The following is a 119,950-nucleotide window of genomic DNA, read 5'->3' as shown; positions in this document are numbered from 1 at the left end:
ACAAAAAGTAACTTATTAAGTAACGCTAAGTAAGTCTAGATTTTCAAAGCACGGATGCCAAGTTTGATTAAAATAGTTCGTAACTTGTGTCAAAGCCTGAATGACACGAATCAAGGTCATATAGTTTGATCGCGGATTTTCCACTCAAATACGAGTTTCTAGTGACGTATTTGAAAAAATAAGAGGACGCCCACCAGAAACCTGGGAGCATGGAATAAAGTGATAGCGGGGAAGGATTGGAAAATGGTGGTCAGAGACAAGACAAGCGAAAGGGAAAAGGGAAAAAAAAATTAGATCTCTTAATATATATATTTTTTTTGATTATTGTTATTATGTGTGTTTATGTGTGAGTGTTTTTGTTTGTCTGTCTACAAGTGACGAATTTGGAGAAGGCCTTCACTCTGTCGGAGTTCGTGTGTTAAACGTGACATGGACTTGATGTGATCCTGATTATGTAATAATCGAATGATTTTTGATGTGATACTCCTTCTGAGTAAATTTTACTATCTGCGCGCACACCGTCACAAAAAACCTACACCCTGAAGTTAGCTATAGTCAACATTTTAGTTTTTTTCTATGTTCTATGTTAGTGTCGTTATTTCTACAAACGTTGAATTTTTGGAAAAGATTTTTAACTTGTTAAGCCAAAGAAGTATAACTTCTAACGCGTGTACATAAGTACACACACATGTTTTTTTAGTGTTCAAAGCAATTGGACAGTACTATAATTCTACGTCATGTGACGCAATCGTAAATTAAAACATCTGTACGTTGAATAGGTAACATTGGTAATCGATATAACGTTAATTTCTCGCGATAATTCGCGTAATAGTGTGACAAGCCGCACCGACCGCGCTCAATTATAACGCGTAATTAATCAATGATTACTATCTACCTCCTAGAGTTTATTATGAAATTATAGAGAGTATAGAGTGGATTGAAGAGCGTAATATCTTATTAATATGGTCCCGAGTGTCCAGGTTTTCACTGTAGTAAATAAAGATTTTTAGTATGACGCGTACCAATCACGCCTGCTACGTTACATATAGAATTAATCAAATAGTCTTACTATAGTTAGCAATGCGCTTGCTTGCCTGTATCTACCGAGGGATCCAACACGGCTGTGGGTGCCTGCATGTTGCATTTAAAAAACAATTGCGCCATGGCTATCAAACTATTTTATCACCTTCTCAAAAATTAAAGATCACTGCCGTCTGCTTTCAAAGGGAAGATAATTAGATTTTTAAAGGTACCTTTATAATGTGGGAGAGTTTAGACCATTTTGTCAACAATTATAAATATCTTAACTGTACTTATTATGATTATTAATATGACATTTGCATCGCTTTCTCGTCCGTTCTACGCCCTTGTTTTGGGAACCGGCAGTAAATGTAAAATTAGAAGCATTCTTTATTGATAAGTGTACATTGTGTTACCTAAATGAATAAATTGCTTTGACTTTTATATGGCTGTTTTTTTGAAAACATTAAATAAATTGATTTATTATCTATATTATTGCTGCGCTTATGAGTGGATGGTAAGTTGTAGGGAAGAGTCAATAAACGTTAAACATAGGAGTTCGGCATACCTTAAGAAAAAGATTTTCAGTAAACTTCGAAGAATCTAAAAAAAAAACAACAGAATGTTTGCAGTGTGGTTTCAGCTTGCAGAAAATGTCTCAAACTGGTGGTTAAATTGAGAAACGTTTCAGTCAACCCATCGTAACAATATTTATTAACATATTTTATAGGTCTACTGTCTTTGAATGGCTCGCACAGACTAGTAAAGTTCTTGTTTTTGTAGTGTTTATGTGACTTTTTGACTTTCACTGTTTGAAGCAATTTTTCTAGTCTTTCTGAAGATGGGTACGTCTTAAATCAATAAATATTTAACACATCGATTGTGTTAAACTTAAAGCTCTAATCACAAATTCACTTATAAAAATCTATAGATATTCAATATACATTTTGTTACGAAGAGTTTCGTATTAAGATATGCAAATAAGTTGTTATCTCTCGGTGTGTCCCGTTTATATTGTATCGGAGATGCGAAGATAGTGATTCATGATCATTAGTTGCTAAGTATGGTACGTGATTTGAATTTCGTGATAAGGATTAAGAAATAGTTTTACTTCGAATCTAAAATATATAAATATCCTGTTCAATCCCAAAATTCCTCCTTCAAAACGATTTCAAATTTTTGGAAGCCCATACCTATTTCCTTGGTATCCCATCACATAACTCTTTATTTCTTGGCAAATCTCTAAGGTCTCTGCAGTGAGGCTATGGAATTCACTTACCGTCCCTATATGCTTAGCTCCCTATCTTCTTTTAAGTCTCTACTGTACAAGCATTACCTGTCCACATCGTATCCCTAACTTTCGTACTAACTGATTGAAATTATCGTGATTTTGCACTTTTTCTTTTTTTGTATAACACACACATTTTTATTCACTGTTTTATGAGTCCTTTTTTATTATGGTACCCATTCACTGATTAAATGTTTCAATTGCTTTGCTTTGTGTCATTTTTTTTGTCTAAGTAACTATGTATATGTGTAACTGACGTGAGACTGGTCTTAAATTATATTATTATGATTCATGTGCACTTTTTACTTTATTTTTCATGTATCTTTTATTAGTTTAGTTTGTTTTTTGTGCCTGTTTAGTTTTTTTTTTCTTAATAACTATATGTAATATGTATTTTTCCACTTCTTGCCTACCTTATCTAATCTATTACATTTTTTCTTTTCACAGTGGTTGCCTGGAAGAGATCGCTCGAAAGCGATAAGGCCGCCAGTTGCCCTCCTTTACATTTAATTAAGATAAATTTTTATATTGATATAGATAATGCAACGAAGTGTAAATAAATAAATATAATTTAATATTAATTATTTTTTTATTATTCAATTGATTATTAATTATAATAATCAAGTCATTTATATAGTTATTATATAAAACGAAATAATGAACATCGGTTTGAAACTTGAACGTAGCACGAGTGCTCTAGCACAATAATTATAGTTGTAGCACTTTACAATACCCATTAGGCAACTATCTCGGTTAGGAAGTTTGAGCTTAGCAATAGAATATTATGGAGAATTCTCCTTCTCGATACTAGTGTCAAGTTTTAATTTACATTAGTAGTTCCACAGAGATATCCTGGTGAATTGTCAATTGGCAATTGAATTTGTCAATTGTTATGAGTAACGAGTGATAATAATTTAAACGATTAAAGTCTCGTAATGGGCTGCTAACATGCCAATGATATGCTTCTACTCTCTTCTGGTGAAGAAAATACAATTATTTATATTACAGCACAAGATGATAATTTAACATAGCTTATAAATACAAAAAAAGAACAATAACTAACCTTAAAATATAAAAACTAAAATATATTATTAAAAGGAGTCCCTTTAGGCAAGGTCCTACTAATTCTTTGTCCGAGGAAGGTGCCAGCTCTTTGGTCTCCTGTGATGTCGACTAACCTTTTTGATATTTCCTTATAGCGCTAGGACCCCAAGGACCAAGGGTCTCGACACCGAATGGGACAAAATCATATTCGGAGCCTAGACCCCTGTATTTGCAGGCTTTGGCTTTTTCAGCCACATCACAAGCCGCACCAGCTCTGGTGAATTGCATCTCGTGACTTACATCTTAAATATTTTTTGTAAATTTAGATTTTTTGAAAATTTTGGTCTGGTCGTAAACTATTTTGTAAGTTAAGGTCCCAAGTTTATATTTTTTATGTTTGAGATTTGGCATTAAAATGATATAACTCAGAACCCTTCTACCATAACCTCCCATTTAAAAGCGGTATTAGTAATGTTGCGCAAATAACAAATATTTTACATACAGTTTAATTCTTTGTCAAACCCATTTTGAACGAATTGCAGCGCCATCATCAGACCTATCGTTCGTACAATCAGAATCCAAGGATTTATTTTATTGCCAAACAAACACGCCTCAGGGCCACGCACACACACAAACCAAATCCCTAACTATATTAAACTTGAAGATGAAGATTTGAAACTTGAGTTAAGTATTCCGCCTCAGGACTTACTCGTAAATGCGTTCGAATTAACATATTTTACCACGGATTATCTTACAAAAAGACTGCGTATAGACGTGGGAAGTAATTTGTGTGAGCACGTATCACCGAGTGTGTTTTGTTTTTTATCGAAAAACCGGAAGGCTTCGAATTGGCGTGTTTTTACACGCTTTATATTAGCTTCACCTGTATGTATGTATGTAACCGGCTCCTTCGGACTCGATTTTGACCCACTTTTAACGGACAGATTTCATTCAAACTTTGCGCACCTGTCAAAGATTGATGACAATGCAATAATCCGAAAAAAAAAATGAAAAAAAAAAAAAAAAATTAACTAAAAAATAAAAAATAAATAATAGTTAAAAAAAACTAGAACACACGCCTTTAAAGCACATCAAACTAAAAAGTGAAAAATAATTCCTAATTTAGGCTGAAAATGGTAATGAACAAAAAATACTGGTATTATTGTGAAAAAGCGTGGGGCGCTCTGTGCCATATTTTTCGTCTATCGAGCAACGTCTATGGACCGACCTGGTTTGGTGTCATTCAGTCAGTTCAGGTTTCATATGATTGAATTGAATTATTGAACGTTGAGCGGTGAACGCACGTTGAGTATAACAGGACCTGTGTTCGATTTTTGATGAAGCATGTTTTAGTATCATCATTTAATACTGATTACATTAATAAATGGGTAGCTTCTTAACTTATGGAAACCAGACCTGGAAATTCTCTATGCAAGCTGTGAATAAAATCAATGTATGTCAAAGAGGTTTAGAGCGAAGCATGTTAAACATAAAGAAAATGGACAAAATAAGACACACAAAGAGCCGTCACTAAAGTTACAAACGCTTTAAGTTTTGCTCGAAAACTGAAATGGCATTGGGCTGGCCATGTAGCAAGAATGCAGAAAGTGGACCAAATGCGTTAGCAGGAAAGGACCACCAGGCAAGAGGTGGAAGGGGAGACCCTTAGACCGCTGGGAAGATGATCTGAAAAGATCAGCTGGCAAAAAATATAGCACAGGACCGACAAAAATGGGCATCTTTGGAGGAGGCCTTTACCCAAACCGGGGTTCCTGTTAATTAATAAATAAATAATATATATGTCAGAGGTTCAACGCGATGAATAATTACAAAGTTGGTACTTGGACTACCGTCTTCCGACATTATAACTTAATATTTAAACACAGTCAGTGCGCACGTCCGGCGCGGGCGCCGATCGGAAGGCAACTCAAGCTCTTTACGACCGATTCTCCGCACTACTGACAGCTTGGATTTGACAATTGACACATTGACACTTTACAACCTGTAATATGTCTATGATATTGCGTGGTGTTGCCATTGCGTGGTGTAGCCATTGTAATCAAACAAATTACACCGTGTTCTATTATAACCTAATCTCTGACATATATATATATATATATATATATATATATATATATATATATATATATATATATTACTAACACAATCTAAGCTAACCTACTAACATAATCAATATTTTTGGTTAATGTAATATAGCAACTACCAACTATTGTAAAACAGGATTAATAAAAAGGCTTATTATTATTATAATAAGCCTTTTTATTAATCCTGTTTGGGGAGGTCTGGTCTGTGTTTTTACGGTTCCCAGTACGACATGTTTGCATCGCATGGTAGCACAGGTGCAGACCTACCCTACCACATCCCTCTGATGGGTAGGGTGGCGTGGTCTTGGGAGGAGTGCAGGTCACTGAGATCCCCAAGGCAAGTTTGGTGGACTATCCTTCTCGAGGTTGCCGACCCCGTTTTTGGTCTATTACCCTATGTAATAGACGCAACTGAAACCACCAAGCGATTAATTGCAGGGATGGAGAGGTCATGTCCTTGCAAGTTCATCATCCAAAAAGATAGGATGGTGGACAGTAAATGACCTCCCGCGTGTTTGTGCCGTGCGCGGGGACCCGTACGGGGGGATGAAGGAGTCCTGGGGGTTGAGTGTGACAGTGCGCCGGGAACAGTTGTGCGCTGCACACAACACGCCTCTTTGGTCTGGATTTCTCCTCACACGGGAGGCCATGGACTAGCTACCTGTGGTCAACCGGCTGCGGTATCCCATAAGCGGGCTACCAAGCGAGAGTCGGGGTGTGGGGGGGGGGCCGTCGGCGAGGCTCGGGACTCGGGGTGAGTTTGCGTCATCGTCTCGTGATGCGAACAGCTCCGTACTTCCTGGCAGCGTGCGGACGCGTCTGCCTTCCTACGCACTGGCTCTATACCGGAGGAGTAGCTCTGGCGTTTGCTTGCTGAGCAAGTGACGCCCCCGACTGAGGACTCCGTGGCGGGTGGAGAGCTCTGACGGTGAATTTATTACCTAACACCTCATGGACAAAGAGGCTTCAAAAACAAATAAACAGAACAAAAACAAGGCCACATCTAAGGATGTGGTATCTAACAAACAACACAGGGTTGCGTCTCAGGACGGGTCACGGTGCAAGGCGCCAGTGACACGACACTTTGATGCCCCTGTTTCTCACAAGGATGCGCCAATCCCGGCAGCGTCCAGTGAATCGAAGGAAAGGGAATCGACTGGGGACAAGCCAAACCGGGCTGCACCCAGGACCGTACCCAATCCATCAGAAACGACAAAACCACTGCACAGGGAAGCGTCCTCCGTCGCGGCTAGGTTAACTGCGTCGGTTGAGCCAAAGGAGGTCACTCTGGATGATGCAGCAGTACTGCATGCGTCTGAAGGGGTGACATCCACGGTTAGACCGATGCGGAATACCGTGTCTGAGACGGTGAATGTACCCGGTGCAGCGTCCTCAACCATGGACATGACGGCCCTGAAAACCGCAATACAGGAACCGACCATGACTATGGTTTTGAGCTCATCAAAGAGGCGACGGCTCAACAGGGTCAGAAGGGCGGCAGAACGGCAGGAGCTGTTAGCTGCTGCTCAAGGACCTCCTGTTAACCCAAAACCAGCCCCTGGAGCTAGCAGAGCAACAGGTGGCAGGAGATGGGAACCGAAGCCGACGGCGTCGAATGCCGCGCTAAGGCCTGACGGCTCCAAGTGCAGCACGAGACCCGAAAGCAGTAAAAAACCGAAAACCAACGAACGAGTGAAGGGCCAGAAACGTGTACGGCCTGAGGACTCAGTTACACCGACTGGGGAAAGGAAAAGGGTAAAACCTAACCGACCCCGAACGGTGGGAGGGACCTCGGCCAGTTACGCGGAAGCGGCGGCAGCATACAAAACGAATGAGTTCTGTGTTGCTGTAATGACCGAGCCCTTCCTCGACATGACCCAAGAACAGGCGGAAGCCATCCGCCTACAAATCCAAGGTAAGCTGCACGACGAGTTAATGGCGGATGTTGCAGCTCCTCTAACAGAAGAAACGAAAGACATCAGGTTCCGGGGCAAAGCCCACTTCGCAGATGGCGTCCTAAAAATGTGGTGCGAGGACGCCTACGCATTGAGGTGGCTGACCAGTACCTGCGATGCCATCACCAACCCTATAACAGACACCAAACTGGTAGTTAGGCCTCAGTCAGCAATCCCCAGCAAGGTTCCATGCTTACTTCACGTCCCAGACTATTCTAACAGCACGGAGAACCTGATGAGACTGCTTTTGAGGCAGAACGGCCACTACAACATCAGATCGTGGACTCTGACGCACGAGCGGAGAACGAAGGACCCGACAGGCGTCTCTCTCTTCTTCCGAGTGCCAGAGTCCGAGATCGTAACGATCAGGAAACAAGACAGGCGTGTTTACTACCTGCTGGGGAACATTTACATCCGCATCCTGGATAAGGATGAACCCTCGCAGGTGGCTGACGCCCCGCCTCAAGCCATTGCCAGCACATCGGGGACGGCGACACCGAGGCCAACGCCTTCCACGTCACTGACGGAGAAGGCTGCGGATGGCCGAGTGACCAAGACTCACGTTCCCATGGAGACGGCACAACTAACATCGGATGAGGAGTTATTTCAGGAGACCGGGGGGAGTGAACTCAGCGACAGCTGTCTGCGCTCCTCCCCTTCGCCGAACTGACCTCATTCAAGCCAACCTCCAGCATAGTCAAACAGCGTCGGCTTCCCTGCGCAGACTGCTGGAGACCAACCCCAAGACCATCGCCGCGATCCAGGAGCCGTGGATCCGGAATGGCAAGATATGCGGCCTGGGTAACACCGGTGGTAAAACCTTACTGGACACCCGCGTAAGTAACCCAAGAACCTGCATACTAATACCCAAACATGTACCAGCATTACTAATAAACGAACTATGTTCAAGGGACCTCACAGTTGTTAGGTTACCCAGGAACGAGCTTCCAGACATTGTCCTGGCGTCAGCCTACCTACCTGGCGACGAGGACGTGCCCACTCCGGAACTCGGTCTTCTAGCCGACTACTGCGAGAGGGAGCAACTGGAGCTCATCATAGCAGCAGACTCCAATGCACATCACAAGCTATGGGGTAATGCTAATACCAACGCTCGAGGTGAGAATATGCTTAATTTCATACTTAGTAATAATCTTATCCTAGCAAACAGCGGCTCAGAACCAACATTTATCAACGCACGTTCAAAAACCATAATTGACTTAACATTGATAACGCCAGGCCTGTCAGACCAGATACATGACTGGCATGTGTCTGGTGAATTATCATGCTCGGATCACAGGTGGATCCGCTTTGCAATCAAAGGGGACCTACCTAAACCACAACCTAGAAGAATACCTCGGAGAACTGATTCAGGAAAATTTCACAAACTAGTCAGCTCCGAGATAGCAAAACTAACATTACCAACAATAATTGATGCACAAGACATAGACAAACATGCAAATAACCTAACGTCCCTACTTCTGACAAGCTATGAGCAGTCATGCCCCCTCACCATGCCAAGATGGGGGGGCAAACAGAACTGGTGGTGCCCCGAACTGGAGAGACATCGCCGGAAGGTCAGAAAACTGTTCAATAGAGCGGGCAACACAATGAGGCCTAGGGATTGGGACAAGTATACAGTCGCTAGGCGGCGGTTCAAGAAACTTCTTCGTACTAGAAAGCAAGAGTGCTGGAGACACTTCTGCACTAGTATTGAAAACAACAACCAGGCAAACAGAGTGAAATCATGCCTCTCTAGGGAAACCTATCACTCGGTCGGCTGCCTAAAAAAACCTGACAACACATATACAAAAACTGACGAAGAAACATGTGAGCTACTGCTGGCGACTCACTTTCCTGGCTGTACAATTGCCAATGAGCAGACATGGCAGAAATACACGGAAAGAGCAACCGCCAACTCCGACTGGCAGGTAGCTGACAAAATAGTCACAAGAGAAAAGGTAACATGGGCGATCAACTCTTTTCTTCCATTCAAAGCTGCGGGCTTGGACGGGATATTCCCAGGCCTACTAAGATGGGGTGGGAGCCTTGTAGTGGACTATCTGGTGCCATTATTCCGAGCCTGCATAGCTCACCGCTATATACCTCTGAAATGGAGAGAAGTAAAAATCATTTTTATACCTAAACCAGGAAGAGAGGACTATACCCAAGCAAAGTCCTTCAGACCCATCAGTCTCACATCATTTCTCCTCAAAACACTGGAGAGACTGGGAGACCTGGAGATACGCAGTCGGGTAACATTGGCTAAATTCCTCCATCCTAATCAGCATGCCTACAGCTCAGGCAAATCAACAGAATCATCACTCCATAACGTAGTATCCCGCATTGGCAACTCACTGAAAATAAAGCAGTCAACCCTCGGCGCATTCATTGACATTGAAGGTGCATTTGACAAAACGAACTTCACGAGCATTACCAATGCACTTGTCACTTGTGGAGTACCATCGACCCTTACAGAGTGGATAAATAACATGCTGAAACATCGAGCCATACAGTTCACCGTGAACACCACCACGCGTGGTGTTGTCAGCAGGGGCTGCCCACAGGGCGGTGTCCTTTCACCACTTTTGTGGAATCTAGTGGTAAATGAGCTCATCACAGAACTAAATGCTATCAATCTCTACACAGTAGGGTATGCGGATGATATAGCTATCCTAACATCGGGGAACTTTGAAAGCACCTTATGTGATCGCATGAGGAAGGCTTTCAGAGTAATTGAGAGATGGTGCAATCAGCACGAGCTATCTGTCAACCCGTCAAAAACGGAACTAGTCTTGTTCACAAACCGAAGGGTTCTTGGCTCGTACAGGCTACCAAAACTCTTCAACTCAGAACTAAGACTAAAAGAAAGCGTCAAGTACCTAGGTGTGATTCTAGACAGCAAACTGCTTTGGAACAAACACCTTGAACATAAACTAAACAAGGCCACGATTGCCTTTTATCAATGTAAAAAGATGCTAGGCGTCAAATGGGGCTTATCGCCTAAGATTACGCTATGGCTCTACACCGCCGTAATCAGGCCAATGCTGGCTTATGGAGCCCTAGTCTGGTGGCCGAGGACAGAACTCCAAACAGTAATAACTAAACTTGGGCGCTTCCAAAGGCTTGCCTTGTCCGCTGCCAGTGGTTGCATGAAAACAACGCCAACTTCAGCATTGGAGCTAGCCCTCCAAGTTGCACCCCTTGACATACACATACAGCAGGAGGCAGCATTGGCGGCCATAAGGCTTATGGTACTGGATTTATGGGGTAAAAATCATTACAGCACACACACAGCGATCCTAAACAGGGCAATAGAATACCAACCGCTAATAGCTGCGCCATGCGATAGGATTGTTAATCAACACATGCTAAACAAGAAATACCATGTACAACTGAGAGAAGAGGAATGTGATCGATCGACCGCGAACGAGCTACGCATATACACTGATGGCTCAAAGACAGGGAGCGGCTCCGGTGCTGGCATATTCTCTCAAGATCTCAACATCAAAACACACCTACCCCTAGGCATACACAGTTCGATCTTTCAATGCGAGTGTGTTGCCCTAACCGAAGCAGCCAGGGGCGTAAAGCGGTTGGGAGTTAATAACTTTTGTATTAAGCTCGTATCCGACAGCGCGTCTGTGCTGATGGCGTTAGGGGGTAACACGACAAACAGCAAACTGGTGCTGGAGTGCCACAATGCACTGGAGGCATTAGCCCTGACGAACAGGGTCACCCTACAGTGGATTAAGGGACACAGCGGATCTCTCGGCAATGACGCAGCCGATGAGCTTGCGAGGAGAGGCTCGGAAATGTTGCCGGCAGGCCCGTATCCGCTCCTACCCTTGCCCTTCTCGCAAGTGCGAACATGGATTCGCCAGAGATCTGAGGAACTCCAGCACCAACGTTGGTCATCAAGTGTGGACTGCAGGCAATCCAAATTGGTTCTGCCAGTGACTAACACAAGAATGACTAAACAACTTTTAAATCTAACCAGGAATAACCTCAAAATAATGATAGGGACAATCACGGGCCATTGCCTCCTTAATAAACACCTTTATGTCCTAGGCGCGACAGACAGCCCCATGTGCAGAGGCTGTTTCAACGCAGAGGAAACAGTCACCCACGTAGTCCTGGAATGCGAGGCTGTGGCTAAACAACGTACAGAAATCCTCGGAACAGTGAGGTCGCTCCGTGAAGCCTGCGAAGTGCCCAGGAAGCTTCTGTGCTTCTGGAAGGAGTTAGGCTGGCTTAGTTAGCCAGGGCTCACGTACAACGGACCTAGTGAGAGTCTAAGTGCGGAAAACGAGTCCACAAACCATAACCATAACCATATTATTATAACATTAATAAATGATGCGTCATTGTAACTGAAATGTCTGTACATTGTTCGATTGAAAGGTACCGGAGCTAAAACAATAATTATCAGAAAGTCAAAAGTATTTCTGAAAGAACTTATGCGAAGGCTGTACATTCAAAGCAATTTAACTTTTGATAAAATGTTTGTCGACAAAGTTCCGACTTCCGACTTGATCTTACGCAGCTTATAATAAGTAATTTCGTATTTTCAATCGTTTTAAACGCTTCAGATATATTTCTCTTAATTTTACACATTTTAAATTAAACTTTGTCAACTTCACAAACGAAATTGTTATAATTATGTAGAATGTTTTTGTTTGTTTAAAGATTTTAGTTTCTTTTAAGTACTCTCATGTTCACTCTGTCACTCTGCATCTTCTACCGCATTTACCATGGAGAGTGTTCAGAGGAGTTGTTCGGTTTAATACCTGCAGCTGAGTTTCATCATCGGACGTCGAGGCAGAATACGAAATTCCACCCGTATCACCTCGACGTCCGCCGTTCCACAACTGAACGTTTTTCAAGGCAGTTTTTGCCGCGCACCACCACTATGTGGAATCTGCCCATTGAAGTATTCCCGAACCAATTCGACTTAGGGTCCTTCAAGAAAAGAGCGTACCAATTCTTAAAAGGCCGGCAACACACTCGCGAGCCCTCTGGCATTGAGAGTGTCCATGGGCGGCGGTATCACTTGACATCAGGTGAGCCTCCTGCCCGTTTGCCCCCCGTTCTGTAAAAAAAAAACTCGGCGCTATCTCCATTTACAATACACTTATAGATGCAAGATCCGGTCCTGTGTGCATAGCTCACTAGCCGGTAAGTGACCCGTGTAAAATAGTGCTGTTAATTCATGTGTAATTTCGTATGCATTAATATTTGCTTTACATAATTAATAATTTTACAATTACTACACCAAATAATGTACTCAAGAGATGTAATTCTAATTTAATGAAGATATTAATGTAATTAAAAAAGAAAATAAAACCTCGGATTTCTGTATCAACCTCCTGTGCCTGGTCTAAGGCAAGCTGGTTTCTTTACGATGTTTTCCTTCATCGTACGAACGAATGTTAAATGCGCACATAGACAGAAAGTCGGTGCACTGCCGGGGATCGAACCTACGATCTCAGGGATGAGAGTCGCTGAAGCCACTAGGCCAACACTGCTCGTATATAAATATTGTATTGATTATTGCGTATCCAACATCGAATATATTAACAACAACTATTCATTGTTTGGTCTTATTCAGGAGGCCATGTAAAAAGGTTCGGGCACCAAGCTTTTGGTGTTTTAGTACTTTTTTTATTATTATAGGACAAGGGGCGAACGGGCAGAAGGCTCACCTGATGTTAACTGATACCGCCGCCCATGGACACTCTCAATGCCAGAGGGCTCGCAAGTGCGTTGCCGGCCTTTTAAGAATTGGTTTACTTTTAGTTTATTAATAATATTTAAGCAAAAATATTCAATAAAAATATAATAATATTTCGGTAAATCACAAATAAAGGTTACACATTAAAAAAATTGGGTTATTTTCCCTGGAATAATTAAGTAGTAGGTATTAAATCCCTACTGATTATATATCTTATAGATGGCGAGTCAACTTTTCCAACCAAGTTCAAACCGTATTCCCAAACCGGATAAAAACGAGTATTCCGGTTATATCCGTATGACCCAAGATGCAGGTGGATCAGGTGCAACGGGTGAGGTGAAATAAATTGCTCTCACCGGTAAAACAACGAAACTGCCGAGACATGTTCCTATTACAATGCTCCAACTGGGTTAAGAAGAGGATATATTTAGTTTTTAATGCCTTTGTTGATAGTATGTTGTTTAAATAGACTTTCTTTATGAACACAATTTATTTGTAATACAAAATTTCATATTAAGATTTAAAAAAATACTACTTGTGGATTTTGTTTCCTATTATTTTTGGTGTCTTGTAAGAATGTCACTGGTAAACAAGAAAACAAAGTAAGTGTGTCAATATAGTATCGAAAGGAGAGTTCTAGGTCTGATATTGAAAGAGTAAAACTAGAAGAAACAAAGCTTAAAATGTTACTTCTAGTAAAAGATTTAAATGGCAGGACAAAATAAAATAAATAATGAGAGAAGACAAAGATAAATGGACGAAAAATCGACGGAATGGCTTCCTCGCTGTGACAGAAAACGAGGAAGACTAATAAAAAGAGAAAGATGATATAAGTAGCTGGCCCGATGTGGCTACGTAAAGCTAGACACTGAGAAGAGTGGAAGCTCTTAAAGGAGGCTTATGTCCAGGGACAAGGTGTAAAATAGAAATTAAGCGGCTTGCCGATTAATTATTATTAGTGTTTATAGTACTTTACATTTTTATGTACTAGGACAGCAATAAAGGCTATTATTATTTTATTATTTATGTATGTACGAGTATGTAGTGTGTACTCTATAATATGTGGTCCCGTTTTGCGTAGTCTAACTGTCTGTCTTTTTTGGGGTTACATTTAAGGAGTTGAAAAATTGTCAAACTTGCACTTCGCTGGCTTGGCGACTCAAAATGTCAATACTTTTTATGAATAAAATGGGCCAATCGTCAGGATATTCATAGACAACTCACTTGGTAATTCACCTACAAACTCCCACTTATCAAGACGTGAAATGAAGTTGCTTTACAGAATGCAATGAGATTCCATAAGTAAGGAGACGGTCTGTTAGTGAAATGACTTGCGAGTTGAAATCACGGCTATTGCTTAGAGTCTTTCATTCCAGCGAGGTTACCAAAGGATTTTAGTATCTGTTTGCCTAGTTAAGCCTTCGACTCACTCTGACATCGCACGTACGAACTCCAAAGACCATTGAAATGTTTTAATGTCAACAATTAATTCGCGCGTTCATTCATTCCTACGGCGAAAGCGTCGCGAGGAAAACGTCTTAGATAATTGACAATGCATGTTAACGCTACATGTTAGCCAGGCTTTGAGTTGACAGATTTGTTTTAATAAAAATAAAAAACACATAAACCTCTTACAGACGCTTTTAATTGTAGAAAAAAATTGTTAATATATATGCGTCTATACAAACTATATGACGCTTATTGAAGTCTGCTTATCCGCATAGGGCAACACATTTACTCACACACACAAACTAATTGTCATGTTTATGTGTAGTAAATAATTATAAAATCAAGTATTACATTAATTAAGTAACGTAAAAATAACATTCTTTGAATCTAAACCTAAAAAATATAATATAACAACTAAAATATATTATTAAAAGAGTCCCTTTAGGCAAGGTTCCGAAGATACTGGCAGCGTTCCCCATTTGTATAGCTAGACTAATTCTTTGTCCGAGGTAGCTGCCAGCTCTTCGGTCTCCTGTGATGTCGACTAACCTTTAGCTATTTCCTTAAAAAATGACGTTATTAATGTTAAAATTGATAATAAGAATCCATTAAATTATTTAAAACTGAAAAACAATGTACATATAATATTCGAAAAGTGACCAATGTGATTCGATTTCACCATGTTTATTAACACAAAGATTATGCTAAACAAAAATAAATTCGCTCACTAAAGGCTAAATTTCCATTAAAAAAAGGTTACAACTTTCAAAGACAACGTGTAGGACATTTTAAAAGTTGCAAATTCAGCTTCAAACAAAAACTGAAAAGCGCGCCAATCTTCGACTTTGAGTTTTCTATTTTAAACATTTAAATAAATGATTTGAAAACACTTTGACTTTAGAATACCAAGCAATTTTAAAATACCAATGACTCGTAACTTTGCTAGGTGCTATAAAAAAAACAATAAGCAAAAAGTTTTTATTACATTGTCCACGAGGTCGATAAAATTGAATATTTGTAGGAGTTGTAGAGCGATAGTGGCAGTGATAGTTTCGCCAGCCCTCATCGGCGCGTTTGGAACAGCTGTCAAAAGTTACCAGATACGAAAACGTCTGCGTTAAGGCTGTTATATACGCTGCGATATTTAAAAGGATGTGTTTTGTCACATAAGGCTGATTACATGCATAATAAGAAAAATAAACGACCACGGAACAGATCTACAGAAATCTCACAACCTTCTTTTGTTTTGAGCTGTTGAATCTGCAAGTTATAAAATATTTTAAAAGTTGTATTTGAAAGTTTTAAACGTATTAGTAATGGTAATGGAGCCTTTAGTGAGCGAATTTAATTATCTTTAGCATAATCTTTGTGTTAATTAAATGGTCTACAAAAGTTTAATTAATTGTAAATTTACATTTACTACCAGTTCGCAAGTCAAGGGCGTAGAGCGGGTAAGAAGAACTGGCAAGAAACTTTCCGCCGCTCTTTTTAATCGCCAAGTATTGTCATACAAATTGTTTGAACTGGAGCAAATCAATCCCAAGAATTAGGATCATTTAAGTATTCCTCAAATTTATAAAAAGCTTTATTGATTAATTTTCGTTTAATGAGGGCTTTGAATTTATTTAGTGATAATTCTCTAATTTCACTTGGGAGTTTGCTTTAAAAACGAATACAATTTCCATATAAGGAGTGGCTTTAAGGTCTCTGTAGAGAGGCTACTCACTTCCTGCCCCTATCCGCGTAGCTCCTTCTCTATCTTTCTTGAATCTCTATTGTACAAGCATTACCGGTCCACATTGTATCCCTTATACTCTTATACTAAATACTGAAATTATCGCGATTCAAGTGTCCGTTGAATTCTTTTTCATTGTCTACATACATTTTAATTCCTTTGCTTTCCATTCATTATGTTTGTGTCTACACACTCTGTACACGAGCCTCTTGCCTCTATTATATAATAAAAATGACATATGATATACAAACAATATGATCGAACAAAAAACGCATTTTAATGACTTAAAATCACGTAAATTTAAGCCAAAGATATTCCTGCTCGTCAATAATTTTCCTAACATTTTCTAGACCAGTTTTTGTACGTCGGCCGCATATTTTCGTTCAGTGCACCCATTGCTGGCCCTGACATGCCAATACCACAGTGAATTCGTATCATAACTTCTTATATCACTACGAATTTTATTGGCCGCATTTATTTAAAAGCCTGTGCGGTTGACAGTATTGATGCTCATAGCGCATCTCATAAAACTTTGGAGTGGTTTTGTATGGAAAATATTTTGTTCGAATTGTTGGTGATTCGGTATTTTATTGATGTTTATGAACGATTTAAAAGATTTTTACATTCCTCTGTAGAAATATTCCACGGGAATATAATATTTAAGCATTAACAGTTAAATATTTTTTTGAAGTTATTCTTCTTTTGGTTCGTTAGGGAAAAATGATAAGAGTAAATTTTTAAGATACGCGCGCACACGGTCACAGAAAACCGACACCCTGAAGTTAGGTATAGTCAACATTTTAGATTTTTTTACTGTTGTAGAATAACATTTTTGAAAAGATTTTTCTCTTGTTACGCCAAAGAAGTATAACTTCTGACGCGTGTATATAAGTACACACGTTTTTATCTTTCACGCATTTTAAAGAACTCTAGTAAGTTTGGAAAGCGAATCAAAAAAACCATTAGCCTATCGAGAACTGCAATTATGAATCCTAAAGTAGTGCGTTAGAACTTTATTTTTAGGAATAGCCAAAAGCCTACTAGACGCCCAAAAAGGGCAGTTATTGCAGCCCGTGGACACTCATTTAAGGGTTGCCGGGCTTTGATGGAATATAGCGCAAGTCGATATGATTCAATTAAATCAAAATCTACAATCTTACAAATCACAGCGATGACGTGTTATTCTAAAACGCGCTAACGGAGTTGTAGTCTAGTCGACAAGTTGAAAATGGAACAAAATAGAGATACTGCTCTTAAAATTATGTGCGATAGCTCATTGGATCCGGAATGACGTCTAAAAAAATGTGCTAAAAGCGTGTATTAGCACATAAAAAATTGCAAAAGTTATAGACAATTAAAGATGAAAAAAATGGCATTTCGTTTTTTGCCAATATTTAATAAACTATTAATATTTAAGAAATTTGAAATAAAGATTCTGAAAGAGGAGGAAATTTCCAAAAAAACTTTTACCTCCCGGAACTCTATCTCCATTATTTATAATTTTAATTTAACGCTGAAAATAGGTCTGCGGGTGACATTTTTAGGATTCGCGCGTGGCGTCAAAAGCGACTACGGCACATTAATTAATTTATTTAAGGTATTGCATATTTTTTTTTTAATTTGAAAAAATTATTGTGTGTTCTGAACACTATAATTAATTTATTCCCGTTGAAAATTTTACTTAAAGTTAATTTTTCAACAAGTTAAATAATTGTTAACTAACGAAATTTTCTCGAACGACCGTCTTAATTGTAAGTGAAAAAAAATGTTTAAATAATGGTCGTAAAATATTTCGCTTCGTAGAGCCTTTCTTACATACATACTTAACAAGATCGTGCCATAAAAGTTTAAAAAATATTTATACTTTGTATATAACATTTTTTTTACTTAAACAAAAACTTAAAAATCCATGTAATGTTGTTAAAAAAATTTTTTTTTTCTAAATCATCATATAATCGTTTTTTTATTAACACAAGATATTTATTGATTTGCAAAAAAAAAAAATTCTCGCCATTTGTTGATAAATTTTTTTTAAACAAATTGATTAAATCAATATATTTAAAAAAAAATGTAACACAACTTTATTACATTTAAAATTTTATGATTTTTAAAAAAATTTTTTTTCCTTAATAACAATTTTTAATTGTTTATAATCGTTTTTTTTTTAATTTTCTATTGTTTAAATAATTAGTTAAGAATGTTTTTTTTCTAAAAATCATAATTGACAGTCTTCTATAAAGTAACAGAAAAAATTTTTTTTTTAATCAACAATTCTATTGTTTATTAACTTACCAAGTTGTTATAAACAAATATTCAACTATTTTTTATTTTTTTTCTAAAACTTCTAAAATTAACAAAAACAACCATATATAACAAAGTATATATAAAAAAAAAAAATATTTTAAATAAAAGTAATATTCATGATAATCAAAAAATTTACAAAAAAAAATTTTCTATACTTCTCGATCTTAGCCACCAGGAGTCAAAAATGGCTTATTCAGAGACTTAATCTGTTTTAAAAAACCGTCTACACCGGGGCGTGGACCGTTACTTTGTACTTCGCTCACTCCAGTAAGCTTCAGTTTGTCCTATGATTTACTACCCCGCGATGGCCCAAGCCGAGGTCCGATTCTCGCAGGAGACGCCCTTGCGCTAGTTGCGGGAAAAACGCCCATTCAGGCCGAGCTACGCTCGCCAAAACAGCCCAAGCTGAGTTTTTAAAACATAGCCATTGGAGGCTTCGGGTCAGTCAGTGGTTAGACTGGTTTCTTTAGGTTGAAGGAACAGTACACCATCCTTCCTCCACCACTAAAAAAGGTCTAAAACAATGAGATGGTTAATTTTATACAACTGATAGAACCTCAGGTCATTTTTAGCTTTGTGTAGCCCAAGTAATATTCAGTTGTTCCACGGCGTAATGAAGACCGTGGGACGCTTTAGGTTACTTAGAGTTTAGGTATAATCTACTCTTGTAAGAATACGTATGTGAGCATCGAGCCACACTTTCTAATGAAATTATAAGATTTATTTTATTTATAAATATATTCAGTCATAGGTAAAATAATGTTAGTATTAACAATATTCATAACCTACACAGTAATAGTGAAAAAAAATTGAAGAAAATTAAAACAAATTTAAATAGTTTGGTCCCTGTGGCAACGCTTAACGCTGGCAGCATTTCCTCGCTGTATTGCGATGCTCATTCATTGAAAGACAAAAGGACTATCTCCGGGGTCACCGGTACTATCTATTAGTACAAATTATATAATAGTTAATAGAACTTGTTTAAATCTGCCATTATATTTAAAGAAACATTCAATACAACAGTCACTCGTAAATGTAATCTGTACACTTTGTCACTTCCCATTGCAACCAAACGAACCAAGCATCAACAAAATGTAAAAAACCAACCAAACTGCATAGACCGTAACAGTTTAAATGGACTATTAACATCGATAAACGGATTAACTTTGATCAATACATTTGTACAAAACCCCGAGATTTTCACTTTTGCTTTTGCGTTCACAGTTTTGTCGAGCCAATAGGTCAAACGTAATGGTACATGTTCATATTTCCTCTTAAGTTGGTCAATTTATTCCACGAAAAAATATTTCTGAAACATACACCTGAAAGAAAGGAATGATAGTCACGAATAGAAGATTGTTTGGAGATAATCAAATGAAAATAAACCTATCGCGGAATATGCTTCAAAAGAGTTTTAAGAATATCGCATAGCGCTAAATGACCTCATTAGCACGCATCATTAGCCCACCTCACATACACACCCACGTAAATAACCTTACTTTCACACCATCACACAAAACAGCAGAATCTGGTATTACTTAAATGTATTTAATAAGATTTAATACAATACAATGTTCCTTTTGTAAATGTTTGTACCTTTTTGAATCTCGTATTCCATCTTTGGCTATAAGTTATAACTTTAGTATAATTGTTTTTTGCTATATATAATTTAAGCTACGATTGCGAAAAAAATAAAGTTATATGTATATACAATGGTAGATATTACCAAGTGTCACCACTTTACGAGATGCGTATTTGAGGCTTATAATGATAAAGTTATTGACTTGAATACGTCTTAGGGTCCCCGCACATGGGCCACCGGCCACAACCACAAAACGCCGCCACTGGCATATTTCCTGTAGTTTTCATACATTTTATATGGACTCGCCGCACACGGTGGCGCCGGTGGCGGCCACACGCTACAAATCGTCGCAGCTTGCTTCTTGTGGCTCGCACCGGCCACTAAACGCCGACACAAAAAGCCGCCACACGCCACTCGCGCGATTCCGCGCCCCTCTCTTCCTTACCTCAGTTAAACTGAATTCGACGGTAACGCACGCACGTAGTCTGTGTTTCATATAGGTAGATAAATATGGATATAGAATTATTTATATCAGAGATACAATCCCGTCCTGCGATTTGGGATTCAAAAAGTGATAGTTTTATTTTTAATTTTCCAAATATTTTCCAGAATATGGCCTCATCATATTTTCACTGAGGCCAAATGCTTCATCATGTATAGTTCAATGGTTGTCGATTACCGACCTGTCGTGGTGAGGGGATATTTAATGTCTTTCTGTGTAACCAATAACTACGGTTTCGACTTCTACGACGACGTCTTTTTATCAAAAGTAGCGCAATTAAACCTTCTTCGTCAGAGTCCATTATGATACTGCAGGCAAGGGTTAAAAAAAGTAGCAGCCACCGACCGCAAGTGTCGACCACCGGCCACAAGTGGCTGTCGCGCGCTTCAGCTACCTTTGTAGCCGCTTCTAGCTTCTCGTGGCGGCGTTTGTGGCTGTGGCGTGTGGCCCGTGTGCGGCGACAGTTAAATTTGCTACCATACGGTGGCAATTCAAAAAACAAAATCTGGGTATACACTATACAGTGTGGCGTTTCGAATCTATACTATAATATCTAAAATTATACCACTAGATACCTAAAGGATTAAAGAATTAATTACGATAAGCGGGCACAGTGACGCAACGTGCGCGGTAGAATCGCCGCCATTTTGAGGTTATTTTGCTGCGTATCGAGAATTAGTATAACTTTTGACTCGATTAAGTATGAGCTGTCGACAAAACGGCCGTGTTCATGACACCCCATTTTTTATTATTAGTCAATCGATTTATTGATTTACACGCATTACTTAAGGCTCTATTTTTGTATAGCGCAATAAATTTAATTAATTTTTCATTCGAAATTCAAAAACTCTACACTATTTTTATCTTATACAAGTCCATTGTATCGTCCGAGGTTGTGTCAACCTCACGTCATTTGTGCTTCTAATAGATGTACTTCCGGCGTGTAGCGACTCTATTGTATGGCAGAATCTAATTTATTTCTCTGAATAGAAACCCTTTATATAATACGCTCATTACTGTCCAGCGCGTTCACAATCAAAGTTAATAGATGTACCTTTTATGGACCGTGAAGGTTCAGACTTTTATAATAAAGCAGTGTTAGTATTGGTTAACAGTGCGATTCTAAAAGGTGATGTCGTGCGTTCGAACCCTGCTGTGCTACAGTGGATTTATTTACACTTTCTACATTTATTGATGGATGGAACGAGTGTGTTTGACCTGTCAAATGAAACAATCATAAATTCCATAACTTAGGTTAGACTTTTTTTAATAGGATAACGCGACTACGGGTCACCCAAAAAGGGCAGTGATCGCAGCTATGGGCATCCATTTTAGTGTATGGAGTATGCTCATTTTTTTGAACATTTAGACATCTTATCTCCCAGGGAAGCAACTCACCGGGAGTCACTACCACAGTTCGCTAATTCGGAAAAGAAAGTGTCTAGTGTGCGCTGGAAGAAATGACTAGTCGAAGTGAGTGTGTGTAATAAAATTTTGCTGTTCCTTTGACAGGGAAAAATACGTATTTAGCAATGATGGCGCGAAGGTTAACAGTTACACAATCAAAATTACTTGAATAAAAAGTTACTACTGAAAGATCCCTTGTAAATGTAAAGAGCATGATTAAGCGAGTTGATATATGAAGCTAATTTCATTTTCATGTAGGTGAATAAAGAGTGTAATAGGGTTTATGTGTTATCGATAATTTACTGTTCGAGCCGGGGCTTGTTATTGCGACCACAAAACGCTAATATTTACTCAGCTGCTCTTCGATATATATTATATTAGCTTCGTGAGGATTATAATCCAAGGTAAGCTATGCGATCCGAGCTGAGGATACATCTTAGAAAACGAAAACTATAGGAAAATTGAAAGGTTCGTTTAGTAGTTTCAAAACATGTTTTGCGAAATTACGAGAAATAATACGTTTATAACAACATTTTTTTTGGTCAATTAGATACAGTCCTAGGCTGTCCGAGCTGAGGATACACATTTAAGATACGAACCATATGGAAATTTAAACATTTGTTTACTTTTTAAATTTATAAATAGTTTTTAAGAAGTAACTTCGTTTCGTAGTTTCCAAACATATATCTGAAGTTTTTTTGGCAAATCAGATACAAAATTGTATCCATTATTGTATCACTGTATATATAAGCATGTAACAATTGGTGGATACAGAATTGCGAACTTGCGTTACGCGGATGATACCACTTTGTTTGCATCCAGTTCACAACACTTGGAAGAGCTTCTGGCAAGGATGGAACGAGTGAGCCATGAGTTTGGACTAAAGATAATTCGCAGCAAAACCAGACCTAGTGAGAGTCTAAGTGCGAAACTAAGTCCACCAACCTTTAAACCTATACTTAGCTTGTATAGGACGACACGCCCTAATCTCTCTTACTAATGATAAGGCTTAAGACGGCTGTCATTGTTTGGGCGCGCTATGCACACAGCTCGACATGTGTATTGGGCGTACGGTCCCGAAATCCGGAATCAATTATCGGATATGGTAAGATGACAAGTGCGAGCTACTATAGTAATGATTGAAACTGGAATCGTGGACTGATTGAGATTTGGGTTAATGAATACTGAAAGCCAATGTAATGCGAACAGTATATATACGTGATGCTTACGTTCTCCATCTATTATATTCCATCCTGTTCAATGCGAAAACTTCTTCCTCTCTAAAATTTTTGGGAGTTTGAAATCCCATCATATAACTCTTCTTCTCTTTGCGAAACCTTTAAGGTCTCTGCAGTGAGGTTATGGAATTCATTTCCTGTCCCCTACACTTCTTAGCCCTTTCTTCTTTTTTTTATTTCTTACAGTGGTTGCCGCCAGTTGCCCTCTTTTGTATTTATTTTTAGTAGTCTTTAAGTAAATACTTGTTCTGTACAAAACTCTGCTGCGACCAGTCACTTATGGTTTGCGATGGCAAAATATACTTAACGACGCTAAGGCCCACAAGGGAACATACCCATAGATGATGATGGTACTGTTTTTATGTATACTTGCAACGATAAAAATATATAGTATCTTCTTTCATCCGTTTATCAAAACTCATAGAACCGTCCTGATGTTTTCGAATACGTAAAGCGCGTATGCAATAATAGTGATCTTTTTAAAATGATATACTTTAATTCAATGACAAAATAGAAAGCAATTACAATTTGATTTAAAATTGGTACATTTTCTTGTGTCTTAAGGTGCGTACAGACTATATAACATAACATGTTATACAACATTGCTATACAACATGTTTCAGATAATGTGGACACTGAATGTTATAAAACATGTTATAATAACATGTTATTGATATGTATGCTAGGACGAACCCAGCATCTACGTTTTTTTGTTTTTCTTTTGTTATTTAATATGGTTATATAACATTGTTATATTGCATTGTTATTCTAATGTGTACAGTATTGTTTTATGTTATAATGTTGAATAACAAGGTTACATAAAAAACACAAGTTATATAATATGTTACATAGTCTGTACGCACCCTTAGATTTATTACTTAGCCTCCTTTAGGCGCAGGGATTCCCTATACATAGCTTATAACAATTCCTTTAATGCCTTAAATAATATCAAAAGTGTGACGCAGCTCCATGCCCTTGAACGGGAGTCACATTCGACATTCGTTGTTAAGTAACAGGCCTTATATTGTTAGGTAATATTTCTAAAATATGAACAATACATCTTTAAATTGAACGAATTTTTGGTTTCCTTGCTAAACATTTTATTAATATTAAACTGCATAATATTAAAAATAGCGGAGGCAATGCTAAAAAAAATTCTAAGTAAAGAATAACTATTTCAAAGGAATTTTATTAAATAGAAATATATAGAGTATGGGGCAAATGTGTGGCAAATGATGTTTGTCTAGAGAATCTCGTGGACCGACCGGCCTAAGTAAACACACGCTGCCCGATGGAGCCGTAAGTTGTGATAGTTTGCGACCACTGCAATACACCAGCCACCAAATAAAGTGAGAGCATTATTAATATCGTTAGTAAAATCCCAAAGCATCTTAGTTTGGAAAATGTATGGAAATTTAATGATTCGCGTTTTAAACGCTTACAAACGCTTGTTGGCAAGGGCATTACTTTACATTTTTGTTTTTACAATTGAAGCTCTATATTATAATGAGCGATGCTGGGTGACTCTCAACGAGCCCGAGTAACTACAGTATTTATTTCCACTTCCTTTCAGTAATCCAGAAATACAGTACAATCAAAATGATTAAATAAAAATAAATATAGTTTAAAAAACTATAAAACACGCTTTTAAAGCACATCAAACTAAAAAGTGAAAAATAATTCCTAATTTAGGCTGAAAATGGTAATGAACAAAAATTATTTTTCACTTTTTTTCGTTTTTTTTAAACTATATTTATTTTCCACTTTTTAGTCCTAGCAGCAATACGTGTTGTCTCAATTTAATCGTATTGCTTTGTGGACTTAAAAAAATTTCATTGTTTCTTCGAGATAAACCTGTGAAATTATTATATTGTCGCTGATTCTTTATAAGTGTACAAAGTTTGAATTAAATCTGTCCGTTTAAAGTGGGTCAAAATCGAGTCCGAAGGAGTCGGTTACATACATACATACATACATGCATTTTTACATACATACATACAGGTGAAGCTAATATAAAGCGTGTAAAAAGGAGGGCAACTGGCGGGCTTATCATATTTGAGTGGTCTCTTCCAAGGAACCACTGTTTATATATAGCTAACATAAATTATATAACAAAAAACCATTATACTAATAAGATGGAAAACTTCATAAAATAAAAAATGTGTTTATTAATTTGACAACAATTCATTATAATGTGTAAGATTTGGAAACCCTTTAAGTATAAAAGATCAGGGTTTCAAATAGTTACAAAAGTAAAAGGAAAATGGAAATAAATTAAATGAAATAAAGAGAACGCAAGAAGTGCAAAACTACATAAGATATACAATTACTTGGACAAAATACTAAACTAAATACCACGTATAAACCAAATGCGCTAAACCTGCCACAGATAAGTAAAATAGTAATTTACCACAGACTAGACAGATAACGCACTTTTTGACAACAATATAAATTGTAACAATACAATATAAATATCCCTAGGGGGCCTCATAGCCTAGCGGTCTTATTAAGTGGCAGCTAGGTGAGGGGTACCGGGTTCGATTCCCGGTTCGAGGGCTAGTTTTAATTTAATTTAAATTGGTCTCGGCCTTTGGGAGGGTTGTGCGGTACCGGGCGAGTGCCTAAACCGCACATGTAGGACACGGTCGAATTTCTAAAGACTAGCACGAATTATAAAAAAATCCTTTACTTGACGCTGGCTAATGCACAAATCGTGCCAGAGCCATTAAAAAAAAATCCTTGTTTATACGACTGTATATTACAAGTAAATAAACTACTGGTATATAATAAAATACAGTCGTTTAACTGCCCTGCAGTGTACTAGTGTACCTTCCACTATCCCCTGGGGGCACAGTGTTTTCTCTAATAATTCCGAATAGCTCCGTAAGTAATAAAAATTGCTACATCATTGTATGGACGTATTGCAGTTCTATTTGATACAATTCAATTTGTGCGGATTTTTTCCAACCTTAAGTTTATATTGGAAATGTGTACTATGCCTTTTCACTAATAAACTAGAATAAACTTGCTGTAGGTATTGTGTATGAATGTTATGTAAACAAGTATACAGCAGAGCTTGATTAAATAACTCTACTTTATATAGTAATTGGCAGGAAACGAAAAACAAATATGGCTTCCTAGAATCCCGAAACTATAGTTCAACTAAAACTAAAGTTGTAGATTATAGATAAGTGAACGAACGAGTGAGTGAATTATTTTAGCTTATGTTAGTTTAACCTATTCTTGTACATTGCTGTTATATAATTGTTTGCGATGTGAAGTGCTAATTATGATACCTTTAATATTAACAGGGCAGTGTTGGCCTAGTGGCTTGAGCGTGCGACTCTCATCCCTGAGGTCGTAGGTTCGATCCCCGGATGTGCACCAATGGACTTTATTTCTATGTGCGCATTTAACATTTGCTCGAACGGTGAAGGAAAACATCGTGAGGAAACCGACATGTCTTAGACCCAAAAAGTCGATGGCGTGTGTTTGGTCTGGGTTGAGCGCCACTGTTTTTTTTTTAAATATTATGTAAACAATTTAAATAAATTTTCATTGTAAAAATAATAGAATAAATAAAATTCTATTTTTTTAATTATACCATAATATTTTTTGGACCATATTCTTGCGAATAATTTTTTTACCGTCATTTCTTTATGTTAAAATCTGTATGATGAGAACTTATTTTCATTTGTAGCAAAATATGATGCTTATTCTTTTGATTTGTTAGTTTTTATTTATCAGACAATTCAGTAATGTAAAAGTAAAAACCTTACGTAGGTTTTAGAATACGTACTTTATAAGCTTTAATTTAATGCTATTTTAACATAGGTAACAATAATCGTTAAGCAACACTATGCAGCTATCATTACCAATCGGCAATGGAAGATTATCCTAAGTGAGATACATTGCGAAACTGTTACTTGTGGTAAAATGACTTACCAACTGATTAATAGTATCTACGATCTCATGTGGTATTCGTATCATTGTATTCGATTCGTATCTTGATTTAAGCCTATTATATGCATATTTCTCGAAAAAATACATAATTATATCTAATTTATAATTAATCAAAAAAATAGTGAATTTGTACCATTTTACATTTACCAGCTGTATATATATTTTTGTAGAACAGAGGCCGAACGAGCAGGAAGATCACTGATCTTAAGTGATACCGCCCATGGACACTCAAGGCCAGATGGCGAGTGCGTTGCCGGTCTTTTAATAATTGATACGCTCTTCTCTTGAACGATCCTAAGTCGAATTGGGTCAGAAATACTTCAGTGGGCAGTTGGTTCTACATAGTGGTGGTGCGCGCCAAAAACTGCCTTAAAAAACGCTTAGTTGTGGAACGACGGACGTCGAGGTGATACGGGTGGAATTTCGTATATTATTGATTCTCGATGATGAAACTCAGCTGCAGGTATTAATCCGAACAACTCATCTGAACACGCGGTAGAAGATCATGTTGAGAGACCCCACATCTCTACACAAAGCCAAGGGTAGAAGCCGCTCGGAAAGGGATTGGTCGTCGTTTAAGCTGCTCGTCGTTGAATGCGGTCAAGTGGCAGTATCTGATACTCGGGAGCTCTACTATACTCTATTCTATATTATAGATCTAATATTGATAAGATTCTGAAACTTAGCGGTCAGTTTAACTCTCGTATGCCAAAAACGTAAATAAAAGTTTTCTTCATTTAAATTGTTTGGCTATTAGAAGGAAGAAGTCGTGGTTGCGAAACGTACGGGCGTGGACCGGTATTACATCAGTCGAGGAGCTTTTTAGACTAGTCTAGTGCTAGCAGGAGATACACGGTAATTCAAGTTGTTAACAGCCAACCTTTAGCAATAAACTAGCACCAGAAGAAGAAAATTGTTAATTTCCAGGATGTTTTTTCAACAATACTTCCTTAGATGCCATTGCTCATGTTTATGTAACAATAGGGAAATTCATAAAATTTACCGGAAATGGGAATTGAGTATATTGAAGTCACGGACAGGTGTAGAGAAATGTGCGCCTGACGGGAACACTTTTATCGTTCTTCACAATATACGGGATGTGGTTCTGCCAGATATCGTAAATAGAGGATTTATATTATATATATTATATATAAAGAACTACGGTTACTTCCTCAAAGTGTTTTTAGCGACGGGAATTTTTCTATAACATATTTTTATCGACTCAGAGTACTATGTGGATGAAGATGACAACTTTGCTTTTTTTATAGAATAGGGGGCAAACGGGAAGAAGGCTCATCTGATGTTAAGTGATATCGCCGCCCATGGACACTCTCAATGCCAGAGGGCTCGCGAGTGCGTTGCCGGCCTTTTAAGAATTGGTACGCTCTTTTCTTGGAAATACGTCAGTTGGCAGCTGGTTCCTAAAAGTGGTGGTGCGCGGCAAAAACTGCCTTGAAAAACGCTCAGTTGTGGAACGGCGAACGTCGAGGTGATACGGGTGGAATTTTGTATTCTGCCTCGACGTCCGATGATGAAACTCAGCTGCAGGTATTAATCCGAACAACTCCTCTGAACACTCTCCATGGTAAATGCGGTGTTACTTTACCAGTGGCTACAACCTTGTTAGGTCTGGGCCTCAGATCTCTGTATCTTCATTATTTGTCAATCTAACTGGCAAGTAGGTGATCAGCCTGTGCCTGAGACACGGCAAGTCGATTTCCTCACGATGTTTTCCGTCACCGTCCATTCATGCACAGCTGGGGATCGAACCGCGTGCGACTCTCATACTTAAAGTCGTAATGTTAGGGATGAGAGTCTCTATCTCTAACTATAATTATCATAATAACATTTTTACGTTAATAAATTCGAAATATTACATATGAAGAGAACACTAATTTAATTAGTTTAAACTGTTCATAAACATATGTTAGGAGTAACTGTTATTGAATTTTGACTTCAGGAAAAACGAGATAAGATTTCGGTTGTGTGAGCTTTATTACTATTCTGCGAATACACTGTTTAATATTTAAAAACATATAAACGACTTATTGGTCTAAAACTAAAACTTAAGTTGGTATATTTCAGCGTCCGACAATCATCCCTAATGTTGTAGGTTCGATCCGCGGTTGTGCACCAATGGACTTTCTATGTGCGCAAGTAACAGTAGGTCAAACTGTGAAGGAAAACTTCATAAGGAAACTGCCATGCCCAAAAGTCGACAGTGTGTGTCAGGCCCAAGACGACACACCTACTTGGATATTACATTGACAAATCATAAAACAGATACAGAAATCAAAGACCTATTAAGGTTGTAGCACCACTTATTTATTTTATTTTTAACGATTAAATAACTTTCATAGTGTTGTCTAAAATTATATGCACCTATAATTCAGTAATAATTTTCACACATTGGCTTTATTTACAATTTCAATGTAGGTTTAATGAACTCACATTAATTAACGGACAAACCCAATTTGCAGCCGCAATAAATCTAGTTATGCTAATCGCTCGCACTAAGCACAAACTAAAAGATGAACCCGCGCTAATTCGCCAATGAATTATTTATATCATTGTACCAACTTTGTGTTGATATGGAAGAAACGCCTCTACATACTTATCAATAGAGGTGGTTTTAGTGTAAATGTAAAATTAAAACAGAAGAACAGTTTTAAATCGCTTTAATGGTTACTTTTAAGCGTTTGACGTGTAAATGATTACGTCGCGGGTTTTGTGGTTAAAGTACGAGTTGGATACGAATCAAGGGAAATGTTTTAGTCTAGTCGACAAGTTGAAAATGGCACAAAATAGAGATAATATAAAAAATAAAAAATAAAATATGTTTATTATGGAACATAAGATACATGTATCACTTATTCCACGTCATTAAATTTGAATTTGTAGGCATCCCTACTCATCGGCAAAGAAGACAGAGGGTGTAGGCCGAGAGAAAAAGCCGGCGTAAAAAACTCTCGGTACTCTTTTAAAATATCAAATCATCAAACAACACTTATTTTAAAACAAATATCGCAAATTAATTAGAGGTAGCCTGTCTAGCACTAGTCCCAGGCCCCTTTATCAACTAGATAATCGTTGACTTTATAGTAAGCCTTTTTACACAGCTTTTCTTTAATACATTTCTTAAATTTATTGAAAGGCAGAGATAAAAGAGCCTCTGGGATTTTATTAAAGAAGAGTCTACACACACAGTTGGCACATTTTTCTAGACGTCATTCCAGATCCAATGAGCTATCGCACATAATTTTAAGAGCAGTATCTCTATTTTGTACCATTTTCAACTTGTCGACTAGACTATTTCGTGTGTGGCAAAATGTGCGAAATTTGAAACATTCCCTCGATTTGTTTAATCTTGGTATTAGGCTTGATGATCATTGTTCTGATCCTTCAGACCCATCAGAAAAACAATCCAAATTCGTTCAGTCTTCAAGAAATCTGGAATCCCAATATTTACGAACCTGTTGCTTGACGTAAGTTATATAACTGTCGTCAGACCTTGACTGATGTAAACCATTCGAAACTTATGTAAATAAATTCTTATTTATATCCGTTACAGATTTTTCTTAAATTACTAATTTAGGGTTTTATTATATAAACCCACTAATCATAAGGCTCACAATAATTTAACTAACCAAATATCAATCCAAACTATATTATTCATATTAAGAGTAAGAGGATAGAATGTCTTTATACCCTACATCTTTCTTCTTGTAGTGCTTGTCCACTACTGGAGGTTGGCGGTCAGCTCGTCATACTTCCTCTTATTCTTCGCCAAGCGCATCAGCTGTTCTACTCTGGCCACTCCCGTCCATTCTCTGATATTGCGGAGTCACGACTTCCTCCTTCTGCCAGCGCGTCTTTTCCTCTCGACCTTGCCCATCATGAAAAAACATCTTTGCAAAAACTGCATTTAAATTAATAAAGTCATTATTTAGCATGCCTCACATCTCTTACCGTTGCACGACAATCGGAAGACTGCATAAATCACATCAGAAACTTCCTTGAATCCGGAATCTGGAAATTTCGTAAGGCACAGTTTTTTGGACATATAGTATTCTTAAAGGACCCTAAGTCGATGTTGTAAAGGGTACACAAGGTTCAAAGGTCAAGTCAACATTAAAGCGACTCAATTAAATTTCAATTTCAAAAATTCTTTATTTTGTTTCACAAAAATGTATAGTGCTACATATCCAGTGGACATTATTTCCTGGAATGTAACAAACTTACAACTAGACACGTTTTTACAGCTATTTTGCTTTTTTAAAACTTATAAAATTGATAAAACGAAAGCTGTTTCGAAAGGTTTTAACAATAACAAACTATATTTAACAATGAGGTTAACTACTTGGTAATTATGCAATCTTTAGATGAGATTTGCATTTTGACATGCCTAAATTGAATAACTAAATATAGTTCTAACAATAAATAGGGTAGCACCGAGAACAAAAGAGTGGACGGCAAGCGATCACAATAGGAACAGTCACCCGCTAAGGCTAGTGCGAGCATCAGTCACGCAACGCACGCGCATTCCAGAGCGACTAAACACTCAAACTATTTGCTATACTTATTTCCGCATTAATTTGAATTTAAATATTGTGCTAGAAAATGAAGTCATCATCAATACGTCCACTTGTTCGGGTATAGATGAGCTGAATATTTATATTTATCCTTCGGGAGCGGATCCTGTCTCCAGTTCTCATGAATAATGCATAGTGTAGTGTACGTAACTTGTAGTTGTAAAGTTGTCTCAAAACACACCAGCGCAAAATAAGATTTTTTGTCTTTAATGAACTATAGAATAACATATTATGCAGAAACTAAGTTAAGTATGAGAGACAAATGGAAGAATTTGGAAGAGGCATTCACTCTGTCGGAGGTCATGTATTATAAATAAATATAATAATGACACAAACTTTTTTGCAGTTATACATCTTTTGGCGCGTTAGGGAAAAATTATGAAAGTAAATTTTTACGAAGTGCGCGCACACCGTCACAAAAAACCGACACCCTGAAGTTAGCTATGGTCAACAGTTTCTAGTTTTTTATTTTTATTTGTTAGAATTCTGTAATAATAATATTTATTAAGTAAAAAGCATGCTGTGTCTGTTGAAGGATGTGCAATTAGTTTTTGATATTTTTTCTGTTCTTAGTTAAGTAATCTTTTATTGTATTGCCAATAAGCAAACCTTTTTGAATAAAAAATATACTAGCGAATACACATTTCCTAACTAAAATGCTAAATAAACTGTGGTCTACCGGGCATACTGTGGATTTTTCAACTTTTTACTTCGCCACTGCCCTTTGTTTATTGCGATATGACTGAGATTGAATGCGGCTTTCTATTGCTTTCGATATAAACATTTTCACAGAAGGCTCGAGCGGGAACGATTGATTTTCGAAAGGATTTTTCCATTCATATTGTAGATTGTGTACCTGTTATTTTTACTCTAACTGAACTTGGAATTTCCTCCATTGCATCCATAAAAAAGTGTGAGAGACTGTATATGAAGTCGAATTAGCGTATCAATTCTTAAACGACAACTTTGTAACACTTAACATCAGCCTTGCGATTCTGTAACTCACTTTTCGAACTCACACAGCGGTTTTCGCAGCGGCGGTCGCGCTCAAATCAGTCGTGAAGCTGTCATTTTATGATTTGGCATTCTGATAAGGTCCCTTCTTGTAGTTTATTGTTTATCAGAATCCTAAACAATTGCTATGCTAAACAAATTCTCCAAAATTGTTTATAAAATGACTCCTTCACGACTGATTTGAGCGCGACTGCCGCTGCGAAAACCGCTGTGTGAGTTCGAAAGTGAGTTACAGAATCGCACGGCAGGACAGGATAACCTCCTTATCATTTGCCCCTGTTTAATAAAAAACAGTTTTTTACAAAATTGTAATAAAATTTATTGTATATGAAGATAATTTATTAATTAATATGATACTTCTTCGTAATTTCTTTTCTATTGTGTTAGACATGTCGGTAAAAATCTTAAAATTAAAGGACAAACAAGTATCTTATTGCTGCATTTAAGAAGGTATAGGACAGTAAAGGACTGATGCTTACCATCATTTTGAATTATTACCATTTAGCAAAGCGACATAACAGTATAAAGTAGGCGCTTTGGTTCAGATTCGGAAGGTATACATTATTAGTTACATATTAATAAGTAGTTAATGCATGTATAGAAATATTTTTTTTTATTGAACAGAGGGTAAACGCTCAAGAGGAGCTACTGATGTTAATTGATACCGCCAATAGACACTTAAATTGCCAGAAGATTATTTATTTATTTATAAAAGCTTGCCAACGCTTGGCACATTAATACATTGACAGAAGAAAAATAAAATACAGTTTTCAATGTGTCAAACACCTATTGGCAAACATAGCATAGGTACAAGAAGTAATAAAATTAATTAATCTAAACAATAAAAACAAAAATTAAAACAAACACTAAACGAAAATCGCTCTCAAAGTCTGAGGTGAGCAACTATGGATGTCCAGATCCAGCTCGTTTAATAGAATGCTCAATCTGGACATCGGTGAATTTCGGCCAAAACCCGTTCTCCGGAAAGGAGGGATAAATGGAAGGATGGGATAACTGGGATGTCTATTGGGTACACGGAATTGAAATTTTGTTAACAAGTTACCAGTTGTTGGGGGCCTACCAACTTGTTAACAAAATTTCAATCCTAAGGCTAGCAAGTACGTTGCCGGCCTTTTAAGAATTGGTACGCTAATTTGACTTTTATAAATACAGCCAGTGACATGGAAATGGACGATCACATACCTTTCCGAGCCGTAATTTCAATTACTGAAATGAAATAGGTATTTTGAACCGAATGTGTTACTAACAACCGTTAATAATAAATCAAATAGACTTTTTCAGACCTCAATGCCCTATGGCGCAATTTCAAGAATACTTTGTGTTTGTGTATTTTCTTTTCGTTGCATCTACAATCGCGGGGTCAAAAACCGGGGTTCAATCGAGAGCTTTGGAATCGTAGGAACGACCGGTACTTGAAACATGAATATTTTATAAGTGAAGGAATAAGTTCGCAAGATCTCGCTTGTTAAGTATGCATGTTTTAATCTCAACACTGTTTTTTATCGAATAAAAGGATTACATATTAATTGTCGTTTATATAGAGTAGTTGAATATATAGCCACTATAGTGGGGGTTAGATATTTTAAAATTAATCAAAGATGTTTTATAAGACTTTGTATTAACTATTAACAATGCGTAAAAGACTTTGATTACATATTAACTGTCGTTTATATAGAGTACTAGCGGACCCTACAGACGTTGTCCTGCATATTTCAAGCGATTAGTAATAAGTTAAACAAAGTGATAGTGATAGAAGTGATGATAGTATGGTGGTTAAGTATTCTTAAATTTTCTAATTTTCTGCGCAAATTTCTTAATTTTTTTCTTTCATAAGGACCTTCCTGACAATAACAAACAACAAAAAAAGACTTAGCAAAATCGGTCCAGCCGTTAACGCGTGATGCCGTGACCACGGGAAATACTGATTATTTTAATATATATAGATCTGACTATAATAACCACTCTATTGGTAAGATTTTTTAAAATTAATCAAAGGTGTTTCAAAGGACTTTGCATTTATAAATAATAAAATTATGTAAAACAGGCGCCTTATACAATGCATATAAGGACATTGATTACGTATTGTCGTTTATATAGAGTTTTTGACTATAAAAACTACTATGGCGGGGGTAAGATATTTTAACATTAATCAAAGGTTTTTAAAGGACATTGCATTTATAAATAACACAATTATGTAAAGCTGTCGCCTTATACTATGCATATAAGGACATTGATAACGTATTAATTGTCGTTTTATATATAGTACTTTAATCTTTGATGCGATAAAGATCATATACATAAATGCCACTATAGAGGTGGTTACGTATTTTAAATTAGTAGTAATTGGCCTATGCCATTATAAAAGTAAAACGTGTTACTTGCAATGCTATAAATAAGCTGTTTAAATAGCACTGTCACTTTTTCAGATATCGTTTATCTGGAATAAAGCTAACGTTTACATGTTTTTTTTTTAAAAGCGGAACGCATCTTATTCCCCCATCCTGTTAATATGATTCATCGTTTGTTTGATGAACCTGTACTATTTTCTTTCCATCATTGAAAAATGATGGGAGTAAATTTTTACGATGCGCGAGCACACCGTCACAAAAAACCGACACCCGTACATCGTCAGAATATCGTTAACGTTAACATTTTAAAATAAATAAATTTCAATTTCTTTAATTGTAGAAATATTTTTTTTTGTGAATAACTATTTAACTAGATAATGCGTTATAATAAAACTTTCAATGTATTCAATACCTTTTTTCTATTGTTAGTGTCTTTTTTTCTACAAACGAAATAACGAACGACGAATCAGGCAAAAGATAAAAATTTTAAAAAGATTTTTTTATTGTTACGCCAAAGAAGTATAACTTCTAACGCGTGTACATAAGGGAGCGTTCAAGTATTACGTAACGCAATTTTTGGAGATAATTGACCCCCCCCCATGTAACTCGCCGTAACGTTTTTCACTACCCAAGTACAGTACTGTACTCGAGTATAGTAATACGTTTCGTGATCACCTAGTGACTCTTTAGTTACTATTATGTGGTGTAAGTCGAAAATAATATTAACAATAACGCGTAATTCAATCCCCGCCCCGCATCGTAACGTTTTACAAAAGGACCCCCCCCCCCTCCCAAAACTCGTGACGTAATAGTTGAACGCTCCCTAAGTACACAAATGTTTTTTTTTTATTATTCTACTAGATCTGTCTCTTACTTTCCTATCTTAGCTTTCAATTGGTCATCTTGTCCATGTCATCTTCATTTACTTTTCCATTATTTCTGACGTCCTGGTTGCTACTAATTTCCTCAATGTAAATCTAGATACATTAGAGGCGTGGAAGGCATCAGTCATGTCGGACGCGCCGAGTAGACCACTTAATCACTCCTGTTTTGCAAAATGCCTTAAGAATTCCAGTATTTAAATAACTTGATTTTCTCAAAGATCCAAAAAGGGCGTGGTGTAGGACCATTCTAGAGATTTATGCTTTGGTCTTTTCTTTTTTTTAAATTTAATAAAGAGAATTAGGACTTAATTCGTTTTTGTATTGAGATATAGGGTTGAACAAAAACCTATCACGGAATGACACACAACACAATTTCACTAATTATTTATTACTTAAAGAGAGGGACACTTAATTTATACTATAAAAATCTTCAAAAACTTCATTATATTAAATAAACCTTAAATCCTATATAATACCAAGTCGTTGTTACGCCATCGCGTTTTAACACACGCCCAACGCCATCTATTGCTCAAACAAATAATTAATTTAGACATTCCGCCCACCAAGGACGAGTCCTTTCAACATTAGAGTTGCACAAAATTTTGATAGAATTACTTTCATAACAAACAAAAAAAATAACATGTTCAGTTAAACATAACATAAAGTTCATCAAGAAAAAACAAGTTAAAGAATTCGAATATTATACTAGGTAAATACGTTAATAATAAATCTAAAATCTACAACAATGAAAAGAAAGAATTATTATAACATTCGTAATTGAATCAAACTTGCCGCCCACCATGATGTAACAAAAAAAAAAACTAAAATCTATTTCTGAAGTATACTTATTTTACTTAAAGGTCTCTTTATAAGGCCATTCTTACATTTTATGGTTATCACTCTAGTGATATTATCAGGACCAGTATGTTTTTCTACAATTTTACCTAATAACCATTTACACGGTGGCAAGTTTTCTTCCCTAACAATACAAATATCATTTATACAAGGGTTTTCAAGTTTCGAATTCCACTTATATCTTTGACTTAAAGTTAACAAATATTCTTTAGACCATTTTTTCCAAAATTTTACAACAATATTCTGCATGACATTCCATCTTTCTTTAAGATTTACATTAAAATTAATAACTGATGTGTCATCAACAATATTTACAAGAGGTTCACCAATCAAAAAATGACCTGGGGTTAATGGGAGAGGGTCATCTGCTACGTCACTAAGCAATGAAATCGGTCTTGAATTTAAGCAAGCCTCAACCTGTGATAGAACAGTAACCAGTTCTTCATATGTCATTAAATTATCACCTATTGCCTTGTTCAAATGTCTTTTAACAGATCGCACTCCGGCTTCCCAAATGCCTCCAAAATTTGGTGCTTGAGGTGGAATAAAATGCCACGTTGTTAATTCAGATGTGAGTAATTTTGCAATCTCATCAGGTATGTTTGATTTAGACCGATCAAACATGTCTCTCAATTGTTTATTGGCACCAACAAAATTTGTGCCATTGTCGCTATACAGATCTCGACAATAACCACGCCTAGCGATAAATCTTCGAAAAGCTGCAATAAAAGCCTTAGAAGTCAAATCGGTGACTAATTCAATATGTATAGCTCGTGTTACCATACATACGAAGAGACAAATATAACTCTTGTAGGTCTTAGCTCCTCGTCCTGGAGAAAATTTTATATGATATGGACCTGCATAATCAACGCCAGTTGCTAAAAATGGTTTACTCGGCTTAAGTCGTGCATCAGGAAGTTGGCCCATAAGCTGTACTCTCGCTGCTTTAGAATACCTTAAACAGGTAATACATTTCCGATAATACTTCTTAACCTGATCTCGAACTCGTACAATCCAATACTTTGAACGAAGAAAGTTTAGCATGATTTGAGGACCGCCATGCAAAGTCTTTTCGTGTGCATCCGAAATTAATAAATTAGTAAGGTGAGACTTAGCAGGTAAAATAATGGGATGTCTTGCATCATAACTTTCGTTGTCCATGCTTATTCGTCCGCCTACCCTTAAAATCCCATTATTGTCTAAAATGGGACAAAGAGTGCGTAACACGCTCTTTTTAGGTACTTCTTTTCCATTTGCTATAACTGTTATTTCTTTGCCAAATGCAAATTGTTGCACTTGCTTTATGCAAACTTCTAATGTTTTATTGATTTCTGTGACTGTTATAAATTTAGGTAAGGTTTTTCGATCTTCTTTTCTCATTACAAATCTTCGACAATATGACATTACTCTCAACATTTTTACTAAATTAGATTATTAGAAAATTTTGAATGGATTAAATTTAATCCATTCAAAATTTTCATTCCTTTCTATTATATTCATTGAAACTATTTTTTCTTCTTCATTTGTATCACCAATTTCTAAATCTTCAATTTGAATATTCGTGTTTCTTAACCATTGTGGACCTTCCCACCATAGAGTGTGAGACAGTAACTCAAGCGGACTCAGACCTCTTGACGCGCAATCAGCTGGGTTTGCTTCAGATGAAACATGACCCCACTGAGAGTATTCCATAATAGAAAGTATTTCTGAGACACGATTACTAACGAAAGTCATCCATTTACTTGGTCCACCTTTAAGCCACGCCAAAACTATTGTTGAATCCGTCCATCCATACAGATCATCTTTAGGTATTTTCATAATTTCGTTAATTAATTTTGATGCTAGTACAGCACCGCATAGTTCTGGTCGAGGAATAGAAACTTTCTTCTCAATTGGAGCTACCTTTGTTTTCGCGGATACTAATGGAAATTCTATTTTATCATCTGAACTGATTACACGAATGTATACTGCAGCTGAGTAAGCTGAACAAGATGCATTTGAAAATGCATGTAATTCAACTCGACTTTTGCGCGTGTAACCTAACCATCTGGGAACTCTCACCTCATTACTATTGCTTGTCCATTGCAATTGAAAGCCACCAGATGTCAATAAAGCATTCATTTCATCTGCTAATCGTTGTAAAGTCTTTACAGCTAGGTACGGAGTACAAGCTGTTCCAAAAGTTAGCGTTAGTAACTTATAATATTCCACAGGCATGTCTGGAAGTGGCCTCCATAAAATCCGCTGAAAATTAGTTTGCGCAGAATTAATTAATACTTGTCTATACATCTCAACTAAATCAGCAACAATACTAATTCGATGAGTTCGCCACCTCATTAAAATATGTCTTAAATCTTGCTGGATTTTCGGTCCAACCATAAGATCGTCATTTAGCGAAACATAATTCATACCCTTACTAGATGCATTGAAAACCACGCGCACTTTAGTGGTTTCCTTATCTTCTCTCACCACTGCATGGTGAGGAAGATACACTGCAGTACTGTTATCCACATCATCTTCTGCAACTCGAGACATGTGGCCAAGTGTCAAATATTCTTCCATCCCTTTTGTATACTCTTCACGTAACCAAAAATTATTAGATAATCTTCTTTCTAACGACACCAATCTTTTCATTGCAATATCCATAGATTGTCCATACTGACATTCTGGATCCTTATTTTTAAATGGTAATGTAACAATGAACCTTCCATTCTCATTTCTAGTAGTCGTAGCCTCATAAAGTGTTTCACACATTTGCTCTTCCACAGAAAGTCTCTTCTGAATCCTATCTGGTTCAGCCTTTATCTCCCAAAAACGTTTTAGATAATCATCTTCCTGTTTGACTTGCAAATGTAAACTCGTAATGTTAGCTGTGGAATAAGTATCAGACATTTTTCCCGATAAAACCCAACCAAAGGCCGTATTTTGTGCGATAAGTTTTCCTTTGGGTTGTTTTATTAGGCCATCTAACAATATGTCTGAGTATACCTCAGCTCCTACCAATAAATCTATTTTACCTGGTACAGTATAACCTGGATCAGCTAATTCTAACGTAGAAAGTTCCTTCCAATCAGGTAAATCAATTCTGTCACAAGGCAGCATATCAGTGAGTGACCGTAACACGTAAGCATTTACTCGAATTAAACATTCTGGATTATGGCGAGATTCTAAATACAATATAACTAAATATTTTACATGCATTTGACCATCTCCCAGACCTGAAACATTACAATTAACAGATAATTTTTTTAAATTTAATAATTGAGCAGCCGCTTCTGTGATAAACGAAGCTTGCGAGCCTTGATCTAACAAAACCCGCAATATACTCCTATTTCCACTCCTGGACCTCGCCTTGACGACAGCCGTTGCCAGAAGCACGGGTTGATTGTGCCCTTGACGTTTTGCAAAATTTGCTACAATCGATGTACTTGGCACCGGATTCTCTTCTCCGTTTTGAACTTCCTCCAATACATTATTAATGTGTGTGTCACTTCCTTCCCTCTCAAAATGCAGCAAAGTATTATGTCTTCTGCCACATTTCTTACAACATGTCGATTGTCGACATTTATTTACTACGTGAGTCGTTTGTAAGCAATTGTAACAAAGTCCTTTCGAAAGAGCAAAATCTCTTCTTTGTTGAACAGTACGAAGTCTAAATTGCTTACATAAATTAACATAATGATTTTCTCCGCATAAAGGACAACTAAATTCCATTTTTTTATTATTCTCTTGAACTGCCGCGTGAAACGTTTTAGGAACTTGTTTTTTCATTTGAAAACTAGGTTTAGGTAATTGTTTTCCAGTCTCAACCATCTCTAGACTCCTAAATCTTCCCTCAAGAAACTCAACAAATTGCGACCATGTTGGCAAATCATCTGACAAATTATTTATGTGATTTTCCCACTGTTTATGTGTTTCTAAGTCTATTTTCGAGACTGTCAAATAAATTACAATAGAATCCCAAGAAGCCGTAGATATGCCCATATTATCCAAAGCCTTTAAACAAGAAGTTGTTGTATCTAATAATTGTTTAATTGCTGATGATGATTCACTAATTGTTTTCTGTGAAAATAAAGTCTTTAGGATTGCATTACTATTATATCTTTTGTTGTTATATCTTTTTACTAATTGGTTCCACGCTTCTTCATAGTTGAGATTTGTAGTCGAATAATTTCCTATTAAGTTTAAGGGTTCTCCTACTATACTACTTTTTAAATAATGCAATTTCTGCGCAGGCGATAACTTTTCATTATTATGAATAACAGAACAGAACAAATCATAAAATGTCTGCCATTCACTATATTTTCCAGAAAATGAGGGTAGTTGTATCCGTGGTAATTTTATAACATCTACAGAATGAGCCTTTGCTTGATTTTCCCTACATGTTGAACTCTCAAACTGTTCTAACTTTTCTTTTAAATCTGTCATATATTCAGTATATATTTCTTGGAATGAATCACAAATGTCTTCTTCAAAATACGGAAACGACTTTACTTGCTCTGGAACCACTATTTGTATTAAATGCTTATGATTATCCATAAATTCCTTCAGCAACTCATCTAAAGTATTTATACGTGTTTGGACATATGCTTTTGTTATTCTCACTCTTGGACTTTTCTTATAATTTGAATGCGCCTTTTGTAGCCTTGAATGTAAATCCTCTTGATTTTTTTATTATGTTAAAAGCCATTATTTCAATTTAAAATTACGTAAAGTCTATTATTTCAAATCACTAATGTTTTAATTATTTTAATTTACAACACTTTTTTTAAAATTAGTTCAAGATTTGTTGAAATTATTCTAAGTCCAAGATTGGTTGAAATTATTCTAAGTCCATACTAATTACTATAAAATTTTACAAGTCCAGTTGTCACTAATGAATAAATATTCTAAGTCTTTTGCATTAACTCACGAGTCCAAAGTCCATCCCTGGTTTCGGCACCATGAACAAAAACCTATCACGGAATGACACACAACACAATTTCACTAATTATTTATTACTTAAAGAGAGGGACACTTAATTTATACTATAAAAATCTTCAAAAACTTCATTATATTAAATAAACCTTAAATCCTATATAATACCAAGTCGTTGTTACGCCATCGCGTTTTAACACACGCCCAACGCCATCTATTGCTCAAACAAATAATTAATTTAGACAAGGGTATTTGGAAAACACTTATCGGCGGTGATTGGCTGTGTTACAAATACTATATTTTATCAAGTTATGTATATTCGAAATAAATGTTTTTATTTTGTACAACCGCTGGCCATGCGTCATACTCGTGAACGGGTGCTAGTTGTGGTGACTGGTCGAACTTGAATTCGTGTATGCGGTTATGTTAGTTATTTCGACGACTATACAACACGCAAAGTGTTGTACCCACAAGAATGTAAGTGCGTGCTCGTATTTCACCATGCCTACTGCTGATAGAGGACAAATCTTTGTTTTTAAACTTTTTATTATTAATTACTTAAAATGTTATGTGGAACATGGTGTAATGGTTGCATGGTGCAATGGTCGACGGTGCGTGTCAGACATAGAAGGGTAGGTTCCAGTGCCACTAATTCTTTTATCTTTATATCGTTAACAAGGAATTTTGTGCTACGAGTAATCAAGATCGCAATCGTTTATCATACTCGAAAAAAATTACGTCTTAAATATCGGAGAAACAATGTCTGCTATACAATGACACGACGCAATGACAATTAATGTTTAACTCTCAAGCTTTATAATCGCATTTTTTAAAATACCCCACAGAAACGGACAAGATTTGCGTTTAATTCAGTAATTAAAACTCACTCGTAGACTGTGAAAAAAGAAATTTCAAACCGCACTTACTATAACAAGCCGCCGTTCCAAGTAATTTATGACAATTATTAAAATTCTAGCCGCAGCTAAAGTTGAACACGGAGAATTTCGTCTTGGAATATTTTATCCACGTGGGATGGGGAATAAAAAAAATTGCTCGGACGGTCCGCGGACGTTATAAACGAGCGGTAATTAGGGCACACACCATCGCGCAGATGGGTTGGAGGTTCACTAAGCGAGAATGTTAAAGAAATTAATATACCAATATTTCTTGCAAGGGCGTCGCAAGCTGATTGTCAAGGGGTCAGGGGGCCAGTAAGAGTAGATGTACAGAATAAGAAAAGCAAGAATAAAACAAGTGAACACTAACCTGGTCATGACAACAAAAATTAAAACGTAGACATAAAAGCCAAAGTCTAATCATTTACTTCAATTAAAAAGGCAATCGAAAGTCAAAATTACAATTTAAAAATATAAAAAAAAGACTAGATGCCATATGGAGAAGAATAAATAATGCAGCAGAAAACTAAATTATTATATAGATACATTATGCTCACATAGTAAGTAATGTCACATATTAATGATTAAATCAATTATTTGAATAATTAAAAAAAGATTTTCTTCACATCACCTAAAAGATAATTTGGCGACAAATAAGTATACTAAGAAACGTACATCGAAACAAACAAAACATTTGGTCCACAGGGACAGAAGTATGTTTACATAAATAAAAGTATATACACTAAAGTTTAGCTGTCCTTGGAGAGGGAGTTGCGCTCAGTTATTGCTTCGGGTATAGCGTCCTAGGAACAATGTTTGAAATTAATAATTTAGATTTAATAATAATTAAATGCCACTACAACCCTACGGCCTTGCTATGATTATCTTGAAGTAATTGGTACAAGAAAGGTTGCAGCACCACAAACATTTTGTAAGATAAGAAATAGGACTCCCCAGTACCAGCTCCTTCCACTTGACCGTATTCAACGAAGAGCGATTCGAATCGTCGACAACCAACCCCTCTCCAAGCCTTTTTCAAGGCAATTTTTGCCGCGCACCACCACTATGTGGAACCGCCCACTGAAATATTTCCGAACCAATTCGACTAAGGCCCTTCAAGAAAAGAGTGTACTAATTCTTGAAAGGCCGACAACGCAATCGCGAGCCCTATGGCATTGAGAGTGTCCATGGGCGGCGGTATAACTTAACATCGGGTGAGCCTCCTGCCCGATAGGAGTTTTAAAAGAACAACTTTAGTTTAGGAGTTTTGTTCTTCTCGTCCATTCTATGCGTTTAAGAAAGTAATGTTTTGAAGCATTAATTTTCTTAATTGTACATTGAGTTACATATATAAATATGATACAACACAATTTACTAATAATTCTATAAAAATCAATTTTTTTATGGGCCTGGCACACACATTTTTGTTATTTGATCTATCGCAATTCACGCTACGAACTAGTGCTGTAGAATGAAAAATAAGTAACACATATTATGCCAGCTTTATAAAGCCTACACTGGTTTTTTAAATTAGACATTTATATCTCAGTGTGCCCCTATCATAATCCTAGCCCAGTTATAGGGTTATAACGTTAAAACCGTGCAGGACTTTTTGCTGATATTATCGTTTTAGCACCGTGTATTATAAACGTTTGTTCTGCCTCGCACAAAGAACACTTTTCCGCTTTTATCTCGGGGCTATGTTTACACATAAAACATCGTATTTTACCGGGAGTATGTTTTTATATTGATGGGACTCTATTCCTTTTATATGCTGTTACGACTTCTCAGCTATTGGGTTCAACACAGTTATAGTACTTAAGATATTGCGTCATAAATGCTAGAACCTATTGCGTTAATAGCTTTGTGGCGCGAGTTATGTTAGCTAACATTAGTAATGTGGCATATATTAGTAAATAAGTAAAAGCAGAAACAAAATGTAAGCAATCATCGCACACTTGAAGCCAAAATGAGCCCTTTAGTTTTTACCACACTAGGAAATTGTAATTTAATATTCTCGTTTCCGATAATGTCCAATAACATAAGTGTCACTTAGATTTACGAACTCTTCAAAAAGTCAAGTTAGTTTGGTTAATCCAGCGTCGCAATCCCATAACCCCTAATTTTATCTTTGTTATAAGTTAATATTTTAAACCATTAAAGCTAGTTGTAATCCAGCTTGAAACATAGTGTTTCATTCAAAATATATTTTAACATCCATACAACAACCGTCACCGAACATCATTGACCACTTTTCGCTGTAAATTTGTTGTACAACAACATTGTTTTGTCTTTTACGTATGTGCTATAATTGCTGTATTTACATTATCGGGCCCGTTATTTTTTTTAGTTGTGTTGCTCATACATTTATAAAAAAAATCTTATCTGTGAAACTATTTAAGGACACTTCTACGTATATTTATGAATTCTTGAAAAAAAAAGAAGAAAATTTGATTCAAGAATTCAATACACTAAAAAATAATTTTCCATGTACTGTATTATTGGGAAAGTGTCGACAATATCCGTGAGGCATATTGAATATATGGACATGAAATGTATGTTTGTAATATACCAAACTTTTCATTAAATCATTTTAGCATGGAAGGGTAACGAATAAAGTGGACAAAAAAAGTCTTAGCCGTCGGCTACGAGAGTCGCCAACCCATGATCAAGAAGGGCCAAAAGAAGTACAGAGTATGCCGCCAAAAAAATAACTTGTCTCCTTAAAAAACCAAGTCTCGCAAGTCAGTTCTTCTACCGTAAAAAGTTATGAGATCCATGTAATGTCCAGTCGGCTAATTTATTTAGTTATTTTTCGGTAACTACCATCCTTTTGTCGTAATAGTTCAGGCCATTTTCGACCATTATAACTTTGTTGTGGATAAAACTAAAAGCCTGATTAGATTGACTTGCCTTAGACTCAAAAAGTCGGCAGCGTGTATCAGGCACAGCAGGCTGATCACCTACTTGCTTATTAGATTGACAAATGATCATGAAACATACAGAAATCTGAGGCCCAAGCCCAAAATGGTGGTAGCACTGGGATTAGCTCATGTGTTTTATTGCTGCTAGAGATGTACTTATAAAATCCCATATGAATAAACGTTAAATTATCTAAAGTGATTTAAATTTAACTGAAATGAGAAAGCCATAGTAACTAACAAAGTGACATCACAAATGTATAAATTTAAATTCATCCCGAAATATTCGTCCATAATTGTCGCAAAGTTCATAATATTATGATGGTATAAAGTTAAGCTTTGATGCAAAATAAAGGGGAACTGGGCACTGTCCTATGAATATTGCAAGTGTTTCTTGCGTCGAACGAGGGAGAGCCTAAAATTCAACGCCACAACAGAAATGAAAATTTAATACAGAATGATCGTGGCAGAGACGGACTGTTCACAGTAATATTGTAAAGTAAAGTAAAAAGTAAAAAATCATTTAATCATATAGGTAACATAATGTACACTTATGACTCGTCAGTAAAGAAATACATATTAATGCTTCTAATTTTACACTTACTGCCAGTTCTCAAATCAAGGGCGTAGAACGGGAGAGAAGAACTGGCAATAAACTCTCCGCCACTCTTTTCAATCGCCGTTTTTTTTACACAACGTTTTTAAGGAGCTGCAGCCATTACACCATGTTCCACATGACATATCAAGTAATTAATAGTAATAACATAAATAAAATAAAAACAAAGACTTGTCCTCTATCAGCAGGAGGCATGGTGAAATAGGAGCACGCACTTACATTCTCGTGGGAACGACACGCACACACATAGACGAAATAACCAACATCACCGCATACACAAATTCAAGTACGACCAGTCACCACAAGCAGCACCCGTTCACGAGCATGACGCATGGCGAGCCATCGGCCCCCTCGCCATCTTTTAGGGAGAGAGACAACCCGACGAACGACATTTAAGCGAGCAGCCTTGAAATATGAACTTGGCTAGGTACATAAGAAAATAATAATAATACTACTTATACAGATTACAAAAACCCGATTCTCGTTTGTTACAAAAGCCCGCATGCATAATTTACAAACAAATTATGCATTGAAATAAATAACTAACCTTAACATAAACTAAAATATATTATTATAAAAATTATTTACTTATACTGAAATAATTTGATACCACATTGTCTTTGGTTTAAGTGGTTGGCGAGTGTACGTTTATATTCTAGAAAACAATCGCTCTCTCTTCAATCTTATATATGAGCGTCGTCTGCGGGGAAACATTAATTTTTTTATTTTTAACATAATAGGCTACCATTATTTTACATTTATATCACATACAAATAAACAAAACAAACATCTGCAGCACATTATGTTTCTAATCACAAAGATCCCAGTCTGTTGTCAATAGATGGCGTTAATATCACATTTGAGCTGACATTGTGAACTCTGATTAACTATGTTGGCCACGGATAAAATCACTCGATATGTCGACATATGTATGTTTTCAGAGGAGTTGTTCGGATTTTCATAATCGGACATCGAGGTAGAATACGAAATTCTACCCGTATCACCTCGACGTCCGCCGTTCCACAACTGAGCGTTTTTCAAGGCAGTTTTTGCCGCGCACAACCACTATGTGGAACCAGCTGCCCACTGAAGTATTTCCGAATCAATTCGACTTAGGGTCCTTCAAGAAAAGAGCGTAACATTTCTTAAAAGGCCGGCAACGCACTCGCGAGCCCTCTGGCATTGAGAGTGTCCATGGGCGGCGGTATCACTTAACATCAGGTGAGCCTCCTGCCCGTTTGCCCCCCGTTCTATAAAATAAAACCACTATGTGGAACCAGCGGCCGAGTGAAGTACTATCGAACCAATTCCACTTAGGACCATCAACAAGAGAGCGTACCAATTCTTAAGAGTGCAACGCACTTGCGAGCTCTCTGGCAATGTAAGTGTCTATGGGCGGTGGTATCACTTAACATCGGATGCGCCTTCTGCCCGTTTTAATATCAGAAGATTATTAAAATATGCAAAAATTATTATTGATGAAAAACAATAATATTTCTTTACAATACGAAAATTATTTTAATGCTGTTCGACCGAGTTCTCAGTATTAAATAACGATTGTATTGTGTCTGTAATTAATTCGCAATAATTATTGCGTCATAATAATTATATTATAATTGAGGTGTTTGGAAAATATCGCATTTTAGCGATAATTTCGTGAGATTGCAACCTGTTTCTCATTAAACGATTATATGTGTATAATAATCAATGTGTACACACATTGAAATGAAAAAAAGGGTGCGTGTACTTATGTACGCGCGTAAGAAGTTATACTTCTTTGGCATTATTAAAAATAGTTATTGATTGCAAGCAAATAATTAATTACAATTAAATAATCAAAGACTGGAAAAGGAGTCATTATAGTCAATAAAGTTTAGTTTACATTTGAAAAATTAAATAAATAAATATTTATTATTATTCTCTTACATTAAGTATAACATAAGTTTATTCGAATTATTATTATTCGAATGTTGTTTTTAAATTATGTCCAATGCCGTAGCATCTTCCGTGGGCACCTTCATTCTGTTAATTTTGTGTCACGGTGCGCGCACATCGTAAAATTCCACTCTCATCAATTTTTCATAACGCGCCTAAACAAGTATAACTTAAAAATATTCTACAAAGAAGAATACCTCTCTGTACCACGAACAGTGGACTCGCAAGCGTCAAATTTATTCATACGACGCGGTAATAAGTAAAAACTAACAAAGAAACGGGGGAAATGTGAGCACAGCGCGCAGTTGAAACAATAAATGTCTGCGGGTATTAAACTGTGGCCGTTTTACCCTGATGCGTTCCGATGCGCCCATTCTGACTTTTATTACACACAACTGAGGTACTTTGAATGGAGTTCAAATAAAAGCGGTTTATTTCATTGTTTTTTTCGGTGAACTGCGGACGCCTATAGAAAATAACAATTAGTTGAAAGTAACAATATTTAGCAATGTTACGATTATCAGGAAATGTCATGATCAAGTCAGAACGTTGATTTTTATTGTTGCTTTGGTTAATAATTGAGATTTTTTCTATTACTTTTAAAAATAATAATTTAATTTGATTTGTTTTGTTACGACCAATCAGAGCAGAGCAAATACCTCGAGTGGGGTCGAGGCGCCATCTTGACTTTTGACATTGCGTACAGGCAGCGCTTCCAGATTCACTGTAATTACAGTAGATTTACTGTATTTTAGACTTTTCTACTGTATACTGTAATGATAAAATACAGTGTATGAAAATACTGTATTTAATTTCCGTTCATATAAATTATCAAATTAATCAAATTTAATACGTTTTACGTATTACAAAATACGAAATATAAATTTGCAACCTAATCTAGAACCCAGAACCACTGACCTCTATCTATAGACAATGTAGAGTAGGATTGTTACCTACATATTAGTTTACGTGCTGGGAATTCCCCAATGAATCAGAACTAACGCTTAGCAAAAACTAACCGTCTAGTATTATCTTTGCCTCACTCAAACGCTGAGTGCGAACGCAAGTTTAGTGAAATTAATAATATAAAAACCAAGCAGAGGAACTGTCTGATCACAAATACTATTAAAGAAAATATGTTAGCTCAGCAAGCCATTCGTCGAAATTCTGAAAACTGCGTCAAATTTAATCCCACTATTGAAATGATTTTGAAGATGAATGCAAAAATTTATCAAAATCATGAGGAAATTATTTTAGAATAACTTACAATGATATGTATTTACAAATAAATTAATACAGCATCTTATTTTTCTTTTAATATTTAAACAAACTTTTACTGTAATTTTACTGTAATCGAATTTGAAATCTGCTGTATTGTTTTAAGAAACTACGATATTTTTTAGCTGACAACACTGTAATTTTACTTTTGGGATCTGGAAGCACTGCGTACAGGGAACGCAAGACTGTTCTGATGGAGTATTAATTGAAGCATTGAGGTGATGAGACGTTTAAGTTTGGACCGAGTAGCAAAATGTTCCATATGTTGGTATGTAGCTATTAAAACATCATATTAAGGCGAAACGAAGTTTACGGGGGTAGCTAGTTGAAAATAAAAATAAACTGATAAAACCTTTAAAGTTAAATATATCTCCGTGTGGTTAGTGGTTCAAATGTGTACGCATTAAAATACATCAATATGAAGAATTATTTGAGGTTAGAATTCAGATTGTCAAAAATATCATACATTATGTAGCTTGTATGTTTGGTTTCCAAGACAAGTTAATGATGAGTTTGTATTATAAGTGAATGAAATTTATAGAGTTTTAGAGTCTTAAAATAAAATATTGCTGGAAAACAACGACCTTCAACTTGTTACTTGTTGTTGTTTTACGACGTCTTTTGCAGCGATGTCACGGTCTCCGAGTATCCGAGAAGAATAATCGGTGTATGTCTTAGATCTGCTAATTACTACTAGAAACCAGTTGACCTACTAGTCCCGATATTTTTATTCATTTTAAATTATATTTTTTTCACAGGATAACCCTGTAGTCTGACCTAGTTGACGTCTTATTTAACTATGAATTTAAATTTGTCTAGTGTTAAAGTATTCAATTGTCTAATTGTTACTTCAGAAATTGTTAAGAGGAATTCTAAACAGCTCTTAATAATACCTTGTAAACTCTATTTAGGAGCTATTGAATGTTCAAGGGCTCTTCAGTGAATGAGACAGCCCTAAGGCTTAGGGCCTAAGCAATAGTAAATGCTTCTTTTGATGTCGTACCTAATTTGTTTAACTCAGTATTTGTTTTGACGATTGACTTTGTGAAAGTCCAACCATAAAAAATTACCTGCTCTGGGGGCTCAATTAACTATGATTATAGCAACACTAAGTATAGTCGAACACGTGCAAATTGGCTTGACATTTGACACATTATTCATAGAGTCTATTCCTTCAGATATTCCCACAAATAATTCGTTATGATGTAAATAACTTTTCTTAAATGGCTTTTAATAATTTCGGCATTTCAACACACTTATAACTCACAATATCTAAATTTTAGACCACGCATAAACGAATCGATACCACGCCACACGTTGACAGATGACAATTAATAATTACATCTTAAAAAGTGTTGCCATTTGAAGAAATTAGTTTTAATAGTTTTACACAATTTGGCAGTCTTCAAAATATATTATATATGCATTGTTCAATACTTAAATAGATATATATATATATATACTAGTAGACTCGGCCAAGCGTTGCTGTGGCTAAGGTTTTTTAAATAGTATCTTATGTGAAACGTTGGTACTTTCAACACAGCGCGGCGCCATCTGTTAGAATTGTGATTTGTGACTGTCAAATAATAACAGACAAATAATTAGCAAAAAATTAAAATTGCGACTATAATTTGAGATTTAAACTATCCTATCTCTCAAGTTGGATCGAACTGCACATGGTGTGCAAATTTGATTGATATCGGTTCGGTAGTTTAGGAGTCCATTGAGGACAAACATTGTGACTCGAGATTTATATATATTCAGATATATATATATATATATTTATATATAAAATGGGTTCCTAACCTAACGAATAATCGAATCGTTATTTCTTTTAGTTAAAATGCGTACACATATTTCCCATTCGTATACATTTTGAAAGAGCTTCACTACTCCAAATTGTATTTTGTTCCTTCAAATGCCTCTGCCCGATTCAGGAAAGCGGGATAGCAGCGACTAAGCGAACAGAGAATATTTAGGGATTTTAATTAATCGTCTATTGATGAGAAACGTAAAAAACCGTTGCTATGTAGATGTTATCGTAGCTGCGTTATGGGATATCGTGGACGGACTTTAGTGTCACTATAACACACCTTCCAAATGCCAGGTCTATTAGACTTTATGACCTCTTGTCCACTGACTTGTGTGTCGTAAAAGTTATGAGAGAGTCTAGACGCATTACTAAAGTTTAATAACGTTGCATGTGGATTCGTTAAAAGATTTGATTTCGGGATTATTGGCAATCAATATCTTTCATATTCCAGAGACATGAGATTGACAGTCAGGTACTATTGTGTACTGTTTGTATAGTATTATCGGTACCAAGAAGTCTTTTAAATAGATCATTGTAATTTTCTTCCACGTTATGAGGTTTTGTATGGATTGTGATTATTGCTTTTGAAATCTATAAATTTCATATGATCACGAGATTTTTGAAGTTATACTTCTTTAGGCGCGTTATGAAAAATTTATAAGAGTGAAATTTTACGATGCGCGCGCACCGTGACACAAAATTAACAGAATGAAGTTGCCCACGGAAGATGCTACGGCATTGGACATAATTTTAAAACAACATTCGAATAATAATAGAACTTATGTTACACTTAATGTAAGAGAATAATAATAAATATTTATTTATTTAATTTTTCAAATGTAAACTGAACTTTATTGACTATAATGACTCCTTTTCCAGTCTTTGATTATTTAATTGTTATTAATTATTTGCACGCAATCAAAAACGATTTTTAATAATGCCAGAGAAGTATAACTTCTTACGCGCGTACATAAGTACACGCACCCTTTTTATATATACTAATGTAATTTGTTGTTGATGGTGAAACGAGATGATTTTCGTATTGAGCAGCGGCAAATACGATATTTGCAATGGGGTATAAATAGATGTTTGTTTTAATTACAGATCTATGAATGATAATTGATTCTTCGGGAATTGAGCCAATTAAGAAAACGTGCTAGCAAGCCTATGGTTTCGGATAGTATCCACGCTGAGAAAAGAAAATTAATTTATCTATCTACTTACATATATTGTTACTACCTAGAACTTTAAGGTATGTTCTTTAGTAAATATAAAATAAGTGCGAACGTACAAACTTCATAGGACAGAAGTGAAACTTCTTTGGCAAACACATTTTTGAGTCAAATCCGAGGCTTAGAGGGACGGAAACAGGAAGATATGTTAAGTATTTAATGACTTTAATTGACATTAAAATATGTATTAAAAGTGTTGAAAATTAAAACACAGTATCGAAATTTTATTTTTAAGAATAGAATTTCTATAAGCTAATTCGCCCTTCCCACTCTCTCTCAATCGTTCTCAATAGCTCTCTCACTTTTCTTAGACAAACACGCTGCACATCTTCGTGACGCTAATATTATTATTATTGCGTTTCATCCGGAAAAAAATTACCTTCATGCGCCTAAAGAAGTTTCACTTCAATTTTTTTTTATGGAAACGAGAGCATTTTACTAATTTGAGTTTCTCCTATTTCCAAAGCGATAGCGTCCTTCAAGAAAAGAGGGTATCAATTCCTAAAATGCCAGCAAATTATTTGACCCCAAAAATCATGTAGGCCGCTATAAAACACATTTTACGTAAAAACTTATTAAACGTCAAGATATATCAAGCTAAAGGCGTCAATGGACACCCATTTTGAACGTTCAGCGAGCCGAACAAATGTAGCGGAAAGATAAAACAGAGGTCGTATGTTCATTTAAAATACATCTTCTATCCTTGCAGTTTTTGTATGGATAAAGGATTTTATAATTTGTCTTTATTATAAGTAATAAAATAAATAAATCAGCGGCGCTACAACCTCTTTAAGTCTTGGCTTCAGATTTTTGAATCTGTTTCATGATCATTTTTGGAACGAAGTTCCTTATTGCGCGTTGTGAAAGGGGGCTAGACGGAAAAAATTCTTACGAAAAGTTGTCACGACACTTTTTTGCTATTTGCTATTGTAATACACCGGTTCTCGTCCGATCACCGAAGTTAAGCAACGTCGGGCGAGGTCAGTACTTGGATGGGTGACCGCCTGAGAACACCTCGAGATGTTGGCTTTTTTTTTTCGTCGTAAGATTGGTGTCGAGAAAATCTATCATACTGTTATGATACCAATTAACATATAAATTAATCGAAAGGAATTTCGTTCCATCCGGGTGTCCCTTGACACCTCTAAAGTTTTTTAAATCTAGCAAGTAGGTGATCAGCCTCCAGTGCCTGGTACACGCCGTCGACTTATTGGGCCTAAGACATGTAGGTTTCCTCACGATGTTTTCCTTCACCGTTCGAGCTAATGTAAAATGCCCACATCGAAAGAAAGTCAATTGTTGCACAGCCGGGGATCGAACCTACGACATCAGGTATGAGAGTCGCAAGCTGAAGCCACTAGGCCAACACTGCTCCTTTATTATAAATACGTTGTATATTATTTTATTAAGAAAAACGCGTTGTAACGACTTTTATCTGAATCTAATATTGCAAGATAATTGGGATAAGAAACACACGTATTCCTTTAAAAACATTTCGCTAATATCCTAAATCAATGTTATCATTCTCCGAACTAATTAGATTATGTCAATATCAGTTGGATAATTGCAATTATTGTGTTATCGTAAGAGTTTATACTGTTATTCTATTATTATATGTAATTACTAATTCGTCGAACTCAGATCGCCCATTAAATTATCTTTAACTGTTAATAAATTTATATTGAAACGTCGGTCCAACGGTGATATCGTGTATAAGTGATTTAAATAAATATTGAAAGATCTTTTTAGCTTCCATTGAATTTATCTTAAAATACTCACTTATCAGGTTTTATTATTGATGAAGATCCACTGCAGTGGAAATAGGAATTCTGGCAGTTGAATCATTTTATGGTGTTCATTATCACGGAGTAGCTTTTCGGCACCTTTAAAAAAGGTTGCAATTATAGAAACGTATCATAGAGTAGACTTCATACGTAATTAGTTTTAGTATAATGGAGCAATGGGCTGGGACTAGTGCTAGACAGGCTGTCTTCTTTGCGGATGAGTAGGGATACCTACAGATTCAAATTTAATGACGTGAAATAAGTATCTCCTAGTATCCTGTATCTTATGTTGCATAATAAACATATTTTATTTTTATTTTTGTTTCAATGCAGACACAAGATGTGTAAAAAGCGTGATTATTTATTAAAATACTCCATATCATATACAATGCATTTTCTATAGTATAAGTTTTTATTTATTTCCTATTTTTACAGTAACTTAATACAAATACAATAGAAACCTTAATAATATAAAAATTACACTAAACAGAACAATAAAACATAAAACCTAAACCGTTTTATAACTAATAAATAATGCAATTCTTGTGAATTCAGCCAGAGTGCAACTAAATATATCCGTCTCACAAGCAATAATATTTAGGATGCGCAAGATACTCGTAAATGGCACTTCTCTGAGTAAATTTGTACGCGCTCGATGCACTGCAAGCAATTTCGACCGCTTACCACGCCGAGTGTAATTATTCGACACACGCAGTCCCAGTCTCTCCAACATTTCCGCATTATATATTGTACGTCTAAGGACCCTAAAAATAATGTGATAGTATAGTTCCTTACCTCGTTGTATCCTAAGTTACAAGCTATCTATTCTAAAATAAATGACAATTCTGATGTTCACAATTTTTTTTAAAAATATCTCCAATTAGAATTTTTGCATGCAGTTTTTTGCTTAACAATGCGGATTAGGTACCAGATAGGTGCTTAAAAAAGCTTTTGTTTTAAATTGATCTGCCCACATCCATTTCAAGCTCTGGATATGTAGTGTTCATTCTGTTATAGCTAAACATTTAAATGAGAGAGAGATTAATAAATCATACGTGAAATCAAAACAGGGTTGTCGACGGAACTTTCAATATTCGACCACACCTAACAAGATGTATATAGTATAAACATAGAACATAGAATATACCTTTAGAGTATACAAAGGAACATTTAATTTTGATTACAAATTAGGCAGTGGCTATTCTAGAAAACGCTTTCAATGTGTCTTGGAGTCCTAAATAACCGTAATATTTCAAATTAAGCTCAGACCCAGACATCAGCAAAAGACAAATTGCTTGGTACAAGTACGCCCAGGGGCGCTTAACAGGTAATACATTATATTATGTAAATTACTGTTTATATACGCTTATTTAATACTATGAGTATAGCCTATGTATAACTTTCATACTAACTTATGTGATACTGATCGTTTTCATGTGTGCTTTTTCAAATATTGTCCTGTTCAGTGTTTATGTTTTAATTGTTTTGTTTCATTAATTTTGTCTATATTGGAGCTCAGCAGCATTGACTGAGCTTATATTATTATGGTAGATATTCCTAATGAGGAATATCTCCACCCGCATATCATCCTACTACTTATCTGCTCATAGTCAGAAGACTGATTGCACGATGCGCTGATGATGCGATGATTATGTAATTTTGCACTTTTTGCTTGCCTTATCTAATTTTTTTTCTCACATTGGTTGCCTTGAAGAGATTGCACGAAAGCGAAAAGGCCGCCAGTTGCCCTCCTTTTCATTTAATTATGTCAACTGTATTATATTTCTGTATGCAACGAAGTGTTAATAAATAAATATTTCTATAATATTGTGTTTATAATCCTCGGTGAACGAGAAAAGTAAGTCCCAGAATTACAGTCACGGCAACTATTTTTAACTTATTATTAATTTAACCTTAAAGGTCTTAAAACAATACGTTATATCCTGTTAGAAAAGTAACGATAGATGAATATAATGGTAACTAGAACTGTAGAAAACCCATACTTTTCAGGTATCAAAAACAAAAATTATCGTGTAGTCGTTAGTAATACTGATATATTTGTGCTAGATCGATCGTGTTATAGAAAAATGGTTTTGTTATAAATTTTGAAAGCGATTTGTTTGAAAAACCCAGTGGCATTACACATTGGTGATGGCCATCGATTTCAATATTCAATTTCAATTGGTAAATAGCTGATCAGCCTTTCGCTGATATTCCGACTTTTTGGGTTCAAGGCATGCGATGATCCTTACGATGTTTTCCATCACCTTACGAGGGAGTGTTAAATGCGCACAGAGATTCAAAAGAACATTGGTGCACAGTCGGGGTTCGGCGTCAGGGATGAGAGTAGCAGGTTCGAGTCTCAGGCTAACACTGATATATAACTGCAACTGTCCTCTCCTGGAACCCACTAAAACAACCAAATACCTGGGATTAATTATTGACTCAAGGCTTTGTTGGGGCCCTCAAATAAACTACCTATGTTCTCGAGTTCGCAAACTTATAAATGTTTTCAAACGCCTTAGAAAGCCTGCTGATCCACATACAATCAAGATAGTGTACACTGCATTATGCCAGTCGATATTATCTTACTGCATATCGGTTTGGGGTGGAGCGGCATTGTCTTCAATGCTGAAAATTGAGCGCACCCAACGTGCCATTCTTAAGATCTCATATAAGAAACCTTTCCGCTACTCAACTTCAAAATTGTACAATGAAACAAAACTTTTAACTGTGAGACAATTATATTTAATAGCAATATGCAGACTTTTTTGGAAACAAACACCCACGACACCGCATCAAACAAAACGCAAACTCATATTTAAGCAACCCAAAACTCGCACTTTCTTCGCCCAACGCTTTTTCTCCTTCCGAGGCCCTTTCATCTTTAACCACTTCATTAAAAACAAAATTATCACTAACATTTCAAAAATCACATTACATACATTTACTAAACATCTCAAACGATATCTTGTTAACCTGTCGTATTCTGATACTGAAAATATTCTTATTGTACAAAATTAGTTTTAATATAAATGTGTAGAAATAATTAATATAATTTATAAAATACTGTTTTCATGTCAAAAGGAAGAGACTGGCTGCCCACAACACGGGGAATCCTAGTGTGGGGGCCAGTGCACTTTACTTTATCTAAATATCTTGTATATTGTGCATAATAAAGTTTTTTCTTTTCTTTTCTTCTTATAACATATTTATAAATGAATACGTAACTTTTGTTTAATTAGTTAGTTCATAATAAATTTAAAGTTACACCTATATATATGAACGTTACAGCTGCACAAATATTCGATGCACGTCATAGAATGTTTTAGCCAATGATTTGTTTTACAATTATAATTAAATTAGTTCGCAGATTATTTATTTGTCCGTTATAGTTACTTTAACTGTCTAGTTAGCTAAAGCTAAAGTAGAAATGCATAATCGTTGCTTAGCGGACCAAATAGACAAATCGTGGAAAATTATATTTATATATTGACGGCTCATTGGTCTAGTGGTTAGTACCCCTGACTGCGAATCCATGGGTCCCGGGTTCGATCCCCGGCTGAGACAAACATCGATGTGATGAGCATTTGGTGTTGTGCTTAAGTCTTGGGTGTTTAAATATGTATTTATATGTCTATCTATCTTTAATATGTATGTATATCCGTTGCCTAGTACCCATAACACAAGCTTCACCAGCTTAGCATGGGGCTAGGTCAATTGGTGTGAATTGTCCAATCATAAAAAAAAAACTCGTGTCACAATGTTAGTTACCATACTCCTCCGAAACGGATTTTTATCAAATTTTATATGCATATTCAGTAGGTCTGAGAATCGGCTACTATTTATCTTTCAACCGAAATATACAACAATCACTGTGGCATAGCAAAATGTTCTATGTTGGTATGTACTAAAAAGGTAGGATAAGTAAAATCACATTGAGGAGAAACGAAGTTCACGGGGGCAGCTAGTATTTATTTAATAAAATATTATAAATCCGCTGATTATTAAAATTTAATATTGAATTATAGTTTATTTATTTGACTATTTTTTTACTGCTAAGGACATCAAGGTTGAATTTCCTTTAATATTCTAAGGTAATATTTTTTTACCTGGCTCCAATGAGAGCTTCATGCAGGATCACTGCGGAAATGATTATCTGCAGGATGTTGAGTGCAGCGCACTTCCGTAAGATCTCTCCTTTGACGCTGCTCCCCTAGTACTTCTAGCTTTATATGGATTCCATTTAAAGGACCACTTTTTTGTAGTCTTTTGTTTATTTGTATACTTCTAAATACATACTAATTTTAAAGGCCGGCAACGCACACGTGAACCAATAAGCGCTCATCGGACTGTCACATAATCCACCTGTCCGTTTTCTGTTGCAATAAGATATTAATAATCAATGTCTTTAATTTTAATTCTAATGTTTTTCTGTGTTCAAAAGAACTAAGGATTTATGTATGAAAAATATATATTTAGCTTTATTAGTATAAACAAATATTTGTAATTAAATTTAGTTACAATTAAATGTATACGTTATCTTGAAATAAATACACTTCTGAACACAGCCAGTTGCCCAGACGATACAGGAATTGAAAACTGCCATAGAAGAGGAATGGGAGATGATCCCTCAAAATTTCATAGAGCGGTTGATAAACTCTATGCCTAATCGTATGAGAGCTTAGATGCCCATGGAAGCAACACGCGTTATTAAATTTAACCTTTATTTGATAAAACACGTTTTTTATTCAAAAATCATTTGACTTCATCAAGGCGTGTTAGGCGTATCTCCATGTGGTGTGGTATTCTAAATTCAAATTTAAAACAATACGATCGAAAAAGATGGTAAAATGTATCAGGTTCAAAACTGCATAAAAACTTTTTACTGGGCCTAATATACATTTTTAGGTAGGACCAAAAGAAACTGAAAATGCAAGGTGGACCAATAGATGTGTCCAGAAGTGTATGTTCTATGTAATGTGTTTTGCATTATTCGAGGTAACCAATAAATGAATCTATCCGAATACACTTCAATGTAGACGTAATGTAAAAACACTTTAAGCTATAAAATTTCGCAAAGTGTCCCTAACCAATTCGTAACAAAATCCAAAATGCTCAAGAGTGCAATGACTGCAAAACTAAAATACAATCGCTAGAAAGCTGTCTTCAAAGAAACAATCCAATTTAGTTCACAAATAGCTGGCGTATTTTCGTCGCAGGATAAGGTTATAATGTAATTAAATAGTGCTCTTCCTTTGAAAAGGGGTCAGGTTTTTTTTTACAAAAATGAGCATTGAATTGAAGGAAATGAATTTCAGTTCAGCAGCGTTTATTTACACTTTTTGTTTTAAGCCGCTTACAGACAATAGGAGTAACAAATTGGTTAGTAATTAAAACTGGCTTACGGTTCCCTCAGTAAGTTTTGGCTTCTTTTTTTATGTTATAGGAGGCAAACGGGCAGGAGGCTCACCTGATGTTAAGTTAACCGCCGCCCATGGACACTTACATTGCCAGAAGGCTCGCAAGTGCGTTTCCGGCCTTTCAAGAATTGGTACGTGGTCGAATTACATCAGTGGGCAGCTTAGTTCGGAAATACTTCAGTGGGCAGCTGGTTCCACTTAGCGGTGGTGCGCGGTAAAAACTGCCTAAACGCTTAGTTGTGGTACGACGGACGTCGAGGTGATACGGATGGTATTTTATTTGTAAAAGCATCCCATGACTAAGGCATGGGCGGTTGCCCACCCGTACGTAATATATTTAACCCAACTCCAGGTCATGCTTCTCAGATTACGGCAGGAAAGCACTAGCGTTCCTGGTACTGCCGCATTGCAGGGACAAGAGACCCGTGAGCATGCCAAAACATTATTTGGAAAACGAATTCATGACCGTCATACACGCTAAACAAAATATGCCTGGGCCTCTTTGTTTTAGAAAAAAATAGGAGGTGACTGTGTCCGTGACTGTGTCTGTGGCCTATATATATTTATGTAGTCAATAGATTTTCACGAAAGCTGATGGTTGAACCTTAAACGAACATCGTACCTTCTACAAGTTAAAAGTTATAATAATTCCAAGTCACGATACGCAGGAAAATAACCTCAAAATGGCGGCGCTCCCCCCTCCATCGCGCTATGCGTCACTGTTATCATTTATCGTAATTAATTCTTTAATCCTCTAGCTATCCAGTGGTATATATACATTTTGGATGTAGAGGATAGATTGTATGAAAACTATAGCCTTTGATTTTGTTATTATTAGGTTTTGGGTTTGCACAGATAGTGCGGCTCAAAAACGACCTGTCTTGAAAATTATTATTTCCTGCCACATCTCTCGTGTACCATAAATATAATCAGTAGCTATGTGAAGGAATTTTCTTGTATGAACTCGCCCCGCGTCCTTAATAAATGGACTATTCAAACAGTTTATAGCTTTATATTAGATAGTACTAGCCGTTTCGCGCCCGCTTTGCTGGACGAATTAAAATAAATTTTATGTTTCATTATTTTTTTTTTTCATATTTTTATTATTCTTCTTTTTAACTTCCCGCTAAGAAACTTGAAATATTTCGAAAATCGAGTTTTTAACAGATGTTGACGTTTAGAGGTTCTAGGAAGCCTCTTTTGTTTTTATTAGCGGGAAAAATTTTCATAAAAGTAAAACAGAAATAAAAAAATGAATAGCCATAAACCATCTAGGAAAAATTTCGCATCGAATAGTGGTAGTTTCATGTCGATACGATCAGTGGTTTAAGCGTGAAAGAGCCTCAAACGAACACCATTTTCTTTATATATATATAGATTAGATAGAACAAGCTTCGTAACATGGACTGGGTATTAGGTGGAAAAGCCGCACTCAGTCTGGAGAATAAACTTCTGATTCATAAAACCAATATGGTCCTATGGGATACAGCTATGGGGGTCTCAATCCGCTCTAAAATCGAAATCCTAGAGCGGCTACAAAACAAAACACTGCGAAATATGAGCGCCGTGGTTAACATGAAAGTCCATCAATATTTGGAAATTACCACTGTCGAGGAAGACAACCGAACAACACAAAAGGAGACTTCAGCAATACGTCAACCTCTTGGAAACGGCGGACTGCGTGTTTCGGCTGAGAAGGGCGATACTTGCCGCTTTGATAGTTTGATAACTTCAAGTGATTATTGGATTTGCATTCCTAGGCCCTTGATTTGAGAACTGGTACTAAATGTAAAGTTAAAGCATTTCATATACATTTCTTTTTTGACGTTCATAAGCGTACATTGTGTTACCTATATGATAAAATGATTTTTGACTTTTGACTTTTAAGTGCCTCAAATATTGTAAATTCTGATAAAAGCCAAGAGGCTGATTGTATATGGTAAAAGAAAAACATATTAACATACTCGAAAATTGTCTTACAGAATGAGTTGTATGTACCAAGTTGCAGAATAACTACTTCTAACAAAGGATAGGGAATAAATAGAGTAGGTAAAGTTTGTATGTATTGTGTAAAATTTAATTAAAACCTTCCTACAGCCTGCTTGTTTGAAGATTTATTGTTTGCTTTGTACTTTTCTGCAGTTACTTGTAGCAGGTAATTTCGGTTAAATTCATGGCGTTGTTGGCGAAATTTAAAATAGGAATGTAAACCGTCGTGACTAAGTTTAACGAGTACGATTCGTAATTGCTACGAGCCGTGGGTTTTTTCTATAGACAGTATTTTAATCATACCGAAATCGAGCTTAAGTGACACATGTTAATACCTGCGGTCATGGTTTCGGGTTGGCAAAGAAGGCTGACATTCTCGGAAAAATAATTGTTTCAACTTTTAAATTTAAAAAAATTGAGGTTGTTTAAAAAAATAAAAAGTAATTGCATCGGCCGGGAATCGAACCCGGGCCGCCCGCGTGGCAGGCGAGCATTCTACCACTGAACCACCGATGCTTGTTAAGTACTTTCAAAATAATGGATTAGTGTTAAATTATAATAATATAAAAATATCAATTATAACTAAGAGTTTAATAGTATATTATATGTCGGCTCTTTCATCAAAACTAGATCAGTCGAATTACGCTTATATAATTAATGGCGCTGCGCCTGATTCTTATTTTCTCATGTCATTATCACACGGGTATATCTTATAAGTGTTTCAATGTTCTCGTTTTAACACAGTCACTGCGCAAATACACAATTTAACATCACGATCTAGCCTAACTTAATACTAGTAATTAAAATCTAACTTGCGCGCGCGTATTGTAAAATTTCACTCTCATCAATTTTTCATAACACGCCTAAAGAAGTATAACTTCAAAAAATTAAGGCTACTTTTAACTTAAGTCAATATTAAGTTAAAAGTAGCCTTAATTAAAATAAAAGAAGTTCCGCCATTTTGAAAAATAAAACAATTGCACTCTTGTAAATGTTTCGTCTCTTTTTACGCTATAGAAATAGTGTACGCTATGAAACGGGATAGATATATTTTTCATAACTAATACTAATGTTTAAAAAAGCATTAAGTTCCTATCTGGTACCTAATTCGGATCATTCAGAATTACTAGTAAACACTAAAATTGGAAGTGTTTTTATTTTTTTATAACATTTATATTCACCATAATTGTCATGTTAGAATAGATAGATAATAATAATAATAATTTATTTTGTCCCATATAACATTTACAACAAACAATAAGATTACAGTTGAGAAGGCATTGGGAGACTGGTTTCCAAACTAGGCAAGAACCTGTGATATGGATAACCAGGCTTCCATTCCACAGCAGTTATATTGAGTGGTTACAAAAAGTACATACATATATGGGTAGGCAAACAAATTTAACGTTTTAAATAAAGAAAGAAAAACAAACCAGTCAACTAATTAGAAGTTAGCACAAATAAAGTTGTAGATGGTAACATATACTGTAGAAAATGCATAAATGATGTGGTGAATAAATAAACGCGAAAGAATTCGCTGTAAATCGTTACCTGTATTAATAATTCTAATGTCGTCTAAGTCCGTGGCAGACCTGAGATAACTTAATCCCAAGAGTAACCCGGAAGTAACGTGAACACTTTTCCACAGTGATATAAACTATTAAATTCTAAAATTATTTTGTGTGGATTTCGTTGTATTTCAAAAATTATCTGCGTAATTCGCCAATGTTTCGGGTTTTAGCTATGACACTAATTACGAAGATTTTGATATTTTCCACCTCGCCAAAGGATGTAAGGAAATATTTGAAGAAAGAAAAAGCCTTGACTTTGTTTAGCAGTAAAATTTTTAATTAATAATTGTCGTTTGATTAAAGTTTTCTTCTTTTTTGTCTATGCAGTGTTTATTTTTATGCATATGTTTTCTGTTTCACATATTTTATCAATGTAGTGGGCTGATTAATTTTATAGAAGGCGTGGTTAAGTGCCTATCTCGTATCTAATCCGCTGTTTTGCTGGTAATTTTTTTCCTGCTTAAAAAAAAATTTTTGGATTATTTTTTATATTATCTTGCACATAATTTAATTGTATTTTTTATAACATTTATGTTTATAGAGCTTTTCATGAAAGACGTCCCGCGGTGATTTTTGGAACTAAATTTGACAGGTCGGCAATGTTGTCATTCGTCGATGATATCAAGTTCGTTTGTTGTGGTTCATTTTTGTGAATTTTTAACTAGCTTAGTGCATTTTAAAGATTGATTACAATGCCAAAAGTTGTAAAAAGTTCGGCTCGAGAAATGATATTAAAGGTGAAAGAGTTCTGTGAAGCGGAACATAAGAATCAAGGTGTTTTAATACCACTAAACAATGTTCGGAAGAGAGTTGCCGCCAGAACAGGTACTTTTTAGAGTTGCCATTTAATAATTTTTTGCTGTATTGATGGGACTTTTATGATTTAAATTCGTTTTTGCGACAAAATTGAATAAATACATAACGTGATGAAACTAGGTAACTGAAATCAAAACATATATTACATAAGCATTATAAACTTAAAGTTACTATTATTTTTAATTGTTCATAATTTAATTGCAGGTGTGTCAGAGAAAACTGTAACAAGAATGACAAACGAAGGTATAATAGCGGCGTGTACTTCGAAAAAAATTGTAACCCAACAATTATGCACTAAAACTGTGAATAAAAAATTGTATTGCTTTTCTTTACCCTATTTTCTCATCTTTTCCCTGTATGTAGGTAGAACACCGCTAATATAAGTAAATAAAAATATACTTTTTACATAACAGAAATGCAAACTTTTTACATGCAGAAAATAATATTATTTGATAAATTACATCTGCTAAATGTAAATAAAATGGGTAAATTTTTTACTCATAAATGGCAACATTACGTTATGCGATTGCAGCGTCGCGTCTGGGGGACTTCTTTCATGAAAAGGACTATACCTAAAAGAGTTTGTAACATATACCATAGATATAGTATTATGTATGATGTGGTAAACTGTTTTGGCCTTGTGTGTTCTTTCACTGTTCACTTCTGCTTTAGGGCATAATGATATAATAAGGCATCTATCACTTAAGAAAAAATCACTACGATGACGTAATGAAATACCCTGAAACGCGCTAATTTCCGACCGAAGATATGGTCGAAAACTTCGTACAACTTCTCAACTGCTTTAACACTAGAACATGCCAACGCTGCAAATTCAGATTAGAGTTAAAACCTCCTACTGCGGCGAAGGTCCCTTTAGACGAAGGAACTTCTACATGTTTACATATATCAACTAATTAAACCTATTTTGATGAATTAAATTTTGTAGAACAACACCCTGAGCCCCACATGATAGGAGTCGCCTTTGATAGTGTGCGAAATCGTCTTACATAAAATAAAATATAAGATACAGGTATCACTTATTCCACGTCATTAAATTTGAATCAGTAGACATCCCTACTCATCGGCAAAGAAGACAGAGGGTGTAGGTCGAGAGAAAAAGCCGGCGTAAAACTTTCGGTACTCTTTTAACCCTGGAAAGATAGTCTGCGTAAAATTTACGCATGCGTTTTCGAATAATTGCTCTATCTTTCTAATTAGCGCGAATCCATAGCAGTGCGTTTAGGACATCTCATTCGTCGTTGGGAGCTGCCGCGTGACGTAAGTGTCAATAAGGTAAGTGCCACCGATTTTGAAATATAACGACCGCGTGAGTCAAAATTACGCATGATTATCTTTATCGTGACTTTTATGATTTTGGCTTATATGACAGTTTTAGTACTGTTTTAATACTTTATATTATAACTAATATTATAATTTCATTTTTAAAGATATTGAGGCAAATATATATCACAATGGGGAGTATCAATTTAAACGAACACGAAATCCTGGCCGCTCTTATGCAAAGTGATGACGAGCTTCCGTGTGAGGACACCGACAGTGAAGTAGCGGACCACGTTTAAAGTTTTCTTTTTTTTAAAGTAAAAATAAAGGAGTTTAAAAAATTATCTGCAGTATTAATTATTCTAATATATGTGTATATATAATAACATACAGTTCATTAAAATAAACTATTAAACCTAGACCTACAACTAATTCAAATTCTTGCGTAAATTTTACGCATGATTATCTTTTCCGTATTACAAAATATGATTATCTTTCTAGGGTTAAAACAGCAAATCATCAAACAACACTTATCTTAACAAGTATCGCGAATTAATTAGAAGTAGCCTGTCTAGCACTAGTCCCAGGCCCTTTTATCGACTAGATAATCGTTAACTTTATAGTAAGCCTTTTTACACAGCTTTTCTTTAATACATTTATTTTATTATAGACAACCATTTTATTCCATTAAAGTTAACTCGATAAAAAGCTAATCTTTACGAGCGATGTCACGTTTAAAACTATTACATCTTTCGACTCAATAAACTGCAAAACGGTTTTCATTTACATTCGACTGCCGTCCGACGTTGTATGAGCTATAAATCGCTACTGCGACTCCATTCTGCAACCTTCTACCAATAAACACAGTGACAGACAATCTAAACATAACATTCGTTGCTTGCTTCACATCGCGACATGTATACATATCAGTTTAAACAAAGCAATGGATGCGGAAAGCCAAATAATGACGCGATGATGTCGTGGTATTAGACGATAAATTGGACCCTTTCAGTTTATCGCTGATCGGAAAGAAACAATATGAAGAGAATCCGACTTATGGTGAACGCCCAGTATAGAATTGTAAGAATAATTTAGCTTACGATAAAGACGTAGTGTGACCCGAATAGTATTAGATAATACATTTCAATTTAAAATTCTCGAGGAAATGGATTCAAAGGTCAGAGAATTGTCTTAAACTGTGAGTTTTCATAGTCAAACCAATATTGCTGCTCAACGATAAGCATTCTGTCAATGGTTACACGTAGATCATATAACAAACAGGTCTACCTCAATAGAAATTTTATTTTTAATATGTATTGCTCGCGCGGCGCTTCGCTAACCAAATTGGTGTGTGCGCGCGGTATATCCAAAAGTTAAGACTTCCGCCGCAGGTAGGTAGACCCAGTCACCCATTGTATCCAGATTTCGCATCCGACTGTTCCACACAAAAACGTGATTATTGATACAGTACGCCTGATTTAAAAATATATGTCTAAGTAGAAAAGTGCATTTATAGGTTAGTATTCATTAAAAAAAATCTTATTACAAGAAAATTCTATTAAACAATAATTTAATTCTATATTAAAATTAATCGCGTATATTGAATGGCATGCAATATATAAAGCTATTTTGCTCATCTTTAAGAAGCATCGGTGGTTCAGTGGTAGAATGCTCGCCTGCCACGCGGGCGGCCCGGGTTCGATTCCCGGCCGATGCAAGATTATTTTCTTTTTTTATATTATGTATTTTATATCGTTGATTTTAAAATAATGGTATTTACTTAATATTGTTCTTTAAACATAATATTATTATTTTCAATTTTTTTTACAATGAATTAATCAAATTAAATTGTAATAAGTTAGTTACTAATATGGAACGCAATAACAAAGGCAAAATTAAATTTTTAACTAATTTCCTTTTTTTTTTAATTTTATGGTCTGGTACAACCTTAGTTTGACCATCAAAATAGTTAAAAATAATATTCAATAGTCATTATTATAACTTGCAATAATAACTTACAATATTCACTATAACTTTAGTGAATTCGAACTAACAATTCAATAGTGCGGTCATTGGTCAGTGTCGAACCACCACATTATTCGTTATCTATCGCCATCTGGATTTAGCTTTAACATTCCCTTATACTGATCAACCAGTTACTAACATAAAAATAAAATGTTATTATCAATTTAATTTCAAGTCAAAGTTACGTTATTAGGTAATTCATAAAGGGCATCGCACTTTGTATAAAAATCATAAGTTGTTGATGTTGAATATTCTCGGCAGGTAGCAAATATAGTATAATAAAAAAAACCTTTTGTTTGATTTACAGATAATTCATTTATCGAATATACCTCCTCCTTCGTTGAAATATTATTTTTTATTATCTCTGGTACGTCGACACATTTAAATTCTTTTTTCAAATTTATCGTTCTTAATTTAAACGCATTTCGTTCATATACCTTAGTAAATATCAAAGTTTATCTTTCACAGCAGCGCTAACTTAACCGAACAATAAATCTAAAACTATTCTCTCAGAAATTGAAAAGCTATTTTACTGATAACATATGGTAACTAAGGCTGGGATTACGAGTATAATGCACGTTATTAATGCACGAACATTATAAAGTCTGCCACGATTGGATTAGAGTGATAAATTTTATTCAATTCAGAATAATAAGTTCTATGTTTTAAATATGAATGGAAATATCTATTCAAAAAATATATATGCAATGCGATGATGATGGTTGTATACAGTTCCTAAATATCAACTAATATCTGTAAGGCGAGGGATTGTATATCTTTTGATAGTGCCATCTCCTTGCAAAGGTTGGCGATCATCGTGGCTAGTTTAATTTTGTATATGTAATGTATGTATGAGTAAGCTGCACTAGATAACTAAATATATAAGAGGGTAAGATGTAAGAACCTAACAACCCTACGGATCCCTAAGAATATATATAAATATATGTGGCAGGCTATGGGGCAAGCTCACCACGATAAGTAAGGGCTTGCAGTAGTCTTCGCCACTTCGAGAAGAATCGAGAAATGAAAGGCAATATTTAATTCAGATTTATTATTCAAAGATGTTATCTTAAATACTTACACTTATTCACACAAACATAACATTATTCTTGTGAGCTGTAGGAAATTTGGAACACACGTGAGCCGTGTCAGCAGTTCGTCAATGTACAAATGAAATCTGAACAGATGCTTTGGCCAAACCATTGTCTAACATTTTTCTACCAAGACGTGCGTCTGCGGCCAGGTCTCCTTCTACCTGCCATTGCCTTGTATGATTAGTTGAAGGAGCTCGTATTTTTTAGTATCACGTAAATATCGTAATGATTTAATTCATCACAATATTAAATCGGTTATCTGTAAAGTCGGTTTACTGACGATAGTTGAACGTGACAACATCATAAGAAAATACTGATGGAATAGTTGCATTATTCAAAAGAAGATTTTAATTTTATTTGTTTGATAGATATTTTGTATGGATATAGATAAGGAGGTAAATGGAAATCACAATTGAATTCATCAAGTTACATTTATTTGTACGCATAAATACAATTATGTAATTTTTTTAACGAACGAACGGTGACGAACGCGTAGGCCGATTGTGCCTCTTTGTCGCTCGTTCCGCGCTCTCGCTTGCACTTCAAGCCTTTTTCGTGCGTGCAGCCGGCTCCATCGAATTATAAGACGTTGTCACGTCAAGAAAACATTCAAAAAGCATTACAAAAGACCCTGTATATCTGCATTGTGGTGAACTGCATTTGTTCCACCGGTTAAAGTCTATAAAAATACTAATACAAAACTACACTCTAACGATAGTAATTAAGAAACTGCAACTTAGCGAGACGGCCGTAATTGCCGTTTTTGTGAGAAATAATAACTTTTCACCTAAAAATGGGTGATTGTGTGAATTTATTGCACCCACACACGAATATAAGGAAAAACTAACAATGTGACGGGGAAAATATGAGAGTCATTGTTTGAACCATTTGGAACAATGAGCGACCGTGTTTGTGGATAGGAATTTTCTTTTAAAACTTATTAAAACGTGGAATATATTTTCAGGACTATTCATTATAATAATAAAAGAATAAATCAGTGGCGATACAACCTCTTTAGGTCTTGGCCTCAGATTTCTGAATCTGTTGCGTGATCATTTTTAAATCTAATAGGCAAGTAGGTGATCAGCCTCCAGTGCCTGACACACGCCGTCGACTTTTTGGGTCTAAGACATGTCGGTTTCCTCACGATGTTTTCTTTACGACCTCAGGTATGAGAGTCGCACGCTGAAGCCACTAGGCCAACACTGATTATTTTAATAGTAATAAATCATTGAATATCAAGAAAGCGGTACATTTCTATCAATCAATTATAAAAATCCGCACAATTAACCACACAAAAACATCCATGCAAATGTCATATTAATTTTCATTAAGTCATAATAAGAACATCTGTCATAATAATAAGTCAAGCTATTTATAATTTGTTGTTGTCAAACTTATGGACTAAAGTGACCCATAAGTTTTGATATCACCAATTGTGAGGACGATTGGGGTTTGATGTTGTTAATTTATATTTAATGAAATATCTACTATTTGCCCCATATGCTGTTTTTTTTAATAACGGCAAACGGGCAAGTGTATCAAGGGCCATTCAATTACGTAAGCAGACTTACTGCAATTTATCCCCCACCCTTTTGTCAGAAAAAGTAAGCAAAGCTCTCAAAAATAATAGTACATAAACGTATTAATTTTTTGTAGGAATCCTCGAAAATGCGTTTCGTTTTCAACATAGACAAAGTGTTGGTAATTTCTGAAAAATTTAAATATTTACTGTTGACGTAATCACCAAATAAGAAAATCAAACTCGTAATTTAGAGACGTCCTCGAAAAAGAATTTTCGTAATTTCACTAAAAATATATAAAAAAATATAGAAAATGCGTCATATAGGAACACGGCTCACACTACACTGCTCACAGTGCACTTAAGTGCTCATGGACACTCTCAATGCCAGAAGGCTCGCAAGTGCAGTGCCGGCCTTTTAAGAATTGGTACGCTTTTTTCTTCAAGGACCCTAATACTCTGTGGGCAGCTCGTTCCACATATATACTCAAAAGTCAAAAATCATTTAATCATATAGGTAACACATTGTACACTTATGACTTGTCAGTAAAGAAATAAATATGAATGCTTCTAATTTTACATTTAGTGCCAGTTCTCAAATCAAGGCCGTAGAACGGAAGAGAAGAACTGGCAATAAACTCTCCGCCACTCTTTTAAATCGCCATGTTTTTTTTTACACAACGTTTGTAAGGAGCTGCAACCATTATACCATGTTCCACATGACATCTTAAGTAATTAATAAAAATAAAGTAAATTAAAAACAAAGACTTGTCCTCTATCAGCAGGATGGTGAAATAGGAGCACGATTACCAAACCAACCCATTTTCCTTAGCGACGCGGTACTTATAAAAAAATATTTATAAAATATGCCGGGGCCGTTGCAATTTAATTTTATTATAAAGTTATGTAAATTTTGTAACTGATGCAAATTCTAACCCTTGCCAATAAATTTACATATTCCTACGTACCCCACATGTGTACCCAACGATTGTTATGACACGCGCAACGTCGCGGTTTTAACTAGTTTAAAATAGACAATAATGAAGCAGAGTTTGACCCAGTTATCGTGCAACGGTATAAATTGTAGTAATTAATAAATTAGTCTGATTACGAACCAGCCGCAGCTCTGAAAGGGGTTGCGGCTTAATTAACAAATTCGGCATTTTGTCACGTACTAGTAAATTTTATTAAATTTTCACGTTACGATTATTGTTGAGATGAAATGAAAAATTGTTTTAATTGCACTTTTTAAACTCTAAAAAAATTAATTAATGGTAATAATTTCAACACTTAACAACACAAAAAGTGGAAATCCGTGGTCAATACTCCTTGGGAAAAAGCCAATCTATGTATGTATATAAAAATGAAACCCGTTTTCCGTTGTCACGACATAACATGAAAACGGCTTGCCCGATTTGTCTGATTCTTTTTTTATAATATTCCTTGAAGTACGAGGATGGTTCTAACGGAGAGAAATATTAAAAAAATTGAGTGAAAAAGTCTAAAAACAACACTTTTCTATATTCCCATACAAAATATTCGTAATAATACATAAAAGTCAATTTGAACTTTAATTTGAACGTTAGTGGAGGGGTTCCGGGAAGGTAATTTTTTTTTGACATAATGTATTTGTTGTCTTATCAACTTTCTTTTTTTTATCTTACTAGCTAGACCGGTGTCCCGAATAGCAGAATAAGTATTTAAAAAAAAATAAAGAATCGACTGTTAGGCGGTACGATGTTCGCCAGGCCAGCTAGTAATCAATAAATAAATATTTAATTACGCATTAAATTCCGTCGTTCCACAACTGAGCGTTTCTCAAGGCAATATCCGCGCACCGCCGCTTTGTGGAACCAGCTGCCCACTTCGACATAGGGTCCTTGAAGAAAAGAGCGTACCAATTCTTAAAAAGCCGGCAGCGCGCTTGCGAGCCTTCTGGCAGTGCGAGTGTCCATCGGCTTCGGTAATACATCAGATGAGCCTCCTGTTTAGCTTTCGTTCGCTTTTTGCCTCCTGTAAAATTAAAAAAAAAAAAACACTAACTACCAGTGGTCTATTTCGTGATATTTTTTTCCTCTAATAGTCAAGTAGATGATCAGCCCTTTGGATTGCCATACGTCGTCGACTTTTTGGGTCTGAAGCCGGATTCATCATCAGATTTTCCTGCACCCTACGAGTGAATGGTAAATCTTAAAAGTCCGGCAACAATGATGAGATCAAAAAAAAAAATCAGTGGCGCTACAACCTCTTTAGGTTTTGGCCTCAGATTTCTGAATCTGTTTCGTGATCATTTTATTAAATCTAAAAGGCAAGTAGGTGCAATCATAGGGCAATCATCATCCAAAACCATCTTTTTTTGGTTCTAAGACATGTCAGTTTGCTCACGATGTTTCCCTAAAAAGAAAGTCGGGGATCGAACCTACGACCCCAGGTATGAGAGTCACACGATGAAGTCACTAGGCCATCACTGCTCACACATTAAATGGAAAGGAAAATAAATATCGCTCAAATATTAAACATCATTTTGGAGAAACATTTTCTTACTCTGCGAAACAGATGCACAAATTGTCTGCCATATGCTACACTAGGGTCCACTACTTCACATATTAAAGTACAAAACAAAACTATCCCACTTTGCTATTACTTGCAATAGTAGCCCGAATTTTTCGTAGCATCTTGCTACGACAATCGCTAGGATATCTACTCGTATACATATATATATATGGTACGGAATAATTTATATTGGTAAACAGATCATGAAACAAAATAAATTTGTATAAAGTGAGAAAAATGTTTGACAACACGAAATCCAAGAACATTTTTTATTATTTTTAAACAATTGTTATTGCAAATATTGTGTTAAACATGGTTGAAAATTGTATAAATTTTAACAATTACAACAAATAAAAAACCATAAAAATCGGTCCAGTTCACGAGATGTGATTCAATATTCGAATTTTAAATTGGTATAACGGTAGGTATATCTCTTGATAGCGTACAAGCATTCTTATTTAAACCTAGCAACATTGTTTACAGTACTGTCGCATTCAAAACGAGTTTCCTAAATTGAATTCTTTAAACAACGTCACTTTTACGAGGCACGTGGGTCTCATGTCTTTACGAGGCCTTAAAAGGCGCCAAAGAGCTTCCACTTAAATTTATATAATACCTACTTAGTGTTATTAAGTAGAGAGCAACTTTGAAGCCACTCATCGTATGTACAGTCACGTTGTTAATGTTTTAATAAATTCTCGGATGCTAATGAATGAAAATTTCGGTATTATATTGAAATTTGTTGACAATAGCTTGTTCGAGCGTTCCCCTACTTACTCGAGTTTTGCTTTGTGAGAGATTTGCGTTGTTCTATAGACTAGGTAACGCAACTGACTCTGTGTGAAAATATTTTAAGATTATAAACATCTTCTATACAAATCGTTCTCTTTTAGGACTGTGACTATTTTTGGTCCGCACATACCGAAAAATGAAATTAAGTTTATTAAATTGTATGAGAACAAGTTAAGATAACAGTGGTGTACGCCAGGGTGACACTATCGAACCCAAATTATTCATAATGGGTACCTATAAACAAAGAAATCCAGAGTCACATTCGATTTGCTTTTTATTTTCTCATAAATGGGAAATATGAATCAGTCAGTTACAATTATTATATGTATCGATCTTTATCGTTTTAAACCATATACGTATATCGTTTCGTAAATTATTACGGTCCCCATATTTTGAAAACTTTTCAATTCATTAAAGAAATATAGGTTATATTGGAATAAATACAAACTATGATTTACACTTTGATAATTTTAGGTGATATAATGATTTTGAACGTGATTTATGGAGTGTTTAATATAAGGGTTTCTACAATAGCGCGTTGCGCAGTAGCACGTATAGTATCGCGTGTATGTGATTGGACTAGAAATTGATTTGACCAATCACAATCAAACGAACCGCGCCATCGTTTTGTATTTCGTTTTACACACGACCGCGATGGAATGAGTAAATATAGGTAATTTGGAATAGATTTTTTGGAAATATTAAACCACATAAAAGTCAATTTGTGATATGCATGTAAGCTGGAATATTTCAAACAAGACTTCTGTGTGACCAGTTAGTGTCAATAGCTTAGACTTTTTTTTTCTTTTTTTTTTAATTGGCCCGCACGGTTTGTGCATTGTGGCCAAGGGTCAAATAGCTTAGACTTGATGAATGACGACTAATATGTTGCCTGCTCTCATACATTCATAGATTACATCTCTAAGGCTGTCAAGGGATTTCCTAGTCGAAATATAAACACAGCCTAGTCTTACATTCCCCGCTTATCTCTCATTAAGCGATACAAGGCGACCGTGAAGCGTCGTTATGCTCCAATAAAACTCGCGATAAATTTTATTATCCCCCCTCCCCCCTCACCCTAGTCCCTTTACTTCCCTCTCCGAATATCTGTGATAACGCTGATCGCGCTCCCCTGAGACGTCTTTATGATCTTAATATCGACTGACAAGGTTTATTTACACAAGTCGGAGGGATTTTTAAACATACTTAATAGAGCTTAGGATTTCATATTCTCTGATTTTGTAGGATCTTTTTATTACCATGACCAATTATGTATTGTCTTTGTGCTAAGTAATGTAGATGTGTTGTATATGTTAACGTAAAATTGTAAACACCGTTAGATTGTAATCTATCTCGCGAGATTATAAACTGTCGAAAGATTGTGAACCTCAGCTTACTGCTTACAATTTAACGTATTATTATTCGGTAGATTGTACTACACTATATTATATAATAACTTAGTTATCATTCAAACTTCTTTGGTCAATTACAGATTAATTTTACTTCCCAACAATTTCATATAACTACCGAATAATAATACGTTAATTTGTAAGCAGTTCGTTGAGGTTCACAATCTTTCGACAGTTTACAATCTCGCGAAATAGATTACAATCTAACGGTTTTTATAATTTTACGGTGACATATTCAATTAGGGAATTAAGTTTAAACCGAGTTCGGAAGGATACTTTTATCTAACTCGTATGAAAAGCATTGTGAGGAAGCGCCATGACAGAAGTAATGAGTAACAAAAATAATTAATGACACTAAAGCAAAAAAATGCCTGCCCATTCAGACGTAAAAGTTAGAAACAATAGTATACTTTTAAAGGGGTCCAAACGAGCCGCCTAACATAATGTTAAGAGCGGGAAACGAGTAACCAAAATCACTCATCGTAGATTTGATTTTATCTAAGTGTAAGTTTGAATTAAAAACAATAAATATGTATTGATTTTTAACTATAATTAAAATGGTTGAATCTAATTAAAAACACAATACAATATAAATTCCTTGATACAAAAAAACACAAAGTCACTTCTAACTTTAGTTTAATTTCATTTTTATTCATTCATGGCGAGTATTATCGAACCAAAAATTTAGTAACAGCACATTAGTTTGGCCGAGAGCTGTTACTAGGGATTCTATTAAATATTGTATATTTTACAAGTTATTTAAATAAAAAGCATTCGGCGTTTACTTAATTTTTGTTCCGCGAAACACTGTATTATTGTAATTCAATCCCCGCCCCGCATCGTAACGTTTTCTCAAAGTCATTTATTCATCTAGATACAATTTGCACACTTATGCATCTCAAATTTACGCCACTCACTCACTATCTTATAGCGGCATTAGTGCCCACACATTGTTATCATCTATGTATTCTTGAACTTTGTAATATGCATTTTTCACTAGGGTTTCCTTGATGTAAAGTTTAAACTTATGTAACGGAAGTTTGGTTACATGATCTGGAATTTTGTTATATATATACATTTCTCCATAAATGTGTGAGCAGTTTTATGAAGTCTGAAAGCTGGAAAAGCAAGTCTATTCATACTTCTTGTGTTTAAATTGTGACAGTCTGCGCTTTAGAAATGTATTTTTGTTTTTATTAACGTACTTAATATTTTCATACAGATTGGCAGGCAACTGTTAAAATATTGATTTCTTTCAGTAATTCTATTAGCGAGCCACGCTACCACGCTTTGGTGTTGGGCTACTCTTTCCACGTGGTTAATCTGGTACTCGTTGAGTTAACCACACATATTTTATCTAATTGTTTTACATATACTACGCATCGTACAAATTGCCTTGGTTTGCGTACATGCGTGACCGTTGCGCCGCGGTGATTGCGTTTGTCACAAGAGCGGGCGGGGGAGACGCGCGGGTGAAATCATAATTTTGCTAGTCTACGCGCTCTTAAGTGGCGAACTGTGGAATCGACTCCCGATGGGGTTCATCCCTGAGTGTAATGACCTCCGATTGTTCAAAGTAAGAGTATACTATCCTTTGCCGTATTCTATAATATGCCAATCATGGAGTCTCACTGCCGAAAGGCTCGCAAGTTGGCGAAACGTTTAACAATCCCAAACAAAAAGTTGGTAAAAGTTAAACATTTCACCAAGTGGGTATACATCATAAAGTGATTTGAGCAAAGTATCGCTTTGACAACAAACTTTAATATGATTCAGTAAAGGTTTAGCTATCACGCAGCGATACTCAATCACTGTCCAATTGTTTGTTAGTTTTTAACGGCTGACTGAAACACCATCAATATTCTTGAAACTGGTTGGTTCTTAGTAGATTCTCTTTACAATAATATTTGCTTATGTAAATGAGATATTTTTTTTTCTTCGATTTTTCGAGCCTTCTGGCATGAGTGTCCATGTGCGGCGCTATGACTTAACATCAGGTGAGCCTCCTGCCCGTTTGCCCCCTGTTCTATAAATAAATGTAGGGCTTTTATTATTTATACTAAAACCTAGCGAAGCTCTCACGCCATTTGGAAAGCGACGCGAGTGTCAGGTCACTGTCCCAATCTTATAAATAGTACGTCCTAAAATATCTGTATTATTCGAAAAACCAAAACTTTCCATATTGCATATGGAAAAAAGAATTATTGTATAGAAAACTAGTGTTTATCCAAAAGAATAACTGTAATAAAATTTAAAACCACGGGAACCATTCGTGTGTTAAAATTAAAAATTCATTCCATTTCATAACTTGTAAAAAATTACCTCAATCTCTCATCGATTAAAAATGAAACAGCGAACAAAAGAATTAAACTATCGCATAAACACAATGGGCTAAAGGAAAAATATGAGTCGAGCCAGTCTATTGTACCACAATTAAATAGTAACTCAAACGTAACGAGATAACACAAGTCAACAAAAAAAATATTTTTTTTTGAGTCTGTTATTTAGTGAATATTTTCTGATTGTATACATCGAAAAAGAAGCAGAAACTCTATTTATAATAAATAAAGTTTGCTTTTGTACCTTTACACAATGTATATACAATACAATGTAAATAGAGCTCTTTCATAAAAAATAAATTTCGTTGTAGTAACTACAAAAGCAAACTTTAATAGATAAAAATATTTTTTCTTTAATTAGTTAGGCATAAGTAATCAAAATCAGAGGTACAGAACGCAGACTCAAAATTCGTGTTGACCCGTGTAATAATTCGTTATTTTTAGTTGACATAAGACGTTCTTACTTACGGCAGTCAATCATGGATATACAGACACAAACAACTTGTCAACGAGGAATGGAACAAGAACAAGATAATAAGTACAGAAATAAGAAAGAAAACAAAAATTATGTAATTTTAGTTATGTAATGGGTGGGCTACGTCGTCTACATGAACAAAAAGAGAAAGAAAACCTGGGTTTAAAGGCCCGCCAGGAGAAAAAAGGGGGCCGTTTTTTAGCACGGTGGGCTGGGGAGCTTAAAAAAGTTAGCTTTTTTCTAGAACAGGGGGAAACGGGCAGGAGGCTCACACTCTCAATACCAGACGGCGCGCGAGTGCTTTTAATAATTGGTACGCTATTCTCTTGAAGGATCCTAAGTCGAATTGGTTCAAAAATACTTCAGTGGGCAGCTGGTTCCACATAGTGGTGGTGCCAAAAACTGCCTTAAAAACGCTCAGTTGTGGAACGACAGACGTCGAGGTGATACGGGTGGAATTTTATGATGATTTGTTTGAACACTGACCGAGTTCACAAGAGTTCACAATATACATATACCTTTTTTAATGTTTTATGTAGGTTAATCGGTGTAGTGTTATTATGTTGTTCTATCGAATTAGTATTAACTGTTAAAATAGAATAATGATGTGTAAATAAATAAATGATGAAACTTAATTGCAGGTATTAGTGGGGAAGATTGGCAGAAAATGCTTAAGATAGAAAGAGATGGAGATGTTTTGATGTTTGATGTTTAGGCCTTTACTCTTTAAGAGGTCCTTGAAAAACAATACTGTTTTTTTGTATAATATTAGATCTTTTGTCAATAGTTATATTTCAAGGAATAATTGAGGCTTAATTATAATTATTATAAGGCGTTATATTAAAAGCATTGTGTGCACGCCGCACCTATAATCGAGGGTACACATCAGGCTCATCATCATTTCTCAATTTCTTGTTGATGCGGCCAAATATTAAAATCGTTTTCGTGAGATCAAAACAAATCTAAGACATATTTTAAAGAGTTTACACAATGCGAAGTCTTCTACAATTAATATTAAGTTATTCTATTATTTAAAAATAATTAATGATTTAAGTGCATTGCCATATCTCATCCGTTCCGCGTCCATGAGCTGCTGTTAATATAAATTAAGAAGCATTATTTTTTTCCTGACGTTTATAAGTGTACATTTGAGTTACATACATAAATAAATTATATTCTATTTATTTATTTAATTATAAGTAATCTTACAGCTAACATACATAATATTATAAAACAAACACTTAGACAGTACAGAAAGCCAAAACAGATTACATAGATAAACAGTATTATATACGAAAAATAAAACAATTAAGCACATCAATAGACAAAACAATATAAAGAAAACTGAAATTTAACATTATAACAACAAATAATACTAAATATTTCATATCACTACGTAAACAAAATTAGAGTCTTCCCGCCTCTTCAAATATTTTCTCACATCTTCTTTGGTGAGGTGGAAAATATCAATATCCTCATAATTAGTCATAGTTAGATAAAACCCGAAACATTGGTGAATTATGCAGGTAATTCGAGTTCGTACGAGGCACATGGAACAATTTTGTGTGTCTTGTCGCATAAGGAGAAGGAATTTTAAAAGAAATTAACGACAGCAAATAGGGGCTAATATTTTGATTGTAACAATACTTCCCAACTTTTCGAAGATCTTGGACGTAATAATTTTACTTTATTTATTTCAATAATAACACAACATATCAAAAGAGCTACAATTGAGAAAATATCAAGCAAATGTTGTAAATAATAACTGTTAGTTATGTAAACTGTGAACAGTGTGAGGTCGGCTGAAACGGCGCCAAATGTCGCGTAAAGATAAAAAGTATAAAGTAAAAAGAAATCTGAAGCGACTAAATCATCTCACTATCAGCGATTGTACAGGACAGCTAAGCTATGAGGGTAATCGTGCGCGTTTTATAAGTTTATTTTCGTGACTGTACCTTACTTTGTAATTCCTTCTGTGCGTTTAGGGCGATCCAAAACCCGTAGGATAACATTATTGTTAAATTCTTCGCATTCCTTCATATGTTCAATAATAATAATATTCTTTAGCTAGATTCCCTCTATACAGTCACGAACACAGCCTTGCGATTCTGTTACTCAATTTCACTTTCGACATTCTGATAAACAATAAACTACAAGCTCCCTCCTTATCAGAATGCCAAATCGTAAAATGACTGCTTTACGACTGATTTGAGCGCGACCGCCGCTGCGAAAACCGCTGTGAGAGTTCGAAAAGTGAGTTACAGAATCGCAAGGCTGGTTAGAAAGCGCAAACGTGTAAGAAGACAAATAACCGCATTCTTGAATGACAGCCCGTCCTTTGTCCTCCCTCCTTTCCTACTAATTTCTTTTAAATTTTCTGTCCCTACCCTCTTCGTCCTATCCTTTCCCTGAACTCCTTTCCTCTCTTAGAAACCGTGATGAAGGTGCAAAGAGAGACGACTCGAGGGGGGTACCTACTACCAGGTGCAAAATTTCATCAACATCACCTTGATGGCTTGAAGTCTCCCACGGTCCCAGTGAGAGTCTTCCCTACGAGATAAGACCTCCAATTATTCAAAGTGAGAGTATACTCTTCCCTGAAAGGCCGGCAACGCACCCACTAAAAATTGGTGTCCATGGGCTGCGATGACCGCTCTTTATGGACATTCCGTAGGTTCGTTTACCCCCCTATTATATAAAAAAAGGTATTGTTGTGGAAAATCCCCCTCTCCACATTAAAACCTATGACAAAAATACGCGCTCTATACTTCAAAGCCTCCAAGTAACAGATTTGTTTTGAGAAACACCTGCAATTTTGGTAACAAATAGCAGGCCGTAAATAAGAGTTTTATTTTTTAAGCGAATCTGTTTTATCTGGCAATTTTTCAGGAAGGAACACTCCGAAAGGGATCCAAGATTAATGCACAATTTTTTAAATTAATTACTGCGGATCAAGTCGACTTTGTTCTTTATTGGAAAATCTGAAGTTTTACTTTTAAAACCGTTATGATATTAATATTTTATGTTCTGATCTTTTTCTATACAATTTTGAGTGAATACAGTATTTTCTAAACGAGGAAATATAATGCAATTATGACTTTGGAATACAAAAATACGATTTTATCTAATTTATTTATCTAACATATAATTTTCATTTTCATTAAATTTACTTTATTTCATGAAAAACACGTTAAAATTTTTCATTATACAATTATTTATTTAAAATTTGTACCAACGTATGCTCGCCTAGCAAGGCGTGACTGCCTTGCGTTCTATGATTCTAAATAACAATGAGACATTCCATAACTTATTGATTCTAATAAAAGTAGAGTTATCCCCGCTAAGACGCGGTAAATCCGGACCGCGTTATAGGAAATAGAAAATTTCACACTAAAGAAATGTAGCTGGACAAATTCCCGCGACGGAAATCGCGTTATACGAAAACGCGTTACGGCGGGAATACTGTACAAAACAAAGTGACAAATCAATATGAGATATTGTCACCGAAGTTATAATTGGCGAATGAGAGAAAGTTCGGATTCACATCGCGTGACTATTATCTCGACTAGGGTAATCCTGGAGTTTACGACTAGCTAATTAAACGAAATTTATAAAAGGATTTTATGTAGACGGAAAAAAACTTATCTCCAGTTATGTAATCTAGCAATAGTTAAGTTACATATATAGTTTATAGTTATAGTTAGTTTACATTTTTTTTTTAAAGACAATTCACACCAATTCACCTAGTCCCATGCTAAGCTGGTGAAGCTTGTGTTATGGCGGTAGTGATTTATGGGGGAAAATAAAGGCAGTTTAGAAATAATTTAGTTCTTCACTCTGAATGCCTCAAACGGGTTTGTTGAAGTAATCCAGGGTACTAATTATAATAAAAAATGTAATTCGCAGAATTGTTATTTATTAATTACGATTTAAGTAAATATACACATTACACAGTGAATATAATTGTTGTTGTATTCTGTTGAGAGCATTGTTTAAAATATTTTTTATACAAAATCTTTATTAAATTTTTATTTTAAATTAGATTTAAAGACATCTCGGGATACACTATTTCGTACATTTTCAAATTTCTGATAATTGTTTCACACAGTAAATATATCAAACTATATCGAAAAACCAGAACAAATACTACAATTTTGTCTCATTGATGGTCAAGTAAAATACTTCAAACCTGGAGCTATAAAACCAATGAGATTTTTTTTTTTTTAAAGTCAATTCACTCCAATTGACCTAGTCCCATGCTAAGCTGGTGAAGCTTGTGTTATGGGTACTAGGCAACGGATATACATACATATTATAGATCGATAGACATATAAATACATATTTAAACGCCCAAGACCTAAGCACAACACCAAATGCTCATCACATCGATGTTCGTCTCAGTCGGGGATCGAACCCGGGACCCATGGATTCGCAGTAAGGGGTACTAACCACTAGACCAATGAGTCGTCATGTCACGTTCACGTCACATTTCACAACCAAATTTCAGCAATCATCGTACACTTGTAGCCAATAAATTGTAAAACAGTAATAAATGTGCAGTTTAGTTTTTCATACATTCATAGACCTTAACATAACATTCTCGTTTCCGATAAAGTCCAAAAGGTCAATAACAATTATATTATTTATAGGTAATAGAATTGTCACTTAGATTTAAGTACCCTTAAATAACTCCTATACCCCTAATTTTATGTTTTTTTTCCTTTTTATGGCTCTGGCACGGTTTGTGCATTAGCCAGCGTCAAGTATAAGATTTTTATAATTCTTGTAATTTGCCATCCTCGGCCTAGAACGTATTGCTACGTTCTAAACCTTCACAATCTCCTTTCTTAGGTAGCATACTCACTGCTTGCCTTAGAAATTCAACCGTGCCCTCCATGTAGGTACGGTTTAAGCACTCGCCCGGTACCGCACAACCCTCCCAAAGGCCGAGAACAAATTTAAATTAAATTAAAACTTGCCCTCGAACCGGGAATCGAACCCGGTACCCCTCACCTAGCTGCCACTTAATAAGACCGCTAGGCTATGAGGCCCTTAAATAATTTTATGTTAGTTATAACTTATAAGCCAATTGACACCCAGCTTAAAACAAAGAGCTTCATTTATTTGAACATGCCTTCAACAACCGCCTATTAACTCTCCAGTGAAATTTGTATCTTTCTAATTAGTGTTCACAGGATTTATTATACGTTACCAAAAATCTACCTAAAAGAAATAAAATATCAAAGCGATAAAAAAATGGCGCCAAAGATAGTGCAGCCACATATTAGTCAAAATTGGAATATGTTTGACTATGGAATTAGCGAACTAGTAAATAATAATAAAAACTCCTTGGCATACTTCGCGGTAGTGAACTGTATCGTAATGAACAACTACGCTATTTTTTTTGAGCAATGATATTATGTTTCTTTTAATTTATATGTTCTATGATTAAAGTACATATTTTTACACCTTGATGTTCATAATTCGACAAAAACGAGAATAGATAAAATATAATATTAATATTTCAATCATTTAAAATTTTAAATGAATATGCACGTTTTTGTTCTATTAAAGTGCTTTTCCTGTAAGTAATAAAAATATTTTTGCTTACTTTAAAGCAATTAACTTTAGATGAATCTTATACTCAGAGTTCAGTTGGTGGTGTTAACATATAGTGTATAATTATTAAAAATACACGTAAAGCGTTTATCACCATTGTCATGTTATATTGAATTACGAACATCAAGCCAATTCTATAATTATTTACGTTAACACAGAGTATAAAAAATAAGATTTTTTTGTTTGTATTGCTTATTGTAGCTAAGTGTCACAGATACTACATTCGAAATCCATTTCTACTCTATGGTATATTTGGCATATTTTAGACAATCTGTCCTTGAGACCAAAATCTTAATACCATAATATTATTTAGATTTCTGTGTTGTTGCTATGAAATGAAAATTATTTTATACAAAACGTATTTTTAGACTCTGAATAAGCATAAATAGTAATAATAATCCAGTGGGGCTACAACCCGTCTTGGCCTCAAATTGCATCCGTTTCTTTGATCACTATAATTTCATTAACAAGTAAATGATCACAACTTCCGAAAGAAAACTGTGTAAAATACTTGGGAATACATCTTGATAGGAGACTCGTATGGAAACAACACATACAGAAGAAGAGAGAAGAAATCAACCTGAAATACAGAGGACTCCACTGGCTTCTTGGCAGAAATTCCAAACTGTCAGTAGATAATAAGCTACTCATCTACGAAATGCTCTTGAAACCAATTTGGACATACGGGATTCAACTATGGGATTCGGCGTGTGACTCTAACATAAGTATCATACAGAGGGTTCAAAATTACATCTTGAAACAAATACCCAACTGTCCGTGGTTTATAAAAACATCGGAGATTCATGAACACCTCAAAATCAGAACTGTCAAAGAGGAGATCAAGACCTGGAGTATGAAATACAGAAAAAGGCTAGAAATGCATCCTAATAAGCTTTCCACGCAACTAACCATACCGGACCTAATAAATAGGCTTAAAAGGCGGCAAATCCTAAGTCTTGATAGACACGGTTGAAAGAGAGGAGCAGTCTCGATGGAGATTTTGCTCTGAACGCCTAACAGCTCTCAACACATCTGCTCATAGTCTAGCTGACTGATTGTAAGATAAAGACTTATATATAAAAAAAAACAAAAAAAACAAGTAGATGATCAGCCTTCTATCTGGAATATGTCGACTTTTGGATTTGAGACATGCCGTATACTCACGATATTATAATTCACCTTACAAGCAAGTGTCAGATGGGCACATAGACATAAAGTCTATTGGTCCACCTCAGGGATGAGAGTCGCACGCTGAGGCCTAGGCTAATACTATATGTATAAATAAACAAATATTGAAATGTTTTTCATTATTATTTATATTTTTGCCACTTGGTACGTGTCTTTGTATATTTGGACCTAATTCATATTTTACTATGAAATTTCATATACTTACGTACTTAAAGTACTACGTTCCCCAACTGGGGCAGAGGGCATCCAGCGTAGAAATCTAGCCTGATCGGTCCTGGGCGCCTGTCTTAATTTCACTTCACATCAGTTTCCTCTGCAATGATGCCAGGTCTGTTTTGGGCGGCCATGTTTCATTTTGCTTCGAGGATTTCAGTCGAGGGTTTGCTTGGCAATGTGACTTGGATCCCACGGGTCGTATGGCCCATCTATTTCTAGTATCAGCGTTTAATAAACCTGTCAATTGGCACCCTGCATAGCTCCCGTAGCTGATATTTAGAGATTCGATGTAATTTCATATAGATACACATACTATCTTGTTTGCTTATGTTGAATATGGCATAATAATGATAAGGACATAACGCTTCAGTGTATTCGAAATTATACACTATTCGCTTAACCATAAAGTCTTGTTATAAATATTCTTATATATATTTTTGTTAATAAAAACAAATATTTTTTAAAAATTTATTAAAATAACCAATAATATACCTCAGACAATGTAATTAAAATTTAAAACTTAACGTTACAATGCACATTCATTTTAGATGATATATATAACTTTTGTTATATATCTCATCTAAAATGAATGTTTAATATATACATATAAAAATATTATAGCTATGCAGTTACTTTCAAAAGCCATATTTCCAGAAATAAAACAAAAGTACCCGTGAACCTCACAGGGTCTTAGATTTACATCGAAATATCTTTATAAACAAAATTTTTAAAATAACCCTAATTTTGGCCACAAAATAATACTCAAAGAAGACATTGTAACTAAACACCCTTAATTTTTCCCCATAAATCAGTTCCATCACCAGTTTTTTTCGCTCTTGATTCAATTGCCTCTTGAGGAACAGTCTTCAAATCATACGCCCATCCAATCTTGGCAAAGAAATCTATGAATAGTGTTGTTAAATTCAGTCCGTTGTTCCCAAGTTCGGCTGTGCGGTAATCCCAAGGGTATACGTGGTGGTAGTTATGAAAACCTTCTCCACAAGCAATAAAGCTCACTATCTTATTTTGTACGGGTTTTATACTCTGGTCGTATGGTTTGTTTCCCCAAAGATGAGCTGCGCTGTTCACTAAGAAGGTTGAGTTGAGATTCATGATGTAACGCAACAGGCACATATGCCAGGCGACCTTCAAGCTCTCGCCCCAACAGAATACTGGCACTAAAGTTGGGAGCAAAAAGCATACTGACCCAATAAATGGTATGGCGTATCTGAAAAACGTTTTACTATTATTAATACGTATTCAAGAAACACTTTCTACGTGCATGATTAAAATTATGGATTTAATTAGACTTTTAATTATTATAATTTGTTTTCTTAGATTATACGTGACCGTTCATGGCTATTGAACATGAAAAAAAAGTTATGATAAGTATGGCTTAATAGTAGATATGAAATTAAAGAAAATTACTTTTATACGTTACTTATTATTTTTTTTTCCTATTTAAAGTCAGTATAGTTAGTTTTTCATAGAGGATTATGAACATTTAACTGAAAATTAAAGATAATATATTATATATTACTTTTATCCTATGTGAATTTATATAAAAAATCGTATTAACGCAGTCATTAGCATATAGCATATCATATTAGTTAACATACATATTAATAAACTTACTTCCTCTGAAATATTAGTACAGGATTTGCATAGATGTCACTCATATCAATAAACTTGCCACGCTTCTTCACTTCTTCATGCTTCTTTACAAGCAGCCAGCCCACGTGGGAGTAGAAAAATCCACGAGTTGCATTATGAGGATCTGCGTCCGTGTCGCTATATCTAAAATATATACAGCCTTTTAAGTATAAAAACAGTAGCGGTACAACCCTTAACAAGATTTTATAATTTATTTTTATGTCCTGTATATAAAAAACAATTTCCTTCAAAAAGCATACCACTAAATTGTAAAAAAATCTAAAATGATTGTGAAAGTAGAAAGCCTGAATTAGTCAAAAACCGTTTTGTCGCGGTTAATTATCACAACAAGAGTTAAACAGTTTAAATAATATAAAGCTAAGTATAACGTCAAACTTATTTGACATCGGAGGCCATACTTAACGTTAAGTCTTTTTAAAGTGAAACGTGAAACTTTTATTACATCGTCTCAAACTTTTTCGTCTGTGTGTTGCATGTCGCGTGACGGTCGGCCGCGGAGTAGGGATAAAGTGAAAGGCGCTCGTCATAGCAGCCAAGGCCAAAATGGCGGCGCCTATAGTTCGCAGCAGCTATCCGTGTAGTGTATAGACTATTATTTAATATGTGTATATAATCTAAATAATTATTATAATTATGTGTATATAATCTAAATAATTGTTAAGTATTATGTATGTCGTACTCTCTAAGACACAGAGTTCAATAAAAATATTAGTTGGAGAATTAGTCTACTTTTATTATTTCCCATTATCATTCCAATTTTGCAAGTATAAAATTAAGATTGATAAAGCGATTTTTATACCCTTGGAAATAAATGGAATATTATTTCAAAAAAATTTAGTTAAATGTCTATAAAGTGAAAAAAAGTTTCACTTTTACCGTGGTTTCATAAAACCACACAATCCTTTTTTATTCTTATCCCTGATTCGTAAGTTCTTCAGATACACAAGGAAAAGTTTGCATGTGTTAGTAGGAAATAAACTAAATACTAGGTAAAAAAGCCTCAAATAACCATGACTTTTATGCCAGACAACGGCATAGTTATACAAATTTAAATTCATTATGAAATAGGTAAGTTAATTAGCGACGACCTTGAAAATAGTAGCTCTTTGATTTATGACAAAAATCCCGGAATCCGAATAAATACAATCAGTTTTACGCGTCTTTGTCGGTGTATAGAGAAATTGCACAAACATAAATAACATGGTATATCTACTTTTCAATTCAAATGTGCAAGTGTGTCATTGTCTTCGTAATTATAATAAAACTAGTAGACTCGGCCAAGCGTTGCTGTGGCTAAGATTTTTGTTATATTACATAGTAGTAAACTATTCAGGAGAAACGGCAGAAGAACACCAATCCACCATGCTTTTTTGGTGGTTATGCCATTAAATTGTAGCTTATGTGAAACGTTGGTATTTATTTTGATAAGGATCAATACCTAGGTACGAATAAAGAGCCTTTTATAGCGGTGGTATTTTAATAAAAAAAAATTAATAAAAGGACGCTTATTGTGACGTAACTATAGAAGATAGAGACATGCTGTCGTGACATTTTTTATAGATAGTGATATGTCCTGAAAATTTTTAATTTGTTCTATCATTAATAGTTTTCTCAGCGCACGCGATTGAAGGAAGTTTTTTGTTTATTTTTTTACACCTTGGGTTAGATTATTCAAGTTTTAGTAAGCATCCCTAATTTTTTTTAAAATAAAACATATGTCTATGCCTATGTCACTCGGGAATAGTGTAGCTTGCCAACGGTGAAAGAATTTTTTAAATCGGTCCAGTAGTTTCGGAGCCTATTCATTTCAAACAAACAAAAAACCAAATCTTTCCTCTTGATAATTATATTATAATTATAATTATAATAAAATAAAATTTATGCTGGCATCGTTCAATATCTTAAGACATGAGATAATATTATCTGTTTCATGATTATTTGTCAATCTAATTAGGCAAGTAGGTGATCAGCCTGTTGTGCCTGATACACGCTGCCAACTTTTTGGGTCTAAGGCAAGCCGGTTTCCTCACGATGTTTTCCTTCACCGACTGAGCGAATGTTAAATGCGCAAAGTCCAATGGTGCACAGCCGGGGATCAAACCTTAGAGATGAGAGTCGAACAGTGAAGCCACTAGTCCCACACTGCGCTGCGTAATTAATTATAAACGTTAAGAAAAGTCGTTATTGTTAATTATAATAATCTTTTTCTTGCCAGTTTTTGTCCGGTCTCTTAGGATTGTGGGTAACATAAACAATTATAGTAATATATGCCTTTACTTTTTTGTGAAGTATAATTATGCGGTCGAGGAATTTCACATCTCGGTCGCAAAGAGACTATCTAGACTTGTAACAATTAGGCATTCGGCCTACTCCTTTAAAACCACACCGGTTTTTTATGTATCATATTATATTATTCTGTAAATAAATACATTAAAAATAAAATAAATACGTTAAAAATATCTACACTATTCGGTAGTTCATACCAATCGGTAAAACACTGATTTCCTAATACGTTTGGCAGTAGGAAGATCATTCTTTAATCTATTCTATATTGAAGAATGATATTATATATATCTAATAATATGTTTTTCATAAAATTACAATTATATGAAAAACATACATCCCCTACATAATCAATATATATGTTGTTCAAATAAATTTTTATTTAAAACAGTTTTAAATTATTTATTTTTATTGTATAATCTATTAAAATCGTAAATAAAGCTACTGTCATTTAAAAAAATTAAAATTATTAAGTGAAAAGGTTTTTGTGAATATCAACCAATATTGCTATTGCGGAAATATCAAGGATATATTATGCACAAGTGGAAAAATGTATGGCTAAGTATATAATTAAAAGTAATGTGCTTAAATGGTTTTTTTCTAACATTTTTGAAATATTCATTATATCGCAGTTACGATATTTAACATTAAAATACCGTGTTATGTAATTTAATGTAGAATTAATAAAATTTTAGTTTAAGTAACCATTAACTTTTAATGAGTGACATTGTAAATCTCTTGTTGTTTCTGAAAACTTTCATTTCAAAATTTCAAAAACTTTTAAAATTTATTTAATACCGTTCGATTCATTATTCAATTATTAAATCACAGAAAACTTAGAAATTTTTCTCATTTACCAAAAGATAATTTACAACGTAATTAAATAATTGTTAAAAAAATGTAATGAAGTATATAAGTATATATAATTCTTGATAGTATTAGCTTATCTAAAGTGTACATTCATTTGATATTTAGAAACAATAGAGATACTTGTAAAATACAATATAAGCCGTCGCTCATTCCCGCTGTAACCAAAACTACATATCTACTAATAGTGGATTTACACAGGAAATAGTCCATTATTTTGCGCATAGCAACCAATTCTTCTACAAACATTGCATTACCTTCCAGCTTTGATATGATCATATTATTTGTAGTCGTGCTATCACGACAAAAAACATCAATACCAATTTCCAGCAGTTGACTAAAAGACGGTTCTGAAGGTCAAAAGTGACAGCATATGCTTATAATATATATAAGACATGTATAATTATAATCATATAGCATTTAAAAAAAGGAATAATGGAATTCTCACCTATGGTGCATGCGATGATCTCGTACCCAGTCCATAGCTGTGTTCTGAAATGCCAGAGTGTTCATGAACATTAGGATAATCTGTAGGGGCATTTTTGCCTTGTATGCTCTGTGCGTCCAGAGTCGGTGAGCCCCCGCTGTCACTCCAATATTCGCCAGCACAAAAAGAGTGAAATCTGTTAAAGTTTAGTAAAATTACAAATTACTCTTGCAAAAACCATGGCAACAAGTCCTTATATATATCCCAATCGCTATACAACCTTTTAGGTCTGAGCCTCAGATTTCTGTATCTGTTAAGTGATCATTTCTAATAGGCAAGTAGGTAACCTTCTGTGCCTGAAATACCACCTAGGTGTAAGGCCAGTTTCACGATGTTTTCCTTCATCGTATGAACGAGTTTTTAATTCTGTCAGAGACCTTTGGTGCAGAGTTAAATATAAAAGCTAGCTACCTAAGAAAAATTTTTCCTCTTTCCTCTTGTTAGATTACTTACTAAAAAATATAGTTGTCCACATAGCTTGAGTGACAGCCAGGTACAAGCCATACAATGCTGCAATGTGACCGTAACCAAATGTGAGAATATTCATATAAACTATTTGGAACTTCCGAGGTGCAGCCTGTGGTGCTATTAGCTTTTCGAAATTGGGCTCTGTGGGCTCTAGACATCTTTCCTCTGTTGTATTTGGCGGCATTTTTTAACTGTGACAAAAATGGTATTATGGTATTATACTTGAAGTGATTGCTGTATCCGTAAAAATGACCATAGTAATTATGATTCGTGAATTAAATTGATATAAATCTTTAGCTTCTAAAGGCTTCATATTTTGGAAATATTCTAGAATTGAAATCGGTAAAGTTTTGAGATATTTTTTCTTGAATATGTCTTTTTGATACATAAACAAATATTTTAATTTATTTAAATGCTAATTATTAACACTATTAACCTACATATTAATAAAAATAAATAAAGAGTTTTGTCCACTGCATTCCGATACTTATTCGTTGAGTGAGGAAAGTACCAGCTCTGGGTTCACCAGTAATGTGTATCAGGCGCAATCTGAAGTCTGAATTAGAGCCTGTGTACTTGAACCAAATGGCCCAAGAGTCTCTACTCCAAAGAGAACAAAATCAGAGTCGGGAGAAAGACAATCTTGTATTTGAATTTATTTGTAAATTCATACCAATCAACAAATATAATATATATCAAAGAGGAAAGCTCTTTGTGATATTAGTATAGATTAAAGGTAAAGATCACTCTTCCATGGTATATGGGAATAGGTATGTGATATTTTTATAATTTATTGTTCTAAATACCACCTGCCTACTAAATAAAAACCTTCCCTACAGAAAAATATAAAACATATAGAAAACATTTTTATTTACTAAAATTTATTAATGCAAGTTTGACTTACCTTTAATTATTTGCAATCTCTGTTCTTTAAAGCTGTTCTCTTAAAAACAATTTTATATTTTTGTCGAACGAAATAAAGTTTACAAAAGCTATTGATATACGTATACTTGCTCAGATGAGTATCATTAAGTAACTAAGTCTATACGAAAATGATTTTCGCGTGATATAATTTATAACTGAAATAAAAACTGTAATTAGTTAAGGAAATGAGCAAATGGTAAGGTATGGAAAGGCCATTTTCCACTAGAAAAAATCAATTAACGTCCGTCCAGTAATTCGAAAATAGTTTCAGTAACTAAAACAAAATTTTATTTAATATTAATGTTATTTACGTCGCGGTCAATAGGAAAGGATCTTCGAAGCTGGCAGCCAGATGTTGTTCCGGGAAACGGTCAGCAGGTGAGCAGGTAGCGGGAGTGTAGTTTTAGAGTTTAGTATACGTTATTAATTGTATACTTAACGGGTAGATTAACGCAGCCGTTCCTGACGAACGATAGTTATATTAGTCATATTTCATCCCGCGATTACGGTCGTGGTTCAGCCTTGCGATTCTGTAATTCACTTTTCGAACTCTCACAGCGGTTTTCGCAGCGGCGGTCGCGCTCAAATCAGTCGTGAAGCAGTCATTTTACGATTTGGCATTCTGATAAACAATAAACTACAAGCCCCCTCCGCTTGTCAAGACGTAATGTGAGATTGCTTAACAGAATACCATGAGATTCCAAAAATGACGTGAGTGACGAAGGGAGCGCTGTTAGTGCGAGGTGAACTCACGGATTAACAAAATCGTACGGCAGATATTGGTTCGAGCTTATAGTTTGGTCCTCCGAGAAGCCGGATAACCTGAAGAACACTCTACCCGACGATGCCGAGGAGGTAGATTTTCATCGGTAGTACACGCAAAGAGTTGATTTCACAGCATACACAAAGAGACTCGCCGCATCTGGTATTCCCATAATCGCAAGGACCATAATTTACGGTAAGTGCGCTAAAGCAAAGTCGTGAAAGGATCTTCCCGCGTGATCGGTGGTTTTAGAGCCGAGCCAATCGGCATGGTGGGCGTTAAAATCGTCAAGTTTCACGATTTCAGCGATAGTAACCCTTTCGAGCAGGTAATCTGTAGCCGTTTGAAGGTGCTTGATGAGTCGGTTAGTTTGCCAGCCAGAGATGAGATAGGTCCCTTCCGTCAAGCGTCCCGAGACGAAGAGAACTGATATACGTACACGGAAACTCCCGCCCGATAAAGATAAGAAATAGCACGGACGGCTTCGCAGTCTCTAAGTGAAAGTGGACAGCGTTGATGTTGGAGTTGATATGTTTTGACCTGTGGATAAGGGACAGACCTCAAGAAGTGCTATCAGGTCGAGGGCGTCACTTGTTAAACAAGTTTTATACGCTTGGTCGCATCGGCAAAACAACATTTTACAAAAAACGTTGGAATTAAATAAGTAGCTTATGGAACAGAACATGGAACTTGATGAGGAAATAATGCTACAGCCAGATTAAGAAACAAAGAAAATATAGTCAAAACACTCCCATAACAGCGATACCAGAACGCTCCACTGCTATGATAGATAAAGATAAGTTTAAGAAAACATAGTGGCGAGAATAGTCTTTCTCAAAATGATAATAAAGAGGTCCAGCGTCCTATATCACTCATGAACGAGTCTGTTTCGCCGAGAACGCAATCCCACGATCAAGGGATGCTCGCTGCATCATAGATGAAACGATGGAAACAATACAAGAAATCAGATGCAACTTAAACGCTCAAGGGATGGTGAGAGCTGCGCCTGATCTTTGTGACAAGAGACCCAAAGATATTGGGAACTACGCTCTTCGTATGGTGAGGAGGCGCAAGTTTATCTCATTAGGTAGAACACAATCCACAAGAACAAACATGTTGTTGATATGGATGCTACTACAAACATCATCAAAGACATGTATGCATGGTTGCATGTTGATGCATGGTTTTGATACTGGTAGACAAAGTATTAGCGCGGATAATTTACTATACAAACACTTGAATCAGTTACTACTCCATAAATGATCGACGATGCAAAATCACGGTTATTAATTGAACTGGACAATTGGCATCTTATCGTTTCGAGAAAAAGAAAGCCTTTTTTCTCGGGAAGGGGTAATAAGAGGTAAACATCAAGCTTTTGCACACGAACCAGTTGGTGTTTAGCCTTATCATAGTTCATCCATTGGGCTGCGTTTGTCGTGTCGTGGTGGAGGTCGACGTTCCTCACTTAGAAAGGCGCGCCAGTCGCCAGTCACGTGATTCGCGACTTGAGCGCCTGTAACCGGTGGATATGGGAGAATGGCTAAACTAGGTCATGCATGATCGTTTACACCTTGCATGACCTATACGTAGTCTGCTAGTCGTCTAGTTCTTGTACAGGGTCACCTTGTATATGATCATCCTTTTTTCAGGAGAACCTTCTACTTCCTTCTACTTCAGAGATGGTAGAGGACAAACAAGGTCTCCTTGCGAACGGCGGCTACATGTTTTAGAGGCACATGCAGCTAGTGTGTCCTTGACTCCTAAATATTTTTCCGGCTTTTACTAAAAAAAGGATACTTGAAGCATACCGGCGCAAGAAGATGGCGCCGATATGAGAACTGGCGTGCTCACTATGAACGAGGAAAAACACGTCATCGTTAACGAGCTTTTGTCCTACCGAAGGAAAGCGGCACCTTATGAGAAGGTTTCGCTGGGGAGAGGTTATTGCGGACAAAAGGCTCACCCTGATGTTGTACCAGGAGACGATCACAGATAGCAGAAAGGATCGGCAAATCTCGTTACCAGCGTGTAGTTTTAGACCTTAGTTTAAGTTATTAATTATAAACTTTACCATATACTCGTAGTTAGCCGTTCCTGTCGGACGTTAGTCTTAAGCTAGATTCGCCTTGAATTTGTAATTGACTAATAAACGGAACATTCAATAAATCCACTTCAAGTTTCTGCTCCTGAGTACGATCATGGTTCAGATCGAGCCATCGTACGCTTATAATATAATTTAACATTAGAAGAAATTATGGTATTCGATGGTACATCAAAAATAATATATAGCTATTATTGCCACAACGTTTTTTTTTTAAACAAAATTTTGAATATATCTCATTTGTTTCATTTTTGGAGTAAAAAAAAAATGTAAAAATTAATTTAAATTAATTTAAATAATTTATTATTTATTTATTTATTTTAATTTAATTTATATTTTCTCATTTTTTTCCAGGTTTGGAGTATTTTCCTTGGTAGTAGTATATTTGTTCTGGTTTTTTGATATATTAACTATGCGGAAACAATTATTAGAAATAAAAAATATTTTAAACAATGCTTTCAACAGAAAAAAAACAACAATTATAGCCACTATATATATATTTACATCGTTAATAATAAATAACGATTCTGCGAATAACATTTTTTATTCTAATTAGTACCCAGGATTACTTCAATTAACACATTTGGGGCATTCAAAGTGAAGAACTAAATTATTTCTAAACTGCCTTAATTTTCCCCCATAAATCACTACCGTCACCAGTTCTTTTCGCTCGTGCTTCTATCATCCCTTCAGGCACAGTCTTCAAATCATACGCCCATCCTATCTTCGCGAAGAAGTCTATAAATAACGTTGTAAAATTCAGTCGGTTGTTCCCAAGTTCGGCTGTGCGGTAGTCCCAAGGGTACACGTGGTGGTAGTTATGAAAACCTTCACCGAATGCAATGAAGGTGACTACTTTGTTCTGCACGGGTTTTATACTTTTATCATATGGTTTGTAACCCCAAAGATGAGCTGCGCTATTAACTAAGAAGGTGGTGTTCAGATTCAGGATATATCTGAAGAGGCATATGTGCCAGGCGATATTCAAGCTCTCTCCCCAATAGTAGACTGGCACTATAGTTGGGAGCAAAAAGCAGACTGACCCAATAAATGGTATGGCGTATCTGAAAAACGTTTAATCTTTATTGGGTACGTATTCAAAATAGTCTCCGTGCATGGTTAAAATTTAGTTTGCGTAGATTGTGCGTGGCCGTTCATGGCTATTAAACACTAATATCTATTTTATGATAAGTATGACGTAAAAGTATGAAATTAAAGATAAGTACTTTTATATTTATTAATTTATTTTTTATTAACGTTTTTTCCTATTTAAAGTCAGTATGTAGTATTTCATAGAATATTATGAACATTTATCTTCAGTTAAATGTTCATAATATTCATATAATGCTTATATATTACGTTATAAATTGTGAATTTACCTTATTCACAATATATAACTTAATTTACCATGCGAAAAGACCCTTACTTGGAAGGGCCCAGTGGGAAGAAGATAGAAAGGATGCCCACCAAAAACCTGGGAAGATGAATTAAAAGGGATAGCGGGGAAAAACTGGAAGATTGTTGCAACAAATAGGGACAAATGGAAAAATCTGGAGGAGACCTTCACTCCGTCGGAGGTCGAGTACTAGTGTAAAACTTAAAAGACATGGACTTACTGTAGTTATAGTGTACTCGAATGAAGGCTATTTTTATTTTATTTTATTATTGTGAATTTAAATAAAAAAATCGTATTAATATAGTTATATTGAAATTAACGAACCATATTATCACAGATTAGCACTATACGCAAACATGATTATGAAAAACTTACTTCTTCTGAAACATTAGTACAGGATTTGCATAGATGTCGCTCATATCAATAAACTTGCCACGCTTCTTGAGTTCTTCATGCTTTTTTACAAGCAGCCAGCCCACGTGAGAGTAGAAAAAACCACGAGTTGCATTATGAGGATCTGCGTCCGTGTCGCTATATCTGAAATATTACATTATATAAGCGAAAAAAATTGTATTACTGTAATATTGTTTTCATTATCTAGTTCAAATTTCAATTTGTCATTTATAACCAAAAAATCCAATCAAAAATCTTTTTAGTTCAGCCCTGCGATTCTGTAACTCACTTTTCGAACTCACACAGCGGTTTTCGCATCGGCGGTCGCTCTCAAATCAGTCGTGAAGCAGTCATTTTATGATTTGGCATTCTGAAAAGGTGGGAGCTTGTAGTTTATTGTTTATCGATGCGAAAACCGCTGTGTGAGTTCGAAAAGTGAGTTACAGAATCGCAGGGCTGGGCCTCATAATTCTGTATCTGCTTCGTAATCATTTGTGTTTGTTGTTGTAATAGGCAATTAAGTGATCAACCTTCTGTCCTTGACACACGCTGTCGACTCTTTGGGTCTGAGTCATGCTGGTTTCCTCACGATGTTTTCCTTTACGTTAAAAGCGCACGTAGACAGAATGTCCAGCACAAATGATGCACAGCTGGGATTCGAATCTTCGACCTCATTTTCTTATAGAACGGGGGGCAAACGGGAAGGGGGCTCACTTGATGTTAAGTGATACCGCCCATGGACGCTCTCAATGTCAGAGGGCTCGCGAGTGCGTTGCCGGCATTTGCAGGTAAGACAGCCGCAAGCTGAAGCGAGTAGGCCAACAACGCTCTTATAATCGCTTCTGTACTTGTACATATATGGAAATATATCAACATTTTATATTATAGGTCGGCAACTCAATGAATTATGAGGTCTATCGATGAGTGCTCATTTGCTTTTATGTACAATAAAACAAAGTTATTTCTATGTTAATAAAACATGTAGCCCAATAAATGAATAAAAGTAATTGTTTAGTTGCAATAACATTGATATTATATTATTAGCATCTATTATTATATACAACTCAGTAAAGTCAATGAAGTAGTTTTCCATAATAATTATACTGTTAATTATAGCATACTAGCGTTGCGTGTGCGCAACGGTTAGCAATTTAATTTCTCATAAATTATTATAATATAGATATTGAAGATGCTCGCGGCCTTGCCACGGTGACTAAGTATCTGAAGTTTCTACAATCACGCGGAATATTCGTGTAGCCAGTGTATTCGTTTCTGCTACATAAAAATAAAATATTTTTTTTTTCCCAGCTTAGCATGGGACTATAATGGCGGACATACGTACCTACTTCTTTAATATCAAGATTTAAGAGCAATGGTGCAATTGATTTTCCTCTTAAAACTAGGCTCTTGTCAACAGTCAGTCTTAACGTGCGCTAAAGTATTATAAGAGTTGCGTAATAATTGTGTTGGTGAGCTCATCATACATTTAAACCAGAAACATTTTTTTATATTTTCTTATAACTTTAATTTTATGTTAATCAATGTTGTTTTATTGCAATTATAAGCAATATTATTGTGAGTGAAAATATAATACAGTATGGGCGTCGTCGGTAGCAAGTCGTAATAATTCAAATTCGGTAAGTTATCTTTACCAGATGAAAAGATAACTTTAAGAATAGATGAACTCGCAAAAAACAAATACATAATTAAAAATTATGACGCTTTGTTTTCAAAAAGATAAAAATATTTTATTTAATCTATACTATTCTTTGAATTACTGATTATTTCAATTGTTGCCGAGTTGTTCAAGTGTTATAATCAAGCTATAGCAAAAAATAAATACATAATTAAAAATTATGACGTTTTTTTTGTCTTCAAAAAGATTTTTTTTTTTAAATCTATACTATTATTTTTATTGCTGAGTATTTCAATTGTTGCTGAGTTGTTCAAGTGTTATAATCAAGCTATAGCTTGATTATGACACTAATATAGTATGAAGGACAAGTAATGAAACGTGAAATTAGGGAAAGAAAGACTTAGGGACAGATATTTTTTTTAGGTCTTGGCCTCAGATTTCTGAATCTGTTTCATGATCATTTTAAAATCTAATAGGCAAGTAGGTGATCCGCCTCCAGTGCCTGACACACGCCGTCGACTTTTTGGGTCTAAGACATGTCGGTTTCCTCACGATGTTTTCCTTCACCGTTCGAGCAAATGTTAAATGCGCACATAGAAAGAAATTCCATTGGTGCACAGCCGGGGTCGAACCTACGACCTCAGGTATGAGAGTCGCACGCTGAAGCCACTAGGCCAACACAACGCTGTTTCATTTATACCACATAATAAACGACGCAGTTTTACTGATGTTATTTATAAAGTTTGACGGCAGCAATGGGTACGTACAACGTTGACAAAAGATTTTTGTTGTTGTTGTTTTCTTTTCACCCATGGCGCAGGTGACCATAGTCTTTCGACCATACTTGCCAACAAAGAGGATTTAGCGTTTCCGGCGGTGTGGTTAGTCCAAGTCAGTGTTGCAAGGTAAAAAATCGAAAGATCAGAAACGAATGGATTGATTTTTATTACTTAAAATAAGTATTTTGCTTTCATTTTTGGCATAGCCAGCTATTGTCGATAAAGTATTCTTTACAAATGTTTTCGTTGTGGAAACAAAATACACCAACATTGTTTTTTTACGAGTAAAGTTAATTAACAAGCACTCAGTTAATTATTCTATAAATGAAATTTATTATTTTTTCCTCATGTACCAATAGATAATGCAATTCTACGCGACAAAGTAATTGCAATTTCTTAATAAATATTAATAATCTAATAAGCGTTCATTGGATATCATATTTTGTCTTTGATTTTTTTTATAGAACAGAGAACAAACGGGCAGGAAGTTCATCTGATAATTAAGTGATACCGCAAAAGACACTCTCAATGCCAGAAGGCTCGCGAGTGCGTTGCCGGCCTTTTCAGAATTGGTACTTGGTTCTTGATGTACCTTAAGTCAAAATGGTTCGGAAATACTAAATCAATGTCCAAGTACTACAAATCTAAATAAAACTATTTACACCGACTGTGGAACTCATTGGTTTAGTGGTTAGTACCCCCTGACTGCGAAACCATGGGTCCCGGGTTCGATCCCCGGCTGAGACGAACATTGATGTGATGAGCATTTGGTGTTGTGCTTAGGTCTTGGGTGTTTAAATATGTATTTATATGTTTATCTATCTATAATATGTATCTATATCCGTTGCCTAGTACCCATAACACAAGCTTCACCAGCTTAGCATGGGATTAGGTCAATTGGTGTGAATTGTCTTTAAAAAAAAAAAACTGTGACGGTGGTTTAATGAAGTTTATTATCTGTAGTAACTTGTTATTAGTTATTGAAATCGGTAAAACGAAGTGAAGGTACGGAGTAGGTTCTGCTCCAAGCCTATGACATTTATAAAGAAAAATTAAGATAGGTAAATCAAGTATTTCTATTTTTTTATAGAAGGACCTACAGATAAATAACCCACCTATGGTGCATCCGATGATCTCGTATCCAGTCGATGGCTGTGTTCTGGAATGCCAGAGTGTTCATGAACATTAGGATAATCTGTAGGGGCATTTTTGCCTTGTATGCTCTGTGCGTCCAGAGTCGGTGAGCCCCCGCTGTCACACCAACAGCCGCCAGCACGAATAGAATATAATCTGTAATGAGTATGGGATTTCTACAACAGGAATATATGCAAACAATAGTCGCACGGATACACATTGTTGCAAGTGTGGAATGTTAAAAACATATTGTTTTTATATTCCAGTACATTGTTAAATATGCCTGTTCTGTAGGCGATTGAAAAAGATTAAATAATGCCATTACTTCACAAATTCTAGTATTAATTTTTGATTGACGTTTATAAGTGTACATTAAATTAACTAAGAACGATTATTTATTTATTTACACTTTATTACGTTATACAAAAACATACATAAAAAAGAAAACAGGTTACATAAGTTATAAGGCAACGGGCCTTATTTCTAACAAGCCATTTCTTCCAGGCAACCCGATTATTAGATTTTTTAAAATATTTCTTATATATAAAATTCTCGTGTCGCGGTGTTTGTGGTTAAACTCCTCCGAAACGGCTTGACCGACTCTCATTCAATTTTGTGTGCATATTGGGTATAACTGAGAATCGGACAACATTTATTTTTCATCCCCCTAAATATTAAGGGTACCTAGTCCACCCCTAATATTTTTTTTTTTAATTTTTAGATCATTTTTTTTACTTTTATTTTTTTATGATACAGCTTTATAAAATACATACAACCCCTAATTTTCACTCCTCTACGATCAACCCCTATTTTTTATTATAAATGATAAACATGGCAAAACGACGTTTGCCGGATCAGCTAGTAAACTATAAATTCGCGTTTATATATGTCAATGTTTTATTCATAATATATAATTGAAGAATAAGTTTATGCAGTCATCTGGACCATTAACGGTCACTCCACGGCTACCAAACGGCATGAGGTACGTTTACGTAAACCGATATTAAAAACAGTAAAAGGTTTTTACTTACTAAAAAATATAGTTGACCACATAGCTTGAGTGACAGCCAGGTACAAGCCATACAATGCTGCAATATGACCGTAACCAAATGTGAGAATATTCCTGTACACTATTTGAAACTTCCGAGGGGCAGCCTGTGGTGCTATTAGCTTTTCGAAATCACCTTCTGTGGGCTCTAGACATCTTTCCTCTATAGTATTTGGCGCCATTTTATCTGTGGCTGAAATAAAACAAATGAATATAGCTAGCAGCTAGGTGAGGGGTACCGGGTTCGATTCCCGGTTCGAGGGCAAGTTTTAATTTAATTTAAATTTGTTCTCGGCCTTTGGGAGGGTTGTGCGGTACCGGGCGAGTGCCTAAACCGTACATGGAGGACACGGTCGAATTTCTAAAGACATGCAGTAATTATAAAAAATGCTATACTTGACGCTGGCTAATGCGCAAATCGTGCCAGAGCCATAAAAAAAAAGTGTATATACATAATATATCCAAAGTATTAGATGCTGTCTTATAAGATTTCCTTACAGCGATAAGGAGTGACAAATATTTATCATGAAATATACGTGGAAATCCGTGATTCTCGGGTTTGGTTCCTGAGAAATACGCTTTGAGATTGCTTGGCTTTCTGGAAGGCCATAAATAATAATAATTCGAACAGATTGATGAGCTTCGGCACTTCCTCTAATAATAATGTTAAAAATTATAATAATTCTTGTTATTTCATGCAAATACTTGTTAACAATATTATTTTCTGCAGGATAATTGGAATCCAGTGTCGCTCTTAAGGCCAATTAACTCAAGGCCTTAGATTGTATCTGTTTCTGTGATAATTTTTCTTCATAAAATGCAAAATTTTCTGTTCATAATTCAGAACTCAAAATTCTTTATTTGTTTAGCTATGTACAATAGAATGCAGATTGAGGCCTCCCTAGTAAGTCAGAGACCAGCCTTGCGATTCTGTAACTCACTCTTCGAACTCACACAGCGGTTTTCGCAGCGGCGGTCGCTTTCAAATCAGTCGTGAAGCAGTCATTTTATGATTTGGCATTCTGATAAACAATAAACTACAAGCTCCCTCCTTATCAGAATGCCAAATCATAAAATGACTGCTTCACGAATGAGGATGAGTTACAGAATCGCAAGGCTGTGACAGCTTCGCTCTTCTTTAAATTAACAAAGTTTCAACAAAATAACCAACACAATTGGTTTTAAAACGAGGGTACTATAAAAATAATAAATATATGATGATGACTGATGATTGTGTGTGTGTGTGAAAGACGAAACAAATATAAGTGAAAGTGTGCATGAAAGAAGATGGATTAAGGAAAAAATTATGATAGAGGATTAAACTTGTTTCCTCGCTATGTATTCCTTTTAAGTAGGAAAAAGTGTTAATTGCGTATTTCGACTCTATTGGATCCTTAGTTGAGAATCGCAAAAGGCCACACGCTTTAATAAAAAAACATATTGAATGCTTAACATCAATAAATGTATACAAATAGATAAATAATGACAATAAAAACTTACATTTTCCTTTCCTTTCCCTACTACATGAGACACACTATTAATAATTATTTAACAAATATCGTATGTCGGGGATAGCTTTTTTAATTCTATTTATTAACATAAAAATTCACTACTGTAAAAATGTATTGCGTCTCTGAACATACTTTAAGAACTAAGACAATAGGAAAATTATTGCACGTTTTTGCATTATAACGAAATCCACAAATGTAAATTAAACAGCGAATGAATGATCAATCATAAGCTGTTTGGCCGGGATCAGATTTTCAATGTCATTCTCGATCAATAAGATTCGTTTCCAAAAGTGATTTAGTAAATAAATCACAGATAAGCAATGGTTCCAAAGAAATATCCTCATTTTTAATCAGAAATATTTCATTGTTAGCTGAAATGATTTATAAATTTAAATGTATTTTTAAATTTCCTATGGGCAGGTAATATATATGGTAAGATGTATAATTGTTTATTTAATGCACTCGCAAACCCTCTTTCAGTGAGAGTGTCCATGGGCGTATCATATCACTTAACATCAAGGTAACATCCTACCCGTTACCTATATTAAAAAAAGGGTGCGTGTACTTATGAACGCGTGTAAGAAGTTATACTTCTTTAGCATTATTAAAAATAGTTTTTGATTGCATGCAAATAATTAATAACAATTAAATAATCAAAGACTGGAAAAGCCATTATAGTCAATAAAGTTCAGTTTACATTTGAAAAATTAAATAAATAAATATTTATTATTATTCTCTTACATTAAGTGTAACATAAATTCTATTATTATTCGAATGTTGTTTTTAAATTATGTCCAATGCCGTAGCATCTTCCGTGGGCAACTTCATTCTGTTAATTTTGTGTCACGGTGCGCGCGCATCGTAAAATTTCACTCTCATCCATTTTTTCATAACGCGCCTAAAGAAGTATAACTCCAAAAAATACTATTCAAATTATTAATGAATATTATATATTATATTATTAATGAAAATGATATTAAACAAAGTATGAAAATACCGACTGCAGCGCCATCTGTCGGGCGGATTTATGAATCTAAACCATCCAGGGCTCCTCATAAAAACAACCAAAAATATCATCCAAATCGATCCAGCCGTTTAAGAGGAGCTCAGTGACAAACACACGTACAGTATAAATATATATTATGTAAGCTAGGTATCCTATATTTTAAGTTAGATCAACTTATGGTTAAGTAGTTTAGGAGTCCATAGCGGACAAACAACGTGACGCGTAATTTATATATATTAAAACTAGCAGACTCGGCCAAGCTTTGCTGTGGCTAAAGTTTTTGTTATATTACATAGTAGTAAACTATTCAAGGGAAACGGTAGGAGAACACCAGTTATGGGGACCCATGGGGACCATGCTTTTTTGGTGGTTATGCCATTAAATAGTAGCTTAATACGTTGGTACTTTCAACACAGCGCCATCTATTAGATTTGTGACTGTCAAATAATAAACAAATAATTTGCAATAAAATAATATTACGGGTATAAATGAAGATGTAAGCTATCCTTATCTTTTAAGTTAGTTCATACTGCTCACGGTATGCAAATTTGATTGAAATCGGTTTAGTAGTTTAGGAGTCCATAGCGGATAAACAACGCGGCACGTAATTTATATACATATGTTAATATTTTATTAAGACGCAGCTTGCATAGGCAGATTTTAAGAAAACAACTTTACATCAAACGAGAAGACTAAATCCATCATTATAGCTCTGGTCGCTCATGATATCGTGAAACGCGCACAAATCGTGAGATTATTGTAAGGCGCGCCTCCCGCGATAAAACAATTAGAACATCCGAGGGGAGTCTACTGTCTATAGTTAGCTTTGACATAGATCAGATGTCATGTAGATGTTAACGTAAAATTGTAAACACCGTTAGATTGTAATCTATCTCGCGAAATTATAAACTGTCGAAAGATTGTGAACCTCAGCGTACTGCTTACAATTTAACGTATTATTATTCGGTAGATTGTACTACACTAACTTAGTTATCATTCAAACTTCTTTGGTCAATTACAGATTAATTTTACTTCCCAACAATTTCATATAACTACCGAATAATAATACGTTAATTTGTAAGCAGTTCGTTGAGGTTCACAATCTTTCGACAGTTTATAATCTCGCGAGATAGATTACAATCTAACGGTTTTTACAATTTTACGGTGACATAGATACCACTTTCGTGCGTGGGCATAGACAATACATCCTTCAATTGTTTTTTTTTAATAATAACGAGAAGAGAGTTAATATTAGTAATAGTAGTAATTACTCTTTGTATCACCCATTATTATTTAGATTAATTTGAAGATAAAATATAAATTACTAATAAAGATCAATTATCAGTCACTGCAAGGCATCCCTCTGATTATGCATGACATTATATTGATTTAGATGAAGGCAACTGGCACAGGTTGGTTCGAACACTCCAGAACGTAGGACGACCTTTAGTTCTAAGCTAAGGCGGGACGGATCTGCGACGTGCTAAAATCTGATACGCGCGATAGTTCGGTATCCATTACATCGCAAAGTGAGGGTAGGCCAGTCAGTGACCTTAACTTAATGTCCCCTACGTGGGGCAAAGGGAATCTGAAGTAATACGCCATCTCGGTTGTGTGCTGCTCTTTTAATTTCCCTCCGGATCTTACCAGCATCCTTCGCTTCAGCCAAAATATTCCGCTTCCAGGTCGGTTTGGGGCCACGTGCCATTCGAGAACTATCTCGGCAATATGCATTGCCTATATCAATATAGCCAGCTCTGTAAAATTTGCCTCAATACAGACTTATTTAGGTTGACCTTTAAAAAGTAAACCTCCTTTTGACGTAGGACCGCCATAGCTGGTTCATACCCGTATCTGTGGCTTTAATCTATGTGAACTGTTGCTATTGCGATCTCCGAGACGCATATTAATGGGGTCCTTATTTTAAATCCGGTAGCATGTTGAGCGGTTAAGTCGAAGCCCGGATAAATTACTTAGCGGTCCGGGCGTAACCGGGAGAAACCATCAAACCAAATGACTACAATATTTCTGAATATTTGTGAATAATGTTTTCAATTATATATCCAACACACAAACATATTTACAATATTCTTAATTGATAAATATAATTTAAAAAGTTTGGTCCCTGCGTTATCTTTAATGCTGGCAGCATTTCCTCACTGTAGCGAGGAAAGCACCAGCTCTGGGGTCACCGGTACTATCTACCAGGCGCCAACTTAAATCTTTAATTTAATAGCGCCTGTGCTCTTGAACCCCACGGCCCAAGAGTCTCAACTTCAAAGGGAACAAATTCAAAGTTGGAGAGAACTCTTATATTTTAATTATATATGATAACTTCAACTTCACCGTACGTTTTTTGATAGAATACGATCAGTTTAGAATTTTGAATGATTTTTTTCTATCAGAAAATTTATTTTGCATCGGAACTGGGTCGAATTAAAACAGGTCGGTTTCATTCGATTGTAAAGTGTTGTTATTTTTGTTTTGTATTAGTCTGTAGACGGTATATGTCGCAGTATGATTCATACTGTGTCTAATTTTCAAATGTCTATATCGAGGATTTTTATGAGGTAAAATAAATAGAGCGAAAATTCTTTAATATATTTGTCATATTGTAGCTGCTTTTTTGAAGTCTGAATTCAAAAAACGTCCAAATTATTTATAAAACATCACGAGTATCAGATATATTTTTAACGATCCATTTCTAATTATATAGTTATTTTTATACAATAAAGCTCCGGATCTTGTATTATATATTTTATTATACAGCGCAGGGCCTGGTATTCGTTCTTCTCGCCTTCTATCACCTTTCATCTCAACTCAATCCGAGGTGGGCTGAGTCGCTATGGAAGATTCTCTATTTTGCGGTTCCTGTCCAATTTCTAAAGATAGGCAGTCAATCACCGAAATCTATAGCAGATTATAGAGTTTAAAATCCAAATACAAAGTGCAATATAAAATCGCTCGAATAAAAAATTTGTCCGCAACATACCATATTACCAAATGTCACCAATACTGCTCCCCGGCCGGCAATTGACACTTTGGCACGCGCGCCATGTGATATTACTTTTGCGGCTTGAATAAGTCAACTTATACAATATTATCGAATGTTTGAAAATTTTATGATCTTTTCCACTTTATGGATGATTTAGTATGTGTTAAGATGTTAGATATTCTATGAAATTTGTTACAAGATATACATCTTATAACAAATTTCATACATCTTAAGGACATGATTCGATGTTGCGTGTTGTTCCCACGAGTAAGTGCGTGCTCCTATTTCACCATGCCACCTGCTGATAGAGGACAAATCTTTTTTTTAAATTTATTTTATTATTATTAATTAACTATTGTTTATTTAAGATGTCATGTGTCACGTGAAATGATTGCCAGTTTTTCTCTTGATTTGAGAACTGGCAGTAAATGTAAAATTAGAAGCATTTCTTCATCATTTCATCTAGTTAAATAAAATTTATTGAAATATCACAAAAAAAATATTTCTACATAATTAAAGAAATGGACATTTTATTATTTTAGCAAGCAAATTATACATATTGATATTTCCTTTTTAATTCAAGTCCATTGGTTGGAGTTCAGTAGACATGTGAGTTACAAGAGGCTTATGATAGCTAAATTTTGATACAAATATTCTTGTAGAAATATTGTCTAATAGGTAACTTCAGGTGTCGGTTTTTTATGAACTAAAATTTACTCTCATCAGTTTTCAGGAAGGGAACAATGCCATTCATTATAGGACAGTGTGAAGGGTGTTCCTACTATAATTTTAACCAATAATTTAATAGTTTCAATGAGTCATACCCAAGACACCTACCAGTCTAGGCCTGGAAATGTAGCTTCCTTATTGATAAACTTCGATATATTTTGCCTTGTACATTGCAAGTACAACGCAATCACCTGGACGTCCGTCGTTCCACAACTGAGCGTTGTTTATGGCAGTTTTTGCCGCGCACCACCACTTTGTGGAACCAGCTGCCCACTGAAGTATTTCCGAACTAATTCGACTTAGGGTCCTTCAAGAAAAGAGCGTACCAATTCTTATAAGACCGGCAACGCACTCGCGAGCCCTCTGGCATTGAGAGTGTCCATGGGCGGTATCACTTAACATCAGGTGAGCCTCCTGCCCGTTTGCCCCCTTTTCTATGAAAAAAAAGTGCGAGGTTCATTATACTATTTGTATAAAAAGAAATTACGATTAGTCTCCAGCTTTCTCTTTTCTCTCCAGCAGCCTTTTCTTAGATAGATGCAAATTTAAGCTACTTAAAATTGTTTTAAAACAGAAACAGCTCGTTGGAAAATAAGGAATTGAGAAGTCGAAACGCGAGAAAGAAAATGTATAACGCGCTTAGGAAATACGGAAAAGCATCAGATGTTGTTTTGTTTCCCGCGTTTTTCCCTCTACGAGCGATGTGCATTAATTTATTACGTATTTTCTTTGTGTTTATGTTTTGGAATTGTATGAAGATTCAGTTTTTAATATGGAGTTCCTGTTAATTTTACGTCAGTTCTGCAATAATTAGATAATTTCCTTGATTTTGTTTTTCTATTATTGAGAAAGGAGAAAAATTATCTGAAACTCTAAGAGTATACGTACATAATTTCCGAGTATTTCGGTTGTTATTTACATATTCGATACTCTACGTTTCAATATTTTTGTGTAAGATTTTCAAGTTCGAAAAACTGTTGAACCTGAAGTGTTGCTACCTCTGCTAATACAGGTGCTTATTTCTAGTAAAAATCACCAAAATATTCTTCTGTAGGACTTGTACAAAAATTTAAACTCCGTACTTTTAAATCAGAACTAAGCGGAAATACAAGCAATTCTCTTGTATACCATTATATTATCAGAGAAATAAGCGATGTTTTCAACCGGTTTTATTTCTTCCATTAAAAAGCTGTGCGCTCAAACGGAAGGGTAGTATTAGCTTTCCCGATTTTATTACGAAACCTTAAATTTTCCGTAATAAAATTGCAGACGAAGTTCGTATTTACACTTATTTTTAGCAAAATGAATAATTTTTATTGAAATATTGCTTTTGATTTATTCGAATTCGTGATAAGATTTTGTGAGAGATTTCTGTTTTGGATTATTAAAGAATATTCTTTTACTTATAGCGCAACAGGTGATTACGTCATTGAGACATGAACTCCAGCCAACTTTCTATTTATCATTTTAGATCCGTAACTTCGCAAAATATCACCAAATTAGAATCCAGACTCTTAATATAAATTATTTAAGCGTGTCCAACTAAGCTAAGGAAGCAAAGTTTGTATTTTTTTATAGATTTTTTGGGGTAATGAATTATTTGTACTTCTTAGAAACCTTTAAAAGTGTCATCCACATTGCCGACACCACTGCTGTCACTATTCAAAATATTATATTTTTGCATTATATACAAATAATTCGTTATACATAGTTTGTTATAATTCCATTAAATTTATTTTAATGGAAAATTTAATTATTTGTTATGATATAAAAAATGAAAAAAAAAAAACATTTACATGCTGAGTCAATGATTAATTAATTTATTGCAAGCATATATACGTAACAATAGTAAAAATACATGCAATCCAAATTGAATATTACTTATAACGTTACCGTGCTGAAATCTAGTGAATAGAAACTCGTCAAGGCAAAATACAATATACCATCCGTATCACCTTGACGTCCGTCGTTCCACAACTGAGCGTTTTCTAAGGCAGTTCTTGCCTCACACCACCACTATGTGGAACCAGCTGCCCACTGAAGTATTTCCGAACCAATTCGACTTAGGGTCCTTCAAGAAAAGAGCGTACCAATTCTTGAAAGGTAGGCATCGCACTTGCGAGCCTTCTGGCAATGTGAGTGTCCATGGGCGGCGGTATCACTTAACATCAGGTGAGCCTCCTGTCCGTTTGCCTACTATAATATAAAAAAAATAAACTGGACTAAAATTCAGGCTTAATTACTAACGTGATAACAGACGTGTTATATGTTAGTATGTTAATGATAACCAGTGATTCCATGGTTTCAAATTGGGTATACTGTGAGTAATGAAGACCGATGGCCACTTTTGTAAGTTATTTAGAATTCAGATATGATCCAGATATGAAAGAACGAAAATAACTATTTCCACAATATATCGTATGTGATAGTAGTAGTTTTTTAAATGAGGGTCATATTATATTCATGCAAGAGAATACATATATTGAGAATACAGAGCGTATACAACTCCAATCGGCTGCATCTGCGAGGAAATGAGAACCCGATTACTTTCCATTTCCGGTGCTTTTCTTATATTTTATTCCGATATTAAAGTGTTTCTTAGTAACTGTATATTCTTTATTAAAGGTTCTTTAATATATAATTCAAATCAATTTTAGTTTATGACATATTAAGGGTCTGTTTCGCTATGTACGGATAAGTTCTGCATAAGTTACAAATTAGCTATTTATTAATTATTGGTAGGATCAACACTATTGTTGCGTTTCACGACTTTCAGATAGCGCTATTCGTCACATAAAGTCCATCATAAGTTGAGTCCGATGAATGTCAAATAGCACAATTTATCTTCCAAATAATTTATATGGATAAAGTACCAAATAGAAATAATCTATTTGGTACTTTATCCATACATTGTGAAACAGACCCTTAGTCTAGTAACTACCTATTAGTTGTTCGGACTGCAGCTGAGTTTCATCATCGGACGTCAAGGCAGAATACAACCACAACTAAGCGTTTCTTAAGGCAATTTTTGCCGCGCACCACCACAATGTGGAACCAGCTTCCCACTGAAGTATTTCCGAACCAATTCGACTTAGAGTCCTTCAAGAAAAGAGCGTTTCACTTCTTAAAAGGCAGGCAGCGGCGCCTTCTGGCAGTGTGAGTGTGTGTGAGTGTCCATGGGCGGCGGTATCACTTAACATCAGGTGAGCCCGTTCGCCTCCTGAAACATAAAAAAAATCCTGAATTTGGTGTACTTTGGCAAGTATTTTTTACCGCTTCAATTATTATGGCATACAAAAACGTCGGGATCGGGGTAATTTTTTTATACAAATTAAAGAAATAATTCAAACAGAATTAACCTTTAAGTAAATCATCTTTTACTGCTTTAAATGATTCGCATTTATCACATTATGTAGCCCATATAGCAAAGTTTTTAGTTTCAGCAATAGCGAAAAAACAATTGACACCTAAGGAGTGTTAGAAATCTAAATCTACGTGAAACCCATACTAAATATGCACTGTAGTTCATTTCATGTATTTAAAAGTCTTGGATTCAATTTCAGAAGACGCGTTGAAGGCGTCTTAAAGCCAACACCAATGGCGCTGCAACCATTTTAGGTCTGGGCCTCAGATTTCTGTATCTGTTTGATGATCATTAGGCAATGTGATAGGCAAGTAGGAGATCAGCCTTCTGTGCCTGACACACGCCGTCGACTTTTTGGTCCAACCAACTAATTAAAGCAATTAATAAAATGACAATTTACTTTGAAATATATTTTTATCAAGGATATTATAATTATGTTTCAAAGCAGTGTAGATTGGCACGTAAAGAAATTTAAAATGTAACAATAAATATGTCACCTGCCATGCTGTCAGCCGCATTTTTCGTTAAAAATATTACATAATGTATATAAAAAGATTGAATACGTTTTATATATTTTAAGGGGGAAAAAAATATTTTTTTGCAATTGATGATTCCAATATAGAAAACTCCAACTGGAAACCTGACATTAGCCTCTTCAGATAAAAGGTAAATAAGTGGATAAATTAGAGTAATTTTAAATCTTATAAACGCGAAAACCTTTTCTTTCATCGTAATGCCCTTCCAAATGAAGTCTACAGATAAGAAATAAAATTACTCAAGCCATTTCAAACCTTATTGTATTGTAATAGGAGTATACTACGCGCAAATATGAGCGATAAAAACTGCAAAAGAAAATCAATTGACGCGGAAAAAGTGCTTTTTTTTAATCAAATGGAATAGAAAGGGGCGTTCGAAAATCGGCCATTAAGTTTAACGATCCACCTTTTGTCATATTTTCTTTTGAATCTGGACTAAGGGTGTAATTAATCTGCGGTTGGACCCGAATCTTATCTTTAATTGATATTAATTGGAGCCGCGCCCGAAATATCGGTAATTGTTATAGACTTTTTCCGCTTTCGTTCTTTTGTAATTAATTTTTAAATAAATTGGAATGTTCAGATACAACAGTTATGTTTTCAAATAACGTTGCGTAAAGCCAAACCAGCCATTTTATGTTGTAACACATATTAGTTTAAATAAAACTTTATTGGATTGAAATTTGAAATAAAAATACACGTTATTTATATAATCCATTTCCAAGTGTCATTATAGTGGTACACAAGTCGTAAAATCGTAAAACAAGACAAGAGAGATGTAAAACCAAAGACGAAACGACGCCGTCTTTCGTTTGATTATGATTGGTCAATAGTATCTCTTGTGCAAAACGCCTTGACCACGTGACATGATACGTCATATTACGTCCACTTTGACCAATCACAATCGAACGAAACGTCTTTCGTTTTTCGTTGTACATTCTGATAATCAAGTTCAATTAATATAAGGTTAATTAGTAGACATAATATGTAAGTTGGTTATGCTACAGATATTTCTTATTCATGTTTTTATGCCTACTGTTAAATATCACAACAAATATTTTTTTCCGATCGCTAGATAAACTTTTACTCCTGCTTATTCTTGTTATTTATGTAGAAAGTATTTAAAATAATACGAAAAGTGTGAAGTTACCTAATTTAATCATATTCATGAATTACATCAGAATAAGGAAAATTCGAAAGGTTATTTAATAATATAACATCGGGGAAATATATTAACCGTCAATTCTGTAATGCGTGTATCGAGCATAAGAATATAATGAACCCAAATATAATTACGTCTTAATTATCAATAACATTATATATATTACATTATAGAATTACACTTCATTACATTTATAGAAAAACAAATAACATAAAACATAAAAATTATAAGGGATGTAACGGGTGGCCTTATCGCTAACAACGCTATCTTTTCAGGCAACCCTAGTAAGGAAAAATCTAGAAGTATGATGGTTAAAGTACAAGAATTGCACAACCAAATCTTATATAAAAAAGATAGTTAACTTAATCTTAAATAATACAATTTTTTTTTGTATTATTTAAGATTAAGTTGAAGTAAACTAAAAACTAAAAAGCTAGTCATGAATTGTTGTGAAGAAATATAAGAAATACAGGAATTATAAAAGTCACGATTGAGCCAGGATAGGATATGGTTAAGAAATGTTTACGTAGAAGAGTTTTAAAAGATGTCAGCAACTTCGATTTTGCAGTAGACTTTTGGGCCGTGGGTTTCAAGTGCACTGGCGCTAATTAAATATTTAAGATGGCGCCGTGTAGATGGTACCGGTGACCCCAGAGCTGGTGCTTTCCTGGCTCAACGAATAAGTATAGCAATACAGCGAGGACATGCAGCCAGCATTAAAGGTACACTACCACAGGAACCAAACTTTTTTAAATTTGTTTTGATTTTAATAATTTTTATTATTACTTTGTTGGTTTAGAAAATTGTATTACAAATTATACTTATGTAGCTATAGTACTGGTTTACCAACTACTAGCTTACTACTTCTAGTTTCAGGGAATTTTCAGTCTTCGGTTGTCAGAGGTTTTTTTTTTTTTTTTATGTAATAGGAGGCAAACGGGCAGGAGGCTCACCTGATGTTAAGTGATACCTCCGCCCATGGACACTCACATTGCCAGAAGGCTCGCAAGTGCGTTGCCGGCCTTTCAAGAATTGGTACGCTCTTTTCTTGAAGGACCCTAAGTCGAATTGGTTCGGAAATACTTCTGTGGGCAGCTGGTTCCACATAGTGGTGGTGCGCGGCAAAAACTGCCTTAGAAAACGCTCTATTGTGGAACGACGGACGTCGAGGTGATACGGATGGTATTTTGTATTTTGCCTTGACGTCCGATGATGAGATGAGTAAGATTAAAAATCGAGGCATAGCGTGAACTAAAACCCCTGTTTGTCAGAAACCAGGACGTTTACTCGGTAAGTTTCCTTTCTGATTCTTACCCTTGGAGCGTATTGTAGTATATATATTATAAATGTTTTATAACACTCTTGAATTGTGTCTTATTATCTCCGGCTCGGAAATGATTACCAACCTGGCAAGCAATCGTACCTATTTCAAAATATAATACAACTGAATTGTGTCTGTTTTATTATCTCCTGCTCGTAAATTATTACCAACCGGGCTAGAAATACGTACGTTTTATTAAAATTTTAAATATATTTATAATCATTATAATAATTAAGCTTCAATTATTTCTTGAGACAATACTATTTACAAAAGATACACAAATTTACAATTACATTAAATACAAATCTACTTTTATACAAAACAAGCTTTTTTCAAGAGGGCTATCCCCTTTTTTTCTTTGGTGGGCCTTTCCACTTTGTTACCCTGTTTATCGATCTGTCATTGTTCATGCTAGCGGTGTAGCCTGTGTTCTAAATATTACATAAGTAAATGGGTATTTTTAGAACCCAAATATTAGTGTCTGTGGTTGAAATCATTGTATACAGTTGCTTTGCAGGGGCGCCCGTCACGTCGCTAAGCGGACGACATTACCGCCGTCGCCGGGGTCACCTGGCCAAGCCAGGCCCAAGACAGATACGAGTGGAACCGGATGGAGGAGGCCTATGTACGGTGGACAAACCAAAACCTGACAATGCAAGCATATGGTTCCTAAATGTCACATTGTATTTTACCTACTGTTAATAGTACATTTTTTTAGGATCTATATAAACGAAACAACGTTTATAATAATTAAGTTTTTGAAATAAAGTCTATTGTTATTGTTTTATATGTATTTTTTGGCATTAGCTGAAAATGAATAAATGGCTAACTCAGTAGTGTAACACCGGCCTTATTAAGATTATAATGGTGCAATCTTGTTATTAAATAAACTCTCATATTTATTTTAACTTCAACCTTTACAACAAGGTCCCTTTCTGGGATCAGGTTCTAAGGAAGGAACGTTTCTAGAAAAATGAAAAGAAAGTAATTTTAATAAAAAATACCCCAGTGTTCGTTGAGTTCTGAATAACTTCTTGCTAATAACGCCTCTTTAGCTCTTACACCAAGCTTCCGAAGCCGTGAGATTACGTGTACCTTGAATCGCGCTATCGAAGTATCGACTACTGAATATATTGTATAATCATCCTGACATTCAACACGGCACGATTAGCGCGTTTAGATCACCCAAGTGAGCTTCCGTCCTGCCCTTCAAGCACGCACATATATCAGGGAAAACACGTTGGTAAACGTGGTGGATTCAGGCAGAGCTATGTTCACCAACAGCTAGATTTCATTTCTAAATAAAAACAGCCACTGCGCCTTTGCGCTGGCTGGTCAACGTTGACACTCTTGCTGAAACTTCTCGTCATTTCAAATTTCTTAAATGGTGTAAGACGCATTTTCATCAATATTTCTAATGTATTTATTGCATAGTTGCCTTTTGGTACAAATTTTCGAAAATAAACAAATTGAAATAACATTGAAAATGTTAAATACGTATTATTTAAATAATAAAATCCAACAAATAACATACACGTGACTTATATTTGAAGAAGAATTACTAAAACATAAATTCTTAAAAAAAAAAACTAAATAAATACGTCAAAAAGAAAATACTACTTCGCAACCTCGTAATTTTTTTTCAATGTGAATTAATCTTGCTCCTGCTGCGTTCCTGATATTGAATTGGGAGCTGGGAGTGAAATATAATCAAATAAGAGTTCTTGTAAAAATACATCCACAACTATATTAGTGTCAGGTGGTTCTTCGTATTGACACTCGCTGTAATCATCACTATTCTAAAAGAATTTATTTTAATAAAAGCTCAATCGACCATTCCAATAAACCAGTGGCGCTACAACCCTTAATATTGGCTTGAGATTTCTGTATCTGCCCTGCGATTCTGTAACTCACTTTTCGAACTCACACAGCGGTTTTCGCATCGGCGGTCGCTCTCAAATCAGTCGTGAAGCAGTCATTTTATGATAAACTGCAAGCTCTCACCTTTTCAGAATATAATATATATAAAATGACTGCTTCACGACTGATTTGAGAGCGACCGCCGATGCGAAAACCGCTATGTGAGTTCGATAAGTGAGTTACAGAATCGCAGGGCTGTTTCGTGATAGTTTTTGAAGTGAAACTCTTTTAGGCGCATGAGGGTAATTTTTTTACGGATGCGTTTTTACGCGAATTTTAGCGTCACGAAGATGTGCAGCGTTTTCGTCGACGAAAAGGGAGAGAGCGTTAATCGCCGTCGTGCAGCCATTTACGAAAATCACCATGCCATATTTTCGGACGTTTCTATTCTTTATTATTAAAATGATAACCTAATATAAAATTACTTTTTCATAGAACGATATTCTCAACGTTTTAATTAAAAATGTAATACAAATTCCTATAATAAATTAATAGATACAAATTAAGCAGAATATTCAATATAAATTTTATCTGAAGTGATGTCTGATGAAGTCAGATTATTGGTTGGGAAAGTGAATTCGTTTACGGCTCCATTAATTTTTCTATCGAGATCGTCTGAAGAGCTGTCATTATCGGTCGTTACTTACGCACTTTGATACCGAATCGATTCCAAACATCGTAATTGATATTAAATCGAATCGGTATTTTAATTAAGTTTACAATACACTGCATACCACTTAATTGCTGCACATTTACCGGCAAATTTACCATTAAATCATATATTCTTATATATAAAATGTGCCAGACAACCGATGTTTTTGCGCCTGTGGGTTTATCGTGCCCTTCTCAGCTCAGCTCTGCGATTCTGTAACTCACTTCACGAACTCACACAGCGGTTTTCGCATCGGCGGTCGCTCTCAAATCAGTCGTGAAGCAGTCATTTTATGATTTGGCATTCTGAAAAGGTGGGAGCTTGTACTTTATTGTTTATCAGAATGCCAAATCATAAAATGACTGCTTCACGACTGATTTGAGAGAGACCGCCGTCATCATACATACAAATTACTATACCATCGCACCGCAAGCGACCTCCGATACGGGGGGGGGGGGGGGGGGGAGGGGGAAATGTAAAATGTTTGCAGTCAAAATCTGTTACAACGACATCAAAGGAACTACTCATATTTGGTCATAAAAACCGAGTCATAACAGCCGATGACGTTGTTATTAAGTACCAAATACAAAAGAAATCTGCCGGGACCTTTAATTTTGGTGAATATAACCGGTATATTATTCTAAACGATGTCGTCGTAAACGGTTTTGACTGTATTATAAAACAAATTCCAAAGGAGACACCATAAGTGGGTGCTTGCGTGGTTTACTGTTGGATGCTATCTATGGCTATAGTACCTATTGGCCTTTAATTAACAACTAATTACAATATTATAGGTTGAATAAGAATCCATAATATAGGATGGGCCATACGCTCCGGAGGGATCCAAGTCAAATTGCCAAGGAACAATTTGACTGGAATCCTCAAGGCAAAAGGAAACATGGCCGCCCAAAACAGACCTGGCAACGAAGCATCATTGCAGAGGCGAGGGAGGCTAGAATGACGTGGAATTAAGAGGACTGCCCAGGACCAATTAGGCTGGTTTCCTATGCTGGATACCCACTTGGAGGTCATAGGGCTAAACTAATTTAGTTTAAAAGTCAATAGTAAGATATTCACGCGTCTCAATTCGACACGACACAGAATGAATTAAACTATAAAATGTCAGAAATAAATTTATCAATAATTAAAGCAATTGGTGGAAAGTTGAGGCGGAAAATCAGCAATGAATCAATCACCGTTATCGCATTGTTAATTTTAACGACGCCAAAAACTCTTGGGGCCGCCGTGGTCGAATTTGAATGAAATTAAAAAAGTTCGCGACGCCATCTTGGTTTTTGCGTTATTTCCATATTGAAATTGCGTCTCAATAATGTGAAGACGATGACATTTTATAATATTTTCGCTTCGGAAACGTATTTTTCAGATACAGATTATTAAATAATTTTAGGGCAAATATAGTGATAAATATTTTTTACCACAATAGTATATGTACCGTATTAATGAAATCGTAACTCTTATATATATATATTTTTTTATGTTATAGACGGGGAAGCTCACCTGATGTTAAGTGATACCGCTGCTCATGGACACTCGCACTGCCAGAAGGCTCGCAAACGCGCTGCCGGCCTTTGAAGAATCGGTACGCTCTTTTCTTGAAGGAGATATATACTTATAATTTAGTGCAGTCGGGCGCACCACCACTGTAGTTAATGGTTTAAGTGTCTGTGACTAAATTTTTATTAGTTCTGGGGCTAAAACACTTAAAGCGTTGTACCAGATTGGTCCTTTGAAACACACCATAATAATCATCTATTATTAAATTACTAATAATCATCAAACAATAATAATTAATTATAATAATTAGTTTATATATTTAATAAATGTGCGCGCGTACATAATATACATGTCAGAAGTGAAACTTCTTTGTAAATAAATTATTACTCCATATATTTGTATATCTATATTCACCCTGTTAACACACTGTATACGTGATAATGATAATATAAATTAATAAACAAATCTGCGTTTACTGCACAAGACGTTATGCGACAGAATTGCCATCTAAAGTTCTTACATGTAACTACTAAACGAATACATCAACCAATAGCGAGTATTTTTCTCGATCTCCGACAAAAACGCTGCACATCTTCGTGACGCTAATTTTATTATTGCGTTTTATCCGTAAAAAATGTACCCTCACAAGTTTCACTGCAAAAATAAGTAATTTGCTAAGAAAAATAAATAATTTAATTTGTTACAAAGGACCAATCCAGTACACATCATTGTCACTATATGAACGCGTTATATAAAGATTCAATATTCCAACTATCAACACATAAAAGTAATAACTTCAATTAATTATTCCTATAACAAGGTTCCTCAGAACTTAAGAGCTTAGTCTAGTCTACACTAAGACGAGTTAGTAAGTTAGCTACTATTAAAATACATCATCGAACTTCCTAAGTTGTTAATCGCATTTAGTTATTGTTGAGTGTTCATAGTATTCGTAGGACTTGTGACAACTCGGAATTGATTCCAAATGCAATTAAAACTCGTATTGGAACACAGTCGTTGGCAATGGTATAAAATTGATAAAAATTATAATCAAAAAGGGTACGTGTACTTATGTACGCGCGTAAGAAGTTATACTTATTTGGCATTATTAAAAATAGTTTTTGATTGCATGCAAATAATTAATTACAATTAAATAATCACATACGGGAAAAGGAGTCATTATAGTCAATAAAGTTCAGTTTACATTTGAAAAATTAAATAAATAAAAATTTATTATTATTCCCTGTTGTTTTTAAATTATGTCCAATGCCGTAGCATCTTCCGTGGGCAACTTCATTCTGTTAATTTTGTGTCACGGTGCGCGCGCATCGTAAAATTTCACTCTCATAAATTTTTCATAACGCGCCTAAAGAAGTATAACTTCAATTATAATCAGCTAGCTGTACCCAGCCATGCTTCGCTGTAGCACATTGTGATTGAATGGTTGAGAAATGAGGAACAAAACAAAGAATACATTTCATATAAGTTTAATTTTGCAATACTTGTGAAAAAAAAAAAAATGAAAACAATCCTTGATGCGGATTATATATCATGATAAAATTTCAGCTCGATCGGTGCACTTTTTGAGTTTTTGAAGCGTATACAAACCAACATAACATTTTTATATTTACATATTTATTTTATTTATTTATTGCATTGCATATATATAGATAAATAGGCTATTCAGTTTAAAGATAGAACTGGTTCTATTTAAAACTTGCCCCCCTACAACCGCTATAAATAATAGTTAATATGCCAAAATGAAATACAGTTTATTCTTGTAATTCATAAAAAACCATTACGTATCTTCAGACAAACAACAAAAGCATTTAGGAAAGCGGTTTTCTCAAGCTTAAAAAGCTCTTAATAAGTACTCTCATAAAACGTGCCCTAGTCCAAATGCGAAATGACGAATTGTTAAAATTCAAGCGCCCTGTTACAATTTAAAAAAGTCGATTTCCTAATGCCTGAGGGAAATTAACGAGTGGCCATTGACAAAAGAGGCCAGATAAAAGATTGCATTTTTATATCTTTTGTATTTTATGTTAAAAAGCCACAATAAAACTTTTGTGCTTAATTCAACTTTATAAATTACTGTTCCATTTTTAGTGTTCTTGCCACTTTGTTGATCTAGATTAATTTAGGCATGTCAAAATGCAAATCTCATCTAAAGATTGCATAACCAGGTAATTTACCTCATTGTTAAAAATAGTTTGTTATTGTTAAAACCTTTCGAAACATCATAACTTTAGTTTTATAAATTTTATAAGTTTTTAAAAAAGCAAAATAGCTGTAAAAACGTGTCTAGTTGTAAGTTTGTTACATTCCAGGAAATAATGTTCACTGGATATGTAGCTCTATAAATTTTTGTGAAGCAAAATAAATAATTTTTGAAATTGAAATTGAATCTAGATTAAACTCAGCATTTTGAAAAGGTGACTGATTCATAAATTATATACAGTTTTTATCCAGTGGCTTGCGTGGACAGTCGCACATCAACCTTTTTTTTTTTATTTGGACCACAAAATTAGGACAAACACGT

At 35.2% G+C, this 119,950-nt stretch overlaps 1 protein-coding gene, 1 long non-coding RNA gene and 2 other non-coding genes across 7 annotated transcripts; 2 read left to right on the top strand and 2 right to left on the bottom strand.

Moving 5' to 3' along the window:
• Nucleotides 1–62,286: 62,286 nt before the first annotated feature.
• Trnag-gcc lies at nt 62,287–62,357 on the bottom strand. The gene has a single exon. It is a non-coding gene; the product is annotated as a tRNA-Gly (tRNA).
• Nucleotides 62,358–65,467: 3,110 nt separating this feature from the next.
• LOC125055875 lies at nt 65,468–65,853 on the top strand. Its single transcript, XR_007117961.1, has 2 exons — nt 65,468–65,521; nt 65,677–65,853. It is a non-coding gene; the product is annotated as an uncharacterized LOC125055875 (long non-coding RNA).
• A 1,302-nt stretch (nt 65,854–67,155) lies between these two features.
• Nucleotides 67,156–67,226, top strand: Trnag-gcc. The gene has a single exon. It is a non-coding gene; the product is annotated as a tRNA-Gly (tRNA).
• Nucleotides 67,227–85,195: 17,969 nt separating this feature from the next.
• On the bottom strand, nt 85,196–102,353 carry LOC125055873 (acyl-CoA Delta(11) desaturase-like). Of its 4 annotated transcripts, none has more exons than XM_047658532.1 (5): nt 102,198–102,348; nt 100,681–100,890; nt 99,631–99,805; nt 96,083–96,244; nt 85,196–85,969 (listed from the first exon to the last, which is right to left on the bottom strand). In XM_047658532.1, exons 2-5 carry the CDS (start codon nt 100,877–100,879, stop codon nt 85,522–85,524), a joined length of 984 nt encoding a protein of 327 aa, XP_047514488.1. In that variant the 5' UTR covers nt 100,880–100,890; nt 102,198–102,348; the 3' UTR covers nt 85,196–85,521. The 4 variants fall into 4 exon arrangements, with proteins under 4 accessions (XP_047514488.1, XP_047514485.1, XP_047514484.1 ...); XM_047658529.1 differs by lacking the exons at nt 96,083–96,244; nt 99,631–99,805 and adding exons at nt 86,377–86,538; nt 90,014–90,188 and having other exon boundaries at nt 102,198–102,346; XM_047658528.1 differs by lacking the exons at nt 96,083–96,244; nt 99,631–99,805; nt 100,681–100,890; nt 102,198–102,348 and adding exons at nt 86,377–86,538; nt 90,014–90,188; nt 90,506–90,711; nt 91,425–91,568.
• Between the last annotated feature and the right edge of the window lie 17,597 nt (nt 102,354–119,950).

The sequence above is a fragment of the Pieris napi genome, chromosome 14, assembly GCF_905475465.1.
Source record: "Pieris napi chromosome 14, ilPieNapi1.2, whole genome shotgun sequence".
Lineage (NCBI taxonomy): Eukaryota > Metazoa > Arthropoda > Insecta > Lepidoptera > Pieridae > Pieris > Pieris napi.
Note: the sequence above shows the minus strand (reverse complement) of the source record. Positions and strands in the feature narration are given on the sequence as shown.

Bases quoted from the DNA above. Each gene is read 5' to 3' on its own strand.
- LOC125055873 (XM_047658531.1), bottom strand. From the start codon at position 100,879: ATGGCGCCAAATACTATAGAGGAAAGATGTCTAGAGCCCACAGAAGGT. The intron at 96,245-99,630 runs GTGGGTTATTTA...GTAATATTTCAG, and splicing joins GATCATCGGATGCACCATAG to ATATAGCGACACGGACGCAG. The intron at 95,376-96,082 runs GTAAGTTTTTCA...AACGTTTTTCAG, and splicing joins GTACTAATGTTTCAGAAGAA to ATACGCCATACCATTTATTG.